Source organism: Oncorhynchus clarkii, unplaced genomic scaffold (assembly GCF_045791955.1).
Source record: "Oncorhynchus clarkii lewisi isolate Uvic-CL-2024 unplaced genomic scaffold, UVic_Ocla_1.0 unplaced_contig_6263_pilon_pilon, whole genome shotgun sequence".
Lineage (NCBI taxonomy): Eukaryota > Metazoa > Chordata > Actinopteri > Salmoniformes > Salmonidae > Oncorhynchus > Oncorhynchus clarkii.
In genome coordinates this window covers 1-132,273 of record NW_027258108.1, presented here as the reverse complement: position 1 = coordinate 132,273, position 132,273 = coordinate 1, and the positions used below count along the sequence as shown (strand labels likewise).

The following is a 132,273-nucleotide window of genomic DNA, read 5'->3' as shown; positions in this document are numbered from 1 at the left end:
AGGAATCCTCCACAAGCTACTGAGGAATCCTCCACAAGCTACTGGGGAATCCTCCACAAGCTACTGGGTAATCCTCCACAAGCTACTGGGGAATCCTCCACAAGCTACTGAGCAATCCTCCACAAGCTACTGGGGAATCCTCCACAAGCTACTGGGGAATCCTCCACAAGCTACTGGGGAATCCTCCACAAGCTACTGGGGAATCCTCCACAAGCTACTGGGGAATCCTCCACAAGCTACTGGGGAATCCTCCACAAGCTACTGAGGAATCATCCACAAGCTACTGAGGAATCCTCCACAAGCTACTGAGGAATCCTCCACAAGCTACTGAGGAATCCTCCACAAGCTACTGAGGAATCATCCACAAGCTACTGAGGAATCCTCCACAAGCTACTGAGGAATCCTCCACAAGCTACTGAGGAATCCTCCACAAGCTACTGAGGAATCATCTACAAGCCAAGAGTGTGCAAAGGGTGGCAACTTTGAAGAATCTCAAATGTAAAATATATTTATATTTGTATTAACACTTTTTTGGTTACTAAACTCAGCAAAAAAAAGAAATGTCCCTTTTTCAGGACCCTGTCTTTCAAAGATAATTTGTAAAAATCCAAATAACTTCACAGATCTTCATTGTAAAGGGTTTAAACACTGTTTCCCAATGCTTGTTCAATGAACCAAAAACAATTAATGAACATGCACCTTTGTTTTTGAAGTGTTCAGAACAAGGTTAAAAGAAAGCTTGTTGGACACTAAGAAAGCTTTGTTGTAGAGCATTTAACACAAAATCCGAGGAGGGGCCAGCTGAGTATAAGACTGTATCATCTGCATATAAATGGATAAGAGAGCTTCCTACTGCTTGAGCTATGTTGTTGATGTAAATTGAGAAGAGCGTGGGGCCTATGATTGAGCCTTGAGGTATTCCCTTGGTGACAGGCAGTGGCTGAGACAGCAGATTTTCTGACATTATACACTGCACTCTTCGAGAAGGGTAGTTAGCAAACCAGGCCAAAGACCCCCAAGAGACACCAATACTCCTTAGCCGGCCCAGAAGAAGGGAATGGTCTATCGTGTCAAAAGCTTTGGCCAAGTCAATAAAAATAGCAGCACAACATTGCTTAGAATCAAGTGCAATGGTGACATCATTTAGAACCTTTACGGTTGTAGTGACACATCTATAACCTGAGAGGAAACCAGATTCCATACCAGAGAGTAACTATAGACATCAAGAAAGACAGTCAGTTGATTATTGACAAGTTGTTCCAACACTTTTGACAAACAGGGCAAATTAAAAATAGGCCTCTAAACAGTTAGGTCAGCTTGATCTCCCCCTTTAAATAAAGGACCCACTGTAGCTGCCTTCCAGTCAATGGGAACCTCCCCAGAGACTCGATTTTAAGTACCTTGGCATCATACTTGATTCCAACCTCTCTTTTAAAAAGCATGTGAAAAAAGTAATTCAAATAACCAAATTCAACCTAGCTAATTTCCGATTTATACGAAATTGTTTGACTACAGAGGTAGCAAAACTGTACTTCGAAACTATGATACTCCCCCACTTAACATACTGCTTGACTAGTTGGGCCCAAGCTTGCAGTACAACATTAAAACCTATTCAGTCTGTCTACAAACAGGCTCTCAAAGTGCTTGATAGGAAGCCCAATAGCCATCATCATTGTCACATTCTTAGAAAGCATGAGCTCTTGAGTTGGGAAAATCTTGTGCAATACACCGACGCATGTCTTGTATTCAAGATCCTTAATGGCCTGGCTCCCCCTCCACTCAATATTTTTGTTAAACAGAAAACCCAGACATATGGCAGCAGATCCACAAGGTCTGCCATGAGAGGTGACTGTATAGTTCCCCTAAGGAAAAACACCTTTAGTAAATCTGCATTCTCTGTGAGAGCTTCCCATGTCTGGAATACACTGCCATCAGACACACATAACTGCACCACATATCACACTTTCACAAAATGCTTGAAGACATGGCTAAAGGTCAATCAGATTTGTGAACATGGTCCCTAGCTGTGTGTTGCCGCTTTCCATGTTGTCTGTTGTCTGTAGCTTGTGAGGTGTGGAAACACTTTGTTGCTTTTATGAATTTTGTCTTGCTGCTTTTTGTTTTATGTTGCTCTGTCTGTATGCTACGTCTTGCTTGTCCTATGTTGCTCTGTATGCTATGTCTTGCTTGTCCTATGTTGCTCTGTCTGTATGCTACGTCTTGCTTGTCCTATGTTGCTCTGTCTTGCTTGTTCTATGCTGCTATTGTCTATATTGTAATTTTTTTTAATAACCTGCCCAGGGACTGCGGTTGAAAATTAGCCGGCTGGCTAAAACCGGCACTTTTACTGAAACGTTGATTAATGTGCACTGTCCCTGTAAAAATAAACTCAAACTCAGAGAGGAGAGACAGGTTTAAAAGGTCAGAGATAGGGGCAGCAACCTTAAAGAAGAAAGGGTCTAAACCATCTGACACTGTTTTTTTTGGAGGGGGGGGGGGGGGGGGTCGAGTTTCCTTTAGCACCTCGAACTCAGTGCCTTAGCCCATACACTGCACTGTTCATGCTCTATGTGAATCAGCGTTAAACGACCTCAATTTACAAGCGCCTGGGAGATGAACACATAGCGCCTCGACATATACAGTCCAACAGGTTCAAAAAGAGGAAGACACATTTCCTTATTTGGAATTATATGTAATGACATTGTTTGCCACGAAAAAAACTATGTAGTGAATCTTTTTAGAAACGGCGTTACCCACTCCAGTCAGCAGACGGCGAAGTCTTTCAGGTGATGCTTCTCACGTGACGTATAATGTAGTGGACACACGGGTTTCCACTAGTTACCACAGCCACAATGTCAACATTGGCTATATCGAAAGATTAATGAAAACAAACATTTTCTTTTTGGTCTTAATTTAGGGTGTGGCATAAGGTTAGCAATGTGGTTAGCGTTAAGGTTGAAATCTAATTTTAAGAAGATAAATTGTGGGAATGGGTGGGGTTTATGACTTTGTGGCTGTGGTAACTAGTGACGACCGACTGCGTTGGACGCGTCTTCAACAACACCGCTAAATCATCTCTGTAGCTTGTTAGCCAACATGAAATACAAACATTGAAGCTCTGTAGACCATTTTTGTGTAGCTACACGAATCTCGGTGATTTAAACACAGTTCTTTTAACGTTTCTACTAGTTCAATTAAACGTGATTTGCTTGCTAAATTTGCACATGTGTTACCGGGCCTAGCATTAGGGTAGTCGCTAATGCTAACTAGCTAACATCCCTGACAATGAGTTCACTAAGCTACTCTCCCCCTGCTAATGAAGAGGAGGTCTGCTGGACGGAGAAAGCAGCTATGGGGATGAACATTGTCATTAAAGAAGAAGAGGAGGATATTACAGTGATAGGAACGGAAGAAGCTTGTCGAATTAAAAAGGAGGAGGGGATAGAGGCTGTCACAGTGGAAGAAGAGGTAGAAGCTTTCAGAATAAAAAAGGAGATGGCTTCCTCTATCACATTGAAAGAAGAGCCTTTTGGAGTGAAGGAGGAGTCAATAACATTGAAAGAAGAGAAACCTTTTGGGGTGAAAGAGGAGGAGGAGGAGGAGACAGAAGATCCGGTTAACACTGGTGAGAATTGTCTTAAAAACGGGGGGAGAACTATGCAGTTGTTGAACTGGTGTGTGGTTTTAAATTATTTAAAAAATATATACATGTGTCGGTACACTGAAGAGAGCATAACCAGTAAAAAAAAACATTGATTTAAAGCATCAACTCCTATTTATTTATAACATTCAATACACCCCACATACATGTCTGGGGTCCAATCTTAAAGTAGCAAAAAACTAAAATTAAGAATTTGATCACAGCGTATTAAGACTTGTTGTTGTTGTTGTTGTTGTCATTATTGGGCTTATTCTAATGACCTCATATAAAAATACTACTTTTTAAAAAGTGTATTTATTTATTTTCCTTTAGTTTTGTATTCAGAGTTCGCTCATCTATTGCACTCCGACCGAAGGTCCTAGGATGATAAGTGGTATGTTTGGAATCAGATGAGATAGCAAGCTATAACCTTTGTTTTTACCGGTAGTCAAACTCTCTTCCCTTTTACAGATCCAAAAACGAGGCAATATGCAGTTTCCTGGCCCTCCCAGAGCTCTACAGTGAAGGAGGACATCAGAAAGATACAGGAAGAAGCTAATGTGACACCCGTGAGTCCCAGACAGTTTGGTGGTGATGACGATGCTATTCACTGCGACAAAGAATGGGACGTGAAAGACAAGGATTGGTTTCCTAGCAACAGGCTGAAGGCGGAGTTGGCTCCAGAGTGCCACACCCCAGAGCAGAGGGGGAGTGGTGTGAGTACACCCCAGTCACAAAGTGTTTCTGGTTCTCAACATTCCTTCCTTAATTCCTGGACCTCCTTCTATAAATCCATTGGAGGAGAACATTTGAGGTTCATCCAAATACTGATATGTGAATGTTTTTTGGCAAATACAGATGATTCTGATTGGACTTTCTCCTCCACAATATTTATAGCAGGAGGTCCAGAGAATGAGAGGAATCAAGGTAGGTGTGTTTCTGATCTGAGGTTCCTCCTCTTGGACTTTCTCCTCCACAACATTTATAGCAGGAGGTCCAGAGAATGAGAGGAATCAAGGTAAGTGTGTTTCTGATCTGAGGTTCCTCCTCTTGGACTTTCTCCTCCACAACATTTATAGCAGGAGGTCCAGAGAACGAGAGGGAATCAAGGAAGGAGAGTGTTTCCCACCCTAAATTGATTGTTTATTTTTGTGGTTTCCAGGACATGTCTTTCCCTCTCCCAGAGGCCCCAGGTCGTGCCTCTCCCACTGTTGCCTCTCCCACTGTTGCCTTACTGTGGGGTCTGAAGAGGGTGTCTGTGCGGCTGGTCGACTGCAGGAAAACACCGGGTCTGAGTGGAACTGTGAGAGGAGGAGAAGAGGGAGATTCAGATTCAAGTAAGAACAGTGGTGTGTGGATTAGACTGTTGTATAGCAGCTCATTAGTTCTGTGGTCAGTGTATTCACTGTTGTACAGCAGCTCATTAGTTCTGTGGTCAGTGTATTCACTGTTGTATAGCAATCAGCTCATTAGTTCTGTGGTCAGTGTATACACTGTTGTAGAGCAGCTCATTAGGTCTGTGGTCAGTGTATTCACTGTTGTATAGCAGCTCATTAGTTCTGTGGTCAGTGTATTCACTGTTGTACAGCAGCTCATTAGTTCTGTGGTCAGTGTTCTGTGGTCAGTGTGTTCACTGTTGTAGAGCAGCTCATTAGTTCTGTGGTCAGTGTGTTCACTGTTATATAGCAGCTCATTAGTTCTGTGGTCAGTGTGTTCACTGTTGTACAGCAGCTCATTAGTTCTGTGGTCAGTGTATTCACTGTTGTACAGCAGCTCATTAGTTCTGTGGTCAGTGTATTCATTGTTGTGAATTAGGATAATTAACATGGTAGGTTAGTAGAATTAGGTTAAGGTTAGGATAATTAACGTGGTAGGTTAGTAGAATTAGGTTAAGGTCAGGATCATTAACGTGGTAGGTTAGTAGAATTAGGTTAAGGTTAGGATAATTAACGTGGTAGGTTAGTAGAATTAGGTTAAGGTCAGGATCATTAACGTGGTAGGTTAGTAGAATTAGATTAAGGTTAGGATAATTAACATGGTAGGTTAGTAGAATTAGGTTAAGGTTAGGATAATTAACGTGGTAGGTTAGTAGAATTAGGTTAAGGTCAGGATCATTAACGTGGTAGGTTAGGGTTAAGGTCAGGATAATGTGGTAGGTTAGTAGAATTAGGTTAAGGTCAGGATAATTAACGTGGTAGGTTAGTAGAATTAGATTAAGGTTAGCTAAAATGCTAAAACTGTCCTGATGCAACTCAGACAAATCTATCTAAAAAATTTAAAAAACACAACCATAATGTCTATTTACCACCACAGACCGATGCTGGAACTAAGACCGCACTCAACAAACTGTGTAATGCCAACTCTATAAGGCCATAAGAAACCAGGAAAATGCTCATCCAGAGGCGGCGCTCCTAGTGGCCAGGGACTTTAATGCAGGGAAACTCAAATCAGTTTGACCTCATTTCTACCAGCATGTTAAATGTGCAACCAGAGGGGATAATTCTCTAGACTACCTTTACTCCACACAGAACGCAAGGGGACTGGTGGTGTAGTTGAGTGAGATGCCTACCTCTACCAAAAGACAGTGAATGTCCCTGCTGTTGACAATGGGACCAGTTTATTCCGATAATGGAGGAGGTAGAACATCAGACTGACGACGGGTCCTCACCCTGGAGTGGATGTTGAGGGGAGAACATCTAGGTCAATGCCAACGACGGGTCCTCACCCTGGAGTGGATGTTGAGGGGAGAACATCTAGGTCAAGGCCAATGACGGGTCCTCACCCTGGAGTGGATGTTGAGGGGAGAACATCTAGGTCAAGGCCAACGACGGGTCCTCACCCTGGAGTGGATGCTGAGGGGAGAACATCTAGGTCGAGGCCAACGACGGGTCCTCACCCTGGAGTGGATGCTGAGGGGAGAACATCTAGGTCGAGGCCAACGACTGGTGATCCCAGCTTTTGGTGGCAGCAGTTATATCTAACTACCCCGACCCCAACAGCAGTTATATCTAACTACCCCGACCCCAACAGCAGTTATATCTAACTACCCCGACCCCAACAGCAGCTACATTGGATTCCAGGAAGCTGAGGCTCATAGCGTCTTATACGAATAACATTTTCAATAAATAACATTGTAGTTAAAAAAATTATGAACAATTTAATGTACCCCTCACATCAACTACCCCGTACCCCTACACATCAACTACCTAGTACCCCTACACATCAACTACCTAGTACCCCTACACATCAACACAGTACTGGTACTCTGTGTATACAGCCATGTTATTACCTAGTACCCCTACACATCAACTCAGTACTGGTACTCTGTGTATACAGCCATGTTATTACCTAGTACCCCTACACATCAACTACCTAGTAACCCTACACATCAACTCAGTACTGGTACTCTGTGTATACAGCCATGTTATTACCTCGTACCCCTACACATCAACTCAGTACTGGTACTCTGTGTATACAGCCATGTTATTACCTAGTACCCCTACACATCAACTCAGTACTGGTACTTTGTGTATACAGCCATGTTATTACCTCGTACCCCTACACATCAACTCAGTACTGGTACCCCTGTGTATACAGCCATGTTATCGTTACTCATTGTGTATTTATTATTACGCTAAATAAATACTAAATACTCAAACATTGTACCTAAAAACTGTCTGGGATCCTGACAAACAGCCACGTGTTATAAAGGACCCACAAGTGTTTGTGGGTCAACTTCCCCTTTAAAGCAGGATTCCGGAGAAATATTTTCAGAATCCATGCAAAAACAAGTAGTATTTATAATCTAACTTATTTTTTTTAAATCAAAAACAACAAAACCGAGTAGCCAAGTGTTTCCAGCATTCAGAAAATCTACACTGGAGTTGCTTGTCGTGGATCCATTTTGTTTGTCTCTGCCGTGCAGTATGAAGGAAGTTAGAGGTCGTTTCACTGGACAATGCTAACTAGCATCCGCTAGCATACCTGTAGACTTTCAGTCATTGCGCTAACACGAGTTGCCAGAATCTCGCAGTATCCGTTTAAAGCCACAGTGTAAGATGTGTTTACCGTCAAAGAGTGGGCCACCAACAAAACAGTATTACCAATGGATCAAATGCAGCCTATGACATTGATTTAAATACTGTAGTCCTCAATTTATGTGATTATAGTGCTCTGCTATAAGACTTTTTAAAATGTAAGAATTGTTTGAAAACTGGCCTCAGGTTATTGAGGGATGTGTTTAGGATTCAACCTCATAGGAAGACAGTTGTTTCATGTGGAGGTTTCATTCAGATCTCTCTTTTAAATACACATACTGTTTTTCTTTAGCAGGTGAAAGACCAGACTCAGAGGAACCAGAGCCAGAGACATCCAAACCAGTAAGACAACACCACTGCTCCCAATGTGGAAAGAGTTTTACCCGGTTAGGGTCCTTGAAAAGGCATGAAGGAATACACGCAGGAGAGGAGACTTACCACTGCTCCCAGTGTGGAAAGAGTTTTACCAGGTTATTTAGCCTGAAACGACATGAGATGATACACACAGGAGAAAAGCCTTTCCACTGCTCCCAATGTGGAAAGAGTTTTACCCGGTTATGGCACCTGCAAATGGATGAGAGAAGGCACAGAGGAGAGAAGCCTTTCCGCTGCTCCGATTGTGGAAAGAGTTTTACCCTATTAGGGAGCCTGAAAGAACATGAGAGAATGCACACAGGAGAAAAGCCCTTCCACTGCTCACTTTGCGGAAAGCGTTTTACCCATTTAGGAAGCCTGAAAGGACATGAGAACATGCACAGAGGAGAAAAGCCCTTCCACTGCTCACATTGTGGAAAGCGTTTTACCCGGTTGGGGCACCTGAAAACACACGAGAGAATTCACACAGGAGAAAAGCCCTTCCACTGCTCTCTGTGTGGGAAGAGTTTTACTCAGTTAGGGGGCCTGACAAAACATAAGATATTACACAAAGGAGAGAAGAATTTCCACTGCTCTCTGTGTGGAAAGAGTTTTATCCAGTTATGGGGCCTGAAAACACACGAGTGGACACACATAAAAGAGAAGCCTCACCCCTGTTCACAGTGTGGAAAGAGTTTCACACAGTCAAGATACCTGAAAAAACATGAGCTGACACACTCCACGGAGAAGCCTTGAAAGAATCCACATTGCAGAGAAATATATATTGGAAAGATATTTACCTGGTTAGGGAACCTGAAAGACCAGGAGGTAACAGACACAGGGGAAATACCTTACCACTGCTCTCAGTGTGGAAAGAGAGATTTAACGTAACTCATTAATTAACTGATGTATTTAACACGTACAGTGCTCCAACACTTGTCTCATATTTTTTGACTGACTGTTTATTTGTTTATGCCACACGAAATCAAATTGTACAAAGTGAACTCAATGTTTTTTTTTAACATGAATTGAACATGGAGTGAGTATATCTGTTTCAGTATAGAGTAGGTCAGTTGTAATGCTTTTTAAATAAATTATAACTTTTTAGAACTCTGGCTTTGTGTATTTTCTCTGTGTGTTAATCAAGTGCTATCTATTTACATGTGCTATATTTCCTCTTGTGTTTACATTGTGTATGTGTGTGTGAAAAAATAAACTAATGTACAGACTGAGAAAAACGTACGAATCTAATTCCAACAGTATTTATTCATAATGTACATGTTAATATTGAGAGGGGTGTACTGCAAGGCAGGATCAATAAGGACTAGCCATCTAACTTTGATAAAGAACCAGAAATAACTATGGATTTTCTGGCTCATTCATAAATCTCAACTTAGATATGCGTTTTTCAGACCATGCCCATTTCTAGCGTCCCTTTCAAAATAATAAAAGGTATCTGGCTAACTCATCGATCCTGCTGTTGTTGTATACCACTCAGGTCTAAGTCTGCCTAGAGGAAAACAGGGCAGGTCCTGGCGTTCCACCACCCTAGGAGAAACAAATACCCCCCCCCCCCGTTTCAGTCGCACATGCTCCTTAATATCGTCCTGTACGACCTGGAATTTTAATTCAGGAGTACCAGTGCGCCTATTAAAAAAATATCACCCAGATAAATACTATTTGTAATGATAAAGCTTCGCTGTGCTGTTGTTTCCTGAGTACCGTTTCGTTAGCGTCGTGCTAGAACCATTACTACAGCGAAAACTGCTAATTTCTAAACCAAACAGGACGATTTTTTTTATTCCTGTCACGTATTTTCCATTCATAAACCACGTCGCTTGCTGTTCTAAAACTCCTCGCGGGCTGTTAACCATTTTCTTTTACATGTTGGTTGTTCAGTCATGTTTGTTACCTCATTATCTAGCTAGCCAGGTAGATAAAACCTGTTCACTTTATTAGTACATTCAAACATTCGGGGGCACAGAAAGATTGGAAACGGGAAAGCTTCTTCGGGAGATCACAGCAATGTATTGAATGACAGATCTCTTGGTCGTCACAAACGTTCTGAAAGAGACCGTGTTCTATGTTCCGCATCTCAATAGGAAATTGTGCTTTTACATCGTGTAAAAACCTAACATTACACAAATGACTGATTTGTCTCAATATTTTTGGTATTTCTAATAAAATAGTTTCTAGGGCACAGCATGTGCTTCAGAAGTAGCTAGACATCATATAAGCTATATCTCAATCGATAAAAATATAAATACAAATTATTCTGTAAAACATGCGTTGGCGTTATTAGTCCTGAACTCTACACTATGAATTAGGTTTGAGGAGTTAGCGAGGTAACTTAGTGGTTAACTCTGAGTTCAACTCGGGATAACCAGTCACACGAATGTGGCTCACCTTTAAGCCAGGTACATTTCTATTGTAAGGAATACTTCAGAACTAACCTGGTCTGGGGCAGGCTAACTCAGGACTAACCTGGTCTGGGGCAGGCTAACTCAGGACTAACCTGGTCTGGGGCAGGCTAACTCAGGACTAACTCCACTTATCCTGAATCAAGTGTCTGAGCTGCGTGTTGAGGACCAATGAAAATCAGTTTTCCTCCCTCTCGCAAAGATTGCGTCCTTGTCCCATTTAATTTGAGGAAGACTGATATAAATAAATAATCAAATTGTGTTAATTTTTTAAATATTAAAATACTGATCACATTACATGTTTTCACACACAGTAAAACTTTAGTATGAATAAATAACTATTTTATCGATAGGAGTGGTGAAAAAGGTATTGTGCATTGATAAAGCACAACAAAGATCACATTAATGGCAAGTAATAATGTAATAAAATAGAGATGCCTACTTCACACCAGCCTGCTGAGTTTGCAAGATCCTTCATTTGGATTTCAGCACAAATTAAATATGTGGTTCTGCCCTGACAAACAGAGGTTGCAGTTTGGAAACTGCAGTAATTACAGTCCACGGTGTTATTTTGGATGCATTATTTACTGCATACTGCAGTTATAATATACTCTTACTGCAATACCTTTTGGTAAGGGTGACTCCACCATGGATTGATGGTTCGGCATTGTCTGTCGGTGTTCCACTAGCCATGTGCGACATAAACACTTAAAAGCCTAGCTAGAACAGGCTTGAATAAGCAATCAAGGTAAGACCCCGATGCAGACTGTCGAAGTAACAATGTTTATTGTAACAACAGGGGCGGGCAAAGACAGGTCAAGGCAGGGGTCGATAATCCAGGGTAAAGCGAAGGTACAGGACGGCAGGCAGACTCAGGGACAGGCAGAGTTCAGTAATCAAGAGGTGCAGCAAAGGTACAGGACGGCAGGCAGACTCAGGGTCAGGGACAGGCAGAGAGATTGGCGGGCGGGTACAGGGTCAAAAACCAGGAGGATGAGGAAAGGCAGAAGACAGGAAAATCGCTGGTAAGCTTGAATGAACAAGACGAACTGGCAACAACCAGACAGAGTACGGGTATAAATACACAGGGGATAATTGGGAAGATGGGCGACACCTGGAGGGGGGTGGAGACAAGCACACGGACAGGTGAAACAGATCAAGGCGTGACAGGCTTGAGTAAGCAGCGGGTGCACTATCAATATCCACCATCATAATACGGATATAGCCTGAGCTAGAATGTGAAGCTAACTGAAGCTAGCTAGCTAGCTTCATACAGTAAGCCTGAGCAGATCTAGCTTGCTTCATAGTATACCCCTCAGATCCCGACAATGGCTTAAGACGGTTTTGGGGGGTATTTAAGCTCTGAAGATCCATTCCCCAAGTTCATAAGTAGTTATTTTGAGCCTATTTACAAAACCAAAAAAAACGTAGCGGGAAATACAGAAGTATTTCCTTCTACTCCGCTAGGATCAGCTCGTCCAAAATGTACAAATACAAACTTGAAAACACTGATTATCATGACAATTTAGTCCACGGAGTGAAACTACCGAACAGCAGGAAGCCTTCATTCCATATTGTCCATTTTCCTTTGACCTGTCCTGATTTTGGTATTTCGGGTCGTACATCAAAGCACATATTGATTTGACAGGGCGCTATTTAGGCCAATGGATCGGAGACATGTTATATACCTACATATACTAGCCGGCAACCACCCGGTTCCTCCACCCTGCCCTATCTATTTACATGGACATGGAATCACTGGTCACATTATTAATGTTAAATACAGGGCCTTCGGAAAGTAGTCAGACCCTTTGACTTTTTACACTGTTAGTGTCTTAACACTTAGTACTTATTTATGTAATAAGAAAGGCTCGGAATACAAACAATTGAACTGGAGCTTCACATTTACTCAAACTAGTTAGTACCAGAATAACATAGAACAACACTGCGCATGACCAAGGGTGCTCCATCCTTAAAGGGGACATCAGTAATTAACAGAACATAACATCCACATTTTGTTAGGTTACAACCTTATTCAAATATATATTCATCAATCTACACTCCATATCATAATGACATAGCAAAAACAGGTTTTTGGAAATGTTTGCTAATTTATTACATTTACATAAGTATTCATGCCCTTTACTCGGTACTTTCAAATCAAATGTAATTGGTCACATACACGTGTTTAGCAGATGTTATTGCGGGTGTAGCGCAGTCTGAGGTCCTGAGCGCTCTGGAGCAGGTTTTCATCAAGGATCTCTCTGTACTTTGCTCCGTTAATCTTTACCTCGATCCTGACTAGTCTCCCAGTACCTGCTGCTGAAAAACACTGGACCAAACATTTATTAAGGTAGACCAAGGTAATATTATATGACATAATTAACACCCCCACAGCATGATGCTGCCACCACCATGCTTCATTCATAAATGTACACTGGACCAAACGTTTATAAAGGTAGACCAAGGTAATATGATACGACATACTGTATGTTGCAGATACATTCATAAATCTACACTGGACCTAACATTTATGCCTCGACATCACTCAGCATTGAATCAAATTTATTTGGGTGAAAACCTAATACAACAATATGTAATATATTCCCAGAGGATGGCAAAGTATTAATTAAAATGTGTAAAGGAAACTGCTTGTGATTTGAAGAAGAGACTACCAGTTCATCACAGACACTAGTTAATAGCGCCCAACCAGAGCTTCTAACTACATTGTTTTAGATTGCCTTCTGGCATGTTTGGAAAGCATATTTACTTATTTGAAATGGGTCGAATCTATGTATTCTTTGGTGTGGTTGAATAGTGATTTTATATGCTATTTTTTACCTCAGCTGCATTACCCACTCCAGTCAGCAGATGGCAACGTGTGTATTTTATGTCGGGGGATGCTGTGTGACGTATAAACCAGTGGACGGTACGCTTCTTTTGTTCACAACAAGCCTGGTAAGGGTGAACTTGGGCAACTTGCTAGAAATCGTCGAATTCGAGACACGTTCTGTGTATATTAGACACTGTTTGTTTTTTAAACACACGCACATGTCTACGTGTTAACGTGTTTTATTCCACATAGTTAGCTAGCTATTTTAGCTAATGCTAAACAGCTAATGCTATATAGCTAGCTAACATCCCCGACCATGAGCTCAGTAATGTACTCCCCCACCTTCTAAAGAAGAGGAGGTCTGCTGGACGGAGAAAGAAGCTCCCGTGAAAGAGAAGAAGGAAGAGGAAGCTGTTACGTTTTTTTGTCGGGTAGGTGGCTTGCTAAGTTAGCATTAGCAACTAACCTAAGGTTAATTATATCTACCTAGTTAACGTCCCCGACCATGAGTTCACTAAACGACTCCCCACCTTCTGAAGAAGAGGTCTGCTGGACGGAGAAAGAAGCTCTGGGGCTGAACATTATCGTAAAAGAAGAAGAGGATATTAGAGTGAAAGGAGAGGAAGGTGAAGAAGAGGAGGATATTAGAGTGAAAGGAGAGGAAGAAGAGGATGCAGCGTTCAGAGTGAAGGAGGAGGAGGACCAGGTCACAGTGAAAGAAGAAGAGGAGGAAGAAGATTTCAAAATAATAAAGGAGGAAGAGGAGGAGGCTATTACATTGAAAGAAGAGGATGTTCTAGTGAAAGGAGAGGAAGAACCCTTTAGAGTGGAAGAGGAGGAGACTGAAGATCTGATTGACACCAGTAAGTAAGATCTTAAAAACAGGGGCATAAACTCTGTCTGCAGTTATGGAACCAAAGTATAGTTTTAAAGTGGCATTCTACTGAACGACCCTGCTGTTTAGTCTATTAAACTGGTACTCACTTCATCCATCTGGAACGACCCTAAAGGGGCAGGCATTCTACTGAACGACCCAGCTGTTTAGTCTATTAAACTGGTACTCACTTCATTCATCTGGAACGACCCTAAAGGGGCAGGCATTCTACTGAACGACCCAGCTGTTTAGTCTATTAAACTGGTACTCACTTCATTCATCTGGAACGACCCTAAAGGGGCAGGCATTCTACTGAACGACCCAGCTGTTTAGTCTATTAAACTGGTACTCACTTCATTCATCTGGAACGACCCTGTTGTTTAATCTATTAAACCAAATCAAATGTATTTATATAGCCCTTCGTACATCAGCTGATATCTCAAAGTGCTGTACAGAAACCCAGCCTAAAACCCCAAACAGCAAGCAATGCAGGTGTAGGCTCATTTACTTGTGTGGCTGCCAGCCAAATAGCATTGAACTTCTTTTGTCATCTGATGGAAATTAAGCTATTTTTCCGCCAAATGTGTTGCACTATAGTTGCACGTCCCTGATCATTCTATATATTTAACAGGACCCCTGTCAATACACAGCTGGACTCACCAGCCCCCCGCTTTCTCCCTTGGTATTTACAAACAAACACTTGACTGGCTTAACTGTTCTGGGGAACTATGCTAAAGATTCATAATGTAAAATAATGTGACTGGCTCAACTGTTCTGGGGAACTACGCTAAAGATTCATAATGTAAAATAATGTGACGGGCTCAACTGTTCTGGGGAACTATGCTAAAGCTTCATAATGTAAAATAATGTGACCGGCTCAACTGTTCTGGGGAACTACGCTAAAGATTCATAATGTAAAATAATGTGACCGGCTCAACTGTTCTGGGGAACTACGCTAAAGATTCATAATGTAAAATAATGTGACCGGCTCAACTGTTCTGGGGAACTACGCTAAAGATTCATAATGTAAAATAATGTGACTGGCTCAACTGTTCTGGGGAACTACGCTAAAGATTCATAATGTAAAATAATGTGACTGGCTCAACTGTTCTGGGGAACTACGCTAAAGATTCATAATGTAAAATAATGTGACGGGTGACATGAGATACGCGATCTGTTCTATCTCCTCTAATGCATTGCGCAAGTTGACTGCAGGTATATACTTTAAAAAGTAGATACAAATATTAACATGTATAGAAAAACTTCAAATAAATAGTTTAAAGTATTGATGGTACTGTAGAGATTGTTAAAGATGCAACGAGTGGGGGCCACCAGCAAAATGGGTTTGATACATGTAGAGTCCTGGACAGAGTCTTGTCCATCAGTCGCTGTGGATGGAGTGGAGCATTAAATATAGAGTCCTGGACAGAGTCTTGTCCATCAGTCGCTGTGGATGGAGTGGAACATTGAATATAGAGTCCTGGATAGAGTCTTGTCTATCAGTCGCTGTGGATGAAGTGGAACATTAAATATAGAGTCCTGGACAGAGTCTTGTCCATCAGTCGCTGTGGATGGAGGGGAACATTAAATATAGAGTCCTGGACAGAGTCTTGTCCATCAGTCGCTGTGGATGGAGTGGAACATTAAATATAGAGTCCTGGACAGAGTCTTGTCTATCAGTTGCTGTGGATGGAGGGGAACATTAAATATAGAGTCCTGGACAGAGTCTTGTCCATCAGTCGCTGTGGATGGAGGGGAACATTAAATATAGAGTCCTGGACAGAGTCTTGTCCATCAGTCGCTGTGGATGGAGGGGAACATTAAATATAGAGTCCTGGACAGAGTCTTGTCCATCATTCGCTTCAGGTTAAGAGCGTTGGGCTAGTAACCAAAAGGTTGCTGGTTCGAATCCCAGAGACAACTAGGTGAAAAATATATCAATGTGCCCTTGAGCAAGGTACTTAACCCTAATTGATCTTTGATAAGAGAGTCTTCTAAATGACAAATCGTGTAACAATTTCAATATAATAATGTTTTCGGGTTCACAATAGTTTCATTTCTAAGTACTAAAACATGGGTAGTGGTCCTAGAACAGAGGTCAAAGGTCAATCGGCTAAAAACCTGCCTCTATGAAAGCAAGGTTCTAGAGTGGTATTATTATTTGTATTTTTTTGGCTACCAAGTAAAAAAATAAATAAATGAAAACTGGCCTCGGGTTATTACCAGTCTGGATTAAACCTCATATGAAGACAGTTTTATCATGTGTAGGTTTCATTCAGGTCTCTGTTTAACTAAATACTCAGTATTTTATTGAGGGATCTAGTCTAGATTAAACCTCATTGGAAGACCGTTTTACCATGTGGAGGTCTTATTCAGGTCTCTGATTAGTATTTAGCTAAATACTCTGTTTGTCTTTGGCAGGAGAGAGACCAGATTTTCACTCTGACAGCGGGAAGAGTTCTTCAGTGGCACCGGACTCCGAGACGCCCAAACCAGCGAGACAACATCACTGCTCCCACTGTGGAAAGAGTTTTTGGTGGTTAGGGCACCTTAGACACCATAAGAGAACGCACACAGGGGAGAAGCCCTACCCATGCTCCCAGTGTGGAAAGAGATTTACCATGTTAGGGAACCTGAAACAGCACGAGAGGACACACACTGCAGAAAGGCCGTTTAAATGTTCCAAGTGTGGAAAGAGTTTTACCTGGTTACGGTACCTCAATAAGCATGAAGAAATACATACAGCAGGGAGGAAGACCTGCCAATGCTCTCAGTGTGGAAAGAGATTTACTACGTTAGGGTACCTGAAAACACACAAGAGAATACACTCCGGAGAGAAGCCTTACCAATGCTCCCAATGCGGAATGACTTATAACCAGTTAGGGAACCTGAAATCACATGAGAGAATACACACGGGAGAGAAGCCCTTCCAGTGCTCCCAGTGTGGAAAGAGATTTACTGGTTCAAAGAACCTGAAATTGCATGTGAGAATACATCGTGATAAACATACAAATACACAGGAGGGGAAGGAGGAGGAGGAGAAGACATACCACTGCTCTCATTGCGGAAAGACATTTTCCCGGGCAGAGGACCTGAAATCACATGAGAGAATAGAGAGGCTGTGTTCCGACTTGAGTTTTTGACTTAGAATGTGTTTCTTCTTCAAGCCACATGAAATCATATTGTACACTGAGTACACCAAACATTAGTATCACCTTCCTAATATTGAGTTGAGCCCCCCCCATTTTGCCCTCAGAACAGCCTCCATTCATCGGGGCATGGACTACAAGGTGTTGAAAGCCTTCTACAGGGATGCTGGCCTATGTTGACTCCAATGCTTCCCATAGTTGTGTCAAGTTGGCTGGATGTCCTTTGGGTTGTGAACCATTCTTGATACTGTTGAGCTGGAAAAACCCAGCCTGGCACCTACTACTATACCCGGTTCAAAGGCAATTACATCTTTTGTCTTGTCCATTCACCCTCTGAATGGCGCATACACACAATCCAGGTTTAAAAGGTTAACCGTTAACCTGTCTCCTCCATATCATATAAACTGATTGAAGTGGATTTAACACGTTTAAAAATAAAAAATAAATCACATTTATTTAACCAGGTAACAGAACACACAGAACACATATAACACATTAAACACACAACACATAGAACACACAACACATAGAACACACAACACATAGAACACACTAGACATAGAACACACAACACATAGAACACACTAGACATAGAACACACTACACATAGAACACACTACACATAGAACACACTACACATAGAACACACTACACATAGAACACACTACACATAGAACACACTACACATTAAACACACTACACATAGAACACACTACACATAGAACACACTACACATAGAACACAGAACAATTTTTTTTTCCCCCCACCTTTATTTAACCAGGGAGGCCAGTTGAGAACAAGTTCTCGTTTACAACTGCGACCTGGCCAAGATAAAGCAAAGCAGTTCGACACATACAACACAGAGTTACACATGGAATAAACAAACATACAATCAATAATACAGTAGAAAAATCTATATACAGTGATAATAAATAGACCATGGTGGAAAAGTAATTACAATATAGCAATTAAACACTGGAATGGTAGGGTGTGCAGAAGATGAATGTGCAAGTAGAGATACTGGGGTGCAAAGGAGCAAGATAAATAAATAAATACAGTGTGGGGATGAGGTAGATTGGATGGGCTATTTACAGATGGGCTATGTACAGGTGCAGTGATCTGTGAGCTGCTCTGACAGCTGGTGCTTAAAGCTAGTGAGGGAGGTTAGAGTCTCCAGCTTCAGAGATTTTTTGCAGTTCGTTCCAGTCATTGGCAGCAGAGAACTGGAAGGAGAGGCGGCCAAAGGAAGAATTGGCTTTGGGGGTGACCAGTGAGATATACCTGCTGGAGCGCGTGCTATGGGTGGGTGCTGCTATGGTGACCAGTGAGCTGAGATAAGGTGGGGCTTTACCTAGCTGAGACTTGTAGATGACCTGGAGCCAGTGGGTTTGGCGACGAGTATGAAGCGAGGGCCAGCCAACGAGAGCATACAGGTCGCAGTGGTGGGTAGTATATGGGGCTTTGGTGACAAAACGGTTGGCAATCATTTGAGAAACCAAGGCTGTTGAGTCTGCCAATAAGAATGTTGTGATTGACAGAGTTGAAGCCTTAGCCAGGTCAATGAATAGGGCTGCACAGTAATGTCTCTTATCGATGGCAGTTATGATATCGTTTAGGACCTTGAGCGTGGCTGAGGTGCACCCATGACCAGCTCTGAAACCAGATTGCATATCGGAGAAGGTACGGTGTGATTCGAAGTGGTCGGTGATCTGTTTGTTAACTTGGCTTTCGACGACCTTAGATAGGCAGGGTAGAATAGATATAGGTCTGTAGCAGTTTGGGTCTAGAGTGTCTCCCCCTTTGAAGAGGGGGATGACTGCGGCAGCTTTTCAATCTTTGGGAATCTCAAACGATACGAAAGAGAGGTTGAATAGGCTAGTAATACGGGTTGCAACAATTTCGGCAGATAATTTTAGAAAGAGGTCCAGATTGTCTAGCCCAGCTGATTTGTAGGTTTCCAGATTTTACAGCTCTTTCAGAACATCAGCTATCTGGATTTGGGTGAAGGTGAAGTGAGGGAGATTTGGGTGAGTTGCTGTGGGGAGTGCAGGGCTGTTGGCCAGGGTAGGGGTAGCCAGGTGGAAAGCATGTCCAGCCGTAGAAAAATGCTTATTGAAATTCTCAATTATCTTGGATTTATCGGTGGTGACAGTGTTTCCTAGCCTCAGAGCAGTGGGCAGCTGGGAGAAGGTGCTCTTATTCTCCATGGACTTTACAGTGTCCCAGAACTTTTTGGAGTTTGTACAACAGGATGCAAATTTCTGTTTGAAAAAGCTAGCCTTTGCTTTCCTTCCTAACTGCCTGTGTATATGGGTTCCTAAACTCCCTGAAAAGTTGCATATCGCGGGGGCTATTCGATGCTAATTTCTGTTTGAAAAAGCTAGCCTTAGCTTTCCTTCCTAACTGCCTGTATGTTGGTGAGATCAATAAGGGACCATATCTTTCACCTGGACTCACCAGGTCAGTCTATGTCATATGAATCCATATGTGTGATTTCATAGTTTTGATGTCTTCACTATTATTCTACAATGTAGAAAATAGTAAAAATAAATAAAAAACCCTGGAATGAGTAGGTGTGTCCAAACTTTTGACTGGTACTGTAAACTGTATAATGTATTGTTACACCATGTAGGAAGAGTATAGACCTAGTCTGTTCATTATATACATCTAAACTCAGCAAAAAAAGAAACTCCCTTTTTCAGGACCCTGTCTTTCAAAGATAATTTGTAAAAAATCAAATAACTACACAGATCTTCGTTGTAAAGGGTTTTAACACTGTTTCCCATGCTTGTTCAATGAACCATAAACAATTAATGAACATGCACCTGTGGAACGGTCGGTAAGACACCAACAGCTTACAGGTGGTAGGCAATTAAGGTCACAGTTATGAAAACTTAGGACACTAAAGAGGCCTTTCTACTGACTCTGAAAAACACCCAAATAAAGATGCCCAGGGTCCCTGCTCATCTGCTTGAACGTGCCTTAGGCATGCTGCAAGGACTCATGAAGACTGAAGATATGGTCAGGGCAATAAATTGCAATGTCTGTACTGTGAGACGCGTAAGACAGCGCTACAGGGAGACAGGATGGACAGCTGATCGTCCTCACAGTGGCAGATCATGTGTAACAACACCTGCACAGGATCGCTACATCCGAACATCACACCTGCGGGACAGATACAGGATGGCAACAACAACTGCCCGAGTTACACCAGGAATTTACAATCCCTCCATCAGTGTTCAGACTGTCCGCAAAGGCTGAGAGAGGCTGGACTGAAGGCTTGTTGACCTGTTGTAAGGAAGGTCCTCACCAGACATCACCCGCAACAACGTTGCCTATGGGCACAAACCCACCATCGCTGGACCAGACAGGACTGGCAAAAAGTGCTCTTCACTGACGAGTCGTGATGGTCGGATTTGTGTTTATCGTCGAAGGAATGAGAGTTACACCGAGGCCTGTACTCTGGAGCGGGATCGATTTGGAGGTGGAGGGTCCGTCATGGTCTGGGGTGGTGTGTCAAAGCATCATCGGACTGAGTTTGTTGTCATTGCAGTCAATCTCAACGCTGTGCGTTACAGGGAAGACATCCTCCTCCCTCATGTGGTACCCTTCCTGCAGGCTCATCCTGACATGACCCTCCAGCATGACAATGCCACCAGCCATACTGCTCGTTCTGTGCGTGATTTCCTGCAAGATAGGAATGTCAGTGTTCTCCCATGGCCAGCGAAGAGCCCGGATCTCAATCCCATTGAGCACGTCTGGGACCTGTTGCATCGGCGGATGAGGGCTAGGGTCATTCCCCCCAGAAATGTCCGGGAACTTGCAGGTGCCTTGGTGGAAGAGTGGGGTAACATCTCACAGAAAGAACTGGCAAATCTGGTGCAGGCCATGAGGAGGAGATGCACTGCAGTACTTAATGCAGCTGGTGGCCACAGCAGATACTGACTGTTACTTTTGATTTTGACCCCCTCTTTGTTCAAGGACACATTATTCAATTTCTGTTTGTCACATGTCTGTGGAACTTGTTCAGTTTATGTCTCAGTTGTTGAATCTTATGTTCATACAAATATTTACACGTTACGTTTGCTGAAAATTAACGCAGTTGACAGTGAGAGGACTTTTTTTGCTGAGTTTATATGGACAGTGGCCTGCTCTCCTAACACTGCAATGATATTAAACTATATGAACAGTGCCCTGCTCTCCTAACACTGCAATGATATTAAACTATATGAACAGTGGCCTGCTCTCCTAACACTGCAATGATATTAAACTACGTGGACGGTGCCCTGCTCTCCTAACACTGCAATGATATTAAACTATATGGACAGTGACCTGCTCTCCTAACACTGCAATGATATTAAACTATATGGACAGTGGCCTGCTCTCCTAACACTGCAATGATATTAAACTATGTGGACAGTGACCTGCTCTCCTAACACTGCAATGATATTCAACTACATGGACAGTGCCCTGCTCTCTTAACACTGCAATGATATTAAACTATATGGACAGTGGCCTGCTCTCCTAACACTGCAATGATATTAAACTATGTGGACAGTGACCTGCTCTCCTAACACTGCAATGATATTCAACTACATGGACAGTGCCCTGCTCTCTTAACACTGCAATGATATTAAACTATATGGACAGTGACCTGCTCTCCTAACACTGCAATGATATTAAACTATGTGGACAGTGACCTGCTCTCCTAACACTGCAATGATATTCAACTACATGGACAGTGCCCTGCTCTCCTAACACTGCAATGATATTAAACTATATGGACAGTGCCCTGCTCTCCTAACACTGCAATGATATTAAACTATATGGACAGTGACCTGCTCTCCTAACACTGCAATGATATTAAACTATGTGGACAGTGACCTGCTCTCCTAACACTGCAATGATATTAAACTATATGGACAGTGCCCTGCTCTCCTAACACTACAATGATATTAAACTATGTGGACAGTGCCCTGCTCTCCTAACACCACAATGATATTAAACTATATGGACAGTGACCTGAAAACGTATGTTCCTTATAATAATTAACCCTCACATAATGCTGCCCAAAAACAATGAACATTTCTCTCACCCAGTGGGATATAGGCTATTTAGGTGAGTGTTGGTGTTGACCCATAAGGCAGTGCCCACTTACCCAAAGGCAACATGGACAGATAGGACTCTACCTGTGTAGAGCACATGCCCCTTTGTCCTTCCAGTCTCTAAAGTGTTAGCGATGATGCTAATGACAACCATCATGAGTGAGTGCGTTTGTCTACCACTATGTGTAGTTGTTAGCGATGATGCTAATGACAAGAATAATGGCGCTAAGCCTTTTTCTTTAAATTATAATACATGTTTTATGAGATTGTAGATGGATCTTAGACCATTCCTCCATACAGAATCCTACCAGATGTTTTATGAGTTCTAGAACACACTGGGAGGGATCTTAGACCATTCCTCCATACAGAATCCTACCAGATGTTTTATGAGTTCTAGAACACACTGGGAGGGATCTTAGACCATTCCTCCATACAGAATCCTACCAGATGTTAATGAGTTCTAGAACACACTGGGAGGGATCTTAGACCATTCCTCCATACAGAATCCTACCAGATGTTTTCTGAGTTCTAGAACACACTGGGAGGGATCTTAGACCATGCCTCCATACAGAATCCTACCAGATGTTTTCTGAGTTCTAGAACACACTGGGAGGGATCTTAGACCATGGCTCCATACAGAAACCTACCAGATGTTTTATGAGTTCTAGAACACACTGGGATGAATCTTAGACCATTCCTCCATACAGAATCCTACCAGATGTATGATGAGTTCTAGAACACACTGGGAGGGATCTTAGACCGTTCCTCCATACAGAATCCTACCAGATGTTTTCTGAGTTCTAGAACACACTGGGAGGGATCTTAGACCATGCCTCCATACAGAATCCTACCAGATGTTTTATGAGTTCTAGAACACACTGGGATGGATCTTGGGCCATTCCTCCATACAGAATCCTACCAGATGTTCGATGATTTCTAGAACACACTGGGAGGGATCTTAGACCATTCCTCCATACAGAATCCTACCAGATGTTTTATGAGTTCTAGAACACACTGGGATGAATCTTAGACCATTCCTCCATACAGAATCCTACCTGATGTATGATGAGTTCTAGAACACACTGGGAGGGATCTTAGACCGTTCCTCCATACAGACTCCACCCAGATCCTTGATATCCGTCACGGGTTCTCAATGGAGTTCGTTCCGGAGACTGAAATGGCCATTGCAAAATGTTGGTTTGTAGTCAATGAACCATTTCTATGTGGATGTTGATGTGTGCTTGGGGTGGCAGGCAGCCTAGTGGTTAGAGGGTTGATTGATCAAATCCCTGAGCTGACAAGATAAAAATCTGTCGTTCTGCCCCTGAACAAGGCAGTTAACCCACTGTCCCTAAGCCATCATTGTAAATAATAATTTGTTCTTAACTGACTTGCCTAGTTAAATAAAATAAGAATTGTCTGTCTGGATGATCCATTTGAAGCCAAGTTTCAGCCTCCTGTCAGAGGAAACCAGATTTCGGCCAAACATTTCCTGGTACTTGGTAGAATTCATGATGCTGTTGACCGTAACAAAGGCCTTAAGGACCAGTGGAAGCGGAACAGCCCCATAACATCAAATATACCCTACCATATTCTACAGTAGATACGAGGTTCTTTACTGTGCGTTCGTCTATCTTTCGATGCCAAACCCACCGCTAGTGTGTCTAGCCAAAGACCTCCATCTTTGTTTCATATCACCATATGACCTTTTTCCAATCCAAGTGCCAAACTCACCACTGGCTCCAACGCTGTTTAGCTCCAGGTGTTTACATGTGTTGGTTACTCTCACTAAAGGCTGTTTTTTTTCTGGCAACCCCTCAAGAGCCTACTGGCATGTAGGTGGTGTCTAATTGGAGATTCGGAGACCCTAAGATGACCAAGTTCTGGAATTCAAATTCTAATGTGAGATTCTTTATGATTTATGAAGGTCAACAACCATTTGTCTCTTTTCGTTTGTGAGTTATTTGCCCTTCCCCATGCACTCACTACTGTAAGTGGCTCTGGATATGAGCATCTGCTAAATGACTCACTACTGTAGAGGCTCTGGATAATAGTCTGCTAAATTACTCACAACTGTAGAGGCTCTGGATAAGAGAGTATGCTAAATGACTCACTACTGTAGAGGCTCTGGATAAGAGAGTCTGCTAAATGACTCACTACTGTAAGTGGCTCTGGATATGAGCATCTGCTAAATTACTCACTACTGTAGAGGCTCTGGATAAGAGAGTCTGCTAAATGACTCACTACTGTAAGTGGCTCTGGATATGAGCATCTGCTAAATGACTCACTACTGTAGAGGCTCTGGATAAGAGAGTCTGCTAAATGACTCACTACTGTAAGTGGCTCTGGATTTGAGCATCTGCTAAATGACTCACTACTGTAGAGGCTCTGGATAATAGAGTCTGCTAAATGACTCACAACTGTAGAGGCTCTGGATAAGAGAGTATGCTAAATGACTCACTACTGTAGAGGCTCTGGATAAGAGAGTCTGCTAAATGACTCACTACTGTAAGTGGCTCTGGATATGAGCATCTGCTAAATGACTCACTACTGTAGAGGCTCTGGATAAGAGTCTGCTAAATGACTCACTACTGTAAGTGGCTCTGGATATGAGCATCTGCTAAATGACTCACTACTGTAAGTGGCTCTCGATAAGAGTCTGCTAAATGACTCACATGTCAATGTGATGGCAGATACATTTTTACATGCGTTACCTAACTTTTATACCCCAGTGACACAGGAAGACATGAACTAAAAAAAGTTCTAATGTTGTGGTGGAAATTCAACACCAGGGACACCTGAAGTCCATTTTAAACAAATCACTCTTTATTATCACGGCCCGGAGAGGTTCACAAACTCAATCCGAGCTTGATGAAAAGGGCGTTCCCCTTTCAGTCCTTATATACTGCTACACAAACAAGTTATATGAGCATGATTTACATTATTAACGTTGGTTCCTGCATGTGACTGACTGATACCTCACGAGGCTGAGATACTCATTTTGTCTCACAGAACAATGTTCTGGGCCGTATTGCTACATTTCTTATGGTTTACTCCCATCTACAATCAGTGTGTACAATCAGTCAGTCACTCGCATGAACCGAACCAAGACATGTAATTACAGAGCAGCATTATTCTAAACATACAATCTGATACACAGAGAGAGAAATGTCCCATCACAATGTTAATGTAGATTTTATTTTATTTATTTAATGAACAAGAATCTTTACGGGTGCCAATAAATGAAAGTTACAAGTTTTTTTCACTTGTTAAACAAAATATTTTTCTCTGAGCAATTGTATTTGTATAAAAACACAATTTCAGCATACAATATTCAGCTCAGTACTTGTATTGTCGATCTTGAACACATCTTTATCAAGGGTGTTAATCATTTTGGAGGTGGTTATTCCGGGGCCTTAACTGGTCTTCACAACGTTAGGTCTTCTCCCCTCCTGTGTGTGTTCTGTCAAACTCTTCCCACATTGGGAGCATTGGAAAGGTTTCTCTCGTGTGTGCGTCATTTCATGCTTTTTCAGTATCCCTAAATAGGTAAAACTCTTTTCACACAGGGAGCAGTGGAAAGGCTTCTCTCCGGTGTGTATTCTCGCATGCATTTTCAGGTTCCCTAATTTGGTATAACTCTTTTTACACTGAGAACATTGGAAAGGCTTATCTCCCGTGTGTGTTCTCTCATGCTCTTTCAGATGCGATGCCTGGATAAATCTCTGGCCACACTGAGAGCATTGAAAAGGCCTCTCTACAGAGTGTGTTCTTTCATGCACTTTTAGATACCCCAAGTGTCCAAAACCCATTCCACACTGGGAGCAATGATAAGGCTTCTCCCCTGTGTGCGTTCTCTTATGTTCTTTCAGGTGCTTTAACCTGGAAAATATCTTTCCACACTGGGAGCAGTGGTGTCTCCTCACTGGTTTGGACGTCTCTGGATCAGGTTCCCCTGAAGGACTCTTTCCTCTGTCAGAGTGACAGTCTGATATCGCTCCTGTCAAAGAAAAAAACAGAGTATTTGGTTAAACAGCGAGACCTGAATAAAAATCTTCACATGATTAAACTGTCTTCCTATGAGGTTTAATCCAGACTAGATCCTTCAGTATAGTTTGGATCCTGGGTGCTGATTGGTTGACAAGTGCTAGTTATTTTTATGATAATAAATAACAGTTCCATTTGAATTATCCATGTACATCCACTGTCCCACAGCTCAGCCAGGTAATTTATCAACTGTATCTCCACTGTCTCACAGCCCAGCCAGGTAATTCATCAACTGTATCTCCACTGTCCCACAGCCCAGCCAGGTAATTTATCAACTGTATCTCCATTGTCCCACAGCCCAGCCAGCTAATTCATCCACTGTATCTCCACTGTCCCACAGCCCAGCCAGGTAATTTATCAACTGTATCTCCACTGTCCCCACAGCCCAGCCAGGTAATTTATCAACTGTATCTCCACTGTCTCACAGCCCAGCCAGGTAATTTATCAACTGTATCTCCACTGTCCCCACAGCCCAGCCAGGTAATTTATCAACTGTATCTCCACTGTCCCCACAGCCCAGCCAGGTAATTTATCAACTGTATCTGCACTGTCCCACAGCCCAGCCAGGTAATTTATCAACTGTATCTCCACTGTCTCACAGCCCAGCCAGGTAATTTATCAACTGTATCTCCACTGGAAGAAAAAACATAGACATGCAAGATCATAATAATAATAACCATTTTACTAGAACCTGTAAATGAACAACACAGTGTTTAGGGCTGTTTCCCCGGCACTCCGCTGCGCAACACGCCTAAGAACAGCCGTCGTGCCTTTTGTTTGCCTCAATTAAATAACTGGTGGCCCAGTTCCTTTTACAACATTTAATCCCGATCAAAAATAATCCTCGTCTCGATTCGGTTTTCTTCATCATTTGCAAATCAGACACGAGTTGGTTGTAATAACTGGTTATATGATGTGGTATCGTAGATATTTTAAATCAGATCAGTCTGTCTAAACCTTATAGCTAAAATATGAAGGACCTAATGACACCATTGTCTGGGGGTGTCCTCGGATGGGGCCACAGTGTCTCCTGACCCCTCCTGTCTCAGCCTCCAGTATTTATGCTGCAGTAGTTTATGTGTCGGGGGGCTAGGGTCAGTTTGTTATATCTGGAGTACTTCTCCTGTCCTATTCGGTGTCCTGTGTGAATTTAAGTGTGCTCTCTCTAATTCTCTCTTTCTCTCTTTCTTTCTCTCTCTCGGAGGACCTGAGCCCTGGGACCATGCCTCAGGACTACCTGACATGATGACTCCTTGCTGTCCCCAGTCCACCTGGCAGTGCTGCTGCTCCAGTTTCAACTGTTCTGCCTTATTATTATTGGACCATGCTGGTCATTTATGAACATTTGAACATCTTGGCCATGTTCTGTTATAATCTCCACCCGGCACAGCCAGAAGAGGACTGGCCACCCCACATAGCCTGGTTCCTCTCTAGGTTTCTTCCTAGGTTTTGGCCTTTCTAGGGAGTTTTTCCTAGCCACCGTGCTTCTACACCTGCATTGCTTGCTGTTTGGGGTTTTAGGCTGGGTTTCTGTACAGCACTTTGAGATATCAGCTGATGTACGAAGGGCTATATAAATAAAATTGGATTTGATTTGACCATTGAGATTATAAAAACACTAATGATTGTAGCGCTTCAAAACATGTTTTAAAAATATATATATAATTTGCTCATGGGTTGTCGAGTATAAGAGTAGACTGAGCAAAGCACAACAGAAAGACATTTGGAAAAATAGAATGTAAAGCATTTAATCCGTTAACGTTTTGTTGGTTGACCACCACTCGTTATAGCTTTAACAATTACTAAAGTACACAACAACATATTCAAGTGTAGAGTGCTCTTTTTTAAAAACCAGACATTAGTTCAACAACTGCAGAGTTTGTGGCCCTGTTTTTAAGATGCTACTTACTGGTGTTGATCAGATTTCCAGTCTTCTCTTCGTCCACTCCAAACACGTCTACCTCGTCCAATGTGACAGTGATCTCCCCCTCCACTCCAACATCTGCGTCCTGCTCTTTCGCGTCTTCCTGTTTCACTCGGAAAGCTTCTTCCTCTTCTTTCACTGTTACAGCCTCACCCGCGACTTCTTTTTTGACGGTGACAGCCTCCTCTTCCTTCTCCTCTTTCACCGTCCAGCAGACCTCCTCTTCTTCGGCAGGGGGAGAGTAGCTTAGTGAGCTCATGGTCGGGGATGCTAGCTAGCTAGTTAGCATTAATGACAAGGCAAGTGCTACTGCTAATTTAATCAGCCAGCTAGCTGACTACTAGCAACGTTCAATTAAATGCGACAATTAGCTAGCTATACAACATACATGTATTTAAAACAGTGGCTAATACACACTGAAAGTGTCTAATGAGCTTTAACGTTTTAGCTATATTGGCTAGCAAGCTACCATGGTTGATAACTAGATCAGCGTCCCGTTAGCAACACAAAAAGTACTTCCGGGTCACGGAATTTTGGAAGATTTTCTAAATAAAAGTCCCACACGTAATAGTGGAAAGGTGTCAATGACCTGTATTTATTCATTATATATGATAAGTAATTGTCTAAACCTTAAACAATTATTTATATTTGTAACATTTGCATTAAATGTGGGTTTTAAACCATTTTCCAAGGTCAAATAATTGGCCATATTTCGTATTGTCTTTATAAAGCAAAAAATATTGCGGGTGCCGCAGGTTTGTAGAATATATATACTGTATATTCCTCAATGATAATGGATGAGGGGATGAGTCTTTGAACATATTCCAATCAGTTGTCGCCAAGCAATCCTGAGGCATTGAGTACGCCTCCTCTGTCCAGCGCCTCACAATTCTCCGTTTTGGTTGCTCGCTGGAACAGAGAGAAGTGAACTTATTGATTCGAAAATATGGGGGTGAGTGATGGCTTTATACTTGTCAAGGATGTTTGTGTACCCGTGGGTCCAGCACACTATTTCCTCATAGGACAGGAGACATGATAATGGTACTTTGGGAGCAGGGCCAACTTTTGGAGACTCAAAGGGAAAACAATACCCCACCCACCACACACCTTTATAATAAGCTAATGCTCCAAATTTAAACATTTTTTTTTCGCACATGGCTTTTATTCTCTGCAAAATCCCACAAATCCCATTGTAAGCAAGTTTCTAGACTACAGCTCAAAGAGAGGGCAAACAGGAGTGACTGTCAGCTGATCACAAAGGTCAGATGACATAACAATAGAGCTCGTTGGCCACACTAGTAGTAGGTTTGGCGTTGAAAAATAGAAGCATATGCAGAAAAATAACGCATATCTACAGTAAAAATATGGTAAGCTAAGGACCCTGGGACTGAACACCTCCCTCTGCAACTGGATCCTGGACTTCCTGACGGACCGGCCCCAGGTGGCGAGGGTAGGCAACAATACATCCACCATGCTGACCCTCAACACAGGGGCCCCTCAGGGGTGCGTGCTTAGTCCCCTCCTCTACTCCCTGTTATCCCACGCCTGCGTGGCTGTGTACAATTCCAACGCCATCATTAAGTTTGCCAACGACGTGACGGTGGTAGGCCTGATCACCGATGACGGTGAGACAGCCTATTGGTGCCAGCACAACAATCTCTGCCTCGACGTCAGCAAGACAAAGGAGCTGATGGTGGACAACACCAACACAGTCGTGAAAAGGGCACAACAGCCTGGGTTCAATCCCAGTCGTGAAGAGGGCACAACAGCGCCTCTGGGTTCAATCCCAGTCGTGAAGAGGGCACAACAGCGCCTCTGGGTTCAATCCCAGTCGTGAAGAGGGCACAACAGCGCCTCTGGGTTTAATCCCAGTCGTGAAGAGGGCACAACAGCGCCTCTGGGTTCAATCCCAGTCGTGAAGAGGCACAACAGCGCCTCTGGGTTCAATCCCAGTCGTGAAGAGGGCACAACAGCGCCTCTGGGTTTAATCCCAGTCGTGAAGAGGGCACAACAGCGCCTCTGGGTTTAATCCCAGTCGTGAAGAGGGCACAACAGCGCCTCTGGGTTCAATCCCAGTCGTGAAGAGGGCACAACAGCGCCTCTGGGTTCAATCCCAGTCGTGAAGAGGGCACAACAGCGCCTCTGGGTTTAATCCCAGTCGTGAAGAGGGCACAACAGCCTGGGTTCAATCCCAGTCGTGAAGAGGGCACAACAGCCTGGGTTCAATCCCAGTCGTGAAGAGGGCACAACAGCGCCTCTGGGTTTAATCCCAGTCGTGAAGAGGGCACAACAGCCTGGGTTTAATCCCAGTCGTGAAGAGGGCACAACAGCGCCTCTGGGTTTAATCCCAGTCGTGAAGAGGGCACAACAGCGCCTCTGGGTTTAATCCCAGTCGTGAAGAGGGCACAACAGCGCCTCTGGGTTTAATCCCAGTCGTGAAGAGGGCACAACAGCGCCTCTGGGTTCAATCCCAGTCGTGAAGAGGGCACAACAGCGCCTCTGGGTTTAATCCCAGTCGTGAAGAGGGCACAACAGCGCCTCTGGGTTTAATCCCAGTCGTGAAGAGGGCACAACAGCGCCTCTGGGTTTAATCCCAGTCGTGAAGAGGGCACAACAGCGCCTTTGGGTTTAATCCCAGTCGTGAAGAGGGCACAACAGCGCCTCTGGGTTTAATCCCAGTCGTGAAGAGGGCACAACAGCGCCTCTGGGTTCAATCCCAGTCGTGAAGAGGGCACAACAGCGCCTCTGGGTTCAATCCCAGTCGTGAAGAGGGCACAACAGCGCCTCTGGGTTTAATCCCAGTCGTGAAGAGGGCACAACAGCGCCTCTGGGTTTAATCCCAGTCGTGAAGAGGGCACAACAGCGCCTCTGGGTTTAATCCCAGTCGTGAAGAGGGCACAACAGCGCCTCTGGGTTTAATCCCAGTCGTGAAGAGGGCACAACAGCGCCTCTGGGTTCAATCCCAGTCGTGAAGAGGGCACAACAGCGCCTCTGGGTTTAATCCCAGTCGTGAAGAGGGCACAACAGCGCCTCTGGGTTCAATCAAAGTCGTGAAGAGGGCACAACAGCGCCTCTGGGTTCAATCCCAGTCGTGAAGAGGGCACAACAGCGCCTCTGGGTTCAATCCCAGTCGTGAAGAGGGCACAACAGCGCCTCTGGGTTCAATCCCAGTCGTGAAGAGGGCACAACAGCGCCTCTGGGTTCAATCCCAGTCGTGAAGAGGGCACAACAGCGCCTCTGGGTTTAATCCCAGTCGTGAAGAGGGCACAACAGCGCCTCTGGGTTTAATCCCAGTCGTGAAGAGGGCACAACAGCGCCTCTGGGTTTAATCAAAGTCGTGAAGAGGGCACAACAGCGCCTCTGGGTTTAATCCCAGTCGTGAAGAGGGCACAACAGCGCCTCTGGGTTTAATCCCAGTCGTGAAGAGGGCACAACAGCGCCTCTGGGTTTAATCCCAGTCGTGAAGAGGGCACAACAGCGCCTCTGGGTTCAATCCCAGTCGTGAAGAGGGCACAACAGCGCCTCTGGGTTTAATCAAAGTCGTGAAGAGGGCACACAGCCTGGGTTCGATCCCCGAGAGACCAATGAGTCGGTGCACAATTGGCCCAGCGTCGTCTGGGTTAGGGTAGAGTTTGGCCAGCCGGGATGTCCTTGTCCCATCGCCCTCTAGCGACTCCTGTGGGCGCCAGTTGTAATGTGTTTCCTCCGACACATTGGTGCTGCTGGCTTCCGGGTTAAGCGAGCAGTGTGTCAAGAAGCAGTGTGGCTTGGCAGGGCCGTGTTTCGGAGGACGCATGGCTCTCGACCTTCCCCTCTACTGAGACGGTACGGGAGTTGCAGCGATGGGACAAGACTAAACTAACTAACTGGATACCATGAAATTGGGGAGAAAAAGGGGTAAAAAATGTACAAAAAACACACACACACAAAAAAAACGTTATACAGGTGCACCCTTGAGAGCATCTTGACTGACTGCATCACCGCCTGGTATGTCAACTGCTCGGCATCTGACCGCAAGGCGCTAGCTGTTTCCACTTCACAATAACAGCCCTTACAGTTGGCCGGGGCAGCTCTAGCAAGGTAGAAATTTGACGAACTGACTTGTTGGAAAGGTGGCATCCTATGACGGTGCTACGTTGAAAGTCACTGAGCTCTTCAGTACGGGCTATTCTACTGCAAAATGTTTGTCTATGGAGATTGCATGGCTGTGTGCTCTATTTTATACACCTGTCAGCAACGGATGTGGCTGAAATAGCCAAATCCACTCATTTGAATGGGGTGTCCACATACTTTTGGCCATGTAGTGTACATCTACAGTTTAAAACACTGTAGAGACACTGTAAAGTGCTCCAATGTTTAGACTGTTTGCTATCAAGCTACCCAGGTTGCTGAAAAAGGGTCCTGTGCTGTCCACTAGATTTTACGTCACGCAAAAAACATCATCTGAAAGACCCACATTCCCAATCACGGTCAGTTGTGATACAGCCTGGAATCCAATCATGGTCTGTAGTGACACCTCTAGCACTGAGATACAGTGCCTTAGACCGCTGTGATACAGCCTGGAATCGAACCAGGGTGTCTGTAGTGATGCCTCCAGCACTGAGCTGCAGTGGCATAGACCGCTGTGATACAGCCTGGAATCGAACCAGGGTGTCTGTAGTGACACCTCTAGCACTGAGATGCAGCGCCTTAGATACAGCCTGGAAATGCCTTAGATACAGCCTGGAATTGAACCAGGGTCTGTAGTGACGCCTCTGGCACTGAGATCCAGTGCCTTAGACTGCTGTGATACAACCTGGAATCGAACCAGGGTCTATAGTGTTTTAGACTCTAGCACTGAGATGCAGTACCTTAGATACAGCCTGGAATTGCTATGATTCAGCCTGGAATTGAACCAGGGTCTGTAGTGACGCCTCTAGCACTGAGATGCTGTGCCTTATTCCACTGCGCCACTCGGAAGCCCATCATTCACCACCGGAAGCTCATCATTCACCACCGGAAGCTAATTTTAAAGAAACCCAACTGCATATTTAAATAATAGTTACATGTAATGAATGTTTTGTTCTTACCTCGTTTTGTGCCAGTAGGCTGTGGGTTATTCTGACAGCAGCTAGATGACAGGAAGCATGCTGGTCTTTTAGCTTCGCAAATCTCCCCCATGTGAAATAATGAGTTGTATCCATAATTAGCCCCGGTAAAACATTCTTCTACTCCCCAGTGGGACCTAAAAACACGATGTCAAGTTGATATGCCGCTTCAATGTATTCGTACCACACATCAACTTAAAGATGCACTATGCAGAAATCTCTCCGCCATTTTCCTGGCTCCTAAATTCTAGTAGTTCACCTCATTTCAGTCTAATTTCACAATGACAAGCAGTCATTGTGTAGAGAATCATTGTACCATCTAAACCACTATAGAAATATATTTTACACAACCAAATATTGTTCAGGGGTTTTGAAGCTGGTGGACTACAGACACCCTGATTCGATTCCCAATTAAAAGATACAAAAACTATACTTCAAAACAGGGAAGCATAGAAATTGCACACATGGAACAGATCTACAGCTTCTTGGACTTTCTTTCAATGAGACTGACAGATCTATAACGCATATTTCTGTGTGAATGTGTGTCAGGTTTGCCCCCCCTTTAAAATAGAATGTCATTATATCACCGAGAAAACGCAAGGAATCAAAAATGTGGCAAAGTGACACGTCTCAAATTTTCAGGGAGCACAAAAGAGTACGTAGAATAGCGGAACATATTACAAGGAGTTGCCTCTTTTGTGACGAGAAACGACATTAGAACACTGCGCTACGCTCTGAATCTTCAGTCTCCATGAAGCTTGTGGCAAACCTGAAGTAAGCAACGTGACGTTCTTCACAGTGACTCGGATGTACAGTTGTGCTCAGCTCAACGCTGTTGTAAGTTTTGAGGGGCTTGAATGGAGCACATCGAAGACGTGTGAAACTTACTCGTCAGTTGTAAGTGTCCCAATCGCGCGCCAATCAATTACTAACTTTTGAGTGGCGCGAATAGTAGAGACGCTTGAGAGAAGAGGACGGTCACGTGTGTTTGTAAAGCAGAGGTCCCGAGTTCGAGTCAGGTATGTGTCTAATCAGGGGAAAGTGGTAATCGCTAAGTAAGCAGTTCTTTACCCGGATACATTCACACTGACATAGCCTGCTTCATATTCAGTTATTATTTTTTAAATGAAAAAAACATAGATGTATTTTTTGGTCCATTTTATACAACTTGATTTCATGTGGCATAAACAAAAGCACAACATTTTGCAGTACAATATATGAGACAAGTGTGGGAGCATTATTTGTGGGGGTTTTCTGTGTGAATGTGTGTCAGGTTTGCACAAAAACGTTACACATTGTAGCTTTAAAATAGAACGTCATTAACTTAAAGTATATTTGATGTGATATATTCGTTTCTACACTGGGAACAGTGGTAAGGCATCGTCACTGTATGTATTACGTCATGGTTTTTTCAGGTGCCCTAACTGGTTAAAACTAACTGGTTAAAACTGACTGGTTAAAACTAACTGGTTAAAACTGACTGGTTAAAACTGACTGGTTAAAACTGACTGGTTAAAAATATACAATTCCATACTAGGAGCATAGCTAACGTTTCTCTATCGTGTGGATTCTTTCATGTTCTTTCAATTGCCTTAATGACGCAAAACTCTTTAAGCACAGGTAGCATTGGTAAGGCTTCTCTCCTGTGTGTATTCTCTCATGCATTTTCAGGTTCCCTAACTTCGTAAAACTCTTTCCGCACTGAGAACAGTGATGAGGCTTCTCTCCTGTGTGTATTCTCTTATGCATTTTTAGACTCCCTAACTCTGTAAAACTCTTTCCACACAGGGAGCAGTGGAAAGGCTTATCTCCTGTGTGTGTCCTCTCATGTTTTTTCAGGTTGCTTAACTCTGTAAAACTCTTTCCGCACAGGGAGCAGCGGTAAGGCTTCTCCCCTGTGTGTATTCTCTTATGTATTTTCAGGCTCCCCAACTCTGTAAAAGTCTTTCCACACTGACAGCAGTGATGAGGCTTCTCGCCTGTGTGTGTCCGCTCGTGCCTTTTCATGTTGCCTAACTCTGTAAAACTCTTCCCGCACAGTGAGCAGTGGAAAGGCTTCTCTCCCGTGTGTGTTCTCTCGTGTGATTTCAGGTACCCTAACTTGGTAAAACTCATTCCACATTGAGAGCATTCGTAGGGCTTCTCTCCTGTGTGTATTCTCTCGTGTATTTTCAGGTTCCCTAACTGGGTAAAACTCTTCCCACACTGGGAGCAGTGATGAGGTTTCTCTCCTGTGTGTGTCCTCTCATGTCTTCTCAGGTTTCCTAACTTGGTAAAACTCTTCCCGCAGTGGGAGCAGTCGTGTGGTTTTGCTGATTTGGACGTCTCTGGTTCCTCTGAGTCTGATCTTTCTCCTGCCAAAGACAAACAGAGGGTTTATTTAAACAGAGAGACCTGAATAAACACTAATTGAAAACACTATTGAACTTCACTGTTGTTATGCAAATCATTTGTGGCATAAGCAAACATTTCAGGTCAAACAGTCTTATAAAACATCTACCAGAATTAGTTTGAAAAGGTATTAGAAACAGGCTGAGATGGGGATTGGAAACAGGCTGAGAAGGGGGATTGGAAACAGGCTGAGAAGGGGATTGGAAACAGGCTGAGAAGGGGATTGGAAACAGGCTGAGAAGGGGGATTGGAAACAGGCTGAGAAGGGGATTGGAAACAGGCTGAGATTGGATTGGAAACAGTCTGAGAAGGGGATTGGAACAGGCTGAGAAGGGATTGGAAACAGGCTGAGAAGGGGATTGGAAACAGGCTGAGAAGGGATTGGAAACAGGCTGAGAAGGGATTGGAAACAGGCTGAGAAGGGGATTGGAAACAGGCTGAGAAGGGGATTGGAAACAGGCTGAGAAGGGGATTGGAAACAGGCTGAGAAGGGATTGGAAACAGGCTGAGAAGGGATTGGAAACAGGCTGAGAAGGGGATTGGAAACAGGCTGAGAAGGGATTGGAAACAGGCTGAGAAGGGATTGGAAACAGGCTGAGAAGGGGATTGGAAACAGGCTGAGAAGGGGATTGGAAACAGGCTGAGATTGGATTGGAAACAGGCTGAGAAGGGGATTGGAAACAGGCTGAGAAGGGGATTGGAAACAGGCTGAGAAGGGGATTGGAAACAGTCTGAGAAGGGGATTGGAAACAGGCTGAGAAGGGGATTGGAAACAGGCTGAGAAGGGGATTGGAAACAGGCTGAGAAGGGGATTGGAAACAGGCTGAGAAGGGGATTGGAAACAGGCAGAGAAGGGGATTGGAAACAGGCTGAGAAGGGGATTGGAAACAGGCTGAGAAGGGGATTGGAAACAGGCTGAGAAGGGGGATTGGAAACAGGCTGAGAAGGGATTGGAAACAGGCTGAGAAGGCGATTGGAAACAGGCTGAGAAGGGGATTGGAAACAGGCTGAGAAGGGGATTGGAAACAGGCTGAGAAGGGGATTGGAAACAGGCTGAGAAGGGGATTGGAAACAGGCTGAGAAGGGGGATTGGAAACAGGCTGAGAAGGGGATTGGAAACAGGCTGAGAAGGGGATTGGAAACAGGCTGAGAAGGGGATTGGAAACAGGCTGAGAAGGGGATTGGAAACAGGCTGAGAAGGGGATTGGAAACAGGCTGAGAAGGGGATTGGAAACAGGCTGAGAAGGGGGATTTGAAACAGGCTGAGAAGGGATTGGAAACAGTCTGAGAAGGGGATTGGAAACAGTCTGAGAAGGGGATTGGAAACAGTCTGAGAAGGGGATTGGAAACAGTCTGAGAAGGGGATTGGAAACAGGCTGAGAAGGGGATTGGAAACAGGCTGAGAAGGGGATTGGAAACAGGCTGAAAAGGGGATTGGAAACAGGCTGAAAAGGGGATTGGAAACAGTCTGAGAAGGGGATTGGAAACAGTCTGAGAAGGGGATTGGAAACAGGCTGAGAAGGGGATTGGAAACAGGCTGAGAAGGGGATTGGAAACAGGCTGAGAAGGGGATTGGAAACAGGCTGAAAAGGGGATTGGAAACAGGCTGAAAAGGGGATTGGAAACAGGCTGAGAAGGGACTGGAAACAGGCTGAGAAGGGGATTGGAAACAGGCTGAGAAGGGGGATTGGAAACAGGCTGAGAAGGGGATTGGAAACAGGCTGAGAAGGGGATTGGAAACAGGCTGAGAAGGAATTGGAAACAGGCTGAAAAGGGATTGGAAACAGTCTGAAAAGGGATTGGAAACAGGCTGTAAGTTTAAATAGATTCTCCTAAACTTTTGAATACTTTTTTTTCTGAAAGTAGTGCTCACTATCCAAATGTGGTCCCTGGAAAATGACGTACTACGTCACATGTAGATTTGTGCACCACGTCATTACTCTCCCTCTGATCTGCTGTGGGCGCAGGACGAGCCTCTTGCTAGCCGTCACTCACATGGCGAGGGACTGTCGCTCATTTGTTGAACTTGAATTGCTCGGGGGGCTGGACCACGTGGGGGGAAAATGTAGGGAAAATGGCGCAGCACAAGTTCCAGAGAAAGTGTCACTTTCAAACTAGGGATTTCCGTGGCTAATTGAGGGAAGATATTAATGATGCATGTATGAACTACACATTGACACAATCAGCCCAAAGAGGAAGGTTTAGAAACTAGGGATTTCCGTGGCTAATTGAGGGAAGATATTAATGATGCATGTATGAACTACACATTGACACAATCAGCCCAAAGAGGAAGGTTTAGAAACTAGGGATTTCCGTGGCTAATTGAGGTAAGATATTAATTAGTTACAGGAAGGAAGGAATATAGGAGGAAATGGAAATGTGCAAGAAAGTAGTGGCAGAGCCTTGTCATTTTGTCACTAAAAAAACAAACAGATCATTAAAATATTTTGAGGACGGTGGAAAGTTATAAGTTCACATAAGTAACAAGTAAAAGTAGACCTAACAATAACGTATAGTGTTTTAACTGATATTCAATTGTGTTTATGAATTATTTAGTGATTAAAAGTTATCACTCTGTTACCCCCCAAGCCTTTTATTTCCATTTGCTGTAACCAGCCCTCTCCCCCACTGAGCACCAGACATCCATGGACGTGGAAATACAGTATAGCAGGCAGAGCACACTAGAGTACTGTTTACTTTACTGCAGTTTACTCTACTTTACTGCACTCTACTGTGGAGTAGAAGCAGAATATTTGGTTGTTTAGCGATCTGTAAGAGGCTTCCAGGAGAATCTGGAAACGCAGCCACTTCCTTAATGTAAAAGTTTTTAAAAAAAGCACGTTCCAATGGCAGATTGAGCCTTTAACATTTGTTTTATACAGTACTGAACAACATATTCAAGTGTAGGACTTCAGTTGAAGAACTCTTCAAAACGACACATTAGTTCAACAACTTCAGTGTTGGTGCCCCTGTTTTTTAAAGACGGTTCTCACTGTAGCTGCTTTTACCAAATGCTGGGGTATTTACACTCGCAATTGCGTTGCACAAAAAATAACTGAACAGTCAGAAGCCAGAAGTGAAATAAAATTACATTTTAACTTACTGAGTTGGTGAGCTGGACTTATTGGTCTTTCAAACGGGAGAAATTTGAGACACAAATCGCTAAAGGAACGTATTATTAAACGGACTTTCCAAACCCACTTTCTCTCAGCTTTCAAAATAAAAGTTATTACTTTTTTTGTGCACGTATGGCACACTTGCAGGACTTTTATTTTGACAAAAGCAGCTGTACTCACTGGTGATCATCAGATCTTGTTCAGTCTCCTCCTCTCCTTCCTCTTCCTCTCTAGAAGGCTCTTCCTCTTTTTTCAATATAATATCCTCCTCCTCTTCCTCCTTTTTGATTTTGAAAGCTTCTACCTCCTCCTCTTCCACTGTGAAAGCCTCTATCCCCTCTTCCACGCTGATATCCTCATCTTCCTCCTTTTTAACTCTGAAAGCATCCATCTCTTCCTCTTCCACTGTGACAGCCTGTATCCACTCTTCCTCTTTTACCCCAAACGTTTCTTTCTCCTCTTTCACTGTAACATCTTCCTCCTCTTTTATCGTTTTGAAAGCCCCTTCCTCTGATTGCATGGTAATATCCTCGTCTTCGTCTTTTACGACAATGTTCAGCCCCAGAGCTTCTTTCTCCGTCCAACAGACCTCCTCTTCTTTAGCAGAGCAGCTTACTGAGCTCATGGTCGGGGATGTTAGCAAGCTAGCTAGTTAGTTAGCATTAGCGACTAGTTTAGTGCTAATTTGACTATCAATTTCAACAAATTGTCAGTTACGTTTAAGTGAACTAACGTTACTGGATACGTAAACAGAATTGTGTTTAAAACACAGAGTAATATATCCAAAATGGGCTAAGGCGCTTCAGTGTTTCGCTTTTCTGTTGTCTAGCAAGCTACCTAAGTGGTTAAATTAGCAGCTTTGTTGTTGAAGTGTCCCGTCCACTAGATTACGCGTCACGCTAGAAGCATTCACCTGAAACTCAGAACGCCATCTGCTGACTGGAGTGGGTAACGCAGTTTAGAAAAATATTCCCTACATTGTTTATTCTGGCCGACAATGTCATAAAAAACAAACATTTTATCCTTTGCCAAGATAATCCATCCACCTGACAGGTCAAATACAGTGAAAACAGAGAAATCAACCAGTAACCAGGTACCAGTAACCAACAATATGGAGGCTTTATACAGGAGGTACCAGTAACCAACAATGAGGAGCCTATATACAGGAGGTACCAGTAACCAACAATGAGGAGACTATATACAGGAGGTACCAGTAACCAACAATGAGGAAGCTATATACAGGAGGTACCAGTAACCAACAATGAGGAGGCTATATACAGGAGGTACCAGTAACCAACAATGAGGAGGCTATATACAGGAGGTACCAGTAACCAACAATGAGGAGGCTATAAACAGGAGGTACCAGTAACCAACAATGAGGAGGCTATATACAGGAGGTACCAGTAACCAACAATGAGGAGGCTATATACAGGGGGTACCAGTAACCAACAATGAGGAGGATATATACAGGGGGTACCAGTAACCAACAATGAGGAGGCTATATACAGGAGGTACCAGTAACCAACAATGAGGAGGCTATATACAGGAGGTACCAGTAACCAACAATGAGGAGGCTATATACAGGAGGTACCAGTAACCAACAATGAGGAGGCTATATACAGGAGGTACCAGTAACCAACAATGAGGAGGCTATATACAGGAGGTACCAGTAACCAACAATGAGGAGGCTATATACAGGGGGTACCAGTACAGAGTCAATGTTAGTCAAGGTAAATGAGGTAATATGCACATGTAGGTAGAGTTAAAGTGACTATGCATAGACAATAAACAGAGAGTAGAAGCTGTTAAGAAGCTTTTTGGACAAAGACTTAGTGCTTTGGTACCGCTTGCCATGTGGTAACAGAGAGAACAGTCTATGACTAGGGTGACTGGAGTCTTTGACCATTTTTAGGGCCTTCCTCTGACACCGCCTGGTATAAATGTCCTGGATGAAAGGAAGCTTGGCCCCAGTGATGTACTGGGCTGTAAGCACTACCCTCTGTAGTGCCTTGCAGTCGGAGACTGAGCAGTTGCCATACCATGCAGTGATGCAACCAGTCAGGATGCTCTCGATGGTGCAGCTGTAGAACTTTTTATGGATCTGAGGACCCATGTCAAATCTTTTCAGTCTCCTGAGGGGGAATAGGTTTTGTCGTGCACTCTTCACGACTGTCTTGGTGTGTTTGGACCATGATAGTTTGTTGGTGATGTGAACACCAAGGAACTTGAAGCTCTCAACCTGTTCCACTACAGCCCTATCGATGAGAATGTGGGCGTGCTCGGTCCTCCTTTTCCTGTAGTCCACAATCCTCTCCTTTGTCTTGATCACGTTGAGAGAGAGAGGTTATTATCCTGGCACCACATGGCCAGGTCTCTGACCTCCTCCCCATAGGCTGTCTCATCGTTGTCGGTGATCAGGCCTACCACTGTTGTGTCGTCAGCAATCTTAATGATGGTGCCTGGCCATGCAGTCATGAGTGAACAGGGAGTACAAGAGGGGACTGAGCACGCACCTATGAGTGGCCCCTGTGTTGAGGATCAGTGTGGCAGATGTGTTGTTACCTACCCTTACCACCTGGGAACGGCCGGGTCAGGAAGTCCAGGATCCAGTTGCAGAGGGAGGTGTTTAGTCCCAGGGTCCTTAGCTTAGTGATGAGCTTTGAGGGCACTATGGTGTTGAAAGCTCAGCTGTAGTCAATGAATACCTTTCTAACATCCTTTTGTCCAGGTGGGAAATGGCAGTGTGGAGAGCGATTGAGATTGTATCATCTGTGGATCAGTTGGGGGAAAAGGTGGGAAATGGCAGTGTGGAGAGCGATTGAGATTGTATCATCTGTGGATCAGTTGGGGGAAAAGGTGGGAAATGGCAGTGTGGAGAGCGATTGAGATTGTATCATCTGTGGATCTGTTGGGGGAAAAGATGGGAAATGGCAGTGTGGAGAGCGATTGAGATCGTATCATCTGTGGATCTGTTGAAGTAAATGAAGTAAAAGTAGTCAAAAAAAATAAAGTAAAGTACAGATACTTAAGTAGTACTTTTAAAGTATTTTTTCAAAAGTACTTTACAGAACTGGAATAATCATGTGTATGTGTTCCGATTCCCCAACTGAAGGAAACACTGACCTTGATGAAAGCCCTCAACATAATGAAACATTGACCTTGATGGAAAGCCCCTCAACATAATGAAACACTGACCTTGATGAAAGCCCCTCAACATAATGAAACACTAACCTTGATGGAAAGCCCCTCAACATAATGAAACACTAACCTTGATGGAAAGCACCTCAACATAAGGAAACACTGACCTTAATGGAAAGCCCCTCAACATAATGAAACACTGACCTTGATGAAAGCCCCTCAACATAATGAAACACTAACCTTGATGAAAGCCCCCCAACTGAAAGAAACAATTACTAACTTTTGAGTGACGTTTGAGAGATAGAGGACGGTCACGTGTGTTTGTAAAGCAGAGGTCCCGAGTTCGAGTCAGGTATGTGTCTAATCAGGGGAAAGTGGTAATCGCTAAGTAAGCAGCGTGATGTTCTTTACTCGGATACGTTCACACTGACATAGCCTGCTTCATTTTCAGTTATTATTTTGAAATGAAAAACACATAGATGTATTTTTTGGTCCATTTTATACAACTTGATTTCATGTGGCATAAACAAAAGCACAACCATTTGCGGTACAATATATGAGACAAGTGTGGGAGCATTATTTGTGTTTTCTAACTGGTTACAACTAACTGGTTAAAACTAACTGGTTAAAACTAACTGGTTAAAACTGACTGGTTAAAAATATATAATTTCACACTAGGAGCATTGCTAACGTTTCTCTATGGTGTGGATTCTTTCATGTTCTTTCAATTGCCTTAATGAGGCAAAACTCTTTAAGCACAGGGAGCATTGGTAAGGCTTCTCTCCTGTGTGTATTCTCTCATGTATTTTCAGGTTCCCTAACTTTGTAAAACTCTTTCCACACAGGGAGCAGTTGAAAGGCTTATCTCCTGTGTGTGTCCTCTCATGTTTTTTCAGGTTGCTTAACTCTGTAAAACACTTTCCACACAGGGAGCAGCGGTAAGGCTTCTCCCCTGTGTGTATTCTCTTATGTATTTTCAGGCTCCCTAACTCTGTAAAAGTCTTTCCACACTGACAGCAGTGATGAGGCTTCTCGCCTGTGTGTGTCCGCTCGTGCCTTTTCATGTTGCCTAACTCTGTAAAACTCTTCCCGCACAGTGAGCAGTGGAAAGGCTTCTCTCCTGTGTGTGTTCTCTCATGTGACTTCAGGTACTCTAACTTGGTAAAACTCATTCCACATTGAGAGCATTCGTAAGGCTTCTCTCCTGTGTGCGTTCTCTCGTGTATTTTCAGGTTCCCTAACTGGGTAAAACTCTTCCCACACTGGGAGCAGTGATGAGGTTTCTCTCCTGTGTGTGTCCTCTCATGTCTTCTCAGGTTTCCTAACTTGGTAAAACTCTTCCCGCAGTGGGAGCAGTCGTGTCGTTTTGCTGGTTTGGACGTCTCTGGTTCCTCTGAGTCTGATCTTTCTCCTGCCAAAGACAAACAGAAGGTTTATTTAAACAGAGAGACCTGAATAAACACTAATTGAAAACACTATTGAACTTCACTGTTGTTATGCAAATAATTGGTGGTATAAGTAAACATTTCAGGTCAAACAGTCTTATAAAACATCTACCAGAATTAGTTTGAAAATGTATTAGAAACAGACTGAGAAGGGGATTGGAAACAGGCTGAGAAGGGGATTGGAAACAGGCTGAGAAGGGGGAAACAGGCTGAGAAGGGGGATTGGAAACAGGCTGAGAAGGGGGATTGGAAACAGGCTGAGAAGGAGGATTGGAAACAGGCTGAGAAGGGGGATTGGAAACAGGCTGAGAAGGGTATTGGAAACAGGCTGAGAAGGGATTGGAAACAGGCTGAGAAGGGATTGGAAACAGGCTGAGAAGGGATTGGAAACAGGCTGCATCAAAACAGAATCATGTTGAAGTAAATTCCCCTGACAACTATAATACTTAGTTTCAGATACTCTATTTTCCTTCTGTAAGTTTAAAGAGATCCTCCTTTACTTTTGAATACTTTTTTCCCTGAAAGTAGAGCTCACTTTCCAAATGTGGTCCCTGGAAAATGACGTACTACGTCACATGTAGATTTGTGCACCACGTCATTACTCTCCCTCTGATCTGCTGTGGGCGCAGGACGAGCCTCTTGCTAGCCGTCACTCACATGGCGAGGGACTGTCGCTCATTTGTTGAACTTGAATTGCTCGGGGGGCTGGACCACGTGGGGGGAAAATGTAGGGAAAATGTCGCAGCACAAGTTCCAGAGAAAGTGTCACTTTCAAACTAGGGATTTCCGTGGCTAATTGAGGGAAGATATTAATGATGCATGTATGAACTACACATTGACACATTCATCCCAAAGAGGAAGGTTTAGAAACTAGGGATTTACGTGGCTAATTGAGGTAAGATATGAATTATGCATGTATGAACTACACATTGACACAATCAGCCCAAAGAGGAAGGTTTAGAAACTAGGGATTTACGTGGCTAATTGAGGTAAGATATGAATTATGCATGTATGAACTACACATTGACACATTCAGCCCAAAGAGGAAGGTTTAGAAACTAGGGATTTCCGTGGCTAATTGAGGTAAGATATTAATTAGTTACAGGAAGGAAGGAATATAGGAGGAAATGGAAATGTGCAAGAAAGTAGTGGCAGAGCCTTGTCATTTTGTCACTAAAAAAACAAACAGATCATTAAAATATTTTGAGGACGGTGGAAAGTTATAAGTTCACATAAGTAACAAGTAAAAGTAGACCTAACAATAACGTATAGTGTTTTAACTGATATTCAATTGTGTTTATGAATTATTTAGTGATTAAAAGTTATCATCATTCTGTTACACCCCCCCCCCCCCCCCCCCCCCCCCCGAGCCTTTTATTTCCATTTGCTGTAACCAGTTTTTTAAAGACGGTTCTCACTGTAGCTGCTTTTACCAAATGCTGGGGTATTTACACTCGCAATTGCATTGCACAAAAAATAACTGAACAGTCAGAAGCCAGAAGTTAAATAAAATTACATTTTAACTTACTGAGTTGGTGAGCTGGACTTATTGGTCTTTCAAACGGGAGAAATGTGAGACACAAATCGCTAAAGGAACGTATTATTAAACGGACTTTCCAGACCCACTTTCTCTCTGCTTTCAAAATAAAAGTTATTACTTTTTTTGTGCACGTATGGCACACTTGCAGGACTTTTATTTTGACAAAAGCAGCTGTACTCACTGGTGAACATCAGATCTTGTTCAGTCTCCTTCTCCTCTCCTTCCTCTTCCTCTCTAGAAGGCTCTTCCTCTTTTTTCAATATAATATCCTCCTCCTCTTCCTCCTTTTTGATTTTGAAAGCTTCTACCTCCTCCTCTTCCACTGTGAAAGCCTCTATCCCCTCTTCCACGCTGATATCCTCATCTTCCTCCTTTTTAACTCTGAAAGCATCCATCTCTTCCTCTTCCACTGTGACAGCCTGTATCCACTCTTCCTCTTTTACCCCAAACGTTTCTTTCTCCTCTTTTACTGTAACATCCTCCTCCTCTTTTATCGTTTTGAAAGCCCCTTCCTCTGATTGCATGGTAATATCCTCGTCTTCCTCTTTTACGACAATGTTCAGCCCCAGAGCTTCTTTCTCCGTCCAACAGACCTCCTCTTCTTTAGCAGAGTAGCTTACTGAGCTCATGGTCGGGGATGTTAGCTAGCTAGCTAGTTAGTTTGCATTAGCGACTAGCTTAGTGCTAATTTGACTATCAATTTCAACAAATTGTCAGTTACGTTTAAGTGAACCAACGTTACTCGATACGTAAACAGAATTGTGTTTAAAACACAGAGTAATATAACCAAAATGGGCTAAGGCGCTTCAGTGTTTCGCTTTTCTGTTGTCTAGCAACCTACCGAAGTGGTTAAATTAGCAGCTTTGTTGTTCAAGTGTACCGTCCCGTCCACTAGATTATGCGTCACGCTAGAAGCATTCACCTGAAACTCAGAACGCCATCTGCTGACTGGAGTGGGTAACGCAGTTTAGAAAAATATTCACTACATTGTTTTTTATGACATTGTCGGCCAGAATAAACAAACATTTTATCCTTTGCCAAGATAATCCATCCACCTGACAGGTCAAATACAGTGAAAACAGAGAAATCAACCACAGAGAGACAGATTTCTCTGTTTTCACATGATTTCGATTTTGCTTTCTGTCTTATTTTGTCTCTATAATGTGTGTTGTGACTTTGTTAAATGCACTTTAAATAAATTGTGATTTGATCTAGATGGGGAAAAGAAACAAACATACATTTTTAAAACATTTACTATTCTAGTATTCATTCTTAGGGTACATACTCATATTCAGGTCTCAGTCTGCACAGAGGAAAGTATTGGCTCTACTGAGAAGTCAGACACAACATTGTGCTAATTTTAAAAATATTTGTTTATGACATTGTTGGCCAGAATAAACAATTTAGTTTTATCCTTTTTTTACAATCAGCACCTGTGTTTCCTCTGACATGTTGGAGTAATACTGATGGTAACAATCATGAGGTAGTGAATGTTTTTCATGTCAACAAAATGTTCTCGGAACACGGAACCTCAACACATTTTCATACACCTTTATCTTGACGGCTAGAAACACAAATTAACTCAATTAAATTAAACAACTAAATTCAAGAGGTTTCAAGGTTAAAATAAAATTCACATTATTATTTAAAAATATATTTTGTGATATCCAATTGCATGATTTCGTTCCTGTGCTGTTTGTAACTACCCTGGTAGGTTGATTGATAACCTGAACCAGGATACAGACACTGGTTACAGTTAGAAGAGTATTCCTGAGTGGACAGCTTGATGAAAACCCGTAAATATTTAGTCACCCGGAAAATATACCTCTGTTGACATCGCATACATTATCAAGTATTTCACACGTTTTATCCAGATACTGACTGTTAGCACTTGGTGGTCTATAGCAACTTCCCACCAGAATGGGCTTTAGGTGAGGCAGGTGAACCTGTAGCCATATGACTTCCACAGCATTTCACATCCGATCCTCTCTGAGCTTAACAGGAATATGACTGAGTATAAACAGAGACACCACCCCCATTGGAATTTCTGTCTCTTCCATAGAGGTCGTAACCACGTATTGCTACCCTTGGTTTCATCGAAAGGTATTCTCTAAGTGAGTTTCAGAGAAAGTATATGAATGTTGTCTGTTACTAGCGACTTACTGATATCATGAACCTTGTTTCTTAGGCTACACGTGTTAACGTGGACTATTTGTAGCACTTGTCTCAGATTCAAATTGTTACAAGCATTTCGCTACACCCGCGATAACATCTGCTAAACACGTGTATGTGACAAATAAAATTTGATTTGGGAAGTAGACATGCTCATGTTATTAATGTTAGTGCAGGGTGATATGCATACAGTGGACTTCTTACGAGGGCAAACCGTCTCAATGTTAATAGTATAATTCTGGTTTATAGGCAGGATTGCTGCATACAATAGCTGTTGAATTTACAGAGGCACTCAGGGGAGTTAGAGGAACATAAATTGCATAAGGGAATAGAGAGTGATTTATTATAAACAATATGATTTAATGTGGCATAACCAAAAACCAAAAACACAAATTCTCAGTCAAAAACACAAAGTCAGAACACAGCCTCTCTATTCTCTCATGTGACTTTTGGTCCTCTGACTGGGAAAATATCTTTCCACAATGAGAGCAGTGGTATGTCTTCTCCTCCAGAGTGTCTTCTCTCATGCATTTTCAGGCTCCCTAACTGAGTAAAACTATTTCCACAGTGGGATCAGTGGTAGGGCTTTTCTCATGTGTGTGTCCTCTTATGTCTTTTCAGGCTCCGTAACTGAGTAAAGCTCTTTCCACAGTGGGAGCAGTGGAAAGACTTTTCCTCTGTGTGTGTCATCTCATGTGATTTTAGGTACTGTGATCGCAAAAATCTCTTTTCACACTTGGAGCATTGGTAGGGCTTTTCTCCAGTGTGTATTCCTTCATGCCTATTCAGGTTTCCTATCTGGGTAAAACTCTGATCACACTGGGAACATTGGAAAGGCTTCTCTCCTGTGTGTACGGTCTTGTGTGTTTTCAGGCTACCTAACTGAGTAAATCTCTTTCCACACTGAGAGCAGTGGTAGGTCTTCCTCCCTTCTTTATGTATTCCTTCATGCCTTTTCAGGCTCCCTATCTGGGTAAAACTCTTATCACACTGGGAACATTGGAAAGGCTTCTCTCCTGTGTGTGCCATCTCATGACGTTTTAGATTCCCTAACGTAGAAAAACTGTTTCCACATTGAGAGCAGTGGTGTGGTCCTGCTGGTTTGGGCGTCTCTGGCTCTGGTTCCCCTAAAGGACTCTTCTCGCTGTCAGAGTGAGAGTCTGGTCTCTCTCCTGCCAAAGACAGAGTATTTGGTTAAACAGAGAGACCTGAATGAAACCTCCATTAAATAAAAATGTCTTCCTATTAGGTTTAATCTGGACTATATCCTTCAATAACCTATTTTGTTTACTTACAACCTGTAATTAAAATAGATTTTGTATCATTTGATTGACACAACATGCCTACCACCATGAAGATGCAACACTTTTTTTGGTGAAATAAACAAGACAAAAAAAACAGAAAACTTGAGCGTGCATAACTATTTTTTTCTATTACAGCTTTAGATATGAATTCACGTACAGATCTAATTTTCAATAGCTTCCTTTCCACGTGAGCGGCAAAAATATTGGGACAGTGACCATTTCTGTTGTTATGGCTCTGACTTCAGCATTTTGGATTTGCAGGACTTTCTTTTGAGGGTATTTTCATCCACGTCAGGTGAACCGTTTAGAAAGTACAGTACTTGTTCTATTAAAGTCTCTCCCACCCATTTTAAGGGACAAAAGTATTGGGACAAATTCACTTATATGTGTATTAAAGTAGCAAACGTTTATTTTAAAAAATATATTTGTTCCCATATTCCTAGCACGCAATGACTACATTAAGCTTGTGACTGTACAAACTCGTTGGGTGCATTTGCTGTTTGTTTTGGTTGTGTTTCAGATTATTTTGTGTCCAATAGAAGAAAAAAAAACTTACTTTATATCCAGAATCTCACAAACCCCACTAGTCTGTCAGCAGCGGTGTCTAGTTGCCTACTTGTATAGCCACCTGCCTTTGGTCTGCTGAGCCCAACTCCGAGCTGGGGTAGTTCGTTTCACATCTCAGTGACCTTTGAACTGTCCCAGGACAGGGCGAGAGGGTTGAGCGGTGAATGTGCTGCTAAACGGCTGGGTATAATTTGTGTAACCTTCCAAAAGGAATCTGTTCCAAAATCTTCGTAAATAACAAGGATGCCAACAAACAACGCATACGAAGTAGCATGATCAATTCACCTAGCTGCCGAATAGGCATCAACTCACCACGTAGTTTATTCTTAATGTTTGCCCATAGGCTACCAGAGTGACAGACATACATTTTTCAGAATAAACTCCTTACCCGTTATCTTATTCTGTCACTATACAACTTTGTATGAGTTGCGTGTTGGCAACCTTGTTATTTACAACGTTTTTGGAACAGATTCCTGTTGGAACGTAACACAAATTATACCCACCCCTGCAAAAACTAACGTGGCAGGCGTAAAAGAAACGCAACATGCTGGTAACAAGGCAAAACCGAGGGGCGCAGTCGAACAAACAACCGTTCATGATTCCACTCATTGACTAAGAGGCAGAAGCGATTAAAACTCGGATCAAGAATATAAACGTTCTGAGCTCTGATCAACACTGGGAACGCAATAAGTGGGTAAACGCCAGTTAACAAAATAAAAAGTTAAGTTAAACGCAATTTTGCAAATAAAAAGGTGTTGAAAACAATGCTTAGGGTCAACTACATCCCTGGTTTTAATTGTCTGAATTCCATGGTTCCGTCTGCGGATTATTTTTATTTTTTTAAACACACACATTAGTTCAACAAGTGTTGAGTTTTTTGCCCCGTTTGTAAACCAGTACTCACTGATGTTAATCAGATCTTCTGTCTCCTCTTCCTCCACCCCCAATACGTCTTGCTCCTCCTCTTTCATTGAGATAGCCTCCTCTTCCTCTCTTACTGCAAAATGTTCTTTCTCTTCTTTCATTGTAACATCCCCTTCCTTCACTATAACAGCCTCCTCTTCCTCCTGTTTTATTCTGAAAGCTTCCTCCTCTCCTTTCACTGTGATATTCTGCTCTTCTTTTACGATAATGTTCAGTCCCAGATCTTCTTTCTCCGACCAGCAGACCTCCTCTTCTTTAGCAGGAGGGGAGTAGCTTAGTGAGCACATGGTCAGGGACGTTAGCTAGTTAGCATTAACGACAAGCCTAGTGCAAGCCTAGTGCTAGACTCAGTATCAAACTTAACAAGTTTTTTGCAAAGTTACCAAGCAAATTACATTCAAGTAAACCATTAGATACGTAAACATAGTTGTGTATAAATCACCGAGATTAATATACGAAAAAATTGCCAAAGAAACGTCAATATTTCGGTTATTAGTTGGCTAGCGAAGTGGTTGAATCAATAGCCTTGTTGCTGTTGAAAAAGCGTCCCGTCCACTAGATTATACGTCACGCAAGAGGCATCAACTGGAAGACTTAAGTCGCCATCTGCTGGCTGGAGTAACGCAGTTTAAATATTCACTACGTTGCCTATTCTGTCGTGAGTCATTGCAAAACAACCAGAACTCATGTTTTCTCTTACTTCTTACCAGTAATTTTCTCTATGCAATTAAATTGTTTATTTTATTTATAATGTAATGTTATCTTATGTTGTTGTTGTTACCTATAACAGTTGTGTAAACTGTCATATATTCATTTGTTTTATGTGTATCCCAGGATGAGTTGCTGCTGTAATTGTAACAGTATAACTTTAGTCCAGTCCAGAAGAGGACTGGCCATCCCACATATGCTCTCTCTAATTCTCTCTTTCTTTCTCTCTCTCGGAGGACCTGAGCCCTAGGACCATGCCCCAGGAATACCTGACATGATGACTCCTTGCTGTCCCCAGTCCACCTGACTGTGCTGCTGCTCCAGTTTCAACTATTCTGCCTTATTATTATTCGACCATGCTGGTCATTTATGAACATTTGAACATCTTGACCATGTTTTGTTATAATCTCCACCCGGCACAGCCAGAAGAGGACTGGCCACCCCACATAGCCTGGTTCCTCTCTAGGTTTCTTCATAGGTTTTGGCCTTTCTAGGGAGTTTTTCCTAGCCACCGTGCTTCTTCACCTGCATTGCTTGCTGTTTGGGGTTTTAGGCTGGGTTTCTGTACAGCACTTTGAGATATCAGCTGATGTACGAAGGGCTATATAAAATAAATTTGATTGATTGATAGTCCGTCCCCACCAGGGCTCGAACCAGGGACCCTCTGCACACATCAACAACTGACACCCACGAAGCATCGTTACCCATCGCTCCACAAAAGCCGCGGCCCTTGCAGAGCAAGGGGAACCACTACTTCAAGGTCTCAGAGCAAGTGACGTCACCGATTGAAACCCTATTAGCGCGCACCGCCGCTAACTAGCTAGCCATTTCACATCCGTTACACAGTAGCTAATGGAGATCCTAATAAAGTAAACAAATCAAATGTATTTATATAGACCTTCTTTCATCAGCTGATGTCTCAAAGTGCTGAACAGAAACCCAGCCTAAAACCCCAAACAGCAAGCAATGCAGGTGTAGAAGCACAGTGGCGAGGAAAAACTCCCTAGAAAGGCCGGAACCAAGGAAGAAACCTAAAGAGGAACCAGGCTCTAAGGGGTGGCTAGGAAAAACTCCCTAGAAAGGCCAAAACCAAGGAAGAAACCTAGAGAGGAACCAGGCTCTGAGGGGTGGCTAGGAAAAACTCCCTAGAAAGCCCGGAACCTAGGAAGAAACCTAGAGAGGAACCAGGCTCTGAGGGGTGGCTATGAAAAACTCCCTAGAAAGGCCAGAACCTAGGAAGAAACCTAGAGAGGAACCAGGCTATGAGGGGTGGCCAGTCCTCTTCTGGCTGTGCCGGGTGGAGATTATAACAGAACATGGCCAAGATGTTCAAATGTTCATAAATGACCAGCATGGTCAAATAATAGTAATCACAGTGAACAGGTCAGGGTTCCATAGCCGCAGGCGGAACAGTTTGAATTGGAGCAGGAGCATGGCCAGGTGGACTGGGGACATCAAGGAGTCATCATGCCAGGTAGGCCTGAGGCATGGTCCTAGGGCTCAGGTCCCCCGAGAGAGAGAAAGAAAGAAAGACAGAGAGAGAGAAAGAAAGAGAGAATTAGAGAGAGCATACTTCAATTCACACAGGACACCGGATAAGACAGGAGAAATACTCCAGATATAACAGACTGACCCTAGACTACTGCAGCATAAATCCTGGATAAAACACACTTAGACCTGAGTCATACAGAAGAAAGCAGGGTCAATGAGTTAGTTACTTGCCTAAATATTCTGAGGGAAAAAAATAAAAATACAAGCTTGAAATTGACTCGACAACCAAAAACGTTTAGTAACCAGAAAATCAGTATTTATTTTGGGTTCTTTATCAAAGTTGACCGTCTTATTGATATCCCTTCTGAAAAAGCCACATTCCGTAAGATAACATATGCAAATGTAAACAGCAGAGCAAATGATTAACACATACGCACACGCACACACACACATGTAACAGTACAAATTTAGACCGTCCCCTCGCCCATACCCGGGCGCGAACTAGGGACCTTCTGCACACATCAACAGTCACCCTCGAAGCATCGTTACCCATCGCTCCACAAAAGCCGCGTCCCTTGCAGAGCAAGGGGAACTACTACTTCAAGGTCTCAGAGCAAGTGACGTCACTGATTGAAACGCTATTTAGCGCCCACGCTAACTAAGCTAGCCGTTTCACATCCGTTACACACACACACACACACACACAGAAAATGCACACCGCCAGAGTTTGATACATTCACCCTCCATGTGTATTTAGACAGGGAAGCTAAATTACAGAATGGCGCCTTTTATTTAAAGAATGTTTCCCTCTGTTTTACAGTTTTAAAACAAAATGAGGGCATTCTATGGATTTAGTGAAATCATGAGGACAAATTCATTTATGATGTATTAATGGTCTGGTACCATGTTCATCTCAGTCACTGACCACATCAAGCTTTTGAGTCAAAAAAAAAAAAAACGTGTTGGGTGTATTTGCAGTTTGTTTGGGTGGTGTTTTGGATTATATTTTTTGCCTTAAATGGTGAATAACATATTGGAGGCACTTTTATTCTATTTGTATTGTGAGAATAGAAGATGTTTCTGAACTATAACTATCTATACTGAACGAAAAAACATAAACGCAACAGGCAGCAATTGTACTGAGTTAAAAGTTCAAATAAGGAAATCAGTCCATGCAAATAAATTCATTAGGACCTAATCTATGAATTTCACATAACTGGGCAGGGGTGCAGCCATGGGTGGGCACACCCACTGGGGAGCCAGGCCCAGCCAATCAGAATGAGTTTTTCCCCACAAAAGGGATTCATAACGGACAGAAATACTCCTCCGTTTCATCAACTGTCCGTGTGGCTGGTCTCAAACAATCTGTGATGCAACACAAACATAGACACATCCATACAAACACACAATAACATACGCACTATACACACACACGTACACATGGATGTTGTGTTGTAGATATGTGGTAGTGGAGTAGGGGCCTGAGGGCACACACTTAATGTGTTGTAGATATGTGGTAGTGGAGTAGGGGCCTGAGGGCACACACTTAATATGTTGTAGATATGTGGTAGTAGAGTCCTGAGGGAACACACTTAATATGTTGTAGATATGTGGTAGTAGAGTCCTGAGGGAACACATTTAATGTGTTGTAGATATGTGGTAGTGGAGTAGAGTCCTGAGGGAACACACTTAATATGTTGTAGATATGTGGTAGTGGAGTAGGGGCCTGAGGGCACACACTTAATATGTTGTAGATATGTGGTAGTAGAGTCCTGAGGGAACACACTTAATATGTTGTAGATATGTGGTAGTGGAGTAGAGGCCTGAGGGCACACACTTAATGTGTTCTGGATATGTGGTAGTAGAGTAGGGGCCTGAGGGCACACACTTAATGTGTTGTAGATATGTGGTAGTGGAGTAGAGGCCTGAGGGAACACACTTAATGTGTTGTAGATATGTGGTAGTGGAGTAGAGGCCTGAGGGAACACACTTAATATGTTGTAGATATATGGTAGTAGAGTAGGGGCCTGGGGGAACACACTTAATATGTTGTAGATATGTGGTAGTGGAGTAGGGGCCTGAGGGCACACACTTAATGTGTTGTAGATATGTGGTAGTGGAGTAGGGGCCTGGGGGAACACACTTAATATGTTGTAGATATGTGGTAGTGGAGTAGGGGCCTGAGGGCACACACTTAATAGGTTGTGAAATCTGTTATGAATGTATTGTAATGTTTTAAAAATGTACAACTGCCTTCATTTTGCTGGACCCCAGGAAGCTCGGTGGGGATCCATGATAAATACAAAGGCTTGAGCAAGGCTACAGTGACGGAGAAGTCTGTCACTGGCCGCGGGCAGCGTTTGGCACACACACACACACACACACACACACACACACACACTCACACACACACACACACACACACGCCACGCCTCGCTGCTCCGTTATCAGCTACGTTAATATTAATAATGTGGGTGTTGCAGGAATTAAATTCCTCTGTTTTAATACCCAATTAAAATCAAACACTCTGTCAATTCATAAGGATTTGTATGACCCTTATTTGTATAAAATGGACAGAGCCCAGTCTTAAAGTCAACCAGCAGCTTTTATTCACGAGAGTACTGCTCATTACACATTTTACCACAGGTTATAAACTGAAAATGACGTCATTAGTTTCAGTACTAGCTCGCCTCATCTCCGCTCTAGTACAATGGCTGTGTGGCTCTCACATGTCTCTCCCTGTTAAGATAATATATGACTGAGCCAAGGTCAGCTTGTGTAGATAAGCCTTCTAGCCAGACTGGCTACAAGTTCATTCATTTCTACCAAGGTACAGACAGTCATTGTTCTAATTCTTGATTATATTTACACACATTATATTCAGTACTAGGATTAAAAAGAAAATTCATACATATACAGTAACATAATAGTATTCTGATTAGTACATATACAGTAACATAATAGTATTCTGATTAGTACATATACAGTAACATAATAGTATTCTGATTAGTACATATACAGTAACATAATAGTATTCTGATTAGTACATATACAGTAACATAATAGTATTCTGATTGGTACATATACAGTAACATAATAGTATTCTGATTAGTACATATACAGTAACATAATAGTATTCTGATTAGTACATATACAGTAACATAATAGTATTCTGATTGGTACATATACAGTAACATAATAGTATTCTGATTAGTACATATACAGTAACATAATAGTATTCTGATTGGTACATATACAGTAACATAATAGTATTCTGATTAGTACATATACAGTAACATAATAGTATTCTGATTAGTACATATACAGTAACATAATAGTATTCTGATTAGTACATATACAGTAACATAATAGTATTCTGATTGGTCAGTCCTGATTTAAATGTATACATAATTAGTCATCATTGATCAAAATTCCCTTAACAGTGGGTCCACACAAGTTAATGTCCCTATAGTACATTACACACTTACCTCCCGTCAGTAACCGGTTATGGTATAAAGAGTATACAGATAATGTAAGCAAATAAACTTAGCGATGTTATGGATGAGCGCGCTGTTTGTTCTGTTCCTCTCTCTCCATCGCTGTAGCTTCCCGGTATGCTGGATAAGGACCCGAGCTAAGGGAATCGGGCTGACTTTGTAGTGCCTGTCCCGAATGGCTCATTAATGTAAATGGGCATATTGAAAGACACCATGTCAGTAGTGATATAATTTTGTAAATGTTACAAAGATATTACATATTGTTTCATTAAAAAAATGTGTTGCAATGTATATACTTTAGTATATTTAGTTGAGTGTAAAACGTAGGTTTGAATAGGTAGGTTTGAATAGGTAGGTTTGAATAGGTAGGTTTGAATAGTGAATAGGTAGGTTTGAATAGGTAGGTTTGAATAGGTAGGTTTGAATAGGTAGGTTTGAATAGGTAGATTTGAATAGGTAGGTTTGAATAGTGAATAGGTAGGTTTGAATAGGTAGGTTTGAATAGGTAGGTTTGAATAGTGAATAGGTAGGTTTGAATAGGTGAATAGGTAGGTTTGAATAGGTAGGTTTGAATAGTGAATAGGTAGGTTTGAATAGGTAGGTTTGAATAGGTAGGTTTGAATAGGTAGGTTTGAATAGTGAATAGATAGGTTTGAATAGGTAGGTTTGAATAGGTAGGTTTGAATAGTGAATAGGTAGGTTTGAATAGTGAATAGGTAGGTTTGAATAGGTGAATAGGTAGGTTTGAATAGGTAGGTTTGAATAGGTAATTTGCTTAATTAATTAGGTTTGAATAGTGAATAGGTAGGTTTGAATAGGTAGGTTTGAATAGGTAGGTTTGAATAGGTAGATTTGAATAGGTAGGTTTAAATAGTGAATAGGTAGGTTTGAATAGGTAGGTTTGAATAGTGAATAGGTAGGTTTGAATAGGTAGGTTTGAATAGTGAATAGGTAGGTTTGAATAGGTAGGTTTGAATAGGTAGGTTTGAATAGGTAGGTTTGAATAGGTAGATTTGAATAGGTAGGTTTGAATAGGTAGATTTGAATAGGTAGGTTTGAATAGGTAGGTTTGAATAGGTAGGTTTGAATAGGTAGGTTTGAATAGTGAATAGGTAGGTTTGAATAGTGAATAGGTAGGTTTGAATAGTGAATAGGTAGGTTTGAATAGTGAATAGGTAGGTTTGAATAGGTAGGTTTGAATAGGTAGGTTTGAATAGGTAGGTTTGAATAGGTAGGTTTGAATAGGTAGGTTTGAATAGGTAATTTGCGTGTTAATTGTTCTGATGAGTACAAAAGGAGCCTCTCTCTTTCAGTTCATTTTGGAGGCGTTTTGGATTGAGCTGTTTGATTGGTTGTAAGCTGTCCTCAAAAGGTACACTTGTAATGGCAGTACGGTTGTTTTTCTTCTGGAATCACCGTGTAAAGAAGAAGAAGTAAATAATAATACCCAGAAGACCTTTTGCTTCTCCGCCATCTTTTTTATTTTGATTGAGGTTGAGGTTTTCCAGTTTGGCCGTCTGGCTCTACTCTACGTGACAGCTACTTACTTATGTGTACTTATGTGTACATTTTTTGCAATATGAAAAGCATATGATGAACAACAGAGGGTTTATACTTGTATCAAATCAATCAAACAAAGCTCATCAAAACTCAATAGACATTTTAAAATATTTAATCTGATATTAGACATGATCATGTCTCTAAATGAAACAACAAAAGCAAAATTATTTTGATTTCATGAGGATTAGACAAAAACACAGATGATCAGTCAAAAACTCAAGTCAGAACACAGCCTCTCTATTCTCTCATGTGATTTCAGGTCCTCTAACTGGGGAAATGTCTTTGCACAATGAGAGCAGTGGTATGTCTTCTCCTCCTGTGTATGTATTCTTTCATGCTTATTCAGCTGCCTTAACCAGTTAAATCTCTTTCCACACTGGGAGCAGTGGTAGGGCTTATCCTCTCGTGTGTGTGTCCTGTCATGCCTATTCAAGGCTTCTAACTGGGTAAAACTCATTCCACACAGTGAACATTGGTAGAGCTTTTCCTTTTTTTGTGTGTGTACTCGCTCGTGTGTTTTCAGGGACCCTAACCACCTAAAACTCTTTCCACAATGGGAACAGGGGTAAGACTTATCTTGTGTGTGTGCTTTCTCGTGCAGTTTCAGAATCCCTAACAACCTGAAACTCTTTCCACAGTGGGAACAGTGGTAAGGCCTCTCTCCTGTGTGCGTCCTCTCGTGCATTTTCAAGCCCACTAACCATGTAAATGTCTTTCCACATTTGGAGCAGTGGTAAGGCTTCTCTCCAGAGTGTATTCGCTTATGACTTTTCAGACTCCCTAACTGACTAAAACTCTTTCCACACTGGGAACAGTGGTAAGGCTTTTCTCCTGTGTGTGTTCTCTTATGACCTTTCAGGCTCCCTAACTGACTAAAACTCTTTCCACACTGGGAACAGTGGTAAGGCTTTTCTCCTGTGTGTGTTCTCTCATGTAATTTCAGGTGTTGTGATCGGTTAAAACTTTTTCCACACTGGGAGCAGTGGTGTCGTCTCGCTGGTTTGGACGTCTCTGGGTCTGGTTCCCCTGAATGACTCTCCCCGCTGTCAGAGTGAGAGTCTGGTCGCTCTCCTGCTAAAGACAAAGTATTTAGTTAAATACTAAACAGAGGCCTGAATGAAACCTTACTATGTAGTTTAATGGGCAGTAGGTAGCCTAGCGGTTAAGATCAAGTAAAAAAACAATTGAATCCATTTTAGAATAAAGCAGTAACATAAAACAACATTTTGAAAAAGTCAAGGGGTCTGAATACTTTATGAATGCACTGTATATCTGACCTTGTGTATTGGGTTATTGTCGTGCTGAAAGGTGAATTTGTCTCCCAATTTTCCTCCAGGATTTTGCCTGTACTTAGCGCTAGTCAGTTTCTTTTTATCCCTAGTCCTTGCAGGTGACAAACATACCCATAACATGATGCAGCCACCACCGTGCTTGAACATATGAAGAGTGGTACTCAGTGATGTGTTGGATTTGCTCCAAATATAAAGTTAACTTCTTTCTTTACTTTTAGTTCCTTATTCCTATTAGGTTGAATCCAGACTAGATTTATGTAATCCCACTTCCTATGAGGTTTAATCCAGACTAGATCCCTCATTAACCTGAGGTCAGAACATTTGAGGTCAGGTTTTCAGAATATTAACAATATTGATAAAAAAAACACTTGTGTCCATCATAATAATAAATATACACAATATGTATGTGGACACACACTCATATTAGTTGATTCAGCTTTGTCAGCCACACCCGTTGCTGGCAGGTGTATAAAATCGAGCACACGGCCATGCAATCTCCATAGACAAACAATGACAGTAGAATGGCCTTACTGAAGAGCTCAGTGACTTTCAACTGTCATAGGATGCCACCTTTCCAACAAGTCAGTTTGTCAAATGTCTGCCCTGCTAGAGCTACCTGGGTCAACTGTAAGTGCTGTTATTGTGAAGTGGAGTGGTAGGCCACACAAGCTCACAGAACGAGACCGCCGAGTGCTGAAGCGTGTAAAAATAGCCTGTCCTCGGTTGCAACACTCACTACCAAGTTCCAAACTGCCTCTGAAAGCAACATCAGCACAAGAACTGTTAGTCGGAAGCTTCATGAAATGGGTTTCCATTGCAGAGCAGCCGCAGAAAAGCCTAAAATCAACATGCGCAATGCCAAGTGTCGGCTGGAGTGGTGTAAAGCTCGCCACCACCCTTCACCATCTGGCAGTCCAACGGAAAAATCTGGGTTTGGCAGATGCCAGGAGAACACTACCTGCACCAAAGCATAGTGCCAACTGCAAGGTTTGATGAAGAAGGCATAATGGTCTGTTTTTCATGGTTCGGGCCACTTGAAGGGAAATTGTATTTATAATTTTTTTTACCCCCAGGTTCTCCTGTATTTAGTGATTTTCATTTGGTAGTTACAGTCTTGTCCAATCGCTGCAACTCCCGTACGGACTCAGGAGAGGCGAAGCTCGAGAGTCATGCATCCTCCGAAAACATGACCCTGCCAAAACACACTGCGTCTTGACACACTGCTCGCATAACCCGAAAGCCAGCAGCACCAACGTGTCAGAGGAAACACCATACAACTGGCGACGGCATCAGCGTGCATTGAGCCCTGCTCGCCACAAGGAGTCGCTAGAGCGCGATGGGACAAGAACATCTCGGCTGAACAAACCCTCCTCTAACCCGGACGACGCTGGGACAATTGTGAGCCGCCTCATGGGTAATCCTGTCGTGGCCGGCTGAGACACAGCCTGGGATCGAACCTGGGTCTGTAGTAACTGCGATGCAGTGCAGTGAAAAACAGTGGAAAGCCTACACATTATAGTTATCAGATTCACATGGAATTGTTGTGCAATTTAAATGTTTCAATATGAAATTATTTGGGAGGGGATGAAATGTGATTTTAGCTTCTAAAATGTGAGAATTGGGTTTTCATGAGTGAATTAGGCCCGACTCAGTGGCCCACCCACCTGAGGAGACATTGGTTATAAACTATGAAACACGCCCTCCTCTCCCTTCCTATATAAAGCTTTGACGACAATATAACTACCTGTTCCGAGGACGTGAGGACGACGGTCCATACGTTAAAAAGGACTAACATGTCAACTACAGAACTAAGCCAACCTCAGCGTGAGCTTTGGTTGTGAATGGTGTGAACTTTGAACTCTTATTCACTAAAGAAGTGAGACATCCTAGCCGTTGAGTTAGCAACAGCAGTTAAAAACATGGGCTAGGAAAGGACAGACAGAGTATCCAGTCTACCACCCAACGACAACACTACAACGTTTCCCGTTCACCACCAGAGACACTCTTCAAAGGACAAAGGACTCTGTTGGGCAACACGGCCATCCATCTACCACCAACCTATGGAAGCGCAGCTCAGAGTTAATATTTATTGCATTTTCCTTTTACAAATGGCCGGTAATTTAGAATGCATAGGATATTGTATTTACGATAGCACAGCTTCTCCCTTTGTTCTTCAGTCTTCCCGCTCTTTCACTCAAACCCAACCCCCGTTCTTTGTGTAACCAGCTGTCATATCTGCTCCGTCCGGCAGGGACATTTTCCTTTATGACATCATTTGTAATCAAGGTATGATTCATTCTGTGTATATGTAATTCTGTGTGATTAGTTAGGTATTTAGTAAATAAATAATTAACCCAATTTTGTATTGCTGATTCAACTTGTTAGCCAGGGTTCGTGAAGATAACCAAGAATTTACAACTTTCAGATGAGACATAAATAAGGTGACGATTGATAATGACTGCTATTGATGTAAAATATTACTAGGTCTTTAAGAGATTATTCGGAAGATAACTGCTCTATAAATATTGTTTAGTGGTGCCCGACTCTCTAGTTAATTACATTTACATGATTAGCTCAATCAGGTAATATTAATTACAGAGAAAGGATTTTATAGAATAGCATGCCATATCACTTAATCCGGCATAGCCAAAGACACAACATATTATAGTATTATAGTATAGTATTATAGTATATATTATAGCACTATAGGTCCAGGCTGAAAGAGACAGCAGCATGGAAGTATTATACATATATTATAGTACTATAGTAAAGTATTATAGTATTAGTATTATAGTATTATATTTTATAGTACTATAGGTCCAGGCTGAAAGAGACAGCAGCATGGAAGTATTATACATATATTATAGTACTATAGTAAAGTATTATAGTATAGTATTATAGTACTATATATTATAGTACTATAGGTCCAGGCTGAAAGAGACAGCAGCATGGAAGTATTATACATATATTATAGTACTATAGTAAAGTATTATAGTATAGTATTATAGTATTATATATTATAGTACTATAGGTCCAGGCTGAAAGAGACAGCAGCATGGAAGTATTATACATATATTATAGTACTATAGTAAAGTATTATAGTATTATATATTATGGTACTATAGGTCCAGGCTGAAAGAGACAGCAGCATGGAAGTATTATACATATATTATAGTACTATAGTAAAGTATTACAGCACAGTATTATAGTATAGTATTATATAGTATAGTATTAAAGTATAGTATTATAGTATAGTATATTATAGTACTATAGTATAGTATTATAGTATAGTATTATATAGTATAGTATTAAAGTATAGTATTATAGTATAGTATAGTATCGTACTATAGTATAGTATTATATAGTATAGTATTAAAGTATAGTATTATAGTACAGTATATTATAGTACTACAGTATAGTCTTATAGTATAGTATTATATAGTATAGTATTATAGTATAGTATATTATAGTACTATAATATAGTAATATAGTATAGTATTATATTTTATAGTATTAAAGTATAGTAGTATAGTATAGTATATTATAGTACTATAGTATAGTATTATAGTATAGTATTATATAGTATATTATTAAAGTATAGTATTATAGTATAGTGTATTATAGTACTAAAGTATAGTATTATAGTAGAGTATTATATAGTATAGTATTAAAGTATAGTATTATAGTATATTATAGTACCATAGTATAGTATTATAGTATAGTATTATATATTATAGTATTAAAGTATAGTATTATAGTATAGTATTATATATTATAGTATTACAGTATAGAATTATAGTATAGTATATTATAGTACTATAGTATAGTATTATAGTATAGTATTATATATTATAGCACTATAGTATAGAATTATAGTATAGTATTATATAGTATAGTATTAAAGTATAGTATTATAGTATAGTATATTATAGTACTATAGTATAGTATAGTATTATATATTATAGTATTAAAGTATAGTATTATAGTATAGTATTATATATTATAGTATTATAGTATAGTATTATACATTATAGTATTAAAGTACAGCAGCATGGAAGTATTATACATCCTCCCTTGTGGACATGTAACAATTATAGTATAGTATTATAGTATAGTATTACATATTAGTATTATAGTATTATGGTATAGTATTATTTATTATAGTATAGTATATTATAGTACTATAGGTCCAGGCTGAAAGACACAGCAGCAGTATTATACATCCTCCCTTGTGGACGTGTAACAATTCAAAACACTTCAGGTTTTCAAGTTAAAAGAGAGAAGAGAAGTGGAGTTATTACAGTTTCATTGAAGACAATTATTTTTTATTTTTAACAAAGATGGCATTTTATTTAACCTTTTGAGATATTGTTTATTTGTTGTTTATCTTTACGCAAACGTACGAGAGACAGACATGATTTGAGTTCATGGTTAATGGACTTTGAGTTTGGCGTCGATCAGATGTTTTGTTTCATGAGAAGATATTGAGGAAGTCATAGGTTCATGAGGCAAATATGTTCACTATGATGAGAAACACTTGTACCAAGGTACTAGGTTGTACGTCAAACAGGGTGGCGGGCTGAACCTTCTACTTTGAATGCTTCTTACAGTGCCACCTATGGGCCAATCTGTGACTTTTTTTGGTGTCTGAGTAGTAGTGTTGGCATACAGTCCTTCAATATTGTTGAAGTAAATTTTTTTCAAACAATTTGGCATTAAGATATTTGCGACAAAATAATAAAAAAATATTCAGTCTGTTTTTTTATCAGAGATTCAGTAACCCAATACATCATCAGACTGTACTGATCTCTATCAGAGATTCAGTAACCCAATACATCATCAGACTGTACTGATCTCTATCAGAGATTCAGTAACCCAATACATCATCAGACTGTACTGGTCTCTATCAGAGATTCAGTAACCCAACACATCATCAGACTGTACTGATCTCTATCAGAGATTCAGTAACCCAATACATCATCAGACTGTACTGATCTCTATCTCTATCATAACATGATATGCCTGTTAGGTATCTAAATATGTGGGATACGAACCAACTGGGATATCTAACAACACTGTAGGTAGGGTTTATAACAGGTAGGATATCTAACAAAACAATAGGTAGGTGTTATAACAGGTAGGATATCTAACAACACTATAGGTAGGTGTAATAACAGGTAGGATATCTAACAACACTATAGGTAGGTGTTAGAACAGGTAGGATATCTAACAACACTATAGGTAGGTATTATAACAGGTGGGATATCTAACAACACTACAGGTGTTATAACAGGTAGGATATCTAACAACACTATAGGTAGGTATTATAACAGGTGGGATATCTAACAACACTATAGGTAGGTGTTATAACAGGTAGGATATCTAACAACACTATAGGTAGGTGTTAAAACAGGTAGGATATCTAACAACACTACAGGTGTTATAACAGGTAGGATATCTAACAACACTATAGGTAGGTGTAATAACAGGTAGGATATCTAACAACACTATAGGTAGCAGGATATCAAACAACACTATAGGTAGGTGTTATAACAGGTAGGATATCTAACAACACTATAGGTAGGTGTTATAACAGGTGGGGTATCTAACAACACTATAGGTAGGTGTTATAACAGGTAGGATACCTAACAACACTATAGGTAGGTTTAATAACAGGTAGGATATCTAACAACACTATAGGTAGGTGTTAGAACAGGTAGGATATCTAACAACACTATAGGTAGGTGTTACAACAGGTGGGGTATCTAACAACACTATAGGTAGGTGTTATAACAGGTAGGATACCTAACAACACTATAGGTAGGTGTTATAACAGGTAGGATATCTAATAACACTACAGGTAGGTGTTATAACAGGTAGGATATCTAATAACACTACAGGTAGGTGTTATAACAGGTAGGATATCTAATAACACCACAGGTAGGTGTTATAACAGGTGCACATGTCAAAATGAGGGGATATCCTTCTTTAAGTGGAGGGGTTAATCTTTGCTGAAACACAAACTCCAGATTGACTTTATGTTAATTAAATGGGGTTTATACACCCATGTTTATTGACAACCCCTACTTAACCCCTACTGCTTTCAGCTATACGATAGGTGGTCCTAGTAAATAATGAAAGTTACCAGCACAGCACACCCACTGACAATACATTAGAATTAACTTATTCTCATTACCAGAATGAAGGTTCTCATTACCGAAACGAGCCTAAAAATGATGCGGTAATGAGAAATGTGTGTTTTGGTAATGAGAGGTCCTCAGCTTCATCTGGAAGAAATAGAAGACTGACTGAGTCAGCAAACTATTGACCACATCACTAAAGCCCATTCATGCCTCCATGTTGGTACGGTAATGGCTCTCTAAGTGTTGACCACATCACTAAAGCCCATTCATGTCTCCATGTTGGTAAGGTAATGGTTCTCTAAGTGTTGACCACATCACTAAAGCCCATTCATGTCTCCATGTTGGTAAGGTAATGGTTCTCTAAGTGTTTACCACATCACTAAAGCCCATTCATGTCTCCATGTTGGTAAGGTAATGGTTCTCTAAGTGTTGACCACATCAATAAAGGTGTTCAAAAGTTTTAGCTATTTTGTCATTTCGGTATTGACAAGGTCAAGTGTCATAAAGGGGGAGGGTGTGAGAATAAGACCCTCATTCTGAACACATATAAGTGAAACATTTTAAATATCTTGTGCTCATCTAATGAATACTCCACTAGATGCTGCATCATGGGGGAATAAAACTTTGTAAAAACAAATACTGGAGTTTTTACAGCAACTTAAACAAGTGTTACGGTTATGAGAAATATGTCCACAGACACTTTTCATGAGAATCACCTCTTTCACCACTTGATTTAGAAACCTAATTTCAATGGTCCAGTGTTGCACATTATTTTTATTTATATAATGAAATGTTTAACAAATCACTTAATTCACAATGTGACCAAGAAACCTAAAACCAACTTGGGATCGTTCACAGGGTAGGTTTTCCCATAGGATTGTTCACCCTATGGTTTTCCAATAAAGCACTTACTCATTTTTAAATAAATATTTGAAACTTTTAAATTTCAATACCTCGTCTTCAAACATGTGACCTAGCAATCTTCAAGGACTGAAGAGTTTGTGCCCCCGTTTTTAAGACACTACTTACTGGTTTTACTTAGATCTCCCGTCTCCTCTTCCTCTCCTTCCTCCTCTTTCAACGTGAAAGTAATCTGCCCCTCCTCTTCCTCCTCTTTCAACGTGAAAGTAATCTGCCCCTCCTCTTCCTCCTCTTTCAACGTGAAAGTAATCTGCCCATCTTCCTCTTCTTCCTCCTCTTCCAACGTATAAGTAATCTGCCCCCCTTCCTCTCCTTCCTTATCTTCTTTCAACGTGAAAGTAATCTGCCCCTCTTCCTCTCCTTCCTCCTCCTCCTCTTTCAACGTGACAGTAATCTCCCCCTCCTCTTTCACTCTGAAAACTCCTTCCTCCTCCTCTTTTACTTCGAAAGATTCTTTCTCTTCTGTCACAGTAACTTCTTTCTCTTCTTCTTTCACTGTAACAGCTTCATCCTCTACTTCTTGTTTAACTGTAACAGCCTCTTCTTCTTTCTCCGTCCAGCAGACCCCCTCTTCTTCAGCAGGAGTGGAGTAGCTAAGTGAACTCATGATCGGGGATGTTAGCTCGCTAGCTACTTAGCATTAGCGATTAGCCTAGTGCAAAGCTAACTTAGCAAGCCAGCTACCTGACAAACAACGTAAATAGTACATTAAATGGAACAACAAGTAAACAAAACAGAAATATGTTTAAAACACAGTGACTGATGTACATCAAAACAGCCTAAAAACATTTGATGTTTTTGGCTACGGAGGTGGCCGACCTACTGTTGTTTTACTGTTGAGGAAGGGTCCCGTCCACTACATTAGACGTCACACAAGCGGTATCGCCTGAAATCTGCACATCGCCATCTGCTGCTTGGAGTGGGTAACGCAGTTGTATTTATTTTATTTTGGGGGCCAAACGTTTGTTTAATAATCTAAGTGTAATATTTTATGTAAACGTACAAAGAGACGCGTGTGTTGATGGATTAGTGCAGATTTTTTTTTAAATAAGAGAATTTAAATACTATACTACACAACAGTAGTAGGCCTGATTACCAACAATGACGAGACATCTACAGCAGGGGTGGGGACCCCCCAATCCTCAGGGGCCTGATTGATGTCACACTTTTTCTCCATCCCTAGAAAACACAGCTGATTAATCAAACTGCATTCTGAACTGAAGATCATGATTAGGTGATTATTGGAGTCAGGTGTGTTAGCTGGGGATGGGGGTAAAACTGTGACACCAATAAGACACCCGAGGACTGGAATTGCCCCCCCACCTCCCCGGCCTACGGGGAGGAGGTGAGGGTCGTGGCAGAGTGGTGCCGGGAAAATAACCTCTCCCTCAACGTCAACAAATCAAAAGAGCTGATGGTGGACTTCAGGAGACGACACAGATAGGGAGCCTCTATCCACGTCGACGGGACCGCAGCGAGGAAGGTGAAAAGCCTCAAGGTCCTCGGCGTACACATCACTGACCATCTGAAATGGTCCAGACAGTGTGGTGAAGAAAGCGCAACTCTCCAGGACACCTAAAGCACCCGATGTCACAAAGGCCAAAAAGATCATCAAGGACATCAATGACCCGGGCCACGGCCTGTTCACCCCGCTATCATACAGATGGCGAGGTCAGTACAGGTGAATCAAAGCTGGGACAGAGAGACTGTTAAACAGCTTCTATCTCAAGGCCTTCAGACTGATAAATAGCCATCACTAGCCGGCCCTGAACTTAGTCACTGTCACTAGCCGGCTACCACCCGGTTACTCATCCCTGCACCTTAGAGGCTGCTGCCCTGTGTACATAGACATGGAATCACTGGGCACTTAAAAAAGGGGGAAACTAGTCACTTTAATAATGTTTAAATACTGTTGTACTCACTTCATATGTATATGTAACAGAATAACTTCAGACCATGCCCTCGCCCGAACCAGGGACCCTCTGCACACATCAACAACAGTCACCCACGAAGCATCGTTACCCATCGCTCCCCAAAAGCCGCGGCCCTTGCATAGCAAGGGGAACCACTACTTCAAGGTGTCAGAGCAAGTGACGTCACCGATTGAAACGCTATTTAGCGCGAACACCGCTAACTAGCTAGCTATTTCACATCCGTTACATCAATGCCACTCTGACATTGCTCATCCTAATATTTATATATTTTTTAATTCCATTATTTTACTTTTAGATGTGTGTGTATTGTTGTGAATCGTTAGATATTACTGCGCTGTTGGATCTAGGAACACCAGCATATCGCTACACCCGCAATAATATCTGCTAATTATGTGTATGTGGCCAATACAATTAGATTTGATTTTATAGCACATCCATCCGCATGAGCATTTAAGCCCAAATTCTTGCAGCCTCTATCGCCGCACCAAACAAAAAATATGTAACTTTGTCTTAGGAAAGATTAGCGACAGAGTGGCTTGACGACTCAAACTGAATTATTCCACTGTTCTATCGTTCGCTACAGACTTCAGTCTGAGACTGCCATCATTTACATTGATTGTGGTGACGTCTAAATGAGGGGTGTTTTACAAAACAAAGTAATCAGCGATTGGCTCATCTCCAACCAATCAGAGTAGCAACATTTTTCAAACCTCCACTCGGGGACCAATCAGAACAGTTAAAACGTGTTTCTGTTCTCGAAGTCGTCATGGAGGGACTCTGATCCAGATTCATTGCGGAGAACAAACGAGTGTATGTGGGCGTGGCGTAGCGTTTGGACGGAGCATGGAGATGGGTTAGCCGTCTGAAACAATAGAGTGCGCCTTGTTGTACTGTTGATGATTGTTCGGCAGCTTCTGCTGCTCTTTCGGCGTGGTGCAGGTGTACTACGTACTACGACTGGGGCCAGTTGTACTGTTAGAGGCCAGTTACATTAGACTTTGTTGTCATATCGTTTTCTTCACTGCATTGCAGGCAAAAGACCAATATTCATAAACATTCAACAATTTATTCACATTTTCTATCTAATAAGGGATGTAAATAAAGAACGATAGCAAAAATGTGTTATGTAAAAATGATTTCATACTCCACATTTAGGGGGGCCACAAGGGGGTCCAAAATTGATGTCACAGGGGCACTCCCCCCTCTCCAGAGATGTTCATCGAGTTCAAGTCCGGGCTCTGGATGGGCCACTCAATGACATTCAGAGACTTGTCCCGAAACCACTCCTGTGTTGTCTTGGGTGTGTGCTTAAGGTCATTGTCCTGATGGAAGGTGAACCTTCGCCCCAGTCTGAGGTCCTGTGTGCTCTGGAGCAGGTTTTCATCAAAACATCTCTGTACTTTTCTCCGATGATCTTTTCCTCAAGCCTGACAAGTCTCCCAGTCCCTGCCACTGAAAAACATCCCCACAACATGATGCTGCCACCACCATGCTTCACTGTAGGGATGGTGCCAGGTTTCCTTCAGATGAGACACTTGGCATTCAGGCCAAAGAGTTAAATCTTGGTTTCATCAGACCAGAGAATCTTGTTTTTCATGATCTGAAAGTCCTTTAGGTGCCTTTTGGCAAACTCCAAGCTGGCTGTCATGTGCCTTTTTACTGAGGAGTGGCTTCCGTCTGGCCACTCTACCATAAAGGCCTGATTGGTGGAGTGCTGCAGAGATGGTTGTCCTTCTGGAAGGTTCTCCCATCTCCACAGAGGAACTCTGGAGCTCTGCCAGGAGTTCTTGGTCACCTCCCTGACCAAGGTCCTTCTCCTCAGTTCGGCCGGGCGGCCAGGTCTAGGAGTCTTGGTGGTTCCAAATTTCTTAAATTTAAGAATGATGGATCCAACTGTGTTCAATGCTGCAGACATTTTTTAGTATCCTTCCCCAGATCTGTGCCTCAACACGATCCTGTCTCGGAGTGCTACGGACAATTCCTATGACCTCATTGCTTGGTTTTTGCTTTGACGGAACTCTCAAGACAACTGGGAACTCTGGAAAAAAACAAGGTCAAATCACGATGTCTTCAGGTTGGAAAGTCGGGGGTCTATACACACACGTACACATGGATTTAGTGTTGTAGATATGTGGTAGTAGAGTAGAGGCCTGAGGACACACTTAATATGTTGTAGATATGTGGTAGTAGAGTAGGGGCCTGAGGGAACACACTTAATATGTTGTAGATATGTGGTAGTAGAGTAGGGGCCTGAGGGCACACAGTTTATATGTTGTAGATATGTGGTAGTAGAGGCCTGAGGGCACACACTTAATATGTTGTAGATATGTGGTAGTAGAGTAGAGGCCTGAGGGAACACAATATGTTGTAGATATGTGGTAGTGGAGTAGAGGCCTGAGGGAACACACTTAATATGTTGTGAAATCTGTTATGACTGTTTTGTAATGTTTAAAAAAAATGTAGAACTGCCTTCATTTTGCAGGACTCCAGGAAGAGTAGTGGGGATCAATAATAAATACAGAGGCTTGTGAAAGGCAAATTACTTATATATTTATGCACATTATGCAATATGAAAAGCATGATGAACAACAGAGGCTTTATACTTGTATCAAATCAAACGAAGCTCATCATCAAAAACCCAACAGACACCTGATATTAGACACGATCAGGTCTCTAAATGAAACAACAGCAGGAACCTTATTCTGCTTTCATATATACAAATGGATTTCATAAAGATTAAACAAAAACACAAATGATCAGTCAAAAACTCAAGTCAGAACACAGCCTCTCTATTTTCTCATGTGATTTCAGGTCCTCTAACTGGGAAAATGTCTTTCCACAATGAGAGCAGTGGTATGTCTTCTCCTCCTGTGTATGTATTCTTTCATGCTTATTCAGATGCCTTAACCAGTTAAATCTCTTTCCACACTGGGAGCAGTGGTAGGTCTTATCCCCGCCTGTGTGTGTCCTGTCATGCACAATCAGGGCTTCTAACTGGGTAAACCGCTTTCCACACAAGGAACATTGGAGTTTTTTTTGTGTGTGTATTCGCTCATGCGATTTCAGAGTCCCTAACCACCTAATACTTTTTCCACAATGGCAACAGGAGTAAGACTTCTCTCCAGAGTGTATTTGCTTATGACTTTTCAGGTAATCTAACCGAGTAAAACACTTCCCACACTGGGAACACTTGTAAGGCTTTTCTCCTGTGTGTGTTCGCTTGTGTGATTTCAGGTGTTGTGATCGGATAAAACTCTTCCCACACTGGGAGCACTGGTAAGGCTTTTCTCCTGTGTGTGTTCTCTTGTGTGATTTCAGTTGTTGTGATCGGATAAAACTCTTTCCACACTGGGAGCAGTGGTGTCGTCTCGCCGATTTGGACGTCTCTGGGTCTGGTTCCCCTGAAGGACTCTCGCTGCCACTCTCGCTGCCAGAGTGAGAGTCTGGTCGCTCTCCTGCTAAAAGACAAACAAACGATTTAGTTCAATACTAAAACAGAGCCCTGATATGAAACCTCCATGTGATAAAACTATCTTCCTGTGTGGTTTAATGGGCTGTGTCTGTGCACCGGGGTTCAGTTGGTATTTTCTTTTGACCCGACTAGACGCATTAATAACATCCCAGGCAAATCATGATCTGTTGAATAGTTTATACTGTGTCCCTATCAAACAGCGACTGGACAAACATTATTAGGTATTACAGGTATTTATTTGTATTTCAGCATAATTGGGTTTTGTTCGGTCCATTATCCTCCTTTTCTAGTCTAGTAGAATTGATTTGATATTTAGATTATGGATGTGAGGACGACGGTCCATACATTAAAAAGGACTAACATGTCAACTACAGAACTAAGCCAACCTCAGCGTGAGCTTTGGTTGTGAATGGTGTGAACTTTGAACTCTTATTCACTAAAGAAGTGAGACATCCTAGCCGTTGAGTTAGCAACAGCAGCTAAAAACATGGGCTTGGAAAGGACAGACAGAGTATCCCGTCTACCACCTAACGACGACACTACAACGTTTCCCGTTCACCACCAGAGACACTCTTCAAAGGACAAAGGACTCTGTTGGGCAACACGGCCATCCATCTACCACCAACCTATGGAAGCGCAGCTCAGAGTTAATATTTAATCGCATTTTTCTTTTCCAAATGGGTGGTAATTTAGAAGGCATAGGATATTGTATTTACGATAGCACAGCTTCTCCCTTTGTCTCTGTCTTCCCGCTCTTTCACTCAAACCCAACCCCCGTTCTTTGTATAACCAGCTGTCATATCTGCTCCGTCCGCCAGGGACGTTTTCCTTTATGACATCATTTGTAATCAAGGTATGATTCATTCTGTGTATAGTTAACTAATATCAGTGACGGCTGAAGTGTGTGCCAGTACTTTCCTAGAATATTTTTTTCAGGTCACACTCAAGTCATTACTTATGATATCCAGACGGATATCAATGTCTTGTTCAATTGAACTAATAAGTGAAATTGCCAGATTTACATCCTCAAATGGATCTTTTTAAATAATATCCAAATTGATGAGTTTTCTAAATAAGACATTGTAAACTTTTTCCAAACTAACCTAGATGAAACAACTTCTCAGGTTAATTAAAGGTTAATTCCCAAATAGCCTATACAGGTCTGTTTTATCATTAAATTGATCAATCAGTAAAATGTGATTTTTTGTAAAACCATTCAGTAATCCAGTACTGACAGAAGCCCTGCCTCAGCGGGAATCCCATGTGGCTTCAGCCTTAGGGAGAAGTGTACCACAGTGTTGAATGTTCCCAACATTAGATCTACTGTTTACACTTATGATATCCAAATCAATGGAGATTGCATGGATTATCGTCTCAGTCAATTTAATAAGTTCAATTGTTGAACATACCTTAATGTTCTTCCAATCAAATGAGACACTTTCAAACTTCTCATATTAAACCTGGATGAAGCAACCTCTCAGGTTAATTAAAGTTTAATACCCAGGTAGGATTAATCATTGGCATTTATTAATTAATTCTATTTGCTTTTGCAAATTAATTCACGTCCAACTTCCACATTACTGGTACGGTACTGATGGTTCGTCAACATCTATAATTAGATTAAACTTGTCTTTGCAGCTTCCAATGAATTCCAAACCCAAACATCAAAAAAAATAAGACAATTTTTTCCTCTAAATGTTTCTAATAATGTGCAAGCTATCAAAGGTGGTCACCACTCCTCCGCTAATTAGTGAACCTCCACCCATAAAAGGATTGATCTCTGACCTCAGCAGCGATACCAACCCTAATTATGCCATTAGTGAAAAAACAGCCGAAATTGCGAACACTCTCCAAAAATCAACCATCAAACACAGGCTTTGTGACGGTTCTCTCCACTTCAGCACTTATGTATCGCCATCAAAGGTTGGCATCGGTCGAATACCGCAGTAAACAGCTGAAGCACGTGCCAGATGTGGCTAACATGAGGGGACAGGTGGAGAGAACTGAGCAACTATTGACAAAAGCAGGAACTGAAAACGTTCTGCTAGCCGAGGAACTGCGTTTGAAATCAGAACAATTAAAAGTAAATCGCAAATACTTATGACGATGAAAGAGCACAAACTCTTCAACAAAATCGTTTGTCTCCAGGAACAACTCGATTTAGCCAAAACTAAATACGATGCAGTCCACTCCAAACTCGATAAATCTGTTCGAGTTATCTACAAACAGGAGCGCGCAACTTGATAACATGCAGGCAGTTACACGGTTCTACTCAAAACGCTGCAGGCCAAAGACCATCAGTTAATGAACACAAGGACAAAGGTGGATGACAAATCAGCAGAACTCATTGAAGTCGCTGACCAAATGAATGATGAGAGAACTCAGGTGATGAAGATGGAAATATGAATGATGAGAGAACTCAGGTGATGAAGATGGAAATATGAATGCTGAGAGAACTCAGGTGATGAAGATGGAAATATGAATGCTGAGAGAACTCAGGTGATGAAGATGGAAATATGAATGCTGAGAGAACTCAGGTGATGAAGATGGAAATATGAATGATGAGAGAACTCAGGTGATGAAGATGGAAATATGAATGATGAGAGAACTCAGGTGATGAAGATGGAAATATGAATGATGAGAGAACTCAGGTGATGAAGATGGAAATATGAATGATGAGAGAACTCAGGTGATGAAATATTGATTTCTAAGCAGGCGGAGGAAATCTCATCACTGAATCTCTCGCTCCATACTCAAGACCTCTATCTGCAAACCATGACGGATAAGTTTGAGAACGAAAGTAGCAAATGCGACACTCACGTGTCCAAAATCAGTACTCTAAGTGCTCAAGTGGACTCTGCAATGCAGCAGAATACCACCCTTAGGTACCCACAGGATGAAGCCAACCCTCTCCACCCGCTTGATGCGGAATAACTTGACAAACTCAACAAGAATTTCCCCACCTTTGACCCCGTTCCAGGTCAGCCAAACGATACTGAGACGTTCCTAGCTGACATAGAGGACGCATTGGGTAGCTACCCGAACGCTACGGGTTCTGACAGGGTTTACCTGTTGAAGAGAACGTCGACAAGGTTAATTCGCCTACAACAGCAACACGTGCTAAATGACTATGCTAAACTTGCCACAGCTTTGAAATGTGAAAATCAGTGGTTCTGCGACTCGCAAACACGATAGCTCACTGGCGAACACGGTCAAACAAGCTCGGAACGAACACCCACAAGCTTACTATCATAGGCTTCGTTCAGCTTACTTTGGCCTACTCACTAAAACAGGCATGGAAGACCTGTTACCTTTTAAACAAATGTTTCTGTCGAATATGTACCCACCTTCATTACCTACTTGGGCCCTGCAGCCCACGTTGGCTTGCCTATCTTACAACTCAGAGAGCTTGCAAGCACAGCTTTTGAGGCATCAAAAGCTCGCAAACGCTAAGAGCCCTGACCACTCGGTTTTGAAGTTTGACCAGGAGCACTCACTCCAGTTAGAGGATTATCAGGTATTGGAGTGCTGAGAGATGACGCACAGCAACGGTTTCCACCACAAATCCAATAACCACCGCGGTCGACTGTAAAGTACGTCGCCATCAAAACGACTACCGCTACAATCGACCTGTTCGCTACGTTCCTGCCCCCAACCCACAGTGTCAGAGCCATCAAAACGACTACCGCTATAATCGACCTGTTCGCTACGTTCCTGCCCCCAACCCACAGTGTCAGAGCCATCAAAACGACTACCGCTATAATCGACCTGTTCGCTACGCTCCTGCCCCCAACCCACAGTGTCAGAGCCATCAAAACGACTACCGCTATAATCGACCTGTTCGCTACGTTCCTGCCCCCAACCCACAGTGTCAGAGCCATCAAAACGACTACCGCTATAATCGACCTGTTCGCTACGTTCCTGCCCCCAACCCACACAAAGTGTCAGAGCACAAGGGTAACAAAGGGTTGAAGGACGATCAAAACGTAGACCAATGTTCTCCAGAAGTTCCACTACGTGAAGAACTAAAGCGAGAAACATTTGAGAAAAGGGTAAAAGATAAGTCACAAGGATTAGACGGGGAATTACCAGACACCAGGTCCGTAGGAAATAACACCCATAGCAGGGACGTTAAAATTCAAATCTCTCCCGCTCTCACTCGAGACCCTATCCAGGGCCCACTTGATCAAGAAACAAGACTCTGTTACAAAGGTTGCGAAGAAAAAGGTCAAACACTTTGTTAAAGCCAAGCCCACTCAAAATCTGAAAAGTCGATCTGCTTCCACCTTGAACAGAAATGACACATCACGTCTGTGCGAACGACCCCTCCACTTTGTGGGGAATATGTCCACTAATCACGAATCTAAACGGCCTGGAGGACTGCTTAACTTGTCATGCGCTAATTGATTCAGGCGCGACGATATCACTCATCTCTCAAACATTGTTCGATGATTTCAAAAGAGCTTTGAAGCCAGCTAAACGTTGGTTAAAAGTGGAACGATGCGACACTACACTTCGAGGGGTCACTCAGACTACCTCGCCTCTCACTTTGAGAGTCATGCTGAAACTACACTTCAAGGACGTATCGCTCGTTCACCCTGTGTATGTTACCAGCCTCGAAACGGGTACCCCTGCTACTTGGAGCAGACTTGATGGATCGGTTACTCCCATTGATGGATTGGAAAACCAACCAGGTATGGTCACAGGCCACCGTGCCTTCTCCACTGACCACACTGTCCTCCCCTAACACTAGCTGCAACGCAGTCATTCACGAGGGGTATCTGTCAAAAGCACCCCTTGGGAAAAAGACGTTTAGAAACCTCTTGGGGCAGAATCCGATCCAAGGAGATATTACGATATCTCGACACATTCCATCAGCCAATCTGATTGACCATTCTTGTCCTGATGTCGAGCCAGCTGTCTCTGTGAAAGAGCAACTTCCCTCCTCCTTGCAGTCATGCAATACAGTAGTTGAGATGGAACTTCTCTTGCCCTTCGGACACTTCCGCAAACACGGCGGCCGTCTCAGCAAGAAAAACATTGATGCGCAGAGTATACTCTGCTTCCGATGATACACCTTCTGCTTTGTGGGGGACTGTCAACCCTTACAATGACACTAATGGCGTTAGTGCAGCAACTGACCCGATGACTCCCACTGGTGAAACACTTTGCAATATCACAGACCGATATCCTCGCCTCAGTTTGCAGGTACTGAAGAGGTTGCCACACGCGGACACGCCGAAAATTACCTGATGCGGTAATGAGAAATGTGTGTTTTGGTAAAGAGAGGCCCTTAGCCTCATCTGGAAGTAATAGGAGACAGACATTATGAGTCAGCAAACTATTCACCACATCACCTTAGCCCATTCATGCCTCCATGTTGGTAAGGTAATGGTTCTCTAAGTGTTGACCACATCACTAAAGCCCATTCATGCCTCCATATTGGTAAGGTAGTGGGTCTCTAAGTGTTGACCACATCAATAAAGTTTTTCTAAAATGTTAGCTTTGTCATTTCGGTATTGACAAGGTCAAGTGTCATAGGGAGGGTGTGAGAATAAGACCCTCATTCTGAACACATATAAGTGAAACATTTTAAATATCTTGTGCTCTTCTAATGAAAACTCCACTAGATGATGCATCATGGGGGAATAAAACTTTGTAAAAACAAATATTGGTAGTTCATAGGATCGTTCACAGGGTAGGTTTTCCCATAGGATCGTTCACAGGGTAGGTTTTCCCATAGGATCGTTCACAGGGTAGGTTTTCCCATAGGATCGTTCACAGGGTAGGTTTTCCCATAGGATCGTTCACAGGGTAGGTTTTCCCATAGGATCGTTCACAGGGTAGGTTTTCCCATAGGATCGTTCACAGGGTAGGTTTTCCCATAGGATCGTTCACAGGGTAGGTTTTCCCATAGGATTGTTCACCCAAAAAGCACTAACACGTTTATATAGAAATATTAGTAACGTTACAATTTCAATACCTCGTCTTCAAGCACTTGACCTAGCAATCTTCAAGGACTGAAGAGTTTGTGTCCCCGTTTTTAAGACACTACTTACTGGTGTTGCTCAGACCTCCCGTCTCCTCTTCCTCCTCTTCCAACGTGCCAGTAATCTTCCCCACCATCTTCACTCCGAAAACTCCTTCCTCCTCCACTTTCATTCTGAAAGCGTCTTTCTCTGTCACAGTAACTTCTTTCTCTTCTTCTTTCACTGTAACAGCCTCATCCTCTACTTCTTGTTTAACTGTGTCAGCCTCTTCTTCTTTCTCCGTCCAGCAGACCTCTTCTTCTTCAGCAGGAGTGGAGTAGCTAAGTGAACTCATGGTCGGGGATGTTAGCTCGCTAGCTACTTAGCATTAGCGATTAGCCTAGTGCAAAGCTAACTTAGCAAGCCAGTTACCTGACAAACAACGTAAATATTAACGTTACATTAAATGGACCAACAAATAGACACGGCAGAAGTATGTTTAAAACACAGTGACTGATGTTTTAGGAAATGTTGGCTACGCAGGTTGCCGACCAAATGTTTGACTGTTTATGAAGTGTCCCGTCCACTACAATAGACGTCACACTAGCGGTATCGCCTGAAATCTGCATATCGCCTGAAATCTGCATATCGCCATCTGCTGACTGGAGGGGGTAACGCGGTAGTATTTATTTTATTTTGGGGCGGCAAAGATTTGTTTCATTGAAGTGTAATATTTTATGTAAACATACAGAGACGCGTGTGTTGATGGATTAGTGCAGATTTTGTAAAGAGAGAATTTAAATACTATAAGACACAACAGTAGTAGGCCTGATTACCAATGACGAGACATCTAGAAAGCTTGGACCAAGAGACTAAAAAACAGCTTCTATCTCAAGGCCATCAGACTGTTTTTTAACTATCACAACTGGTTACCGCTCGGTTACTCAACCCTGCACCTTAGAGGCTGCCGGCGTATGTACATAGACATGGAATCACTGGGCACTTAAAAAAAAGGGAAACTAGTCACTTTAATAATGTTTACATACTGTTGTACTCACTTCATATGTATATACTGTATTCTACTATATTCACTCTGACATTGCTCATCCTAATGTTTATATCTTTCTTAATTCCATTATTTTACTTTTAGATGTGTGTGTATTGTTGTGAATCGTTAGATACTACTGCGCTGTTGGATCTAGGAACACCAGCATATCGCTACACCCGCAATAATATCTGCTAATTATGTGTATGTGGACAATACAATTATATTTTATTTTACAGCACATCCGCATGAGCATTTAAGCCCTAGTTCATGCAGCTCTCTATCGCCGCACCAAACAAAAACATATGTCACTTTCTCTTAGGCCACTCTGTCTCTAAACTTTCCTGTCGGCTCATACTGAATTATTCCACTGTTCTGTCGTTCGCTACAGACTTCAGTCTGAGACTGCCGTCATTGAAGTCGATTTAATTAATTATTTGCTTACAAGTTTTTGCGTTTTGCTTTTGATGTCTTTTTACATTCTTTTTTTTCTGAATTTTTAAATATGTTTACATTCACAACTTTATTTTTCATTTTCACAACTTATTTCATTTTGAATTCAATACACATGGCGTGAATTTGACCCCATAGGGGGGAATTGAGAGCGGTTGTATGAAACCAATTAGTACATTTTATTTATTTTTTATTTTACCTTTATTTAACTAGGCTAGTCAGTTAAGAACAAATTCTTATTTTCAATGACGGCCTAGGAACAGTGGGTTAACTGTCTGTTCAGGGGCAGAACGTCAAGCAAAGCTCTTCACCCTGCCAAGCTGCTCTTAATTGTTGCCTTTGATGAATTGTGGAACAGTCTTATTCCGTTAGTACTGTATGTTAGTTAGTTCGTACCTTAGTCACGTGCGATATCTCAGACAGCACTGGCCTGATTTTGACGAAACATGGGTGAATGATGCCTCTTGCCATTGAGATCTGGCATTTACAAAATTACATTGATTGGCCAGATGTTGGCGCTGTAACAAGATAAACCCATTTTAAAGTCCCATCTTATTCCATTTTGTTGAGGAACATTCCATTGTTAGTTAATTAATTCAACATAATTCAAGTGAAATTAGTGTTGTAAATATGTATGGTATAAATTACAGTGATCTGTCTTTGCAATTACAGTCTTCTTGTTAATTTCAGCCTCATATTTCTCTTTGGCTTTTGTTTGTCTGTCTTTCCTCTTGGTGGCATTCATACGTCTTTGTGTCAACAACTTGAAATGGAACCCAATTTAAATAGAAGCCTTTTCCCAACTGTTGTTTTCCTGTCAAAGGCTGGGCATCTGGTGAAGGTCAACAACATGATATATTACTATTAGAATGAAAGGCTGGGCATCTGGTGAAGGTCAACAACATGATATATTACTATTAGAATGAAAGGCTGGGCATCTGGTGAAGGTCAACAACATGATATATTACTATTAGAATGAAAGGCATCTGGTGAAGGTCAACAACATGATATATTACTATTAGAATGAAAGGCATCTGGTGAAGGTCAACAACATGATATATTACTATTAGAATGAAAGGCTGGGCATCTGGTGAAGGTCAACAACATGATATATTACTATTAGAATGAAAGGCATCTGGTGAAGGTCAACAACATGATATATTACTATTAGAATGAAAGGCTGGGCATCTGGTGAAGGTCAACAACATTATATATTACTATTAGAATGAAAGGCTGGGCATCTGGTGAAGGTCAACAACATGATATATTACTATTAGAATGAAAGGCATCTGGTGAAGGTCAACAACATGATATATTACTATTAGAATGAAAGGCTGGGCATCTGGTGAAGGTCAACAACATGATATATTACTATTAGAATGAAAGGCTGGGCATCTGCTGAAGGTCAACAACATGATATATGACTATTAGAATGAAAGGCTGGGCATCTGCTGAAGGTCAACAACATGATATATTACTATTAGAATGAAAGGCTAGGCATCTGGTGAAGGTCAACAACATGATATATTACTATTAGAATGAAAGGCATCTGGTGAAGGTCAACAACATGATATATTACTATTAGAATGAAAGGCTGGGCATCTGGTGAAGGTCAACAACATGATATATTACTATTAGAATGAAAGGCTGGGCATCTGCTGAAGGTCAACAACATGATATATGACTATTAGAATGAAAGGCTGGGCATCTGCTGAAGGTCAACAACATGATATATTACTATTAGAATGAAAGGCTAGGCATCTGGTGAAGGTCAACAACATGATATATTACTATTAGAATGAAAGGCTGGGCATCTGGTGAAGGTCAACAACATGATATATTACTATTAGAATGAAAGGCATCTGGTGAAGGTCAACAACATGATATATTACTATTAGAATGAAAGGCTGGGCATCTGGTGAAGGTCAACAACATGCTATATTACTATTAGAATGAAAGGCATCTGGTGAAGGTCAACAACATGATATATTACTATTAGAATGAAAGGCTGGGCATCTGGTGAAGGTCAACAACATGATATATTACTATTAGAATGAAAGGCATCTGGTGAAGGTCAACAACATGATATATTACTATTAGAATGAAAGGCATCTGGTGAAGGTCAACAACATCATATATTACTATTAGAATGAAAGGCTGGGCATCTGGTGAAGGTCAACATCATGATATATTACTATTAGAATGAAAGGCATCTGGTGAAGGTCAACATCATGATATATTACTATTAGAATGAAAGGCTGGGCATCTGGTGAAGGTCAACAACATTATATATTACTATTAGAATGAAAGGCTGGGCATCTGGTGAAGGTCAACAACATGATATATTACTATTAGAATGAAAGGCATCTGGTGAAGGTCAACAACATGATATATTACTATTAGAATGAAAGGCTGGGCATCTGCTGAAGGTCAACAACATGATATATTACTATTAGAATGAAAGGCTAGGCATCTGGTGAAGGTCAACAACATGATATATTACTATTAGAATGAAAGGCTGGGCATCTGGTGAAGGTCAACAACATGATATATTACTATTAGAATGAAAGGCATCTGGTGAAGGTCAACAACATGATATATTACTATTAGAATGAAAGGCTGGGCATCTGGTGAAGGTCAACAACATGCTATATTACTATTAGAATGAAAGGCATCTGGTGAAGGTCAACAACATGATATATTACTATTAGAATGAAAGGCTGGGCATCTGGTGAAGGTCAACAACATGATATATTACTATTAGAATGAAAGGCTGGGCATCTGGTGAAGGTCAACAACATGATATATTACTATTAGAATGAAAGGCATCTGGTGAAGGTCAACAACATGATATATTACTATTAGAATGAAAGGCTGGGCATCTGGTGAAGGTCAACAACATGATGTATTACTATTAGAATGAAAGGCTGGGCATCTGGTGAAGGTCAACAACATGATATATTACTATTAGAATGAAAGGCATCTGGTGAAGGTCAACAACATGATATATTACTATTAGAATGAAAGGCATCTGGTGAAGGTCAACAACATGATATATTACTATTAGAATGAAAGGCTGGGCATCTGGTGAAGGTCAACAACATGATATATTACTATTAGAATGAAAGGCTGGGCATCTGGTGAAGGTCAACAACATGATATATTACTATTAGAATGAAAGGCATCTGGTGAAGGTCAACAACATGATATATTACTATTAGAATGAAAGGCTGGGCACACTTTGTTTTGTGTGGAAAAAGCACAGAAGTTTCGGTATACCACTATTATATACTAACCTCTGTGGTAAAGGGGACACGGGCACAGAAGGAGCGAAGGAGACGAGACCAAAAAAGGCAACATGAAAAACAAGCGGACAAAAAAATAACGCTCATAAAAATAAAAAATGATTTTGAATTTGATATATCGCACAGCCCTAGGTACAGAGAGTAAGTAGCCATTCAAAAAGCATGATAAACACCATTATTGCACACAGAGTGATTCTATTAAACTTATGTGACTTATTAAGGACATTTTTTACTCCTGAACTTATTTTGGCTCGCCAATAACAAAGGGGTTGAATACTTATTGACTCAGGACATGTAAGCTTTTCATTTGTAAAAAAAAAATATATATGAAATTTCACTGTGGGGTATTGTGTGGGGTATGGTGTGGGGTATGGTGTGGGGTATTGTGTGGGGTATGGTGTGGGGTATGGTGTGGGGTATTGTGTGGGGTATGGTGTTGGGTATGGTGTGGGGTATTGTGTGGGGTATTGTGTGGGGTATGGTGTGGGGTATTGTGTGGGGTATGGTGTGGGGTATGGTGTGGGGTATGGTGTGGGGTATGGTGTGGGGTATGGTGTGGGGTATGGTGTTGGGTATGGTGTGGGGTATGGTGTGGGGTATTGTGTGGGGTATGGTGTGGGGTATGGTGTGGGGTATGGTGTGGGGTATTGTGTGGGGTATGGTGTGGGGTATGGTGTTGGGTATGGTGTGGGGTATGGTGTGGGGTATTGTGTGGGGTATGGTGTGGGGTATTGTGTTGGGTATGGTGTGGGGTATGGTGTGGGGTATGGTGTTGGGTATGGTGTGGGGTATGGTGTTGGGTATGGTGTGGGGTATGGTGTGGGGTATTGTGTGTCGGCCAGTGACACAAAATCTCACACGAATCAATGTTCTAATTCAGGCTGTAACACATCAAAATGTGGGGAAAAGTCAAGGGGGTGTGTATTTTCTGAAGGCACTGTATATTCTCCAAGAATCAATGGCTATATATCGTTCATTTAAAAGTTTTAAAAAAACTGCATGTACTAATCACAGGTTTCCCCTTTAACAATTCCTACAGTAGAGGATCCACCATAGTCATGTCTCTCTCCTGTGTGAACGAGAACATCAAAATGAGTAGTAAACTCCCTTTGATATTTTAAGTAGAACATATGCTTCAATATTGAATTTTAAAAGCCTGTTATACTAGATGAGGGGAACTTTAATATAGACAACATGGAGAATTCAATACATCTAATTGAAAAGTCCCTAAAATATATGAACCAATGGCAGATTGACCCTTTAACAATTCCTACAGCACTGAACAACATATTCAACTGTAGAACTTCAGTAGAATGCCACTTGAAAACCACACATTAGTTCAACAACTGCATAGTTTGTGCCCCTGGTTTTAAGACAGTACTCACTGGTAATGATCAGATCTTCAGTCTCCTCCTCCATTCCTTCCTCCTCATCCTCTTTCACTCCCAAAACATCTTCCTCATTTTCTTTTATTGAAATAGCCTCCTCTTCCTCTTTCACCCCAAAAGGTCCTTCCACTTTTTTAATTATAATATCCTCTTCTTTCAACATGACAAGCTCCTCGTCCTCCTTTTTAATTCTGAAAGATTCTACCTCTTCCTTCTTTCACTCCAAAAGGTTCTCTCTCTTCTTTCACTATATCATCCTCTTCTTCTTTCAGTCCAAAAGGTTCTCTCTCTTCTTTCACTATATCATCCTCTTCTTCTTTCACTCCAAAAGGTTCTCTCTCTTCTTTCACTATATCATCCTCTTCTTCTTTCACTCCAAAAGGTTCTCTCTCTTCTTTCACTATATCATCCTCTTCTTCTTTCAATGTGAAAGCCTCCTCTTCCTCCTTTTTCATTCTGAAAACGTCCTGCTCTCCTTTTATTGTAATATACTCCTCTTCTTCTTCTTTTACGACAATGTTCAGCCCCAGAGCTTCTTTCTCCGTCCAGCTGACGACCGCTTCTTTAGCAGGGGGCGAGTAATTTCGTGAGCTCGTGGTCGGTGATGTGCCACCATACTGCCACCTAGAGGGGTGGTGTTGGAACATTTATTATAAGTCGATGTTGTCAATGTTGGTGATTTAACTTTAACCTGCAGTTATGGAACGTTTTCTCGCAAGTATCATTTTAATTGGCCGATTCCTCCCGATGACCCGGATGGAATCATGCCATCCTTCCTCAACCCCATAGGACAGGGATCATCAACTAGATTCACAAGCCGCATGACGAATTTTATTTTTCTTGAGCGGAATGTCGTGGGGGCCGGAACAGAAATACAAATCATTTGTAGACGGCAAATGGACCTCCTTGCTTATATTTTTATACGATCGCGTGTCTCTCTATTATGCTTGGGAACAGATTTCTTGAATTAAAATCACTTGGAGCTGGGGTTTTTACAATCGTTCATGTCCCCCCGCCCCCCCCCCCCCTCACACAAAAAAAATATTATTTTGTTTTTGTTGCTCAGAGATCTTTGGGGGCCAAATAAAACCAGGCCAAATAAAACCAGGCCAAATAAAACCAGGCCAAACAAAACCAGGCCAAATTCGGCCCGCGGGCTGCCGTGTGGGGGAACCCTGCCATAGGAAGTCCCATCCAGTTAATGACCTGGATGGAATCATGTGATACCTCCTTAACCAATAGGAAAGTCCCACCCAGTTGATGACCTGGATGGAATCATGTGATACCTCCTTAACCAATAGGAAAGTCCCACCCAGTTGATGACCTGCATGGAATCATGTGATACCTCCTTAACCAATAGGAAAGCCCCACCCAGTTGATGACCTGGATGGAATCATGTGATACCTCCTTAACCAATAGGAAAGTCCCACCCAGTTGATGACCTGCATGGAATCATGTGATACCTCCTTAACCAATAGGAAAGTCCCACCCAGTTGATGACCTGGATGGAATCATGTGATACTTCCTTAACCAATAAGAAAGTCCCACCCAGGTGACTGCTTTTTAATGGTGGAAATCCTCAATGTTCATGCCAAAATGTGTTCCATCTGTCTTAGAGTCCGACATCTCACTCTGTTTCTCATCTCTCTTCCCCAATTTAGATCAATTAGTCCTCTGTGTTTAGTTCACATAATATCATTTAAAAGTTTGCGTGAAGGTGTCTGTGATAGAATACAACAAATGTAGACATGAATAAATACATTTCTATAGCTTCCTAAATAGTTTTTAGAATGGTGGTGGAGTACCAAAATGGAGGCGCAGTGGCTTCAAAACAGCACCCCATTTCGTTCATCTAGTGTGTATATATATAAATCGTTGGTACCAATCCCCTCCCCCCAAACACACATTTCTCAACTAACCCGAGCCAACGCCCCCTCCCCCCGTTCTACTACCCAGGTCAGGTGTTGGAGGTCATTCCACACTCTGTGTTCTATTACCCAGGTCTGGTGTTGGATATTCCAGTCTCTGTGTTCTACTACCCAGGTCTGGAATTGGAGGTCATTCCACTCTCTGTGTTCTACTACCCATGTCTGGTGTTGGACATTCCACTCTCTGTGTTCTACTACCCAGGTCTGGTGTTGGACATTCCACTCTCTGTGTTCTACTACCCAGGTCTGGTGTTGGAGGTCATTCCACTCTCTGTGTTCTACTACCCAGGTCTGGTGTTGGACATTCCACTCTCTGTGTTCTACTACCCAGGTCTGGTGTTGGACATTCCACTCTCTGTGTTCTACTACCCAGGTCTGGTGTTGGACATTCCACTCTCTGTGTTCTACTACCCAGGTCTGGTGTTGGAGGACATTCCACTCTCTGTGTTCTACTACCCAGGTCTGGTGTTGGAGGTCATTCCACTCTCTGTGTTCTACTACCCAGGTCTGGTGTTGGACATTCCACACTCTGTGTTCTACTACCCAGGTCTGGAGTTGGAGGTCATTCCACTCTCTGTGTTCTACTACCCAGGTCCGGTGTTGGAAGACATTCCACTCTCTGTGTTCTACTACCCAGGTCTGGTGTTGGACATTCCACTCTCTGTGTTCTACTACCCAGGTCTGGTGTTGGAGGTCATTCCACTCTCTGTGTTCTACTACCCAGGTCTGGTGTTGGACATACCATTCTCTGTGGATCTACAGTGTGCATTTTCTGATGTTTAATCAGATCTCTTAAATCAGAGTATCTCTTCTCACATTGATCACAGCTATAAGGCTTCTCTCCAGTGTGAGTTCTCTGGTGGGATTTGAGGTTGGTTGACTGAGTAAAACTCTTCCCACACTGATCACAGCTATAGGGTTTCTGTCCTGTGTGAGTTCTCTGGTGTAGTAATAGTCCCCTTGACGTGGTTAAGCTTATTCCACAGTCAGAGCAGTGGTAATGCTTCTCTCCCGTGTGTATCCTCTGGTGTGCAGTCAGGTTAGCTGAGGTAGCAAAACTCTTCCCACATTGATCACAGCCATAAGTTTTCTCTCCTGTATGAATTCTCAGGTGTGATTTCAATGAATGTGATCTGGAGAAAGTCATGCCACACTGTGAGCAGCGATAAGGTTTCTCTCCGGTGTGGATTCTCTGGTGTATTTTAAGTTCTGACGAAGAGGTGCATCTCTTCCCACATTGACCACAGTTGAAAAGCTTCTCACCTGTGTGAATTCTCAGGTGTAATTTTAGTGAATCTGATCTTGAGTAAGTCTTCCCACAGTCAGAGCAGCGGAGCGGTTTCTTCCCTGTAGGTGCCCGCCGGTGTTTAATGAGGTGTTCTGATGTGGAGAGGCTCTTCTCTGCTTCCTCAGAATCAGGATGTTGTTGAGGCTCCCCGGATGATCCACGATAGTCATGTCTCTCTCCTGTGTGAACGACAAAGTCAGACGGTCAATGACGTGAATGATGAAATTATTTTACAAACTTTGGACAATTGTCTTCTAAGTATTTTTTGGGGGGGTTTGTTTTTGGTCCACCAGTCACCGTGGCAGGCAGATTGAAGGAGAAAAAAAAAAAAAAAAACGACCATCCAAAATATTTTTTTTCCGCTATGACTACAAAATATTAATTAAAATGAATAAGCATTCTTTGTCATTGTTGTAAACCAAGACATGTAAGTATGAAGTAATGTGGTATGTTACTCAATGTCATTTCATTTTTGTGACATGAGTCTTTTAACCAATGTGTGTTAAAATAATTAATTTGGACACAATAGTAATGATGAACAGTTGACCAAGTGAACATCAAGAATCAGCAAAGTGCCTCCATATCACTACACACCACACTGTCCTGACAGATACAATGCTGATTGATGCAGTTGACTTATTATTATAGTTCTACGCTGACATGTATCACAAGGAGGACATGTGATCCTACGTTTATAGTTAGGAGCACACAAATATATTTAGGAGCACACCAATATATTTAGGAGCACACCAATATATTTAGGAGCACATGTGATCCTACGTTTATAGTTAGGAGCACACAAATATATTTAGGAGCACACCAATATATTTAGGAGCACACCAATATATTTAGGAGCACACAAGTATATTTAGAAGCACATGTGATCCTACGTTTATAGTTAGGAGCACACAAATATATTTAGGAGCACACAAATATATTTAGGAGCACACAAATATATTTAGGAGCACACAAATATAGTTAGGAGCACACAAATATATTTAGGAGCACACCAATATATTTAGGAGCACACCAATATATTTAGGAGCACATGTGATCCTACGTTTATAGTTAGGAGCACACCAATATATTTAGGAGCACACCAATATATTTAGGAGCACACCAATATATTTAGGAGCACACAAATATATTTAGGAGCACAACTAAAGTATGAGTCTTTTAATGGCATGTTTTTTTGTTGGGGTTGATCCAGTTTCAGTGAAGCACAATTTTCCCCTCAAATAGGTGTCATTAGGATAGACCAAAAATGTTCAGCTGTCCCTTTAAGGTGTGGTCCGATACCGTGGTAACAGGGTACTGGGTGTGTCTTTAAGTGATAGATGAGGATGGTGATCTCTGATGTCTCTTCAGTGGGAGCAAACTAACTGACATTGAATGATGATCTCTGTTGTCTCTTCAGTGGGAGCAAACTAACTGATATTGAATGATAACCTCTGTTGTCTCGTCAGTGGGAGCAAACTAACTGACATTGAATTGTAATCTCTGTTGTCTCTTCAGTGGGAGCAAACTAACTGATATTGAATGATAACCTCTGTTGTCTCGTCAGTGGGAGCAAACTAACTGACATTGAATTGTAATCTCTGTTGTCTCTTCAGTGGGAGCAAACTAACTGATATTGAATTGTAATCTCTGTTGTCTCTTCAGTGGGAGCAAACTAACTGATATTGAACTGTAATCTCTGTTGTCTCTTCAGTGGGAGCAAACTAACTGACATTGAATTGTAATCTCTGTTGTCTCTTCAGTGGGAGCAAACTAACTGATATTGAATTGTAATCTCTGTTGTCTCTTCAGTGGGAGCAAACTAACTGACATTGAAAAACAACCTAGTGAGTAAACAAAACGATGAATGTCCCCCCGCATTGTAAGATGTTATAAGTGTCTGTTTCTACATCGTTGGTCTGAGGTTTTAGGTATCTGTAGAAGCACTTTGTGAGATGTTATAAGTGTATGTTTCTACATCAGTATCGTTGGTCTGAGGTTTTAGGTATCTGTAGAAGCACTTTGTAAGATGTTATAAGTGTTTGTTTCTACATCAGTATCGTTGGTCTGAGGTTAGCTCTCGTTCCATTGCTTTTCTACAGACAATGGAATTCTCAGTTTGGAACATTATTGAACATTTATGATAAAAACATCCTAAAGATTGATTCTATACTTAGTTTGAAATGTTTCTACGACCTGTAATATAACTTTTAAAACTTTTCTTCCGACGTTCAGCTGGACCTGAACGCGCCTTTGGATTTGTGTACTAAATGCCCGAACAAAAGAAGCTATTTGGACATAAATTATTAACTTTATCGAACAAATCAAACATTTACGATGGAACTGGGATTCCTGGGAGTGCATTCTGATAACGCTATTTCTGACTAATGTTGACTACCCAATATGGCGGATATCTTTTTGGCTGCTTTATTGTCTGAACGCTGTACTCAGATTATGGTTTGCTTTTTCCGTAAAGTGATTTTGAAATCTGACACAGTGGTTGCATTAAGGAGAAGTTTATCTCTAATTCCATGTGTAACACTTGTATTTTCATCAACATTTATGATCAGTATTTCTGTAAATTGATGTGGCTCTCTGCAAAACCACTGCATGTTTTAGAACTACTGAACGTAACGTGCCAATGTAAAATTAGATTAAAAAAAATATAAATATGCACTTTAGCGAACAAAACATACATGTATTGTGTAACATGAAGTCCTATGCGTGTCATCTGATGAAGATCATCAAAGGTTAGTGATACATTTTTATCTCTATTTGTGCTTTTTGTGACGCCTCTCTGGCTGGAAAAATGGCTGGGTTTTCTGTGACTTAGGGGTGACCTAACATAATCGTTTGTGGTGCTTTCGCTGTAAAGCATTTTTTAAATCAGACACTGTGGCTGGATTAACAATAATTGTATCTTTAAAATGGTGTAAAATACTTGTATGCTTGAGGAATTGTAATTATGAGATTTTTGTTGTTTTGAATTTGGCATCCTGCACTTTCATTGGCTGTTGGCGAGGTGGGACGCTCCCGTCCCACATGTCTCAGAGAGGTTAAAGCCACACTAAGATACAAATCAGCAGTGGGCCAACAATGCAAATGTAAACAATGGAACTAATGCATCACATCCAGATATCACTGTATTATCTGTAGTGCTGGAGGAATGACACACCCAGATAAACACAGTCAGAGTTTAAAAAAAGACCATTTAAACACATGGAATCTGATCTACTCTATATTCAAACTGACAGACTCCATATTCAATTCATGTTTTCTAATAAAAACAAACAAATATATGTTTGAGTACACTTTGCACCATTTAATTTCATGTGGTATAAACAGGTAAACACATTTATCAGTCAACATAAGACAATGGGAGAACTGTGTATGTTCTCTGATTAATTTTAAGTTAATGTGAAGTGAAATATCAATATACCCACTAGGAGAAGAAATTAAGTCAATGTGATGTGAAATATAACAATTTACAAACTAGGGGAAGGCGTCTTCCCTCCTGCGTGGATTCTCACGTGACTTTTAAGTGACCGTGATGAGGAATAGGTCTTTCCACAGTCTGAGCATTGGTAAGGCTTTTCTCCCGTGTGGATTCTCTCATGCACTTTCAGGTGTGCTAACTGGGTAAAACTTTTTCCACACTGGGAGCACCGATGAGGCTTATCTCCAGTGTGTGTCCTCTCATGTCTTTTTAGGTTCCCTAACTCTGTAAAACCCTTCCCACACTGGGAGCAGTGGAAAGGCTTTTCTCCTGAGTGTATTCTTTTATGTTTTTTCAGGTTCCCTAACCGTGTAAAACTCCTTTCACACTGGGAGCAGTGGAAAGTCTTATCTCCTGTGTGTATCCTCTCATGTCTTTTCAAGCTTGCTAACAAGGAAAAACTATTTTCACACTGGGCGCATTGGAAAAGCGCATCTCTTGTGTGGATCCTCTCATGTCTTTTCAGGCTTGCTAACAAGGAAAAACTCTTTCCACACAGAGAGCATTGGTAAGGCTTCTCCCCTGTGTGCATTCTCTCATGTGCTTTCAGGTGCCCTAACTCTGCAAAACTCTTTCCACACTGGGAACATTGAAATGGCTTCTCTCCTGTGTGCAATATCCTATGCACTTTCAGGGACCCTAACCGGGTAAAACTCTTTCCACAGTGGGAGCAGTGGTGTGGTCTTGCTGATTTGGACGTCTCTGGCTCTGGTTCCTCTGAGTCTGGTCTTTCTCCTGCCAAAAGACAGAGTATTTATTTAAGTAGAGAGAGACCTGAATGAAACCTCAATGTGACAAAACAGACTTATTTTGAAGTTTAATCTAAATCAGAGCCAGGTTTACAATCATTTAATAATTTAAACAATTATTTGTTTTTAAAAACAACTGTAGAACATGGTGCTTGCACTGCCACAGGCCTACTTCTATGTGTAATCAGGCCAGGTAGCCTACAGGCCTACTTCTATGTGTAATCAGGCCAGGTAGCCTACAGGCCTACTTCTATGTGTAATCAGGCCAGGTAGCCTACAGGCCTACTTCTATGTGTAATCAGGCCAGGTAGCCTACAGGCCTACTTCTATGTGTAATCAGGTCAGGTAGCCTACAGGCCTACTTCTATGTGTAATCAGGCCGGGTAGCCTACAGGCCTACTTCTATGTGTAATCAGGCCAGGTAGCCTACAGGCCAACTTCTATGTGTAATCAGGCCAGGTAGCCTACAGGCCTACTTCTATGTGTAATCAGGTCAGGTAGCCTACAGGCCTACTTCTATGTGTAATCAGGCCAGGTAGCCTACAGGCCTACTTCTATGTGTAATCAGGCCAGGTAGCCTAGAGGCCTACTTCTATGTGTAATCAGGCCAGGTAGCCTACAGGCCTACTTCTATGTGTAATCAGGTGAGTGTCTTTACTCAAGATTGACAGGAGCGCTCCAAAAAAACTCGTAAACGCAATGAAATAAACACTAACTAGCCTAGACAGTGCTCTCGGCAAACAACGTGTCCATGACAACGGTAAGACTGTAGTAACATAGTGAACGCATTAACAGAAATTAGCGTAACCAAACTAACATTGTATATTAGAAATGATGGTAATTAACGGTAAATATACTACTGGTGATCCTAGCGTGACATCAATACTACGCATGTCAGTCTCTCTCTTGGCTAAGAGTTGAGGAGAGACAGACTACATCACTTCTTCTTTTTAGAAGAAACATTCATGTGTAGAAAATACCAAATTGTTTTTCATAGTCAACTTACACACAGCTCTGACACACACACTTAGCCCACCAGACATGCCACCAGGGGTCTTTTCATCAAACCCCAAATCCAGAACAAATTCAAGAAAATGTACAATATTATATAGAGCCCTTGTTGCATGGAACTTCCTTTCATCTCATATTGCTCAAATAAACAGCAAACCTGGTTTCAAAAAGCAGATAAAGCAACACCTCTCCCCTATTTGACCTAGATAGTTTGATATGGAGGCTACGTGTGCCTTTTACAAAATGTATGTAGTTCTGTCCTTGAGCTGTTCTTGTCTATTGATGTGCTGTATTATGTGTCATGTTCTGTGTGGACCCCAGGAAGAGTAGCTGCTGCTTTTACACCATCTAATGGGGATCCTAATAAAATACCAAATACCATCCCCGCGGCCTCCGCAATGGATTAGTCCACTCAGACAGGCCTCTACAATGGATTAGTCCACTGAGACAGGCCTTTACAATGGATTAGTCCACTCAGACAGGCCTCTACAATGGATTAGTCCACTCAGACAGGCATCTACAATGGATTAGTCCACTGAGACAGGCCTCTACAATGGATTAGTCCAATCAGACAGACCTCTACAATGGATTAGTCCACTGAGACAGGCCTCTACAATGGATTAATCCACTGAGACAGGTCTCTACAATGGATTAGTCCACTCAGACAGGTCTCTACAATGGATTAATCCACTCAGACAGGCCTCTACAATGGATTAGTCCAATCAGACATACCTCTACAATGGATTAATCCACTCAGACAGGCCTCTACAATGGATTAGTCCACTCAGACAGGCCTCTACAATGGATTAATCCACTGAGACAGGCCTCTACAATGGATTAGTCCACTCAGACAGGCCTCCACAATGGATTAGTTCACTGAGACAGGCCTCTACAATGGATTAGTCCACTGAGACAGGCCTCCACAATGGATTAGTCCACTCAGACAGGCCTCCACAATGGATTAGTCCACTGAGACAGGCCTCTACAATGGATTAGTCCACTCAGACAGGCCTCTACAATGGATTAGTCCACTCAGACAGGCCTCTACAATGGATTAATCCACTCAGACAGGCCTCTACAATGGATTAGTCCACTCAGACAGGCCTCTACAATGGATTAGTCCACTCAGACAGGCCTCTACAATGGATTAGTCCACTCAGACAGGCCCCTACAATGGATTAGTCCACTCAGACAGGCCTCTACAATGGATTAGTCCACTCAGACAGGCCCCTACAATGGATTAGTCCACTCAGACAGGCCTCTACAATGGATTAGTCCACTCAGACAGGCCCCTACAATGGATTAGTCCACTCAGACAGGCCCCTACAATGGATTAGTCCACTCAGACAGGCCCCTACAATGGATTAGTCCACTCAGACAGGCCCCTACAATGGATTAGTCCACTCAGACAGGCCTCTACAATGGATTAGTCCACTCAGACAGGCCCCTACAATGGATTAGTCCACTCAGACAGGCCTCTACAATGGATTAGTCCACTCAGACAGGCCCCTACAATGGATTAGTCCACTCAGACAGGCCCCTACAATGGATTAGTCCACTCAGACAGGCCTCTACAATGGATTAGTCCACTCAGACAGGCCCCTACAATGGTCATGTCTAATATGTCTAATATTAAAGAAGTCTCAAGGTATTGTTCGCCTGAGGTAGAGTACCTCATGATGAGCTGTAGACTAAAACTATATTTTCATAGTTAATTTTCTCATGATGAGCTGGAGTTGCACACTATCTACCAAGAGAGTTTTCATCTATATTATTCGTAGCCATCTATTTACCACCACAAACCGACGCTGGCACTAAGACCGCACTCAACGAGCTGTATAAGGCCAAAAGCAAACAAGAAAATGCTCATCCAGAGGCGGCGCCTCCTAGTGGCCGGAGACTTTAATGTAGGGAAACTTAAATCAGTTTTACCTCATTTCTATCAGCATGTTAAATGTGCAACCAGAGGAGAAAAAAATAAAACTCTAGACCACCTTTACTCCACAGACAGAGACGCATACAAAGCTCTCCTTCACCCTCCATTTGGCAAATCTGACCATAATTCTATATTCCTGATTCCAGCTTACAAGCAAAAACTAAAGCAGGAAGTACCAGTGACTAGCTCAATACGGAAGAGTTCAGATAACATGGATGCTACTAGGGATGCACGACATATCGGTGAACATATCGGAATCGGACAATATTAGCTAAAAATGCCAACATCGGTATCGGCCCGATGTCTAGTTTAACACCGATGTGCAAAACCAATGTCAAAGCTGACTTGCCATTCCTATATAACGTAGGTAGATGACCTACATACCTATATAACGTAGGTAGATGACCTACATACCTATATAACGTAGGTAGATTACCTATATAACGTAGATAGATGACCTACATACCTATATAACATAGGTAGATGACCTACATACCTATATAACGTAGGTAGATGACCTACATACCTATATAACGTAGGTAGATGACCTATATAACGTAGGTAGATGACCTACATACCTATATAACGTAGGTAGATGACCTACATACCTATATAACGTAGGTAGATGACCTACATACCTATATAACGTAGGTAGATGACCTACATACCTATATAACGTAGGTAGATGACCTACATACCTGTATAACGTAGGTAGATGACCTACATACCTGTATAACGTAGATAGATGACCTACATACCTATATAACGTAGGTAGATGACCTACATACCTATATAACGTAGGTAGATGACCTACATACCTATATAACGTAGGTAGATGACCTACATACCTATATAACGTAGGTAGATGACCTACATACCTATATAACGTAGGTAGATGACCTACATACCTATATAACGTAGGTAGATGACCTACATACCTATATAACGTAGGTAGATGACCTACATACCTATATAACGTAGGTAGATGACCTACATACCTATATTACGTAGGTAGATGACCTACATACCTATATAACGTAGGTAGATGACCTACATACCTATATAACGTAGGTAGATGACCTACATACCTGTATAACGTAGGTAGATGATGTAGTGAGGCCACGTAATAATTTTGCGCTACATGTGCAGCACAGCATTCCTAACCTAGCCCACAATGTCTGCTGTGTGGATCGAGCAGACAACAAGTCGAGCAGTCATTTGAAAGAGTAAGAACATTTCAGCGAGACAACTCAAAAGGCGAAATCCATTAAAGCCAAGATAATGGAATTCATTGCCCTTGACAATCAACCGTTCTCTGTCGTGGGTGATGTTGGCTTTCGTCGACGGGTGGAGTTACACAGTAATAGCGTCACTGCTATTAGCTTCAAGACATACATACTATGGAACGCCACTTGGGTCTTTGCGTGTCAAAAAATATACAGTAGCACTGTCAAAGCTGTACAAAAAAAGTCTGCAAACAAGAAAACACAGGCCACGAACGATGTGTTTACAATACCGCGTTGGTAATAAAGCAGAATTTGTTTGACCGCAACTTCTGGGGTAGCTAGCTTTAGCTCGGTACCGAGCTAGCACCAATACAACCAGCCTGAAAACAATGACCATTAGAAACTGCAGTCATTTTCATTATTCTTAGCAATGATTTAGGTAGTGTCCTTGTAAGTATTAGCTAGGTTGCCACTTGTTGTTCGCCTATTGAAATTAATCACATAAGAACTGCCTTATAAATTGAGGTCATTTTAGATGATGACACCGAGCTATACAGTTAGCGAGCTAACTACAGCTACTGAAACAGATTGTCATTTTGCTATGTTTTTGGGGGAAGAACATTGTTTGCATCCATGAGCTACCTAGCTTCTTTTTAATGTCCAGCACTGTAGGTGCCCGAGACAACTTTACCAGCATCATAGCATATGTATTGATGAATCGTTGTGGCATATGAAATAGAGTGATAGGTGTTACACATTGATTACATTATGTACAAACTTAATGAACACGTTAAAATATTATGTGACGTGCAGTCATATTCAGGTCATGATTGGTCTTATTTGGCACATCAAATAGTGTTATATGACATGCAAAGACCCAAACGGCGTTCCATTGTATAAGAAATCCTGGTTGAGAATGAAACGACTGAACAACGAAACAGCAAGTAAGTGAAAGAAATAGGTTTTGATTATGTTTACTGGTAATGGGGACATACGTAAATGCCAACAAAATAACTTTTTATTTTATTTAACTAGACAAGTCAGTTAAGAACAAATTCTTATTCACAATGACCGCCTACCATGGCCAAACTCGGACGACACTGGGCCAATTGTGCGCCACCCTATGGGACTCCCAATCACGGCCGGATGTGATACAGCCTGGATTCGAACCAGGGACTGTAGTGATGCCTCTTGCACTGAGATGCAGTGTCTTAGACCATCCGCAATGAGCTAAAGGCTAGAGCTGCCGCTGTCAAGGAGCGAGACACTAATCCGGAAGCTTTTGAGAAATCCTGCTATGCAATACAAGATTAAGATTGAATCCTACTACACCAGCTCTGATGCTCGTCGGATGTGGCTTGCAAACTATTACAGACTGCACAGGGAAACCCAGCCGCGAGCTGCCCAGTGACGCGAGCCTACCAGACGAGCTAAATGCCTTTTATGCTCGCTTTGAGGCAAGCAACACTGAAGCATGCATGAGAGCACCAGCTGTTCCTGGATGACTGTGTGATGAGGCTCTCCGTAGCCGATGTGAGCAAGACCTCTAAATAAGTCAACATTCACAAGGCTGCGGGGCAAGACGGATTACCAGGAAGTGTACTCAGTGCATGCGTGGACAACACCTATTCCCCCTCAGGAGACTGAAAAGATTTGGCATGGGTCCCCAGGTCCTCAAAAGGTTTTACAGCTGCACCATTGAGTGCACCACCTGGTATGGCAACTGCTCGGTATCCGACCGTAAGGCGCTACAGAGGGTAGTGCGTAGGGCCCAGTACATCCCTGGGGCCAAGCTTCCTGCCATCCAGGAACTATATACCAGGCGGTATCAGAGGAAGGCCTAAAACATTGTCAAAGACTCCAGTCACCCAGGTCATAGACTGTTCTCTCTGCTACCGCAGCGGTACTGAAACGCCAGGTCAACATCCGAAGGGCTCCTTGGCAGCTTCTACCCCGTAAGAACAATTAATCAAATGGAAACCCAGGCTATTTACATTGACCCCCCCCCCCCCCCCCTTTCTTTTTACACTGCTGGTGCTCACTGTTTGTCTATGCATGGTCACTTTACCCCTACCTACATGTACAAATTGCCTGGACTGGCCTCCACCCCCGCACATTGACTCGATGCCGGTGCCACCTGTATACAGCCTCGTTATTGTTCTTTTTTTACCCCGTTGTCTCACCAATTTCGTGTATCCAATTGGTAGTTACAGTGTTGTCTCATCGCTGCAACTCCCATACGGACTCGGGAGAGGCGAAGGTCGAGAGCCGTGCGTCCCCCGAAACACAACCCAACTAAGCCGCACCGCTTCTTGACACAATGCCCACTTAACCCGGAAAATACTGTGCACCTGGCAGGAGTCGCTAGTGCGCGATGGGACAAGGACATCCCTGCCAGCCAAACCCTCCCCTAACCCGGACAACGCTGGGCCAATTGTGCGCCGCCCCAGGGGTCTCCCGGTCGCGGCTGGCTGCGACAGAGCCTGGACTCGAACCCAGAATCTCTATCGTTATTGTGTTACTTTGATATATTTTTTTACTTTAGTTTATTTAGTAAATATTTTCTTAACTCTTTTTCTGTTGCTTCATTGTTTGTTAAGGGCTTGTCAGTAAGCATTTCACGGTAAGATCTACACCTTTTGGAATCGGCACGTGACTAATAATATTTGATTTGATTCCGTCTGCGTTGCTTGCTGTTAAAGCATAGAAAATAAAAATATGGGGGGGGTTGGTCGAAGTTTGGTGTAAGTTTGTGGTAGGCTATATACAATTCATTTAAAAGTAAAAAATGAATGTCCCTTTAACAATTCCTACAGTACTGAACAATATATTCATGTGTAGAACTTCAGTAGAATGCCCCTTTAAAACCACACATTAGTTTAACAAGGGTAGTTTATGCCCCTGTTTTTAAGCCAATACTCACTGGTGTTAATCAGATCTTCTGTCTCTTCCTCCTCTCCTTCCTCCTTCTCTTTTATTGAGAGAGCCCCCTCCTCCTCCTCCTCTCCTTCCTCCTCCTCTTTTATTGAGAGAGCCCCCTCCTCCTCCTCTCCTTCCTCCTTCTCTTTTATTGAGAGAGCCCCCTCCTCCTCCTCTCTAAAAGGTTCTTCCTCTTCTTTTACTGTCACATCACCCTCTTCCTCTTTCAATGAGATGGCCTCTTCCTCCTTTTTAATTCTTAAAGGTTCTACCTCCTCTTCCTCCTTTTTGATTCTTAAAGATTCTACCCCCTCTTCCACGCTGATATCCTCAACTTCCTCCTTTTTAATTCTGAAAGCATCCATCTCCTCCTCTTCCACTGTGACAGCCTGTATCCCCTCTTCCACTCCTAAAGTGTCTTTCTCTTCTTTAACTGTAACATCCTCCTCTTTCAATGTGAGAACGTCCTCTTCCCGTTTCATTCCACAAGGTTCTTTCTCTTTTTTAAATGTTATAGCATTCTCTTCCTCCTGCTTAATTCTAAACACGTCTTCATCTCCTTTCATTCCAATATCCTCATGTTCTTTTTTCACGACAAAGTTCAGCCCCAGAGATTCTTTCTCCGTGCAACAGACCTATTCTTCTTTAGCAGGGGTGGAGTAGCTAAGTGTGCTCATGGTCAGGGCATGTCAGCTAGCGACTAGCCTAGTGCTAGGCTCAGAAATAACCTTAACCTTATTTGCAAATGTAACAAGTAAATTATGTTCATTTAACCAGTAGATACTCAAACAGAATTGTGTTTAAAACACTGAGATGAATATATACAAACAATGGCAAAATAAGCTTCAATATTACGTTTTGTGTTGGCTTGCGAGAAAGTTGAAAGTGTTGTTATTGAAGTGTCCTTTCCCGTCCACTAGATTATACGTCACGGCAAGAGGCACAATCTGAAAGACTCACGTCGCCATCTGCTGACTGGAGTGGGTAACGCAGTTTAGAAAAAATATTCACTACATTGTTTATTCTGTCGTAAATCATTGCAAAACAACCAGCGCTCATGTTTTCTCTTACTTCTTACCAGTACTTTTCTCTATGCAATTAAATTGTTTATTTTATTTGTAATGAAATATTATCTTATGTTGTTGTTGTCTATATCAGTTCTGTAAACTGTCATGTATTTTTATATTTGTGCATTTAAAAAAACGCATTTTCCAAAAATGCATGTACCAATCACAGATTGCCCCTTTAACAATTACAATTTAACAATTCCAATTACAGTACTAAACAACACATTAGTTCAACAAGTGCTGAGTTTGTGCCCCTGTTTTTATGACACAACTAACTGGTGTTAATCTTCCTCTCCTCCTCCTCCTCTTACACTCCCAAAATGTCTTCCCCCTTCTCTTTCATTGAGATGTCCTCCTCTTCCTCTTCAAAAGGTTCTTCCACTTCTTTCACTACAACATCCTCCTCTTCTTCTTTCACTGCAACACCCTCCTCTTCTTCTTTCACTGCAACACCCTCCTCTTCTTCTTTCACTACAACACCCTCCTCTTCTTCACTCACTACAACATCCTCCTCTTCTTCTTTCACTACAACATCCTCCTCTTCTTCTTTCACTACAACATCCTCCTCTTCTTCTTTCACTAGAACATCCTCCTCTTCTTCTTTCACTACAACATCCTCCTCTTCTTCTTTCACTACAACATCCTCCTCTTCTTCTTTCACTACAACATCCTCCTCCTCTTCTTTCACTACAACATCCTCCTCTTCTTCTTTCACTACAACATCCTCCTCTTCTTCTTTCACTACATCCTCCTCTTCTTCTTTCACTGCAACATCCTCCTCTTCTTCTTTCACTACAACATCCTCCTCTTCTTCTTTCACTACAACATCCTCTTCTTCTTCTTTCACTACAACATCCTCCTCTTCTTCTTTCACTACAACACCCTCCTCTTCTTCTTTCACTACAACATCCTCCTCTTCTTCTTTCACTACAACATCCTCCTCTTCTTCTTTCACTACAACATCCTCCTCTTCTTCTTTCACTGCAACATCCTCCTCTTCTTCACTCACTACAACATCCTCCTCTTCTTCTTTCACTACAACATCCTCTTCTTCTTCTTTCACTGCAACATCCTCCTCTTCTTCACTCACTACAACATCCTCCTCTTCTTCTTTCACTACAACATCCTCTTCTTCTTTCACTACAACATCCTCCTCTTCTTCTTTCACTACAACATCCTCCTCTTCTTCTTTCACTGCAACATCCTCCTCTTCTTCACTCACTACAACATCCTCCTCTTCTTCTTTCACTACAACATCCTCCTCTTCTTCTTTCACTGCAACATCCTCCTCTTCTTCTTTCACAACAACATCCTCCTCTTCTTCTTTCACTACAACATCCTCCTCTTCTTCTTTCACTACAACATCCTCCTCTTCTTCACTCACTACAACATCCTCCTCTTCTTCTTTCACTACAACATCCTCCTCTTCTTCTTTCACTGCAACATCCTCCTCTTCTTCACTCACTACAACATCCTCCTCTTCTTCTTTCACTGCAACATCCTCCTCTTCTTCACTCACTACAACATGTTCCTCTTCTTCTTTCACTACAACATCCTCCTCTTCTTCTTTCACTACAACATCCTCCTCTTCTTCTTTCACTGCAACATCCTCCTCTTCTTCACTCACTACAACATCCTCCTCTTCTTCTTTCACTACAACATCCTCCTCTTCTTCTTTCACTATAACATCCTCCTCTTCTTCTTTCACTACAACATCCTCCTCTTCTTCTGTCACTACAACACCCTCCTCTTCTTCTTTCACTACAACATCCTCCTCTTCTTCTGTCACTACAACATCCTCCTCTTCTTCTTTCACTGCAACATCCGCCTCTTCTTCTTTCACTACAACATCCTCTTCTTCTTTCACTACAACATCCTCCTCTTCTTCTTTCACTACAACATCCTCCTCTTCTTCTTTCACTGCAACATCCTCCTCTTCTTCACTCACTACAACATCCTCCTCTTCTTCTTTCACTACAACATCCTCCTCTTCTTCTTTCACTATAACATCCTCCTCTTCTTCTTTCACTACAACATCCTCCTCTTCTTCTGTCACTACAACACCCTCCTCTTCTTCTTTCACTACAACATCCTCCTCTTCTTCTGTCACTACAACATCCTCCTCTTCTTCTTTCACTGCAACATCCGCCTCTTCTTCTTTCACTACAACATACTCCTCTTCTTCTTTCACTATAACATCCTCCTCTTCTTCTTTCACTACAACATCCTCCTCTTCTTCTTTCACTACAACACCCTCCTCTTCTTCACTCACTACTACATCCTCCTCTTCTTCTTTCACTGCAACACCCTCCTCTTCTTCTTTCACTGCAACACCCTCCTCTTCTTCTTTCACTACAACACCCTCCTCTTCTTCACTCACTACAACATCCTCCTCTTCTTCTTTCACTACAACATCCTCCTCTTCTTCTTTCACTACAACATCCTCCTCTTCTTCTTTCACTAGAACATCCTCCTCTTCTTCTTTCACTACAACATCCTCCTCTTCTTCTTTCACTACAACATCCTCCTCTTCTTCTTTCACTACAACATCCTCCTCCTCTTCTTTCACTACAACATCCTCCTCTTCTTCTTTCACTACAACATCCTCCTCTTCTTCTTTCACTACAACATCCTCCTCTTCTTCTTTCACTAGAACATCCTCCTCTTCTTCTTTCACTACAACACCCTCCTCTTCTTCTTTCACTACAACACCCTCCTCTTCTTCTTTCACTACAACATCCTCCTCTTCTTCTTTCACTACAACATCCTCTTCTTCTTCTTTCACAACAAGATCCTCCTCTTCTTCACTCACTACAACATCCTCCTCTTCATCTGTCACTACAACATCCTCCTCTTCTTCTGTCACTACAACATCCTCCTCTTCTTTCACTACAACATCCTCCTCTTCTTCTTTCACTACAACATCCTCCTCTTCTTCTTTCACTACAACATCCTCCTCTTCTTCTTTCACTACAACATCCTCCTCTTCTTCTTTCACTACATCCTCCTCATCTTCTTTCACTACAAAACCCTCCTCTTCTTCTTTCACTACAACATCCTCCTCTTCTTCTTTCACTACATCCTCCTCGTCTTCTTTCACTACAACACCCTCCTCTTCTTCTTTCACTACAACATCCCCCTCTTCTTCTTTCACTACAACATCCTCCTCTTCTTCTTTCACTACAACATCCTCCTCTTCTTCTTTCACTACAACATCCTCCTCTTCTTCTTTCACTACAACATCCTCCTCTTCTTCTGTCACTACAACATCCTCCTCTTCTTCTTTCACTACATCATCCTCTTCTTCTTTCACTACAACCTCTTCTTCTTTCACTACAACATCCTCCTCTTCTTCACTCACTACAACATCCTCCTCTTCTTCTTTCACTGCAACATCCTCCTCTTCTTCTTTCACTACAACACCCTCCTCTTCTTCTTTCAATACAACACCCTCCTCTTCTTCTTTCACTACATCCTCCTCTTCTTCTGTCACTACAACATCCTCTTCTTCTTTCACTGCAACATCATCCTCTTCTTCACTCACTACAACACCCTCCTCTTCCTCTTTCACTACAACATTCTCCTCTTCTTCACTCACTACAACACCCTCATCTTCTTCTTTCACTACAACATCCTCCTCTTCTTCTTTCACTACAACATCCTCCTCTTCTTCTTTCACTACAACATCCTCCTCTTCTTCTTTCACTACAACACCCTCCTCTTCTTCACTCACTACAACATCCTCCTCTTCTTCTTTCACTACAACATCCTCCTCTTCTTCTTTCACAACAACATCCTCCTCTTCTTCTTTCACTACAACATCCTCCTCTTCTTCTTTCACTACAACATCCTCCTCTTCTTCTGTCACTACAACATCCTCCTCTTCTTCTGTCACTACAACATCCTCCTCTTCTTCACTCACTACAACATCCTCCTCTTCTTCTTTCACTGCAACATACTCCTCTTCTTCTTTCACTACAACATCCTCCTCTTTTTTTTCACTACAACATCCTCCTCTTCTTCACTCACTACAACATCCTCCTCTTCTTCTTTCACTACAACATCCTCCTCTTCTTCTTTCACTACAACATCCTCCTCTTCTTCACTCACTACAACATCCTCCTCTTCTTCTTTCACTGCAACATCCTCCTCTACTTCTTTCACTACAACATCCTCCTCTTCTTCTTTCACTACAACACCCTCCTCTTCTTCTTTCAATACAACACCCTCCTCTTCTTCTTTCACTACATCCTCTTCTTCTGTCACTACAACATCCTCTTCTTCTTTCACTGCAACATCATCCTCTTCTTCACTCACTACAACACCCTCCTCTTCCTCTTTCACTACAACATTCTCCTCTTCTTCACTCACTACAACACCCTCATCTTCTTCTTTCACTACAACATCCTCCTCTTCTTCTTTCACTACAACATCCTCCTCTTCTTCTTTCACTACAACATCCTCCTCTTCTTCTTTCACTACAACACCCTCCTCTTCTTCACTCACTACAACATCCTCCTCTTCTTCTTTCACTACAACATCCTCCTCTTCTTCTTTCACAACAACATCCTCCTCTTCTTCTTTCACTACAACATCCTCCTCTTCTTCTTTCACTACAACATCCTCCTCTTCTTCTTTCACTACAACATCCTCCTCTTCTTCACTCACTACAACATCCTCCTCTTCTTCTTTCACTGCAACATCCTCCTCTTCTTCTGTCACTACAACATCCTCCTCTTCTTCTGTCACTACAACATCCTCCTCTTCTTCACTCACTACAACATCCTCCTCTTCTTCTTTCACTGCAACATCCTCCTCTTCTTCTTTCACTACAACATCCCCCCTTTTTTTTTCACTACTACATCCTCCTCTTCTTCACTCACTACAACATCCTCCTCTTCTTCTTTCACTACAACATCCTCCTCTTCTTCTTTCACTGCAACATCCTCCTCTTCTTCTGTCACAACAACATCCTCCTCTTCTTCTTTCACTACAACATCCTCCTCTTCTTCACTCACTACAACATCCTCCTCTTCTTCTTTCACTGCAACATCCTCCTCTTCTTCTTTCACTACAACATCCTCCTCTTCTTCTTTCACTACAACATCCTCCTCTTCTTCACTCACTACAACATCCTCCTCTTCTTCTTTCACTACAACATCCTCCTCTTCTTCACTCACTACAACATCCTCCTCTTCTTCTTTCACTACAACATCCTCCTCTTCTTCTTTCACTACAACATCCTCTTCTTCTTTCACTGCAACATCCTCCTCTTCTTCTTTCACTACAACACCCTCCTCTTCTTCTTTCAATGTGATATCTTCTTCCTCCTTTTTCATTCGGAATCTCCTCTTCCTCTTCCTCGTCCACTGTAACACCCTCTATCTCCTCTTCCTATTCCTCATCCACTGTAACACCCTCTATCTCCTCTCCCTCTTCCACTGTAACACCCTCTATCTCCTCTTCCTCTTCCACTGTAACACCCTCTATCTCCTCCTCCTCGTCCACTGTAACACCCTCTATCTCCTCTTCCTCGTCCACTGTAACACCCTCTATCTCCTCTTCCTCTTCCACTGTAACACCCTCTATCTCCTCTTCCTCGTCCACTGTACCACTGTAACACCCTCTATCTCCTCTTCCTCTTCCACTGTAACACCCTCTATCTCCTCTTCCTCGTCCACTGTAACAGCATATATCTCCTCTTCCTCTTCCACTGTAACACCCTCTATCTCCTCTTCCGCTTCCACTGTAACACCTTCTATCTCCTCTTCCTCTTCCACTGTAATACCCTCTATCTCCTCTTCCTCTTCCACTGTAACACCCTCTATCTCCTCTTCCTCGTCCACTGTAACACCCTCTATCTCCTCTTCCTCGTCCACTGTAACACCCTCTATCTCCTCTTCTTCGTCCACTGTAACACCCTCTATCTCCTCTTCCTCGTCCACTGTACCACTGTAACACCCTCTATCTCCTCTTCCTCGTCCACTATAACACCCTCTATCTCCTCTTCCTCATCCACTGTAACACCCTCTCTCTCCTCTTCCTCGTCCACTTTAACACCCTCTATCTCCTCTTCCTCGTCCACTGTAACACCCTCTATCTCCTCTTCCTCGTCCACTGTAACACCCTCTATCCCTTCTTCCACTGTAACACCCTCTTTCCCTTCTTCCTCTTCCACTGTAACACCCTCTATCCCATCCTCCTCTTCTTCTGTCACTACAACATCCTCCTCTTCTTTCACTGCAACATCCTCCTCTTCTTCTTTCACTACAACACCCTCCTCTTCTTCTTTCAATGTGATATCTTCTTCCTCCTTTTTCATTCGGAATCTCCTCTTCCTCTTCCTCGTCCACTGTAACACCCTCTATCTCCTCTTCCTATTCCTCATCCACTGTAACACCCTCTATCTCCTCTTCCTCTTCCACTGTAACACCCTCTATCTCCTCTTCCTCTTCCACTGTAACACCCTCTATCTCCTCTTCCTCGTCCACTGTAACACCCTCTATCTCCTCTTCCTCGTCCACTGTAACACCCTCTATCCCTTCTTCCACTGTAACACCCTCTATCCCTTCCTCCTCTTCCACTGTAACACCCTCTATCCCTTCCTCCTCTTCCACTGTGACAGCCTCTATCCCTTCTTCCTCTTCCACTGTAACAGCCTTTATCTCCTCTTCCCCTTCCACTGTGACAGCCTCTATCTCCTCTTCCTCTTCTTTCAATGTGACAGCCTCCTCTTCCTCCTTTTTTCATTCTGAAAGCTTCCTCTCCTTTCAATATTTGGTAGCGCTTCATTTCAATGTCTGTTTTAGTACAAATATTGTAATAAATTACAATAATTCATAGTTATGCTGTAATAGTAACATCTAACTGGTGGTAATTGCTGTCTGTAATTACAGGGGTGTAACAATGAATGCTTGTCACCGTGCTTATTACGAATGTTAAAGTTTCCGCTAGCTTCCTAACGCATCTTTTTGACCAATTGAAATGATCTGATCAAAACATGGGAGTTTTTGCCACCAAGGATCGTGACACGATCACATGGGACAGGAATGATGGAATGGCGATTTTTCACAAAGTAATTGACAGACTCTAGCATGTTTACATTCCAAGAGAAATTGGATTCTCAAAAAGAACAACGTGCACCACTCCGGGACTCGAGGACGGAGTTCGGGAAACGCTGGGCTGAAAATCAAATACCAATAGGGAGCCACTGTAACAGTATAACTGTTCCCCTCGCCCATACCCGGGCGCGAACCAGGGACCCTCTGCACACATCAACAACAGTCACCCACGAAGCATCGTTACCCATCGCGCCACAAAAGCCGCGGCCCTTGCAGAGCAAGGGGAACCACTACCTCAAGGTCTCAGAGCAAGTGACGTCACCGATTGAAACGCTATTTAGCGCGAACACCGCTAACTAAGCCGTTTCACATATGTTACACCACTATGACGTGCTCACACGTTGGCAGTACCCACGTTTAACCACTAGATGGCCTCCGTGCTCCACGGTAAAGTTTTCCCCCTCTGCACGAGTCTCTCAGCAGCACTGCAATGTCGGGACTTTCAAAGTCAGTTGGCATGCAATGTTTTTCTTCGCTACATAGTGACAATTCTCCACGCCAACACTTATTATTGGGACTCTTTGCCCTATATCATCACTATCACTCATTACTCCTAGTGTATTTCCCCCTCCTTTGACTGTTCTACTATAGGCATACTAATATACATCTAATCACATTCTAGTGGTCACGTCCCTCTCGTTAGCAGATAATATTGAAGCTAGAATTCCGCCGAGTAAAACGTGCACTACGCAGCTTCTATTTCTATGTGACCCTTTATTTAACTAGTCAAGTCAGTTAAGAACCAACTCTTATTTACAATCACGGCCGGTTGTGATACAGCCTGGAATCGAATCACGGTCTGTGGTGACTCGAGAGCAGGGAACACGACGTGTTCGTCAACAACATACATGGTGGGTGGGAAATGTAGAGGGACGTGTAGAAATGGAACAATTGTGCCTTTTTGACGGAAATATTTGGGGTATTTTGGAGATCGGGTCATCGTTTAAGCGCGCTCTCCGCGAATACGGCGGGCCAGCTGGATGTCCTTGGACATGATGGTCACCCTCTTGGCGTGGATGGCGCACAGGTTGGTGTCCTCGAACAGGCCGACCAGGTAGGCCTCGCTAGCCTCCTGCAGGGCCATCACGGCGGAACTCTGGAAGCGCAGGTCGGTCTTGAAGTCCTGGCCAATTTCTCTCACCAGGCGCTGGAAGGCCAGTTTGCGGATCAGCAGCTCAGTGGACTTCTGGTAACCTCGGATCTCTCTCAGAGCCACGGTACCGGGCCTGTAACGGTGAGGCTTCTTCACGCCGCCGGTGGCCGCGGCGCTCTTGCGCGCAGCCTTGGTGGCGAGCTGCTTCCTGGGTGCTTTGCCACCGGTGGACTTGCGAGAGGTTTTACTTGGTTCTGGCCATGGACGCATTGTACGATACACAGAGAGTAACTGGTGGGGAAAGGAGCTGAGCACAGAACAACTGAGATGCACTGCAGCAGGTAACTTCCATTGTAAACTACATTAAACCACATCCACTGGGCATGCGCGCCTGTTCACACAACACACACTGGAGATACGCCCCAGCGTCGTCCGGGTTCGGTAGGTATAGGCCGTCATTGTAAATAAGAATTTGTTCTTAACTGACTTTCTTAGTTAAATTTAAAAAACGAATCTATCATGTTTATGTTCCTAGCTCCAACAGTGAAATCTATCATGTTTGTGTTCCTAGCTCCAACAGTGATATCTATCATGTTTGTGTTCCTAGCTCCAACAGTGATATCTATCATGTTTGTGTTCCTAGCTCCAACAGTGATATCTATCATGTTTGTGTTCCTAGCTCCAACAGTGATATCTATCATGTTTGTGTTCCTAGCTCCAACAGTGATATCTATCATGTTTATGTTCCTAGCTCCAACAGTGATATCTATCATGCTGTGTGTTCCTAGCTCCAACAGTGATATCTATCATGTTTATGTTCCTAGCTCCAACAGTGATATCTATCATGTTTATGTTCCTAGCTCCAACAGTGATATCTATAATGTTTCTGTTCCTAGCTCCAACAGTGATATCTATGTTTATGTTCCTAGCTCCAACAGTGATATCTATCATGTTTGTGTTCCTAGCTCCAACAGTGATATCTATCATGTTTGTGTTCCTAGCTCCAACAGTGATATCTATGTTTATGTTCCTAGCTCCAACAGTGATATCTATCATGTTTGTGTTCCTAGCTCCAACAGTGATATCTATCATGTTTGTGGTCCTAGCTCCAACAGTGATATCTATCATGTTTGTGTTCCTAGCTCCAACAGTGATATCTATCATGTTTATGTTCCTAGCTCCAACAGTGATATCTATCATGTTTGTGTTCCTAGCTCCAACAGTGATATCTATCATGTTTATGTTCCTAGCTCCAACAGTGATATCTATCATGTTTGTGTTCCTAGCTCCAACAGTGATATCTATCATGTTTATGTTCCTAGCTCCAACAGTGATATCTATCATGTTTATGTTCCTAGCTCCAACAGTGATATCTATCATGTTTGTGTTCCTAGCTCCAACAGTGATATCATGTTTATGTTCCTAGCTCCAACAGTGATATCTATCATGTTTGTGGTCCTAGCTCCAACAGTGATATCTATCATGTTTGTGTTCCTAGCTCCAACAGTGATATCTATCATGTTTGTGTTCCTAGCTCCAACAGTGATATCTATCATGTTTATGTTCCTAGCTCCAACAGTGATATCTATCATGTTTGTGTTCCTAGCTCCAACAGTGTTATCATGTTTGTGTTCCTAGCTCCAACAGTGATATATATCATGTTTGTGTTCCTAGCTCCAACAGTGATATCTATCATGTTTATGTTCCTAGCTCCAACAGTGATATCTATCATGTTTGTGTTCCTAGCTCCAACAGTGATATCTATCATGTTTGTGTTCCTAGCTCCAACAGTGATATCTATCATGTTTGTGTTCCTAGCTCCAACAGTGATATCTATCATGCTGTGTGTTCCTAGCTCCAACAGTGATATATATCATGCTGTGTGTTCCTAGCTCCAACAGTGATATCTATCATGTTTGTGTTCCTAGCTCCAACAGTGATATCTATCATGTTTATGTTCCTAGCTCCAACAGTGATATCTATCATGTTTATGTTCCTAGCTCCAACAGTGATATCTATCATGTTTGTGTTCCTAGCTCCAACAGTGATATCATGTTTATGTTCCTAGCTCCAACAGTGATATCTATCATGTTTGTGGTCCTAGCTCCAACAGTGATATCTATCATGTTTGTGTTCCTAGCTCCAACAGTGATATCTATCATGTTTGTGTTCCTAGCTCCAACAGTGATATCTATCATGTTTATGTTCCTAGCTCCAACAGTGATATCTATCATGTTTGTGTTCCTAGCTCCAACAGTGTTATCATGTTTGTGTTCCTAGCTCCAACAGTGATATATATCATGTTTGTGTTCCTAGCTCCAACAGTGATATATATCATGTTTGTGTTCCTAGCTCCAACAGTGATATCTATCATGTTTGTGTTCCTAGCTCCAACAGTGTTATCATGTTTGTGTTCCTAGCTCCAACAGTGATATATATCATGTTTGTGTTCCTAGCTCCAACAGTGATATATATCATGTTTGTGTTCCTAGCTCCAACAGTGATATCTATCATGTTTGTGTTCCTAGCTCCAACAGTGATATCTATCATGTTTGTGTTCCTAGCTCCAACAGTGATATCTATCATGTTTGTGTTCCTAGCTCCAACAGTGATATCTATCATGTTTGTGTTCCTAGCTCCAACAGTGATATCTATCATGTTTGTGTTCCTAGCTCCAACAGTGATATCTATCATGCTGTGTGTTCCTAGCTCCAACAGTGATATATATCATGCTGTGTGTTCCTAGCTCCAACAGTGATATCTATCATGTTTGTGTTCCTAGCTCCAACAGTGATATATATCATGCTGTGTGTTCCTAGCTCCAACAGTGATATCTATCATGTTTGTGTTCCTAGCTCCAACAGTGATATCTATCATGTTTATGTTCCTAGCTCCAATAGTGATATCTATCATGTTTGTGTTCCTAGCTCCAACAGTGATATATATCATGCTGTGTGTTCCTAGCTCCAACAGTGATATCTAACTTGTGCTAACGAGTTCCTAAAAAGTTAGATCCACTCCATATATGATTAGGACCTGCCCTGGAGCAGCCAGGTTGACATCATGACCAGGGTCCCTTTAACCAAAGCAGACCTACTGGGCATCTACATCAGCTACTTATCAAATCAAATCACGTTATTGGTCCATACACATTTTAAGCAGATATGATTGGTCCATACACGTTGTAGCAGATGTTATTGGTCCATACACATGTTGTAGCAGATGTTATTGGTCCATACACATGTTGTAGCAGATGTTATTGGTCCATACACATGCTGTAGCAGATGTTATTGGTCCATACACATTTTAAGCAGATGCTATTGGTCCATACACATGTTGTAGCAGATGTTATTGGTCCATACACATGTTGTAGCAGATGTTATTGGTCCATACACATTTTAAGCAGATGTTATTGGTCCATACACATGTTGTAGCAGATGTTATTGGTCCATACACATGTTGTAGCAGATGTTATTGGTCCATACACATTTTAAGCAGATGTTATTGGTCCATACACATGTTGTAGCAGATGTTATTGGTCCATACACATGTTGTAGCAGATGTTATTGGTCCATACACATTTTAACCAGATGTTATTGGTCCATACACATGTTGTAGCAGATGTTAATGGTCCATACACATGTTGTAGCAGATGTTATTGGTCCATACACATGTTGTAGCAGATGTTATTGGTCCATACACATGTTGTAGCAGATGTTATTGGTCCATACACATGTTGTAACAGATGTTATTGGTCCATACACATGTTGTAGCAGATGTTATTGGTCCATACACATGTTGTAGCAGATGTTATTGGTCCATACACATGTTGTAACAGATGTTATTGGTCCATACACATGTTGTAGCAGATGTTATTGGTCCATACACATTTTAAGCAGATGTTATTGCAGGTGTAGTGACATGCTTGTGTTCATACCTCCAAACAGTAGTATCTAACAATTCACAACAATTCCACACAAATCTAAAAGTAAAAGAATGGCATTAAGAAATATATAAATATTAGGACGAGTAATGTCGGAGTGGCATTGTCTAAAATACAGGAGAATAAAATACAGAATATGTGGTGAGTAAAGCAGTATGTAAACATTATTCAAGAGACCAGTTGTAAGACCAGTTCTGGAGTCTGTTTTCCCTGGCTGTCACCCTCGCATACCACGATCACATCCTGACCTCACTCAAACCCTGACCGTTCAAGCTGGAGAGTGTCCAGAAGAGACCCCTGCAGCAGAATCATTCTAGGCCGGTCGTATCACTGTACACCAGCTACCGGGAAGCACTCATGTAAGACAGGAGCAGATCTGCCTGACATTTTGTTAAATTTCACCTTTATTTAACCAGGTAGGCAAGTTGAGAACACCTTTATTTAACCAGGTAGGCAAGTTGAGAACAAGTTCTCATTTACAATTGCGACCTGGCCAAGATAAAGCAAAGCAGTTCGACACATACAAACGACACAGAGTTACACATGGAGTAAACAAACATACAGTCAATAATACAGTAGAAACAAGTCTATATACGATGTGAGCAAATGAGGTGAGATAAGGGAGGTAAAGGCAAAATAAAAGGCCATGGTGGCAAAGTAAATACAATATAGCAAGTAAAAACACTGAAGAACTCCCAGTTTACAGACTGGCTCCCTCCAACCAGAGCAAACTGAACACTCTCTGTCTCCGTGACAACAAACAGGCTGCTATCAGACTCTGCCGTTCCGTACCTCACTAAATGGATCGATTGATTTGGCGGCACACACCACATCGCCCAGAGCCTTAGAAATGCCTTCCTAAGAACTCTAAAGATGGATCTTCTCAAGCTGCCAACCAAAAAAAACCCTTGTCGTTGATTTGTATTAAAAAAGTGTTTTGCTAGTTTAGATAATTATATATGATTGACGTTATGATTGTAGATTGGTGTACAATTCAGTCTATGACTGTGAGAAAGAAAGGAAAAGCTGCTACTACTACCACTACACCACTACTACTACTACTGTTACTACTACCAGTACTACTGCTACTACTACTGTTACTAATACTACTACCACTACTACTACTACTACTACTACTACTACTACTACTACTACCACTACTGTTACTACTACTACTACTACTACCAGTACTACTGCTACTACTACTATTGTTACTACTACCAGTACTACTGCTACTACCACTACACCACTACTACTACTGTTACTACTACCAGTACTACTGCTACTACTACTGTTACTACTACTACTACCACTACTACTACTACTACTACTACTATTGTTACTACTACCAGTACTACTGCTACCGGTACTACTGCTACTACCACTACACCACTACTACTACTGTTACTACTACCAGTACTACTGCTACGACTACTGTTACTACTACTACTACCACTACTGCTACTACTACTACTACTACTATTGTTACTACTACCAGTACTACTGCTACCAGTACTACTGCTACTACCAGCACTACTGCTACTACTACTACTGTTACTACTGCTACCAGTACTACTACTGTTACCAGTACTACTGCTACTACTGTTACTACTGCTACTACTGTTACCAGTACTACTGCTACCACTGTTACCAGTACTACTGCTACTACTGTTACTACTGTTACCAGTACTACTGCTACTACTGTTACCAGTACTACTGCTACTACTGCTACCAGTACTGCTACCAGTACTACTACTACTACTACTACTACTACTACTACCACCAGTATTACTGCTACTACCAGTATTACTGCTACTACTACTACTACCAGTATTACTGCTGCTACTACTACTACTACCAGTATTACTGTTACTACTACTACTGCTACCAGTACTACTGCTACCAGTACTACTACTGTTACTACTACTACTACCACCACAGTTACCACTACTACAGCGACTACTACTGCTACTACAATTCAGTCTATGACTGTGAGAAAGAAAGGAAAAGCTACTTCTACGCAACATAAGTGGTTTTATCCACATTTCAGCCTCATAACGTCAAATAATCAATATTCAGACTATCGGCCAATAAAACAAAGTCTGTAACAGTAATAAATAAAATGGCGTTTAGTCATATATTATCGTAAAATATAGTCTGAAGATGGGGGGAAACGTGGTGGAAGAACCATTTGAAATTCAAGAAAGCCGTTTTGTGGGACTACTACTGTGTCCACTACCTGGAAAAACACAAACATTTCCAAATGCAATTGAATATTACCATACGTTGTTCCACGTTTGAGATCAGTCCTCATTTAACAATGCTTAACTATGTATTAAAAAGGCCATTGAAGCACACCTAAAGTAAATGTATATTTTCTAGATCAGTAAAAATGCTATGCAAAACGCCATTCTAATGTGTCACTGTAGATATGACCCTCTTGACTTCTCAACCGCCTGGTAGAGCTCTGTAACAAAACGCCATTCTAATGTGTCACTGTAGATATGACCCTCTTGACTTCTCAACCGCCTGGTAGAGCTCTGTAACAAAACGCCATTCTAATGTGTCACTGTAGATATGACCCTCTTGACTTCTCAACCGCCTGGTAGAGCTCTTTCACTTGATTGGAAAAATAATATTGGAAATACTTATTTCAGTTGGTAGTAATAAGAATTTAATGTTAAAGAATTGTTTTAACGTGTTTTCTCAAGAAGAAACAGAGGGTAACTTTTGTTTCGTCATCGTTGTCGAGTATACTTTCTACAATTTGATTTAATGTGGCATAAACAAAAAAACACGATTTTTCAGTCAAAAATATGAGATAAGGGCGGGAGCACTGTGTGTGTTCTCTCATGGAGACTAAGTGCATGTGACGTGAAATATGTCTTTCCACACCGGGAGCAGTGGTAAGGCATCTTCCCTGTGTGTGTTACCTCGTGGTCTGTCAGGTGCCTAAACTGGGTAAATATCGTTCCACACTGGGAGCAGCGGAAAAGCTTCCCCCCTGTATGGCATTTCTCATGCACTTTCAGGTTCCCTAAATTCTTAAACGTTTTTTCACAATGAGAACAGTGGAAAAGCCTCTTTACTTCTGTGTGAGTTCTCTCGTGTGATTCCAGGTTCCCTAACTGGATAAATCTCTTTCCGCACTGAGAGCAGTGATAAGGTTTCTCCCCTGTGTGTATTTTCGTATGTGCTTTCAGGCTCCCTGAATGGGTGAATCTCTTTCCACACAGGGCGCAGTGGTACGGCTTCTCTCCCGTATGTGTCCTCCCGTGCGTTTTCAGGTTCCCTAAATGGTTAAAACTCTTTCCACACTGGGAGCAGTGGTGTCGTCCAGCTGGTTTGGACGTCGCTGGGTCCGGATCCCCCGAAGGACTCTTACCGCTGTCAACGTGAGAGTCTGATCTCTCTCCTGCCAAAGACAGTGTTTAGTTAGACAGACATGTACGAAGTCCACATGATGAAACCTCTTACTAAGTCTTTGTATGGCGTTTAATATAGATCCCTCAGAGCAGAGTGGCTGTAGAGAACTGTAGGCTAATAAAACAAATCCTATTGAACTTTACATGTTGTGTCTTTTTTTGTTGACATCCTAATCTGATCTAGATTTATGATATCCTTATTACATCTTGACATCCTAATCTGATCTAGATTTATGATATCCTTATTACATCTTGACATCCTTATTGATCAACAATAACATCCTAATCTGATCTAGATTTATGATATCCTTATTACATCTTGACATCCTTATTGATCAACAATAACATCCTAATCTGATCTAGATTTATGATATCCTTATTACATCTTGACATCCTTATTGATCAGAAATGACATCCTGATCTAGATTTATGATATCCTTATTACATCTTGACATCCTTATTGATCAAAAATGACATCCAAATCTGATCTAGATTTATGATATCCTTATTACATCTTGACATCCTTATTGATCAACAATAACATCATAATCTGATCTAGATTTATGATATCCTTATTACATCTTGACATCCTTATTGATCAACAATGACATCCTAATCTGATCTAGATTTATGATATCCTTATTACATCTTGACATCCTTATTGATCAAAAAATGACATCCAAATCTGATCTAGATTTATGACATCCTTATTACATCTTGACATCCTTATTGATCAAAAAATGACATCCAAATCTGATCTACTTCTTATGGGGTTGTAAGGGAATTTATCCACATCTGATCTCTATAACCTCCTTATTGATCTCCACATCCAACATCTGATCTCTATAACCTCCTTATTGATCTCCACATCCAACATCTGATCTCTATAACCTCCTTATTGATCTCCACATCCAACATCTGATCTCTATAACCTCCTTATTGATCTCCACATCCGACGTCTGATAAAGGGTTAGCAGGGCATCAATGGAATGTGGACGTCAGATTAAATGAGGTTGGTTTCAATTTATTGACTAAGACTTTGGAAGTAAATCCAAATTCAATATATGACATCAAAATTGGTAAATAAACAAAAACAGGAAGTATAAATATAATATTTATTGATTGATTTATTTGTTGATATTCTTTTGCTTTTAACTCAGCTAAGGTGAACTGGAGGAGTGTGCTCGTACATGCCCTTAGGGATAGGGCCACCCCTTTTTTCTCCACTTCCTGTCTGAATGACGTGCCCAACATAAACTGACTGTAGCTCAGGTCCCCGAAGGGAGGATATGCATATAATTGGTACCATTGTAAATAAAAAAAACATTGAAGTTCGTAAGAAATGTTACAATAATGTAGGAGACTATAACATAATAGATATGGTAGGAGAAAATCCAACCTGATTTTTTATTTTTTATTTTTTATTTTTTATTTTTTATTTTTGGAGAGAAATGCAAGAGAAAGGTCATATTGTAAAATAGCTCCCTGATGCATTTCCTATGGCTTCCACAGGGCGTCAACAGTACATCCTGTACAAAAACAAACTCGCGTCCTTGACAACTTCCTGGACAACAGCTCTGCACTGCTTCACGAAGCGCAAGAAGTATGAATGCCCCTTCTACTTCTGAAGAGGTCGTGTCACTGTAAATGCTACATGGTCAGGTATGAATGCCCTTCTACTTCTGAAGAGGTCGTATCACTGTAAATGCTACATGGTCAATGCAGACGTCAGATTAACTATGCAGCGCCCTGACGCACAATTCACCTCTCTCCCGCCAATTTGACAGTATTTCTGATTGGCTTAACGCACCACCACTATTTATTTTTAACCTTTATTTTAACTAAGTCAGTTAATTAAGAACAAATTCTTATTTTCAATGAGGGCCTAGGAACAGTGGGTTAACTGCCCTGTTCAGGGGCAGAACGACAGATTTGTACCTTGTCAGCTCGGGGATTTGAACTTGCAACCTTCCGGTTACTAGTCCAACGCTGTGGACCTGTGGAGCTTCTCAATGTAATGTTTTCTTCGCCTAAAACAGCAAAACAACGTGTGTTTTTACATCCTTTGAGAATTACAATAGTTCCTCAATGTATATAAAAAAAATATTTTCCAGCTCTCTCCCTTTTCGATGAACCACTCAGCAGGAAACAAGTAAATGCTCTGATCCAGTGGAAACGCCATAAAATAGACCTGATTACTTCTCATCAGTGCTTGACTTGGACTGGAATAGGTTCCTGCTACTCATTTTGGGTGCTGGTACTGTTTATATGTAGGTGCAGGATCTCCACTATACTTCTGAGCTAATATTCTATATTCTATAAGAGGAACATTTGAGGTTTCGCTACTCAGCTCCAGTAAGCGCCTGTCCAAGTCGAGCATTGCTTTTTATCTCTTGCGCAAACAACAACCTACAGCTGTGCCGGTCCTGAGCTCACCGGTTGAGGGGAAACTCTGAGGATCCAGAATATTTTATACAATGTTGCTAGGTTGGTAGCACAAGCTTCAGGCCTGACCCAAGTTAATAGTTGATACAGTGTTTCAAGTTGGTTGCAGACAGGCCATGCTTAGTCAATGTGATTTTATAGGATATTTATTTTTTAAATCAGGATATTTTCTACATGCAGGCTGCAATGTTTTTATTTGTTGACTTTATGTCGGCTATTTTTACCATAGTTGGAAACAGAAAATACTTTTTAGTTTTTTTTATCATTTTAATTTAGATTGAATTTTGATGAACAACATGACAATGATTTTGACATATGAAGACGTTTATTATAAATTAAATTAAAATGTTCCATGAAAATGTGCATATGAAAACCATAACTGGCACGCAGATAAGTAGAAATGGTACGATAAATTGGCATTCCACATAAGAAAAGGCAGAATGGTGTCTATATATGGAAAAATACACGCTAAAAAAATAAATCGACCAACATTTGTATTAGTTGTGGAACAGCCCTACTGGGAACAGATACCAGCTCTAATGGGAACAGATACCAGCCCTACTGGGAACAGATACCAGCCCTACTGGGAACAGATACCAGCCCTACTGGGAACAGATACCAGCCCTACTGGGAACAGATACCAGCCCTACTGGGAACAGATACCAGCTCTACTGGGAACAGATACCAGCCCTACTGGGAACAGATACCAGCTCTACTGGGAACAGATACCAGCCCTACTGGGAACAGATACCAGCTCTACTGGGAACAGATACCAGCACTACTGGGAACAGATACCAGCTCTACTGGGAACAGATACCAGCTCTACTGGGAACAGATACCAGCTCTACTGGGAACAGATACCAGCCCTACTGGGAACAGATACCAGCCCTACTGGGAACAGATACCAGCCCTACTGGGAACAGATACCAGCCCTGCTGGGAACAGATACCAGCCCTACTGGGAACAGATACCAGCCCTACTGGGAACAGATACCAGCTCTACTGGGAACAGATACCAGCCCTACTGGGAACAGATACCAGCCCTACTGGGAACAGATACCAGCCCTACTGGGAACAGATACCAGCTCTACTGGGAACAGATACCAGCCCTACTGGGAACAGATACCAGCTCTACTGGGAACAGATACCAGCCCTACTGGGAACAGATACCAGCCCTACTGGGAACAGATACCAGCCCTACTGGGAACAGATACCAGCCCTACTGGGAACAGATACCAGCCCTACTGGGAACAGATACCAGCCCTACTGGGAACAGATACCAGCTCTACTGGGAACAGATACCAGCCCTACTGGGAACAGATACCAGCCCTACTGGGAACAGATACCAGCTCTACTGGGAACAGATACCAGCTCTACTGGGAACAGATACCAGCCCTACTGGGAACAGATACCAGCCCTACTGGGAACAGATACCAGCCCTACTGGGAACAGATACCAGCCCTACTGGGAACAGATACCAGCCCTACTGGGAACAGATACCAGCCCTACTGGGAACAGATACCAGCCCTACTGGGAACAGATACCAGCCCTACTGGGAACAGATACCAGCCCTACTGGGAACAGATACCAGCCCTACTGGGAACAGATACCAGCCCTACTGGGAACAGATACCAGCCCTACTGGGAACAGATACCAGCCCTACTGGGAACAGATACCAGCCCTACTGGGAACAGATACCAGCCCTACTGGGAACAGATACCAGCCCTACTGGGAACAGATACAAGCCCTACTGGGAACAGATACCAGCCCTACTGGGAACAGATACCAGCCCTACTGGGAACAGATACCAGCCCTACTGGGAACAGATACCAGCTCTACTGGGAACAGATACCAGCCCTACTGGGAACAGATACCAACTCTACTGGGAACAGATACCAGCCCTACTGGGAACAGATACCAGCTCTACTGGGAACAGATACCAGCCCTACTGGGAACAGATACCAGCCCTACTGGGAACAGATACCAGCTCTACTGGGAACAGATACCAGCCCTACTGGGAACAGATACCAGCTCTACTGGGAACAGATACCAGCCCTACTGGGAACAGATACCAGCTCTACTGGGAACAGATACCAGCTCTACTGGGAACAGATACCAGCCCTACTGGAAACAGATACCAGCTCTACTGGGAACAGATACCAGCTCTACTGGGAACAGATACCAGCTCTACTGGGAACAGATACCAGCTCTACTGGGAACAGATACCAGCCCTACTGGGAACAGATACCAGGCCTACTGGGAACAGATACCAGCTCTACTGGGAACAGATACCAGCCCTACTGGGAACAGATACCAGCCCTACTGGGAACAGATACCAGCTCTACTGGGAACAGATACCAGCCCTACTGGGAACAGATACCAGCCCTACTGGGAACAGATACCAGCCCTACTGGGAACAGATACCAGCCCTACTGGGAACAGATACCAGCTCTACTGGGAACAGATACCAGCCCTACTGGGAACAGATACCAGCCCTACTGGGAACAGATACCAGCCCTACTGGGAACAGATACCAGCCCTACAGGGAACAGATACCAGCCCTACTGGGAACAGATACCAGCTCTACTGGGAACAGATACCAGCCCTACTGGGAACAGATACCAGCCCTACTGGGAACAGATACCAGCTCTACTGGGAACAGATACCAGCCCTACTGGGAACAGATACCAGCCCTACTGGGAACAGATACCAGCCCTACTGGGAACAGATACCAGCCCTACTGGGAACAGATACCAGCCCTACTGGGAACAGATACCAGCTCTACTGGGAACAGATACCAGCCCTACTGGGAACAGATACCAGCTCTACTGGGAACAGATACCAGCCCTACTGGGAACAGATACCAGCTCTACTGGGAACAGATACCAGCCCTACTGGGAACAGATACCAGCCCTACTGGGAACAGATACCAGCTCTACTGGGAACAGATACCAGCCCTACTGGGAACAGATACCAGCTCTACTGGGAACAGATACCAGCCCTACTGGGAACAGATACCAGCCCTACTGGGAACAGATACCAGCTCTACTGGGAACAGATACCAGCCCTACTGGAAACAGATACCAGCTCTACTGGGAACAGATACCAGCTCTACTGGGAACAGATACCAGCTCTACTGGGAACAGATACCAGCTCTACTGGGAACAGATACCAGCCCTACTGGGAACAGATACCAGGCCTACTGGGAACAGATACCAGCTCTACTGGGAACAGATACCAGCCCTACTGGGAACAGATACCAGCCCTACTGGGAACAGATACCAGCTCTACTGGGAACAGATACCAGCTCTACTGGGAACAGATACCAGCCCTACTGGGAACAGATACCAGCCCTACTGGGAACAGATACCAGCCCTACTGGGAACAGATACCAGCCCTACTGGGAACAGATACCAGCCCTACTGGGAACAGATACCAGCCCTACTGGGAACAGATACCAGCCCTACTGGGAACAGATACCAGCCCTACAGGGAACAGATACCAGCCCTACTGGGAACAGATACCAGCTCTACTGGGAACAGATACCAGCCCTACTGGGAACAGATACCAGCCCTACTGGGAACAGATACCAGCCCTACTGGGAACAGATACCAGCTCTACTGGGAACAGATACCAGCCCTACTGGGAACAGATACCAGCCCTACTGGGAACAGATACCAGCCCTACTGGGAACAGATACCAGCCCTACTGGGAACAGATACCAGCCCTACTGGGAACAGATACCAGCCCTACTGGGAACAGATACCAGCTCTACTGGGAACAGATACCAGCCCTACTGGGAACAGATACCAGCCCTACTGGGAACAGATACCAGCCCTACTGGGAACAGATACCAGCCCTACTGGGAACAGATACCAGCCCTACTGGGAACAGATACCAGCCCTACTGGGAACAGATACCAGCCCTACTGGGAACAGATACCAGCCCTACTGGGAACAGATACCAGCCCTACTGGGAACAGATACCAGCCCTACTGGGAACAGATACCAGCCCTACTGGGAACAGATACCAGCCCTACTGGGAACAGATACCAGCCCTACTGGGAACAGATACCAGCCCTACTGGGAACAGATACCAGCCCTACTGGGAACAGATACCAGCCCTACTGGGAACAGATACCAGCCCTACTGGGAACAGATACCAGCCCTACTGGGAACAGATACCAGCCCTACTGGGAACAGATACCAGCCCTACTGGGAACAGATACCAGCTCTACTGGGAACAGATACCAGCTCTACTGGGAACAGATACCAGCTCTACTGGGAACAGATACCAGCCCTACTGGGAACAGATACCAGCCCTACTGGGAACAGATACCAGCCCTACTGGGAACAGATACCAGCCCTACTGGGAACAGATACCAGCCCTACTGGGAACAGATACCAGCTCTACTGGGAACAGATACCAGCCCTACTGGGAACAGATACCAGCTCTACTGGGAACAGATACCAGCCCTACTGGGAACAGATACCAGCCCTACTGGGAACAGATACCAGCCCTACTGGGAACAGATACCAGCCCTACTGGGAACAGATACCAGCCAGCCATGCTGGGAACAGATACCAGCCCTACTGGGAACAGATACCAGCCCTACTGGTAACAGATACCAGCCCTACTGGGAACAGATACCAGCCCTACTGGGAACAGATACCAGCCAGCCATGCTGGGAACAGATACCAGCCCTACTGGGAACAGATACCAGCCCTACTGGTAACAGATACCAGGCCATCTTCCTGTCAACTAACAGAACTCTGCTGGTTGTCCTGGTAACAGATACCAGCCCTACTGGGAACAGATACCAGCTCTACTGGGAACAGATACCAGCCCTACTGGGAACAGACCCGAGTGGGCAGATCTATTTTATTTGTTCAAACTAAACTACAGCACTTACTTTGATGTGTCAAATCTGATCCTTTCTTCTCTTCTCCTCCTCTCACAGTTCCACTCAGCCCCATTGTTTTCCTGCAGTCCACCAGCAGCACAGACAACCTCTTCATACCCAGCAGTAAGGTGCTACCGGGAGAGGCACGATACAGGGACTCCGGGAGGGAGGAAGGGCTAGCGTTGTCCTGGTAACCATAAAGAGGGGACACAGACACATATCATTATGGATGCTGATGTCACTGTTGTCATGAAATGCATTTACAGAAACCCAGCCCAGACCCCGATAGAGCAAGCTGTATGCTAGACCAGACCAAGCTGTACCTTCTGGTGTTCTGATCTGGAGAGACTCTTCTCTGCCTCGTCAGCATCAGGATGTTGTTGAGGCTCCCCAGAGGATCCATAATAGTCATGTGTCTCTCCTGTGTGAATGAGAACATCAAAACAGATGGTAAACTTATGACTTTTTATTGCAATCACAGATGGTAGGGAATTCGATTTGATTGGTCCTCAAATCACAGCTCAGACACAACACTTGAGTCAGGATAAAGTGGGGTTAGCCTGCCCCCTGATTGGTCCTCAACTAGCCTGCCCCGGAGCAGGTTAGAGATGAAGGATTTGTTGCCATAGAAACTTACATGGTTAAGAGGTAAGAGACCTTCAACAGTTTTCCTGAGTTGAATTCAGTGAGTCGAAAATCAGAATTGAACCGAAGTCAGCTCACTAACTCCTCTATCCCACTACATAGTATACCCCTCAGAGTTAAACAGGCTGTTGTGGGTTCTGATGGGAAATCAAAGTTGAGCAGGTGTTCATAATGTTTTGTAAACTCTGTATATATCGGGTTCAGATGGGGTATGACTGTTGAACTAAGGTCGTTGTGCAATTAGAAGTTATATTCTTCAAGAATCAATGGCTACAACTCTCTCTAATGTGTCATCAGGTTCTAGGACTTCTTCTCTGCTTTTAAACTGTGAGATGTGAAGTTGTGGACTTGTTCCGAGTGACATTGGTGTACAGAGCGCTCTGTGAATTCCATAGGTTCCCGTGCCTTATGGTGTCACAGTGCCCCATATGTCAGCTCTTGGTTTCCACTTTCTCAGCGGAGCTGACCTGAACTGGCAGGTTTCACACCCCACATTTACATAGGGAGTGACGTGTCACATTTTCTGGCCTATCCAGAAAAATGATTTCTTCTCTTCCTCTGAGAGAGTGAACCCAGCATGGGAGACAGCTCCCAGGGGGGAAAGATGTTTACCCGCTGACTAAACTAAATTCATTTAGATGTAAATGGACAATGAAGTATCAATCATAGGATTAAAAAAAAAATGCATGTACCAATGGCAGATTGCCCCTTTATCAATTCCTCCAGTACTGAACAATATATTTGAGAGCATAACTTCAGTAGAATGCCCCTTTAAAACCACACCTTAGCCTAGTTCAACAACTGCTGAGTTGTTTTTAGACAATACTCACTGGTGTTAATCAGATCTTCTGTCTCCTCCTCTTTCACTCCCATAACAGCTTCAACCTTCTCTTTTATTGAGACAGCCTCCTCTTCCTCCCCAAAAGGTTCCTCTTTCACTGAAACAGCCCCCTCTTCCTCCTTTTTCATTCCGAAAGCTTCTACCTCCTCTTCCACTGTGACAGCCTGTATCCCCTCTTCCACTCCTAAAGTGTCTTTCTCTTCTTTCACTGGAACATCCTCCTCTTCTTTCAATGTGATAGCCTCCTCTTCCTCCTTTTTAATTCTGAAAGCTTCTTCCTCTCCTTTCACTGTAATATCATCCTCTTTTACGACAATGTTCATCCCCAGAGCTTCTTTCTGAGTCCAGCAGACCTCTTTAGCAGGGGAGAAGTAGCTTAGTGAGCTCATGGTCGGGGATATTAGTTCGCTAAATAGCATTAGCTGGTTAGCATTAGAAACTAGCCTAGTGCCGGGCTCAGTATCAATCTTAACAATTTAACACATTTAACATGCAAATGACGGTACAAGTAAGCAGTTGATACGTTAACATAATTGTGTTTAAAACACTGAGACTAATATACACAAGAATGGTCTAAAGAGCTTCAATATTCCGGTTTCATGTTGCCTAGCAAGCTATCGAGGTGGATGAATAAGTAGCCGTGTTGCTCTTCTTAGCATCCCGTCCACTAGATTATACGTCACGGAAGAATTACTCGCGTCGCCATCTGTTGGCTGAATTGGTTGACGCAAAGAGGATTCTGTCAAACAATGTCATAACAAATCATTTCAATGTAAGGTTTTTCCACACTTCTTATACATACACACTATACAACTATCTGCGGAGTTGATTAAAACCGGAAACATCCGGTATTGGTGGATATCAATATGTTGAATCATGTGGAAAATATATATATTCGTCGGTAGCGTGGCCGAGCGGTCTAAGGCGCTGGATTAAGGCTCCAGTCTCTTCGGAGGCGCGGGTTCGAATCCCGCCGCTGCCAGATATTTTGGCTCTTGAGTGGCGCTGCATCTCAGGGCTAGAGTCGTCACTACAGACCCTGGTTCGATTCTAAACTGTATCATAAACGGTCGTGATCGGAAGTCCCATAGTGCGGCTCATGTTTGCGGTCATTGTAAATAAGAATTGTTCTTAAACTGACTTGCCTAGTTAAATACGGGGCTAAAAAAAATATTTATATATATCATCAGAACTGACGGGCATATTGTCCTCATTCCAGCACAGCTGTTGATTCACCAACCCTTTTCTCCATTTCATCCGCACTACTCGCCTCCTTTTCCTAAACGATGGTTCCTCGTCGTAGATGTATGTCTCGAAGGTGAATGTTGATCCAACACCTGCAGCTAATTCAAACCAGCCCACTGGGTACAGACGTCATTTCAACGTCGAGTTTTGATTTACATTTGGTTAAATTGTCAACTAAAGTGAATTCAACATGAAATCAACTAAACATTTCACCGTGTCATTGGATTTAAATTGGGTGAAAATGCTTAATGTTAATCCTAAATCTTCAGCAATGCGTGGGCGAGTCAGTGCCACATGTTCATTTTTGCCGATATCAAGAAGTTATCCTGAAAAACCTAGGCTATGTGGCAAATAACGTAAAAAAAAATGTCGTCTTCCTTGACAACAAAAAAAGATTGCTGTTTTGAAAGTGCAGTAACTGCAGTCGGCTGTGGTATTTAGGACGCAGTAATTGCAGAATAGCTGCAGTGTACCACAAGGTTCATTTGATTGTACTAAATAAATGCGTTCTTTGGTTTCCATGACAATTAACTGTTTTTCCTTCACTCCTATTGATAAAGACCATTTTATTAAAAGGCATCTGTGCTGCATGTGTGAAGTGGCATCCTGTCATTAGCCCACAACATGTTTAGTTTGTAATTGCACAACAATGATTTTAATGTTAGTATTTAAAAAAAAAAAAAACATATCTGATAAATACATTTAAAAATATGTCTGTCATCTACCTAGTCAATTTAACCCCTACCTACATGTACACATTACCTCAACTACCTCGTACCCCTCCCTGCACATTGACTCTGTACAGGTACGTCTTGTATATAACCTCCTTATTGTTATTTTCTGTTACTATTTCCTTTTTTCTTCTTTTTAACTCATCATTTCAGGGTAAAACCTGTTGCATTCGGTGTTTGTGAGAAATACAATTTGATTTGATTTAAAAAAATACAACGCACATGGGGAAAATATCAATGTGAGCCAGTTTAATACAGCAGGAAAATAATCCCGAAACAACAGGAAATGTGAATTATTATGCTGATTATAATTGATTAAAAAAAATTGTTGTAGGGATTGATGCATTTTACGTTAGGGCAAATTAAGTCTGAAATGTTAAGTGGAAATTACAAACTTTGGAAGCGTTTTTAAACTGTGAATAAACTACAAGTTTGAATGTACTGCTGCACAGGAAGAGTGATAAAACTAAGATCCTACATCTGTACGCAATCTTTGCGAGAGGAAAAACTCTTTACACAGTGGGAGCATTGGAAAAATGTATTGCCTTTGTGTGTCCTCTCATGTTGTTTCAGGTCCCCTAACTGGTTAAAACCCTTTCCCACAGTGGGAACAGTTGCGTCCTCTTGCTGGTTTGGACGTCTCTGGTTCCAATAACCATAGGCCAGTTTACAACAAAAAAATCTAATTTAAAAATAATCTTGGTGTAATTTGAAAATCAAAAGATGTAGAGTTCCAACTAGAATCCTGCTCTCATGGAATGTCATGGTTACAGGCTGATCAGAGCTCTATAATAATAGATAATGTCATGGTTACAGGCTGATCAGAGCTCTATAATAATAGATAATGTCATGGTTACAGGCTGAGCAGAGCTCTATAATAATAGATAATGTCATGTTTATAGGCTGAGCAGAGCTCTATAATAATAGATAATGTCATGGTTATAGGCTGATCAGAGCTCTATAATAATAGATAATGTCATGTCTATAGGCTGAGCAGAGCTCTATAATAATAGATAATGTCATGGTTATAGGCTGAGCAGAGCTCTATAATAATAGATAATGTCATGTTTATAGGCTGAGCAGAGCTCTATAATAATAGATAATGTCATGTTTATAGGCTGAGCAGAGCTCTATAATAATAGATAATGTCATGGTTACAGGCTGAGCAGAGCTCTATAATAATAGATAATGTCATGGTTACAGGCTGAGCAGAGCTCTATAATAATAGATAATGTCATGTTTATAGGCTGAACAGAGCTCTATAATAATAGACAATGTCATGGTTACAGGCTGAGCAGAGCTCTATAATAATAGATAATGTCATGTTTATAGGCTGAACAGAGCTCTATAATAATAGACAATGTCATGTTTATAGGCTGAGCTCTATAATAATAGATAATGGCATGTCTCCAGGCTGAACAGAGCTCTATAATAATAGATGTCATGTTTATAGGCTGATCAGAGCTCTATGATAAACCCTGTTATAATAAACCCTGTTATAATAATCCCTGTTATAATAATCCCTGTTATAATAAACCCTGTTATACTAATCCCTGTTATTAATAAACCCTGTTATACTAATCCATGTTATAAAAGGTCATGTGTTTGTTTTAAATCCTCTGTTGTTTGTTCTTTTTTCACATTAATAGTTTTCATCTCGGTGAGAGAGTCCTATTCCTTTACAGGGGACCTGCAGTTCAAACAATAACAGTTCCCCCCCCCCCCCACCCTGTTTTGGTAAAAAGCTGAGTCTGGAGAAATACAACCAGCCTCAAATTCATAGAGCAATGGATGCAAGAACTGACCATCCATGTTTTCAGGTTAACAGTGTTTATAGAACTGACCATCCATGATATTACAATTCTAGTTCATCCATGTTTTCAGGTTAACAGTGTTTATAGAACTGACCATCCATGTTCTCAGGTTAACAGTGTTTATAGAACTGACCATCCATGATATTACAATTCTAGTTCATCCATGTTTTCAGGTTAACAGTGTTTATAGAACTGACCATCCATGATATTACAATTCTAGTTCATCCATGTTTTCAGGTTAACAGTGTTTATAGAACTGACCATCCATGTTCTCAGGTTAACAGTGTTTATAGAACTGACCATCCATGATATTACAATTCTAGTTCATCCATGTTCTCAGGTTAACAGTGTTTATAGAACTGACCATCCATGTTCTCAGGTTAACAGTGTTTATAGAACTGACCATCCATGATATTACAATTCTGGTTCATCCATGTTCTCAGGTTAACAGTGTTTATAGAACTGACCATCCATGTTCTCAGGTTAACAGTGTTTATAGAACTGACCATCCATGATATTACAATTCTGGTTCATCCATGTTCTCAGGTTAACAGTGTTTATAGAACTGACCATCCATGTTCTCAGGTTAACAGTGTTTATAGAACTGACCATCCATGATATTACAATTCTGGTTCATCCATATTTTCAGGTTAACAGTGTTTATATTATTTACAAACAATGGAGTTAAACAGGTTGGGTTCTGATGGGGTACGACAGTTGAACTAGGCTCATAATGTATTTATAAGTTTATATTCTTAAAGAGTCAATGGGTATATATGATTGATTTAAAAGGTTTGAAATGTGACGTAGCAATCGCAGATCTCCTCTTTATTAAAGTCGCTCTGAAAGAACAAGCTCTGACTGGGGAACAAAATCTTCCAACGGTCATCCAACTCTTATTTCCAATTCGGAAACAGCTGCATCTTCCTACAGCTCTGACTTTCCCACTTGAGAATCACTGATATCATGACTTGACCCCCCCCCCCCCCCCCCCCCCTCTTCCTACAGCTCTGACATTCCCACCTGAGAATCACTGATATCATGATTTGACCCCCCCCCCCATCTTCCTACAGCTCTGACTTTCCCACCTGAGAATCACTGATATCATGACTTGACCCCCCACCCCCCTCTTCCTACAGCTCTGACTTTCCCACCTGAGAATCACTGATATCATGACTTGACCCCCCCCCCTCTTCCTACAGCTCTGACTTTCCCACCTGAGAATCACTGATATCATGACTTGACCCCCCCCCCCCCATCTTCCTACAGCTCTGACTTTCCCACCTGAGAATCACTGATATCATGACTTGACCCCCCCCCCCCCCCCTCTTCCTACAGCTCTGACTTTCCCACCTGAGAATCACTGATATCATGACTTGACCCCCCCCCCCCTCTTCCTACAGCTCTGACTTTCCCACCTGAGAATCACTGATATCATGACTTGACCTCTTTCGCTATATTCTATCCATTTCTGTGGAGGGCTTGATGTGATATAGTTCAAAGCAGGGCTTGATGTTATATGGTTCAAAGCAGGGCTTGATGTGATATGGTTCAAAGCAGGGCTTGATGTGATATGGTTCAAAGCAGGGCTTGATGTGATATGGTTCAAAGCAGGGCTTGAACTGAAGGGATGTGACGATACAGTTTTAACCCTTGTTATAGTGAATGGTAAAACCCATAGGCTACCCACCCCCCCCCCTGGTTGGTTTATAAATGGTAATAAACAATGATCCACGGTGCTTTCTGCATATCGAAGGTCTTGCTCAGCCTCAACATGGGGTCATGGTAGACATATAGGCCTATGAAAAACATTGCATTTTAAATATGAAATCGAGTATCATTATCCCATTATACCGTTATCCCATTGAAAGTATGGTTGTTTTAAATGCTCCCGAAGTGAGAATATTAACAGAAGGCTATGCCTGTAGCAAAAGACCACTGAAACGGTATGTTCCTATCCATACACCGAACAGGTTAACAGACACTCAGTTTTCCATGGAAACGTTCATTACGGATTTGCGTCTGAATCTCTTCTTTGTATTTGACATAGTCTAAAACAACCACAGCACCCCCCCTTGTCTGCAGGTTTGATGCAAAGATGACTCTTACATTAGTTCATTAAGTGCCTGTTCTTCTGTCCTGGTGAGGCTTGTTTTTCCTCATATACACAGACACAGCTTCTTGTTGGACTGACCTACAACCGGTATTGATGGAGGAGTTGTGCCCCTGATGGGACATACACAGACACAGCTTCTTGTTGGACTGACCTACAACCGGTATTGATGGAGGAGTTGGTAACCAAAGGACATACACAGACACAGCTTCTTGTTGGACTGACCTACAACAGGTATTAATAGAGGAGTTGGTAACCATAGAATAGAATATGCCTTTTGGGTTTAATCAGTAACAGTTATTTGTTATTTTAGGGGGTAGATCAGCTTTAATATAAAATAGAATTTTTATTAGTCAAATACAACAGGTGTAAACTTTACAGTGAAATGCTTACTTATGAGCCCCTGACCAACAATTCAGTAAAAAGAAAAAATGTAAATAAGAAAAATAAATAAAAGTAACACGTAATTAAAGAGCAGTAGTAAAATAACAATAGTGAGACAATATACAAGGGGGTTACCGGTACAGAGTCAATGTGGAGGCTATATACAGGGGGTACCGGTACAGAGTCAACGTGCAGACTATATACAAGGGGGTACCAGTACAGAGTCAATGTGCAGACTATATACAAGGGGGTTACCGGTACAGAGTCAATGTGCAGACTATATACAAGGGGGTTACCGGTACAGAGTCAATGTGCAGACAATATACAAGGGGGTTACCGGTACAGAGTCAACGTGCGGGGGCACCGGTTGGTCGAGGTAATATGTACATGTACGTAGAGGTATTAAAGTGAATATGCACAGATTATAACAGAGAGTAGCAGCAGTGTAAACATGTGGGGGTGGGGGGGGGCAATGCAAATAGTCTGGGTAGCCATTAGATGTTCAGGAGTCTTATGGCTTGGACCTAGACTTGGCACTCCGGTAAGGCTTGCCATGTGGTAGTAGAGACAACAGTCTACGACATGGGTGGCTGGAGTCTTTGACAATTTTTTTGGGCCTTCCTCTGACACCGCCTGGTTTAGAGGTCCTGGATGGCAAGAAGCTTGGCCCCGGTGATGTACTGGGCCGTACGCACTGCCCTCTGTAGTGCCTTGCTGTTGGAGGCCGAGCAGTCGCCATACCAGGCAGTGAGTCAACCAGTTAGGATGCTCTCGATGGTGCAGCTGTCGAACCTTTTGAGGATCTGAGGACTCATGTCAAATCTTTTCAGTCTCCTGAGGAGGAATAGGCTTTCTCGTGCCCTCTTCACGGCTGTCTGTCCTTTGTCCTACTGTTCAGCAGCCTACATCCTTATCTCCTGTGTGTACTCTCTTATGTCTTCTCATGTGACCCAACCAGGAAAAACTCTTTTCACATTGGGAGCAATGGTACGGCTTCTCCCCTGTGTGTATTATCTCATGCTGTTTCAATTGTCCTTTCAGCTTAAAACTCTTTCCACACTGGGAGCAATGATGAGGCTTCTCCCCTGTGTGTATTCTATCATGTATTTTCAGGCTCGCTAACAAGGAAAAATTATTTCCACACTTAGAGCATTGGAAAGGTTTATCTCGCTTCTCTCCTGTGTGTATTCTCTCATGCTCTTTCAGGTATTCTTTCCGGTTAAAACTCTTTCCACACTGGGAGCAGTGATAAGGTTTTTCCCCTGTGTGTATCATCTCATGTCTTTTCAGGCACCCTGATGAGAAAAAACTCTTTCCACATTGAGAGCAGTGATGAGGCTTCTCCCCTGTGTGTGTCCTCTCATGTCTTTTCATGCTCGCTAACAAGGAAAAACACTTTCCACACTGGAAGCATTGGAAAGGCTTCTCCCCTGTGTGTATCCTCTCATGTCGTTTCAGACACCTTAACTGGTTAAAAATCATTCCACAGTGGGAGCAGTGGTGTCGTCTTGCTGGTTTGGACGTCTCTGGTTTCTCCGAGTCTGGTCTTTCTCCTGCCAAAGACAGAGTGTTTATTTAAATAAAGACCTGAATGAAACCTCCACATGACACAACTCTCTTGCTAGGAGGTTGAATCCAAATCACATCCCTCAATAACCATAGGCCAGTTTACAAAAAAATCCTAATTTAAAAGAGTCTTGGTGTAATTTGAAAATCAAAAGATGTAGAGTTCCAACTAGAGTCCTGCTCTCATGGAATGTCATGTTGAGGCTGAGCAGAGCTCTATAATAATAGATAATGTCATGTTTATAGGCTGAGCAGAGCTCTATGACAATAGATAATGTCATGTTTATAGGCTGAGCAGAGCTCTATAATAATAGATAATGTCGTTTACAGGCTGAGCAGAGCTCTATAATAATAGATAATGTCATGTATACAGGCTGAGCAGAGCTCTATAATAATAGATAATGTCATAGTTACAGGCTGAGCAGAGCTCTATAATAATAGATAATGTCATGTATACAGGCTGAGCAGAGCTCTATAATACTAGATAATGTCATAGTTACAGGCTGAGCAGAGCTCTATAATAATAGATAATGTCATGTATACAGGCTGAGCAGAGCTCTATAATAATAGATAATGTCATGTATACAGGCTGAGCAGAGCTCTATAATACTAGATAATGGCATGTTGAGGCTGAGCAGAGCTCTATAATAATAGATAATGTCATGTATACAGGCTGAGCAGAGCTCTATAATAATAGATAATGTCATGTTTACAGGCTGAGCAGAGCTCTATAATAATAGATAATGTCATGTTTACAGGCTGAACAGAGCTCTATAATACTAGATAATGTCGTTTACAGGCTGAACAGAGCTCTATAATAATAGATAATGTCATTTACAGGTTGAACAGAGCTCTATAATAATAGATCATGTCATGTTTACAGGCTGAGCAGAGCTCTATAATACTAGATAATGTCGTTTACAGGCTGAACAGAGCTCTATAATAATAGATAATGTCATAGTTACAGGTTGAGCAGAGCTCTATAATAATAGATAATGTCATAGTTACAGGCTGAACAGAGCTCTATAATACTAGATAATGTCGTGTCTTTAGGCTGAACAGAGCTCTATAATAATAGATAATGTCATGTTTACAGGCTGAACAGAGCTCTATAATAATAGATAATGTCGTGTTTACAGGCTG

General features: G+C 42.2%; 6 protein-coding genes, 1 non-coding gene and 1 pseudogene across 10 annotated transcripts; 2 read left to right on the top strand and 6 right to left on the bottom strand.

Annotated features, from left to right (window-relative positions):
• The first annotated feature begins 3,028 nt into the window (after positions 1–3,028).
• Positions 3,029–9,269, top strand: LOC139395682 (zinc finger protein 79-like). Of its 2 annotated transcripts, none has more exons than XM_071143010.1 (4): positions 3,029–3,625; positions 4,112–4,209; positions 4,803–4,977; positions 7,970–9,269. In XM_071143010.1, exons 1-4 carry the CDS (start codon positions 3,286–3,288, stop codon positions 8,785–8,787), a joined length of 1,431 nt encoding a protein of 476 aa, XP_070999111.1. In that variant the 5' UTR covers positions 3,029–3,285; the 3' UTR covers positions 8,788–9,269. The 2 variants fall into 2 exon arrangements, with proteins under 2 accessions (XP_070999111.1, XP_070999110.1); XM_071143009.1 differs by having other exon boundaries at positions 3,036–3,625; positions 4,112–4,356; positions 7,970–9,146.
• A 16,322-nt stretch (positions 9,270–25,591) lies between these two features.
• Positions 25,592–50,354, bottom strand: LOC139395679 (zinc finger protein 271-like; annotated as a pseudogene).
• A 7,065-nt stretch (positions 50,355–57,419) lies between these two features.
• Positions 57,420–66,534, bottom strand: LOC139395680 (zinc finger protein 135-like). 2 transcript variants are annotated; one of them, XM_071143005.1, is made up of 2 exons: positions 65,788–66,534; positions 57,420–58,397 (listed from the first exon to the last, which is right to left on the bottom strand). In XM_071143005.1, exons 1-2 carry the CDS (start codon positions 66,284–66,286, stop codon positions 57,532–57,534), a joined length of 1,365 nt encoding a protein of 454 aa, XP_070999106.1. In that variant the 5' UTR covers positions 66,287–66,534; the 3' UTR covers positions 57,420–57,531. The 2 variants fall into 2 exon arrangements, with proteins under 2 accessions (XP_070999106.1, XP_070999107.1); XM_071143006.1 differs by having other exon boundaries at positions 57,420–58,394.
• Positions 66,535–70,141: 3,607 nt separating this feature from the next.
• LOC139395681 (zinc finger protein 180-like) lies at positions 70,142–77,645 on the bottom strand. Of its 2 annotated transcripts, none has more exons than XM_071143007.1 (2): positions 77,145–77,645; positions 70,142–71,071 (listed from the first exon to the last, which is right to left on the bottom strand). In XM_071143007.1, the coding sequence occupies exons 1-2, from the start codon at positions 77,407–77,409 to the stop codon at positions 70,374–70,376; spliced, it is 963 nt and encodes a 320-aa protein (XP_070999108.1). In that variant the 5' UTR covers positions 77,410–77,645; the 3' UTR covers positions 70,142–70,373. The 2 variants fall into 2 exon arrangements, with proteins under 2 accessions (XP_070999108.1, XP_070999109.1); XM_071143008.1 differs by having other exon boundaries at positions 70,142–71,068; positions 77,145–77,640.
• Positions 77,646–86,460: 8,815 nt separating this feature from the next.
• LOC139395678 (zinc finger protein 79-like) lies at positions 86,461–123,666 on the bottom strand. Its single transcript, XM_071143004.1, has 6 exons — positions 123,267–123,666; positions 122,115–122,212; positions 121,801–121,978; positions 114,149–114,434; positions 89,989–90,607; positions 86,461–86,640 (listed from the first exon to the last, which is right to left on the bottom strand). Exons 1-6 carry the CDS (start codon positions 123,664–123,666, stop codon positions 86,461–86,463), a joined length of 1,761 nt encoding a protein of 586 aa, XP_070999105.1.
• LOC139395677 (cilia- and flagella-associated protein 251-like) lies at positions 97,756–106,833 on the bottom strand. Its single transcript, XM_071143002.1, has 5 exons — positions 106,741–106,833; positions 105,261–105,602; positions 104,550–104,789; positions 98,131–98,193; positions 97,756–98,040 (listed from the first exon to the last, which is right to left on the bottom strand). The coding sequence occupies exons 1-5, from the start codon at positions 106,831–106,833 to the stop codon at positions 97,756–97,758; spliced, it is 1,023 nt and encodes a 340-aa protein (XP_070999103.1).
• On the bottom strand, positions 106,927–107,346 carry LOC139395683 (histone H3-like). Its single transcript, XM_071143012.1, has one exon. It carries the CDS (start codon positions 107,344–107,346, stop codon positions 106,927–106,929), a length of 420 nt encoding a protein of 139 aa, XP_070999113.1.
• A 511-nt stretch (positions 123,667–124,177) lies between the features above and the next one.
• On the top strand, positions 124,178–124,259 carry trnal-aag (transfer RNA leucine (anticodon AAG)). Its single transcript has one exon. It is a non-coding gene; the product is annotated as a tRNA-Leu (tRNA).
• Positions 124,260–132,273: the final 8,014 nt, after the last annotated feature.

Bases quoted from the DNA above. Each gene is read 5' to 3' on its own strand.
- LOC139395682 (XM_071143009.1), top strand. From the start codon at position 3,286: ATGAGTTCACTAAGCTACTCTCCCCCTGCTAATGAAGAGGAGGTCTGC. The intron at 3,626-4,111 runs GTGAGAATTGTC...TCCCTTTTACAG, and splicing joins AGAAGATCCGGTTAACACTG to ATCCAAAAACGAGGCAATAT. The intron at 4,357-4,802 runs GTGAGTACACCC...TGTGGTTTCCAG, and splicing joins CAGAGCAGAGGGGGAGTGGT to GACATGTCTTTCCCTCTCCC.
- LOC139395680 (XM_071143005.1), bottom strand. From the start codon at position 66,286: ATGAGTTCACTTAGCTACTCCACTCCTGCTGAAGAAGAGGGGGTCTGC. The intron at 58,398-65,787 runs GTAAGTAGTGTC...CTTTGTCTTTAG, and splicing joins GGGAGATCTAAGTAAAACCA to CAGGAGAGCGACCAGACTCT.
- LOC139395681 (XM_071143007.1), bottom strand. From the start codon at position 77,409: ATGAGTTCACTTAGCTACTCCACTCCTGCTGAAGAAGAAGAGGTCTGC. The intron at 71,072-77,144 runs GTAAGTAGTGTC...TTTGTCTTTTAG, and splicing joins GGGAGGTCTGAGCAACACCA to CAGGAGAGCGACCAGACTCT.
- LOC139395677 (XM_071143002.1), bottom strand. From the start codon at position 106,833: ATGTATGTTGTTGACGAACACGTCGTGTTCCCTGCTCTCGAGTCACCA. The intron at 105,603-106,740 runs GTAAATAAGAGT...GAATGAAAAAAG, and splicing joins TATCACAACCGGCCGTGATT to GAGGAAGAGGAGGCTGTCAC. The intron at 104,790-105,260 runs GTTACAGTGGAT...GAGGAAGAGGAG, and splicing joins AGGAAGAGGAGATAGAGGGT to ATAGAGGGTGTTACAGTGGA.
- LOC139395683 (XM_071143012.1), bottom strand. From the start codon at position 107,346: ATGCGTCCATGGCCAGAACCAAGTAAAACCTCTCGCAAGTCCACCGGT.
- LOC139395678 (XM_071143004.1), bottom strand. From the start codon at position 123,666: ATGAGCTCACTAAGCTACTTCTCCCCTGCTAAAGAGGTCTGCTGGACT. The intron at 114,435-121,800 runs GTAAGTGCTGTA...TGTCTTTGGCAG, and splicing joins ATCAGATTTGACACATCAAA to GAGAGAGATCAGACTCTCAC. The intron at 90,608-114,148 runs GTTAGGGAACCT...CTGTGGAAAGAG, and splicing joins TGCGGAAAGAGATTTATCCA to TTTTACCCGGTTAGGGTCCC.